This window comes from Lissotriton vulgaris, chromosome 12 (genome assembly GCF_964263255.1).
Source record: "Lissotriton vulgaris chromosome 12, aLisVul1.2, whole genome shotgun sequence".
NCBI lineage: Eukaryota > Metazoa > Chordata > Amphibia > Caudata > Salamandridae > Lissotriton > Lissotriton vulgaris.
Window position 1 is genome coordinate 120181080 of NC_141700.1, and position 144179 is coordinate 120325258.

The 144179-nt window shown below is 44.6% G+C and overlaps 1 protein-coding gene across 4 annotated transcripts; it reads right to left on the reverse strand.

Moving 5' to 3' along the window:
* Nucleotides 1–13572: 13572 nt before the first annotated feature.
* On the reverse strand, nt 13573–101717 carry CCL25 (C-C motif chemokine ligand 25). Of its 4 annotated transcripts, none has more exons than XM_086947476.1 (6): nt 101487–101717; nt 75596–75688; nt 59263–59383; nt 55149–55296; nt 47079–47140; nt 13573–17857 (listed from the first exon to the last, which is right to left on the reverse strand). In XM_086947476.1, the coding sequence occupies exons 2-5, from the start codon at nt 75660–75662 to the stop codon at nt 47120–47122; spliced, it is 357 nt and encodes a 118-aa protein (XP_086803602.1). In that variant the 5' UTR covers nt 75663–75688; nt 101487–101717; the 3' UTR covers nt 13573–17857; nt 47079–47119. The 4 variants fall into 4 exon arrangements, with proteins under 4 accessions (XP_086803602.1, XP_086803604.1, XP_086803601.1 ...); XM_086947478.1 differs by having other exon boundaries at nt 75596–75762; nt 101483–101616; XM_086947477.1 differs by lacking the exon at nt 13573–17857 and having other exon boundaries at nt 46981–47140; nt 101487–101699.
* Between the last annotated feature and the right edge of the window lie 42462 nt (nt 101718–144179).

Genomic DNA, 144179 nt, shown 5'->3' on the forward strand with positions numbered 1-144179 from the left:
CAACTCTCAGCGCAGGGCCACTTGCAGCTCCTCAGCCCACTGGGATTAACCCCTTCACTTGACTGGAGGCGCCTGGCTGTCCAGGGTCAGCAGGATGAAACTAACACGGCTAGGACAACAGGCCTGGGGGGAAAAATACCTAGACAGAGGGCAACCCTTGTAGAGTAGACCACCCTTCAGGATCCTACCCCTACCAGACCTCAACCTTCACTCCAGCTGTTCCTCACTGACAGACAAAATGGCTGCCCCGCATTCCGCCTTATATAGGCTGACCCTCAGTGGTCCAGAATGGACCAGAAGGTTCTAGAACGCCCTATGCTAGGCTATGGCCAAGTTCTGAGTGTGACAGTTAGGGCAGTTGGTGGCCACCATTTTGTGTGGTTCCAACTTTTCCTGTCAGAACAGGCCTCTGGGCCTGAAGTGAAGAATCATGAGGGACAAAAGAACCCCTATCCCCCTGGCCAACACCTATAAAAAGTCAGTGGACAAAAAAAATTATCAAGGGTATGAGGGGCAAAAAGGGGACAAAATAAATAATAAATAGGAGGGACTACGCCAAAAAGCCAGACAGGTCTAACAATGTTCATTTGCTATTCATTTCTAAATGCATAATAAAGATCATTTGCTTTTTAAAAGAACCACCTTAAGTTAACTGTGTGGTAATTATTTTTATTTGAGTTCAGTTCAGTGCCGGACTGGTAACCATAACCGGCCCTGGCAAAGTGTTTGCCCCCCCACCCCCACCCTCAGGGGGGGTTGGGGGTGCAACCCCGCTCTTTGCCAGAGCCGGTTTTCGGCCGATTTTGTTACAGGGTGGTTTTTTCAGCAACACTGCAAAAACGGCCCTGTAACAAAAAACGGCCCCCAGGGGCCCAAAACCGGCCCCACCCTTACGGCGCACCGGGGGATTGCCCGGTGCCCGCAACGGCCAGTTAGGGCCTGGTTCAGTTACTAGAAAAAGCAAAATTTTACTATATGTGTAGTAGCTAGTGTTTTGAGGATTAGGCTCATGCTGCTGATCTTGACCATTGCTTGCTCCTGGATATCTGGACAAGACATTTTGGTGCAAAACATGTCATCTAAAAGGTGACCCCCGCACCCCCCCACTCCCCCCAGCTAACCCCACTAGATGCTTGGAGGATAGCTGGGAGAGTCAGCCTGGACAGCTTGTGATTGTGCCATACTTTGTTTGAGGATGGAATGACTGGGCACCATGCCATGATTGCTTGTTGGGTGGGGTCGACTGGACAAGCAGGAAACTACAGGTAGGCCAGCGGTTCACTTCAGAGTATTGTGTCGATAGCTTCCAAGCTGTACCAGTTCCGCATTACCCCGAGGAGCCTGTTATTATTTGATTTTTTTTTTTTTTTTTTTTTTTAAAACCTTTATTGTGCAGATGGAAGCATACAAATACGGGCCTACAACCAATCAGGCCGGCAACGACACATTATGAGAAGCACATGAGTCAATAAGGAGGTTTCCCGGCAGTCGCCCAACGTTGTGCAAGCAAGCAGTCCAATCTTAGAAAAGCTGAATACGACCGCTGGAAGCAGGATTAAAGAAGGTTAATTTTATAATAGGAAGTATAGCAGGATCAGTTGCAGTTTTTAATCATCTAAGTTCCCATAGCGGGCCACGAATCAAACATCAAGACATAAGGGCATCGATAAAAACGGGTATCAGCAGCAGTTCACAGCAATCAACTTATAGACGCCATAGTTCAAATCAATGCCCACCGTGGCCCTTCGCACGCCCATCGACCACCTAATCATTGTGCTAGTACATTACAGAGGAACAGAACAGCAACGTAGTTACAATCATCCTCTATACTAACCCAAGTAATAAGAAAAAAGGGGAGGGGAGGAGAAATATTATGAAGAGGAAAAGAAAGAACGCCGCGCTGCTGCACGCACCCCACAGTGATAAAGGCGCGCAAGACTGAAAGGCCCGCTATCGGGGGTAGGGCGTGCAAGTCATGATATATGCGCAATCAATACCGTAGAAAGAAAGCAGCTCACCCCCCATCCCCACCAGTTATCACACCATGGGAGACACGCACAGACACAGCGCCCGATAAAGGGATACAAAAGAGCCATAGAACTAAAGAAAAAACGAACAGAAAAGAAACCCCGTCCCACCCACCCCACCCTGCACCCCTGCAGAAGGCTACGGCCTACCCCCCCAGCACCGTGCCTGTCCCCCTAAATAGAACCCGAAATATAGGAAAAGTTAGAAAGAGGGAAAGGAAGCAAAAGAGAAAAAAGGAAAAAGAACCAGGGGGAGAGGAGACCATCAATCGAGTCGTTCGGCCCCTGCCCCCCGCCTCCACACACGTTTATGCCACATCAAAACGAAATCGGCACAGTCTCAGGTATCAGAAACAATCGAGGGAATCGGCCATATTTTCGTGGTTGGGGGCATTCCTCATCTCCATCCGTTAACCAGCAGTCCACCGGATTCAGACCGGCTCACCCCTGTCCTTTCCTAGTCATCGCTACAACGCGTAATAGAGTAGTGGGTAGCAAACATTTCGAGGTGGAGAGGCCACAGGATCGGAACAAAACGGGCCAAGGGTGTAAACCAGGGGACCCCGGCAACGAACGGCAAAGCAAGTACTTTTTGCGGCAGTCCAGACTTTCCAATAGCGACAACAGGAGCAGCAAACGGTACGCCCAGGGAAGCGAGGTCTCCCCTGCAAGGCAGCAGCGGGACCTCACCGAGGCAGTTCGAATCGAAAATCCACCTCGCTCCCCAATCATTCGAGCAGGAACGGGCCCCAGCACGGAGCCCACACCCGCGCCCGCCACAATCAAAGCCACCTGGAGATTCGGGGCCGCAGGCGTGCCGTCTTGTCGATGCACGGCGGCAGCACTCCTCGCAGCAGCCGAGGGGGGCGAATCAGCACACACTCAAAGTCGAGCCGCGTCCATGAGGGACGGCCCAGCAGAAATGGCGGCAGACCTTCTATCTTGCACAGAGGCGTCGAGGGCCATGGCCGCACGTAAAGACTGTAGGACGTCAAGGACATCGCCAAGCGTGGGCTCGCGCTCACAGGACCAGGCCCCCGTGCACTTCAGCGACCCATGTTCGCCGCCCTGAGTAGATCCGTGACCCAGGGCACCGATCGCCATCTTGCAGGTCCAGCCTCGTCTCCACGCACCTCAACTTCTGGAGCGGGCTCTCAAGCAATGCCACTGCTGGAGTCCCCTCGAGCCCCAGGAATGGCAACCTGGGTGCAGAAAGGAGGGCCACCAAAAATGGGGACCGCCAGCGCCACCGCCCGATGGACGCCGCCCGCCGAATCCGGGCGCAGGGCTTCAAGATGGCCGGACAGGGTAACAAAGGGGGTATGCCTCCTGCGCGGTCTTCCCCCATCCACGGCGGGCCACGCCCTACCACAGGGCCCCCAGGCCGCCAGACCGGGCCCGGTCAGTCGCCACCGGCATAACCGGACAACGGCCTCTCCCAGCCGACCCCTCTCCTCTACCAGGGGCCGCCGCCGACACCTTCACTCCGGCCGACCTTCACAGGCAAGTCCCCGGTCTCCACGCCGTGGAGGCCCCGGACCAAACAGTAGCACAGCTTCGGATCCGCAGCTCGCAGGAGCCCCCTGGACAGACGGTGAGTACAAGCGTTTCTTCACCTTTCCATTTCTTCCCGAGTGTGTCGCCTCGGGGCAGGATACTTATCAGGATATGCGTGTTGGGCAGGAAGGTTGGCGGGCCGAGCTACAATGCGGCCATCGCGGTCGCGAGCTAGGCTCCTGCCCTATTATTTGATTTTTATAACTGAGAATAATGACATTGCTGAGTTGTCAGTCAATGGCCTTGATAATTTCACACATTGCACCTACTAGGTTATTCCCTAGTTGCTTCATCAAGTTCCACTGAAGAGATTTGGAGATATAACACAATTGAAGTAAAAATGGTCTTTATTGACGTAAGGAAAATCACCATCAAAGCAGTACACCGTCACTACTGCTGCTAAAGCCATTGACCTGACATTAGAACCATGACAACTGACCATGAAACATTCTGCCTAAGTGACAGATGAAGACAAATAACACATCCCATCTATAGAACACTTTATAACAAGGGTCAAGTGCACAAAGGAAAATGACACATGAACTTCGGGTTCTTATCAGGACTCCATACCTAGGACCAGTGGAGTATGGACAAAGACCCTCACAGCCCCTGTGGTGCAGGGGGGCCCCTCAACACAGTACTCTGACGTGACAACTCCTGATTGAGTCCAGAGGGGGCTATTTCATGTAGTTTGTAAGGGAGGGGGCCTTCAGGTTTTGTTAGGCTAGTGCCTAGGACCCGGAGAAAAGGCTCCATGTATTGTACTTTGCTCAGTGTGAAAACTCCCCTTTGATCCAGCAAGGCTCTTTCAAGGTGGTAATCTTGGTCACCATTTTGTAAAAACAAGATATTCAATTAATGACCTTCTTCAGGGGTTTAAACTTTAATCAGTGAGATGAAGGTTAGGGAGGTTGGTTTGAGTCTGAGATTTCCCAACACAACATTCACTTAAAATAGATGATGCGACGTCCAGGTCGGTGGGCAGGTGACCAGCAGTTGGGAGAATGTTAGGGGGGTAAGTTGGAGAGAGCTAATATACAGAAACATTGACACCATTCTTGGCAGCAATAACGTATAGAAACATAAACCACAGAGTAGGTAAATGCTGATTTAGAGTTTGGCGGACTTGTTAATCCATCCAAAATGTTACGGATATCACGTCCACCATATTACAATTCGATTATATCCTATGGAACTTGGAATACAGAGGATGGATCACCTGTCTCGTTTGTGACAGAGTAACTCTTAAAAATGTTACTATACGAGACAATAGAGGTCTGCATTGAAAACTAATATCGAAGATATGACCTCACAGACTTATAACCTGGCTAATATGGATGGTAGTCTGAGAAACAGAGAACCATACTACAATAAAATGTTCAAAGACCTAATTGATTACTATGAAAATTTAAACAATATTCAAAATAGCTATTCAGTGTGACATATGAACAGTGTGCTGAACATAGCTACGCAGTATGCGACATGTAAACCGGTGTTCAAAATATCTACTCAATTCAATTCAATTCAAGAATCTTTATTCGGTGATTAAAAAACACCATAAAAGCACATATATATATACATGGATAAAAAGTCATTAAACATTAATCAAGATCCTTATACAAAGTTAATACAAATAGAAATACCGACATACAGGGCCATAAATTTAAAATAGAAAATCCAAAGTCTTTCATTCCTCTCCCCTAGTCGCCCTTAATCGGACCGCAACCTTAATAAAATTCATAATACAGCACAAGGTTAGTGGATCAGAGGCTTTTTGCAGAAAGACTAATGCATCCCTGGCATGTTCCTGTTGGGCTTTTTTTAAAATGTTTACAAGGAATCTGCGCCTGGGCATAGAAAAATAGGGACAAAGCAAAACAAAATGAAGGGAATCCTGCGGAGACCTGTTGTCGCAGCCGCAGGGTCCCTTCTGCTCAATTGACGTGGTGAAACCTGCTGGTGAAGCCAACATAAAAGGAAGTAAATTCAGTCTAAAACGGCACATAAGAAATCTATCCTGTGCATTATGCACGAGATACAGATAAGGCTCCATACCCTCCACACTCTTCACCAAGTTATGAGCCCTCACGGTCTTTTTAACTCCTTCAGCCTCAGCTCTGCATTGGATTTTCCGCTCTAGGAAAATTTCCCCTACTTGTTTTTTGTGCTGGGCTGAAATTGTTGTGGGGTTCGTGAAGAGGTTTCCAAAACCTAGATCATCAAGGGTGTTTCTTACATATTTAAGCCAGGGGATGCGAATACAATGGGTCCTATCTAAGCAGTCCAATAAAATTTCTCTGCTTAGATGCGCATCTGGATTAACCCATATTTTTAGCCAGGCCACAATTGGCCTAAGTTTTAACAGGTCATCCAAGTATGGCCTCCCTAGCTCCCTATGAGCTATGATTCCAGCAGTACTAGGTGGTGCCCTCAGGATAGATTTCAGATATTTGTTTTCTTCCTGTTGGATTCTAGTGGTGTTCACAAAGCCCCATACTTCTGCCCCATAGATTACTTTCGAGCATGATACATAGCCATACAAGTTCATCACCTGTTCCGGACTCCATCTACCTAGGCTCCTGCCATATCCAGCTATTGCCCCATTAGAGGCAATCATTTTGCTACAACGTTCCGCCACCAAGGAGTTAAACTGCAGAGCGCCGTCAAAGGTTACTCCAAGATAAGAGAACGTTTTGACCTCCTCTAAAGTATGTGTGCCTATTGTATAAGTAAATTTAGAGGAGGGTTTTTTGCCGGCCAGGAGCACATATGATTTACCCAGGTTGACAGATAGATCCAGGGTACTCATGAACCTAACAAACCCGTCTATCAGGATTTGTAAGCTTCGGGGTGTGCGTGCAAGCAAGACCGCGTCATCTGCGTAAAGCAGAACGGGAATATGCCGCTGCCCGACCCTTGGGGAATCTGCCTTTAAACCCAAAAGAAACTGCTCCAGGTTGTTAATATAAAGGGAGAACAAAAAAGGGGCAAGAATGCAACCTTGTCTGACTCCGCTCTTGCATGGAAAAGAGTCAGACAATCCTCCCTCCCTATTAAATCGAACCTTGGCCGTGGTGTCGCTGTGCAATTCCCTTAATATGGTGATTAGGCCACTCTCAATCCCCATGCTTGACATCATATCCCACAGCTTTCCTCTGTTGACGTGGTCGAATGCTGCTGCCAGATCCATGAATCCCATATAAATGGGTTCATCGCTGGCCAGAGTATATTTGGCAGTCAGCATGTAAAGGCTCAGGCATTGGTCACTAGTGGACCTCCCTGTCCTAAACCCGTATTGAGTGTCCGAGAAGGTGTTATTCTCTTCGGTCCACTCAGACAGTCTGTTGAGGATTGCCCTACCCAAAAGTTTAGCCGATACATCAATCAGGGAAATAGGCCGATAGCACTTGGGGTTGTCCCTATTGCCCTTTTTAAAGATTGGCACAATGATCGCTTTAGACCAGGATGGTGGCAGGCCACAGGTGGTAGCAGTATTTATGACCCTGGTCATCAGAGGGGCCCATAGTTCTATATTACTAAGAAACAGGTCAGGGGGAATTCCATCCGGACCCGGGGCTTTATTTTTAGTCAGACCCTCCATCCCTGCAGTAATCTCCTTAAGAGTGAATACTACCAAGGGAACCTGACTTGGGGTTACCGGTGACTCTACATGGATGCCGGGCTCATGGTTATATAAACCCCTAAAGTGTGTGACCCACTGCTCCGGGAGGATGTTAGCCCCTATCTCCGGAGAATCATTTTCTAGAAAGGTCGGTTTATTAATGATTCTCCAAAAACCCGCTAGATCCTTTCTTTCCCCTGCCTCTCTTAAATCTGCCCATGCTTCTGCCTGCAGGGCAAGTTTCCTCCTTTTGGTCTCTTTTTTATATTTTTCTCTACACACCTTGATTTTTTGAGGGTCCCTTGGTTTTAGCTTAAGGGAGCATTTCAACTCCCTCAATGCCTTAGAACAGTCTTTATCAAACCACCGGGGATTTACCAGGTTACGTGTGGGCGCACTGGTCCTAAGTAGGCCATCGATCAGGTTAGCGATCTGGTCAAATGCTACCAGCAACCTTGGTCCCTGGACTTCTAAGTCTAAACAGTCGTTAATGGCCAATAGGCCCTTGTCACCCAAAGCTTTATAAAACTTTACCCCGTCTATTTTGGACCATTTCAGTCTCCTACCTTGGTCTGTGACCCTCTCCTCAATTGTTCCAGCACCCACCCTATACGAGAGCATCAAAACAAGAGGATTGTGGTCGCTGAAACTGCTCCAATCTATCCCTACACTAATTATTTTATTTATCAGGGATCTCGAAGCCAGAATATAATCTATAATAGATGAGCAACCCCTGCCCTTGAAAGTTGGTGGAAGTGTGCCAACCGACTGTGGGTCTATCATATTAATGGTATGCTCTAGGTCGTACTTAAGCCGAAGCAACCTAAGAGCCGACCCAATAGGCGTATGAGAAAAGTGCGGCCCCTTCTCCATTGGGCATTGTGACCAGTCTGTGTTTACCTTAACCAGTGCCGGACAGAGGTGGCAATTAAAGTCTCCCACTAAAAGCAGCCCGTGAGACGGCCCCTTATTTTGGAATGTTGTTTCTTGTCCCAGCCTATGGTCTAGTTCAGCTAGTAGCGGGATATGGATATTTACTGTCTCAGTGTTATAAATGTTAAAAACAGAAAATCTTAACCCCTTTCCGAGGAACCGAACTACCTGAATCCCATGTGAATTCCAATCTGGGGAAGACCAGGTGCCTGGGAGGTCTAAATCTACGTAGATGGACAAACCGCCCATTGCTCTCCCTGATCTGGATTTTCGGGCGGGAACAAAAAAACACTTGTACCCCTGTAGGTGGTAATTATTCACCGATGCCCATGTCTCCTGTACACATATGACATGAAATTTTCTAATAAAATCAACCCATTCCTTGTTGTTAAATTTGCCCGCTATGCCTGCTACATTCCAGGAGATGAATCTCACTCCCTCTCCCCTCCTTTCTGAGCCCCCCTGGGGCCTTGATGGTATCTCCTGTATTGACCCTTGCGTAGCCAGCCCCTGTCCCCCTCCTGTACATTCTATGGCTGTAGCCTCAGGTTCAGCAAACATGGATTTCCCCACACCACTCGGTAGAGTTTGCTGAGCCTGAGAGCTTCGCTCCTCCAACACCTCTACCAAAGCGCCCTTTTCCATATAACCCTGGAGGACATTATCTGTTTCTCAATCCACCCCCTCTAGACCGTTCAGGCAATTAAACCGGTTATAGGTATGAAAGGGTGGTTCTGGTCGGCCAAATAATGGCATAGGGTTAAATGCCTGGTGTCTCCCCCTCCTGCCAACCCTCTCCCAGTTGTCATGAATTTGGGGCGGCTGCAATGGGACTGGAGTGATGGGAAAAAAGAAAGACACCCGAAGGGTTTGGATAGTGGATTCCCTGGATCTGTTCTTCCCTTGGCATATGTAGGATACCGTTCCTGTGTCCCTAAAGCTCACCAATATGCATTCCCCTATGATGGATTTATGTGTTCTCCCCACCCATGGCACCCTTCTTACCATTATGATTTCGTTATTAAGGTGTGTCGGGAGGGGTCTATTTATGTTTAACCACTTAATTACCCTACTTTTCAGGGCACAAAAATCCTCAGTTTCACCTTCTTCGAGTGGGGGGACACCCGCCATGACTACAGTGAAATCATTAGTCTCTGGGGGTAGGTTAGGTCTGCGTGGTCTCGGGGGAGGCTTCATTAGAGGAGTCGGTGTGGTACTATCTACCGGCTGTGCCGGCAGAACAGGGCCTGAAGGAGGAATGGGCATGTTAGAGTTAAGGGACTTAGTAGATGCAGGCTTGGGCCTTAGGGGTTGTTGCGAGACCGCCGCGTTTGCGGCTTGTGGAGGGACTGAGTTTGCTGCACTATTTACAGGCTGTTGAGGGGCTATTGTGATGGGAGTAGAATCTAGATGCCTTCCCTGATGACCAGCCGGAATTTTCAGACTACCTAGTGTGGCCTCCAGAATAGTTAGTCTGATCTCAATCTTTTTTATACTCTCGCTAATCGGTAGTAGTAGAGACCTTAGCAAGAATTCCAGGTTTCCAAGCGGGACAACAGAGAGGGGGACATTAGCGATACTAGTTCCTGTGTCTTTTATCGGGGCGGGAGCTAGATCCTCCTGGGCAATAGATTTGGGGTGTAATTCAGTCGGTAATTTCGCTGCTAATACGGGGGGTTTTGAAGACTTCCCAAAGTCCGAGTGAGGGATCTTGGGTTTACTCCTTCCCTGGGCTCCCTTCGATTTCCTCCTACGTTTATTAGGAGGGGGCCCGAATGCTCCTTGTGTGGTGGCTGGCTTGGGTTTAGCTTTCCTAGCCTTATGGGCTGGGGGGGGTTGGGAGACTAAATCGATGGTCACCCTAGTAGGGCTTGGACTGGTAGCTGGAGCTATACTCATGACTGCAACTGGTGGAGTGTTTGTGCAATCCCTCAGCAGGAGTGGGACATCATCTATTAAGGACAAATCCTCCCTGGGCGTAATGGGTTGTTCTCCAAGGGGGGTGTTTTTCAAGTTATCGATTGAGCGTCTCCGTTCTGCCCTTAACCGGGACAGGTTGCACTCTTTGTCCCCCTCCCCCACCGCCCGGGAGAAATAATCCTCCAGGGTCCTGTTTTTAGCTCCTCCCGGCTTCAATGGGGTACTCTCCCTTGCCGGGGACGGCATAATATGAGTGATGGATTATAATCAGCAGGGGGCTGTAACAGTAAATAGGACCAGGGTTCGAATGAACGGCCCAAGAGGGTAGGCCCAGCCCAGCCTCCTTCGGCCACAGACGGTCCCGCCCTTGTCCCGGGCTTCTCCCGGCGCCCTCCCGCGCCCTCCCGCGCGGCTGGACACTCAAGCTGAAAATATACTGACAAAAGAGGAAGAGGCGGGGCGGTCAGGGAGAGCGGGCCAGCTGGAACGGCCTGGACAACCCGGGACTCCTGGGAGACTAAGTCCGGGTTGCAGCTCGCAGCCCTGTCACGCACTCACCGCCCAGCAGAGAACAGCTTGGTTTTGCCCCCTCCTGCGACGCGGGACCCGCGGAGCGGGTTCCGCTAGCTGTGGTACAAAGTCCGTAGGCAGCAACAGAAAAGCAGGTGTCCTTGGAAGTCCCAGGGCAAATGGAAATCACTGCAGGTTATGAGGCGGGTGGGGCTGGGCGGGGCGGTCAGGGAGAGCGGGCCAGCTGGAACGGCCTGGACAACCCGGGACTCCTGGGAGACTGAGTCCGGGTTGCAGCTCGCAGCCCTGTCACGCATTCACCGCCCAGCAGAGAACCGCTTGGTTTTGCCCCCTCCTGCGACGCGGGACCCGCGGAGCGGGTTCCGCTAGCTGTGGTACAAAGTCCGTAGGCAGCAACAGAAAAGCAGGTGTCCTTGGAAGTCCCAGGGCAAATGGAAATCACTGCAGGTTATGAGGCGGGTGGGGCGGGTCGGTCAGGGAGAGCGGGCCAGCTGGAACGGCCTGGACAACCCGGGACTCCTGGGAGACTGAGTCCGGGTTGCAGCTCGCAGCCCTGTCATGCACTCACCGCCCAGCAGAGAACAGCTTGGTTTTGCCCCCTCCTGCGACGCGGGACCCGCGGAGCGGGTTCCGCTAGCTGTGATACAAAGTCCGTAGGCAGCAACAGAAAAGCAGGTGTCCTTGGAAGTATCTACTCAAATTATGCCCTTTCACTATCACTCCTCGGGATACACCAACTGACAGCATAACAGAATCTATTTATTGGATTATTTGTACACATACTATGTACATATGCTTTTATACATTTTTAATGACATCCTCGTTTTGTTTCTTCTTTAAATTAATTGATAAATTATCCCTGTTTTGAAAGACTTAGAGGTTAGAATTACAATTGTGAAAATAAAGTATAATGCCAACGTTTTCTTCTTTTATTGTATGACCGTCACAAAGATTGTTACTTATTACCTTTACAGATAAGATGTGCAGATATTCATGAAGCAATGTGAGTTACTTATTATAGTGTCTTGTTGTAATAAGATATTACAAATCAATGCATTATCTAGTAGTGGAATTCAACACGTCACTACCGTGATAATAGGAGTTTATTTTTAATATGGTTTACATCCATAATTGTGTATTTTAGGAGGCTGTGACGGATGTTTTCACTGTACCTGATATAGTTTTACGATTAATCCTGTATTTTATGGTGCCCAGACGATGCCTTTTCCACAACTCGGACTCTCTTGTTCTTGATATAGTGCTTGTTTTCTTTTTAACCCTGTGATATTGAACCCATGACGGTTATTTTGCACTGTTTTACTTTGTATCAGATGGAGTTATTTTTAAGTGTGTTTGTTTGACTGTTATGGTTTTCTTTGCAAAAACCGAATAAAGTGTTTTTGATGATGATGAGGAACACCACGTCACTATATAGTCTGACTAGGCCAACGACTTTCTGTTGAAAACACACAAATGAATAAATCCACGTCACTCTAGTTGTTTCTTGACTATATATTTTGTAACTCACATGCACTGTGACATATATCCCATGCACAGATATCCAGCTCCAAAGGCAGGTTTGAAAATGTGATAATTCTGAGTAGTCCTGTACTATAAGAATGGCTTGGGCTGCAGGTATTTGTTTATATTGTAGATTGAATTAATAAATAACTGTTGTTCCGCTCACACTTAAATTACACAAACAACGCCATCATGTGGCAGCTGTCACAAGTGCCGGTGCTGACAATTAAGTGCCGGTGCTGAGCACCGGAAACCACCGGCTCAAATTAAGCACTGTGGTTGATTGAACTGTTCCTTCTCCAGTGGATGATGAAATGAGTTTCATATCACACTAACACTGTACCAAGGCGGAAGTGTGATGCAAGGAAAACTCATAAGAACAACCACGGATAAATACTGCCTATCAGTTCCTTTAGTAAAGCTTTGTAGGTAACTTGTTGGGTAGGTAAAGACTGTGATGTGGCAGGTTGCACCTTTTTTAGTAGTACAATTTGACCCAGATCTGAATCTGCCGGAAAGGTACCATCAGGTCAATGCACACATGGCAATCTATCTGCTACATACATGTCAGTAAGATGGCCAAGAGTCTTTTAAAGTCAATTGCAGCAATCACTCTCAGATAACTCAACGTGTTTATATGCTACTGCCTCAATGTGGGCGTGTGTAATCTGCTGGGAGTGTGTGTGATCTGCAGGTCACACTTTGTTCAAGGTGTGAATATCTCTATTGCAAAATCTACTTGAACACAAAGGTCACGGGTTTAAATACCTGTTGGACTGATAAAGTGGAGTGCAGAGCGGTGATGTTACTGGTGCACTGACCTACCCGTCCCATGCAGGCCTCAAGTCTCTGTCCAATTAATATATCTCAGTGGTAAGAGAACAATAAAGGCAGTTAAGAGTTGGTTGAGTCAATTGTCAGTGCACAACTTGCATTGCAGTTATAAGACCACAGTGGGGGAGCACTCGACTGCTTTATCTTCACTACATTACCAGACCACTACATCTCCTCAAGTGCTTTGCCTGACATTACTTCGCCAGGCCGAAATAAATAGGTTAAATAAAGAATCAAGATTGAAGAGCCAATCATTTTATTCTTGAAGTCATTATTTCACAACGTCCACAGTGGAAAAAGTGTTAAAGCACAGATGAAATCTTCTTTCTAAAAAAGATAAATAAAAAATGGAACTGAAGATGCTAAATCGGGTATTACATATACTTTGTTTACAATAGTTCTCTTGCATGTTGCTGATGAAACCCAACCGGTCCCCCGGGTTGGCTCTTGGACACTGGCCTGCAGAGCTGGGACAGCAGACACGTCTTTTACTGACCCTCCATGGGCTAAATCACAGGGGATGGGCCAGAAACAAAACTGTCCCAGAACTAACAAAAACAGTTGGACGGTTGTTTGTTTTCTGGGGCACCAATCTAAGTTCTGAGAAGTCAAGGAATACCACAATTAGAGGTTTGAAGATCTTTATTACAAACTTATCTGGGGAGTATAAAATGACATTTGGTAATAGTAATTGTAGGTAACACATTACCACAGGCAAGTATTAGAAATGTAAACAAGGACACAATACTTAGTATAGTAAGGGGCTAGTTGAAGCATGCATTACAGTCTCTGTCGATTTTTAGAAATGTACAGCAATTCATTACACATTTCCTCTGGCTAACGGGTAAGTGCAGTCCATGTTTTGTTAATATTCTGAATTACTGACCAATCACTTGTTGGTCTGTCCCAGTTCCCCACCCTGCGTCAGATGGTCTCAGCCCCAGTTGCTAAAAGCTGAAGGTTGCTTACACTTGTGCAGTGGGTTACAAACATGTGAATTGACTTTTCCCAAGTTTTCCACTCTCAAAGCTTTGCATGGGAATACACTATGAGAAACATACATAACATACATTTATGAGGTAATAAGCATGAGATTCTGAATGGCACAAAGTGTCGGCACAATATGGTCTTAAAAGTATCATTGTAATGTAAGAGAGTAAGGGCTTGATTTAGTTTTTGGCGGAAAGGTTACTATGTCACAATGGTGACGGATATCCCATCCGCGGAAATATAAATCCTATTATATCTGATGAGATTTCTATTTCGTTGGCCAGGATATCCCCCACCATTGTGATGGAGTAACCTGTCCGCCAAGATCTAAGCCGGGCCCCCAGTCACAATCATTCACCCGCATATAACGTCCATGCAAGAATATTGTCAACTAAATTAATCCAGAAAAATAATTGCATAACTTAAAACACAAATGAAATAAAACCACATATTACCCCTTTATTTGCTAGCTGGGGTTTAAAGTCATTGGTTATGACAACAGAGATTTCTGACATTGTGCTGGACAGCAGCTCTTTCTAAGCATGGCTATTCTCTATAACCATGGTGTTAACCAGTTTAGACACCTTTGTTTGTAAATGCCACAAAACTCAAGGGTTTTCATAAAGGATCATTTTAAACATGTTTCATATTCTGTATTTTTTCCTATTACATGTTCATTTTAGGGGAATTAGCATGAAAATAGCTGTTCTCTCCAAAAGGCTGATAACAAAGGGCGCTAATTGGAATTAGAATGTTTCAGTTTTATCTTTTGTGAGTAAAATGCTTATAAAATATTGGTGATGGCCTGAGGATTTATGTGATTCTCTGGCTCCAGGGCTTACCACATATTTTTTGGGTTAAGACATTTGTCAACTAATTTGCTACATAATTTTCAATATAATTGTCTGACTAAAATACAAGAAAGTTGTTTCTGGATCAAAATAGTACAGCCACAGAAAGTGTGGGGTAATTTCTTTTCTTTCTACATAATTTAAACTTGCCGCATAACTTGGGCTTCCATCTAATGAGAGTATTTAGGATCTCCAAATTAAACTAAAGGTCGCTTCAGTGTACTTTTCAAGTAAAAGGAGATTGCATATGGAGTTCAAAGTAGCAAGTTCAGCAGTTAGTAGGATATTGGCAATGACAAGGAGATTCCAGAGACTGGATTATCAGCAGAGGTTTGTCACAAGGCAGATCTGCACATACCATGTGCCTTCAGGGACTCCTTTGAATCATGGAAATTTGTCTTCTGTGTCAATGGGTAAGCAAAATGAGTTAGAAATGCCGATTGAAGAGACCATGTTGGGTGGCTGACCTTGGCAGTCTGTTAGGTCAGTAAGGCACTAACAGGTTGCAAGGCTGAAAGATGTCTGTCCACGGACAGTCTTGTGCGCCCGTGTATTTCATATATCATTTCTCTGATCAGGATTATGTTTGGTCTCAAACATTGGGCGGTATTGAACATTTGGAAGGATTTGGGGGGGTCCCAATAAGGTCTTGTTTGTCTCTAATAAGGATATATTGCATTTCTAATGTAGGTATATTGTCGTAATACCTCTAAAAGCAGGATACTGAATGCAACATAGAACATTATTGAACTTTAATACTGTTATCAAATGTTTGAATGCTTCTCTTTGATGCAAATGGTGGTCTACATTGGATCACATGCAATGAAAGCTGGTCTTCAGATAAAATAATTATTTGTCACCTCTCATTGGCTTTAACGTTAGATCCTAAGAGTGGATAACACTTTTTCATGGTGTCAATAAAACAAGCAATAACGTTATATTGACATATAAATCAAGCAAAACATAGAATAATTCAGGATAGCTTCCATCAGAGAGGAAATGCTTTGGATGTGAATGTGTTCAATGCCCCAGTGCTCTAGTTTGTCAATTCTGATGCTCTGTAGTGAGACAAAGAAATGTGTCAGGATCTACTTTTCCTTTGTTACAGGCGGCCTCAGGCGGAATTGTACTCTTTCAAAAGTTATAATTCATTTCTATTTATGAATGCAGATGCAGTGCTTGAACATATTGGGCCTGATTTGAGTTTGGTGGACACAGTGCTTTATCGCCATGGTGACAGAATAACTTGTTCGCCAGACTCTTAGTCCGCTGCACTAATTTAAGTTGCCAGATAGTCAGTTTTCCAACGGTGGTAATGGCTTACCCATTAGAAAACGTATTCCGCCATCATGATGCGGTGTGGGCCATTAAAGTAAGGGCATAAGACCGCCCACCCTATATTGAGGGGATGGTCTGATGTCCTCTTTTTTCATATCTAGGGATCGCCGCATGGTTGGTGGCGATCTCTGGCTATAGCAGACAGGAGCCCAACCAGGGAGACAGAGGTAGCAACCGCTGCCCCCATGACGACCGTGCCCCGCCCACCAGACCTTAAATCATGCCTACTGTAATGTAAATCAGATTACAATAATGCTGCAGCTCAAAATGCGTAGAAACATGCAGAAAATCCTATAGTTACCCATAGTGTGGACAAAAATAAACATCTTGCTATAAATATAGACTTTCTGCTGATCACCTTAATTTTAGAAAAAAACAAATCAGAAGAAAGAAAAGCCAGTTCTCCTATTTTCTAGTTTAAATTGCAGCTGGATTCATGCTCTGTAACCAGTCTTTCAGCTAGGCTACGCACTCCGGCAGTGGGCATTTTACATCAAAACTATAATAACTTATTACAGTTGAGCAGCTACATCGTTTTCGTCTTACGAGTGACTAGAGACTTCACAACTTGACTGTAATAAGGGAATTAGATTGGAAGTTTTTATACAGGGATAGCATGCTCCCATAAATGATATTGCTAATGAAATATGAGGTATGATTAATATTCATTATAAGAGTACTGTTACGTTTGGGACAATGCTTGGTCCATAGTCTATGATATGCATGGACCATGTGCGATATCTTGTCACAGAGCATCAGCATCATCATTGAAGGCCCTTTGCAGTGCCACCTTAACCGATCCTCTCTCTTTCCTTTGTTTTATCCTCCCCACTAAGTAGTAGATGTATGGGTTGGCACTGCTGTTCATGACTGTGCAAAGCAAATGAGCATAACTAATGACATAATAGTTAAAATCATGCTGTGCGATAACTCGGAAGTAGTAAAGCAGACCTATGACCCTTGTGGGATAGATAGTGAGCAAGAAGACCACAATATTGAGGAGGATAACCCAGTACACTGTTGTAGGTTGATGCCTCATAGACCTCATTTTGATTTTGACAATCAATACCACACTTGGCAGAATCATGAGTGGGAAGACAATCCCAAAAGCTAAAATTGTAAAAAACAATACCGCTGCCGTGCAATGTGGGGCTCTTGCAACGTATAACTCCTCTGTACAGGCCAAACATTCAGCTATGGTGAAAAGGCTTGCACAAACCCACATGAGTGTGCACACAATGCTGGATAGTCGTGTTGGCCGCTTGCATTTGTACCATATGGGACACATGACTGAAAGACACCTCTCCACGCTGAGGGCTGTTAAAAGGAAGAGGCTGGTGTAGTGGTCTGATGTAAAGAGAAGCCGTAGGGAAAACAGGAGGACATTATTGGAGGAAGCAATGGTCGACCGTGCAGAGATTCCAAAAATGTATAGGAGAGCGACAATGAGGTAAACGAGGAGGCAAAAGTCGGCTACTGCTAAGTTGAGGATGTAGACGGTGTAGGGGTTCCTCTTGATCCGGAGGCACAGGAACCACAGGACGACCCCGTTGCCTATTAGTCCAAGTATGGAGATTAGCAGCGAAGGTGCAAACATCTTCATCAACAGCGTTACGCCAATGTCTTCTGTCTCATTGACACTCAACGCTATAGTTTTGTTGTGTGGCTGGAGAAGCGCCGCTAGCATGATGAGACGTCTAGGTGCTGCTGTGACTGTTGAGTTTCCTTTAGACCTGTCAACATGGGTTGAAATTGAATTAGATTAATTCATATTGTTTTGGGAAGCTGCAGACTGAGAATCAATGTGTGTTTATAGGCCATTTTGTCTTGCCTTCAGCAGTAGAAGAACAATGATTTCCTAAGGTATCAGAGCCTATTCTCAAAAGTATTTTGCAGTACCTCAAACAGTACTCCTGATATCCCCTTCTTACTTTTACACGCCTTTGTGAGCCCAAAAACTTCTACAATAAGAATACATTGTGAATGCTCTTCTTGTACAGTTTGCAACATTGAGTTAGACTTTTTAGGGCGGATTCATAAAGGGGTGTATGAGAACCTAAAAGCGTACTTCTGTAGTACTGCTTATGGTACTCTCGTGAATCTCCACCCTAAGAGATTTGTGTTGAGGGGTAAATCTGAATGTGTGTGTCATTAGTCCTGCCATTCTTCAAACTTTACCTTTTTACATTTTTAAGAGATTTTATGTTTATAATACAAGATGTAAAACCATGACCCAATTCGCATTGTTGTCTTATAGGTAAATTTGTCTTGCTTTTGAGCCATATATACCAATAGTATCTTGCTTGACAGAGCCCTCCCTAGTCAGGCTTTTTCAGTAGTTTGGTGTTGGGAGAGCTGGTCATTCATATGGGGTACAATTTCTATTCCAAGCATTGGCTCTAGTTTTTATGTCCACCTTCCGGGTCATTTTCCTATGAATCCGAACCTGCCAGGGGCTGATTTGAAAACATGGACCATGCAGGATTACCGTGAAGAAACACAAAAACATGACTTTCCAAATGAAAGACAGAATTCATCCAAAGAAACAAAAGATTATGATTGTACAAGTGAAAGACAAAATTCATCCAGAGAATCAAAAGAACATGATTTTCCAAATCAAAGACAGAATTTATCCAAAGAAACAAAATATTATGATCTTCCAAATGAAAGACAAAAACCATCCAAAGAAACAAAATAACAAGACACAATTCATCCAGAGAAACAAAAGAATATGATCTTCCAAATGAAAGACAAAATTCATCCAAGTATAGCACAGTCTCTCCACGGCATACCTCAGTCTCGCACTTACAGCCTACAATTAGAGATGGGAGGCCTAATCCTGCCACCATCCATCCCCCATTTCTGTGTAATGGTGCTGGTGCTAATTACCACAATTTGCATGAGTGGCCACGTTGCAGTCGGGGACTGGTGGGGTAGTGGCAGACATCAAACCAGATTTGTAAGGGCCATCATGCTGATCTTTGTTCCCTGAGCAGCCCTATTAGGCCAGCAGTCTGGAGGTGGGAATATCAAAGGTGACACTGAACCGCGTAGATTTGAGTGGAGGGATATCACCAACTCCTAGTTGGCGTACCGTTCCCCATTTTCTGAACATGCAGGTCATATTGAATTAGGCAGAAAACAATATCACAGGATTCATATACGGGGAGGATGGTTTGATGCATGCAGAGGTTCTGATTGTAAGATCTGGTATTGCAACCCCCTTGCCTCTAAATTGGGCTGTTCAACAATTTCCTGAACCCAGCACGTCAAAAAAATATCTCCATCAGCATGCCTAGGATACTTTTATCAATAAGCACAATTTTCAGGTTGTAAATTACATATATTTGTTCCATTTAATATATAAAATTCTTGTGTTCTTATTACAATGGATCCTTCCCCTCCCCCTTTTCTACCTGTTCCCTTGTTCTCTTCCATGAATGTTAGAAGGGTTCTCGAGTTGACAGCTGATGGGCAGTTATGTGAATAAGCTGAAGAGAATTTTGGTAATTGATTTTGTCAAGCAATAAAGCAAGTAAAGTCTTCATGCGCTTGTTTATTATTTTGGATGTTAAAATTAACTTAACAGATACCCAACTATATCTCATGGTATCTGATCCCGCTGACATATCAGTAAAACTGCTCACAGCAGAACTGATAAATTAACTCTTTTTCTCTCAAACTTAATACAGCTATACAGAATTTTCTCCTCCTCAACTCCAAAGAATGTCCACCACATTTCAAAAATGGCATAAAAAGCTCTGTGGCTCAAAGGGTTTTGGAATCTGCCCCATTTTGAACCTCTTTGCCAAATTTAATCGCTTTATTTTAGACCAAAGGCTGCCAAAACACTCCACATCTTTAAACTCAATAAATGTACTTCCTTCAAAGTCTTTCGTCTACAACACCTGAAACCCTCCATCCCTACATTAGCTTTCAGAACTGATGTCCATAATCTAGTCCTCTCAAACCTAGATGACAGCAATTTCATGGGTGCCAACCTCCCCAAATTTGACCCAGAATTCTTGAAAGGTATCCTCCGTGCTGAAGCATACATAGTAAAAATGGGCAAATTAATCTGAACAGATCACCCTATGAAGATGGATCCTCACTGGCTCCTGAAAGCCAGAATCTACCTCAGGTAAAAATATCAAATCCACCAGTAAAATCCATTATGAGCCATACATCACAGTTGAGCAAATTTATAGTCTTTCAAGTATATTATGGTGTGCACATCATACAGTGAGAAAACTTCTATAAACAAGCTCAGTTTTAAGTTCATCAAACCATTTAGACTACTTTCAACTTTCTTAAATTCTTCTTAGTGTTTCTGAAATATTCTATATAATCCAAATGGGATTGAATTTAATCATTCGGTCTTTTGTCAGGGGCATATTGGGTCTCAATTAAGGGATTATAGTAAATTTAGAGGGTCAGTGCTAGCACCTATTTTGAGTCTGTAATTAAAGTATATTTGTTGCCTGCAAATTATCAAGATATGAAATTAGTCTTTAATTTGGGGCACCCTTGGATTCTGATGTTTTATGTTTATAATGAAATGCATATTGTTTAGAATGTGGCTGTAGTGTAGTGGTTCTCTAATGAGGCACATGGCATCTATAATAAATTGGAGATTAATGAGAGACATTAAGTCTCAATTGAGCTATATTTATTTAATAATGAGTTAAATTCCGGTCTCTGATTCCTGGGGTGATATTGGGTCTTTAATGGACAGCACAATAGTAATGTACTGAAGTTTAATTGGGTTTCTAATTAATGGAAACTAGTTATCTAATGAATATCAATGAAATATATAGGAGACACAAAAGGAGTGCATTGTATAGCATATAATTTACATATTTTTTCCAATAAGAAACGTTTCATATACATTCTTAGAATAATGTTGGTGTGCGGTACTTCTCAATTCCTAATCTTAGTGACGCTTAAATCATGAACGATATCTTAAGGAGCATCAGCCTTGTCAATGATGGCAACCTTTATGGATCATCTGTGTTTTGTTGTCCTCCCTTGGCTGATTACAAGATTACAAGTGGGCTGGTTGATTCCAACCCGAGTGTAAAAAATCCTGTTGACGCATGTATCGAAATTGCGAGTTTCTTTTATTTAACACATCCAACAATTATCGGATGCGTTAAATAATTCAACCTTTGCTAAATTTCCACCGATCAAACCTGCTGAAATTTAACAGGGGAAATTGAACAGTGTTTTCTGTACAATGTGGATTTGGGTGCATTAAACACCAAAATCTGCATGTTAATCTCCTCAAACTCGTAATAGTTTGTTATTTGTCCCACGCAATAAATAACATACTCTGTGGTATCCTTATTTATCATGTGTATAAATAACACCTACACTTGCAATCATGCCCTAGGAAGTACATGTAGGACCTGTCACAGGTGTTCATCGAAGGGCAAAGACAATGACATTACAAATGGAACAACAGTTAAAAACATACTATGTGATGACACTGAAGTACAAAAGTACTCCCAATAAACTAGTGGCAAATGCAGTGGTCCGGAAGATTATGATGTTGGGCAAAATTACTGAATACAGTTTTGTTGATTGAATACACTTAAAGGTCCTTTTCATTTTTAAGATCAATGAACAACTTAATAATATTCTAAATAGAGAATATTACGAGCTAATCACTAATTTTAAAAAGGTACAAATCTGTACCTTCTGCAGAATGTGAGACCGCACAATGTAGCCTTAGACATGGAAGGTCCTTGTAGAATTAAATTCTGTTTGACCTGCTCAAGGTATCTCTTCAGAGTGAGAAGATCTTGTGTTTCTCCACTGAGTGCTGTTGGGCCGGCACATTCCTCCAATGGTTCTCTGAAGTTAGGAATCTTTTCTTTGTAGTAGTTTTATTGGTCCCTATGTGGTTGCATGGAGGTGTTAGCAAAGTAGTAGAAATAATGACTAAACGGTGTCTAAAATATTAAGGATTGGGGTCTGTGACCCTCATCCCGGTGGTTATACCTTTGTTGACATTGCTACAAGGTTATGCATAGTTCTGAAAAGACACAGCATTTTGTTGCTATTGGACCGGCCGCAATGCCATGTTGCATACGTATGCCTAGTACTGTAGGTATGTGCTATACGCACCTAGTACTCTAAGATGAGTTGTGAGGTATGTTGTGGGTCCGAGAACGAAGCAGTTGTGATGCTAGAATGTATTTCAGATGACAATTAGGAGTATTATCTGAACCTATATAATTCTGAAAGGAGTTGCCTGTTCTTCTGGAAGGTAAAGAATGGATAGCTGTTGAGGAAACGTAATTTCACCAATATTTGCAAAAAGCTAGCATGTCTAGGCACAGCTGGCAATTTAACCATGTACAGATGTTTTGCCAGGGGGAGGCAAAAGCCAAGAGGCAACACAGCCTAGGTACACTATTGCCCGAGATCACTGGTTCCTCTTTCCGAGAGAATTTGTAGAGGTGTTAAATGGGCGGTTAACACAGCTAAAGACTTCTATTGCGACTCGTGTACAGCGGTATTCCGAAGCTAAATTCTGGTCTTACTCAGACATTGAATCCAGACCATTTCAAATGGTGAGTTTTATCTAATCAATAAACAGTACATCTTTTGAACGCGCTTCCCATTTAAGTAAGTAAGTAAGCTTGTTAATCATTGACTTGCAAAAGGGAAACGTGATTTACAGTATGTAAGATTGAGATCTAAGCATTCTTTCCACATTTCTAAGTCTGATAACTTTTATTGTATGTATTCTGTTTATATAGCACACAGGCAGCCAAGGGCAGGTTCACAGTACTGATAAAAAGTACAATGTTAACAGATTTTAAATACGTCACGCACATTTTTTAATATATCCATGATAAAAACTTAATGATTTGGAATTGATAACACACATAAAAATGTTTATTTTGTTAAAGGAGATTACTCATTATATAAGTTTTGTTTCACAATTGTATGGCAGGTATACACCTACTTGTTATTTTAAACTATATAAATATTAACACATAAATTAATGTATTATATTACCTACTGGCGACCACCAGTAGGTAGTTATAGTTAGGACCAGATTTCCATAGCAAAAGAGTTCTTGACCTACCTATTTCTTTGGCCATTTGACGAATCTTCACAAAAGTTTCCCAAAAAAGTGTCAGAGTGAGTCTTGTTATGCATGGGAAGTTTTGGGGTGATCTGTCAAGCGGGGGCCGAAAAAAAGAGGGGTAAACAAAAGTGTGTCTCCAATGTCAATTCCCACAGGAGCTTTGAACACGACAGCTGCCTGAACCACTGAACGGAATGCCACAAAATTTGGCAGAAAAGTAGATTTGGCTACACAGATCATGCTTTCAGTTGTTTGGTGTAGATCGGTTTAGTAGTTGCTGAGAAATTTAAGTAAATCCAAATTTGTATATGTGGGGTCGGAACGACTTCACAAATAATAACAAGCTCATGCAGGGAAATACAGAGCTCTCCACCAGGAAGTGTTGGCAGCCATTTTGGAACTTGGCTTCAGTCTAGTCCCACAAAAAAAACCAGAAAAACAAAAAGTGGACAGGGCAGGCATACTCAGACCCTAAAGCCTTGGTTTAGGGGTTCCCTTGGCACCCTGCCACAGTAAAAAAGCATTTTGGGACAGATGTAAGTGGCCCAATACCGGTCGGTAACGGCCGAAATTACCGAATTTCGGCCGTTACCGACCGGTATTGGGCATTTGGGATGTAGGGGAGGATTCGGTAAATAACAAATTGGTATTTACTGATTCGGTATTTTTCCCGAATCATCATTTACCGATTCAGTATTTACCAAATCGGTAAATTACATATAGGAAGCACTTTGAAGAGTGCTTCTGTGCTTTAAGGATTTGTTATTTACCACCAACTATTAGTTGGTGGTAAATAACAACTACCTCTGTAAATGCAAATCGTGCATTTACACCTGTGCCATGTGACAGACATGCATGCCCTTAGGGCATGTATGTGTGCCGCATGTGCACACAAGCACTATTCAGGGGTGCAACAGGGTGTCAAAGTGACACGCTGCCACCCTTGACTCTTTCCCTATTTTACCGAATCGGTAATTACCGATATCAGTAAATACCGATTCGGTAAATACCGAATCTTAATGATTCAGTAATTTTTACCAAATTATTAGCTACATAGGATTTACCGATTCTAAAATACCGAATCGGTAAAATTCTGTATTTTAGAATCGGTAAATCCCATTTACCTACATCTAGCCCTTTGTTTTTAAATTCACATTGATTTTCGTGAAATATTCACAAATATTGCTGTGCATTAAAAACCAATGTCCTGCGCTTGTTTTAATTGTAGCACCGGGGTAGGCCAGGTACCTGGGGCATGTAGGGATTATTAAAAAAATGGAAGGGTGCATGGCCTAAAAATTCCCTAGGGACCACCAACTCCCCGGGCCTAATTCTACCAGTCAGCGGGAGGGATGTGCAGGCCCACACACTCCCAGGGCCACAAATTACATGTTTGGGGCGGCCTCGATGACCCCTCTGAGCCCCAGGGACCACCACCTCTCCGGGGCTAACTTAAACATGGAGCGAGAGGGCCGCAGGGCCCTCCGCGCACGCACCTTCTTGGGCTTTTTTCTTTTTCTCAGGCCCGGGTACCACCACCTCCCTTGGGCGGCCCTTGCAGAAGAAAAGCCGGGAGCCACGCAGCCCCCCTCCTGGAGCCAATAATGGCCTTGGCGACTGTCAGTTCCAGGGCCAGCTCTTGCTGTGTCTCGGGTTGCCCACCCCATGACATTGCTGTCTGCTTTTGCTTGGCAGAAGGGTTGACAGCTCCTGTCAAGCAAAATCAAACACTCCGGTTCCAGCGGGCAGGAGCTGTCAAAGTGCTCCCACCTGCTGGAAGCAGAGGTTTCATCTTTTTATTTTTCCAGACCTGTGGGCAGGGAAAGTGATGAAAAGATTGCTCCAGCATGGAGGGAGCTGCTGTTCCAGCAGCTCACTCCATTCAGCAGCAATTCCGGCTCCCGCAGAAGGTGGAGAGCTGCCAAGGAACCAGGGGCATTCGGGCTCCACCTGCAGTTCCCAACGCTGGTGACTGGGTGCTCTAGGTGGGCACCAGGGCATACAGAATTACAAGGCTGGGCCAGGGGGAATGTGGTACCTGGGGCTGAAATTGGCCTGGAGAAGGGGGCACCTGCCCCCACTGTATTGTAGCTCGATTCCGAGGGATGGGGCCCCAGGGACAAAATTGGCCCAAGGAGGAGGGCCATTCAGCCCTCTCCCCCATTTGTTTATGGCTGGGCCCTGGGGGATGAGGCCAAAATCAGCCATGGGTCGGGTGCTGCATGGCCGAGCATGAAGCCCCCCACCCCCATTCAAATGTGGCCTGGCCACTCACACATCTACTCACAAACCCACCTAACCACACCCAGACCCACACAGACACTCATGCACCCACTCACAGAGCCACTCAGAAACTCCTGCACCCACTCACATACCCAATCAGTGACTCACACACCCACTCACAGAGCCACTCAGATACTCACTCACAGGCCCACTTGGAAATACACGCATCCAATCACTGACCCACTCGGAGACTCACACATCCACTCACAACCCTCTCAGAGATTCACACACCCACACATCGACCCACTCACGCACTTTCTCACAGACCCAGAGTCTCATACACCTACTCACAGACCCCCTCAGAGACTTATGCACCTACTCACAGATCCATGCAGAGACTCATGCCCCCACTCACAGACTCATGCACCCACTCATGTGCCCACTCACAGACCCGCTCACACACTCATGCACTCACTCACTGACCCACTCAGACACACACACCTCCAATCACAGACTCACTCGGAGTCTCAAACACCCACTCACAGACCCATTCAGAGAATCATGCACACACCCACAGACCCATTCAGGTACTCCCAGACCCACTAAGACACTTACACACCAATTCACACAGCCACTTACACACCCAGTAAGGCACATTTGCAGGTACTCCCAGACCCACACAGAATCTCACACACCCACTCACACTCCCATTGAGACACTCATGCACTCAGTCACACACCCACTGAGATACTCTTGCACTCACTCACACACACATTTTTAAACCCTTCTCAGCTGGGCAAATTCCCATGCTGTGCTGGGGGGCGGGGGGCGCGCACAGCGCCCCTGTGCTCATGACGAGGTCAGCTCGTCATGAGCCACGGTGGTCGTGTGCTCATGACGAGCTGAGCTCGTCATGACCACACCCGTTTCTTTAGAACGTTCGCACAGCAGGGGAATTAGCCCAGCGTGCGAGCGTTCGAAAGGTCATGACGAGCTCAGCTCGTCATGAGCACACGAGCACCGTGGCTCATGACGAGCTAAGCTCGTCATGAGATTCGAGGGTGTTAAAGTTTAAGTTAGGAAATAGAATTTAAAAATCCCTAGAAATTAACTGAAAAAACAAAGGTTACAGAATCAGTATAGCTACACTACCATTTCACTCTTACAAAAGCAAATAAATTCAGCAGGTATAGTTACCTGAGCTAACTATAACTTATGCCCCTGCAATGCATTGCTTATGAACTCACATCTTACATCACTCATGACATGGTCAGTGACACCACTTATGACATCATTGATTCTATCTCAAATGACATCACTGATGACATCATCTACAGACCCACTTGCACACCCGCTCACTCCCCATACATCCTCTCATACACACACACAACCACTCACATACCCATTTACAGACCCATACAAGTACTCACACAACCACTCACTCTTCCATAGAGCCACTCAGACACTCACTCACTCACTCACTCACTCACTCACTCACTCACTCACTCACTCACTCACTCACTCACTCACTCACTCACTCACTCACTCACTCACTCACTCATACAGGCACTCACACAACCATTCACTTACCCATACGGCCACTCATACAGCCAGTCACCTAACCATACAGCCAGTCACATCACCACACAATCACCCATACAGATACTCACACACCCACGTATTCACCTATACTGCCACTCACACACCCACTTACTCACCCGTACAGCCTCTCAGCACAGCCATTCACTTACCCATACAAGCACTCACACACCCACACAATCACTTATATACCTATTCACACATCTCTGCAAGCACTCACACATCTGCTCACTCACTCATACATCCATTCACACAGACACTTGTTCTACAAAATAGCCACTCACACCAACTCACTTAACCAAACATCCACGCAAACAGCCACTCATTCACCCATAAAGTCACTTACACACCCACTAACACACCCATTCTGGCACTCACTCAGCCACTCACTCACACATACTTCCACTGAAACACCCACTCTCTCACCAATGTAGTCACTCATACAGCCATTTACTCACCCACACAGCTAGTCATATACGTACTTAGCCATCCATAAAGCCACTCACACACCCATACAAGCACTCAGATACCCACTCACACACAAATACACACAGTCACACAGCCACTCACATAGTATATGTTAGAAATAGTATTACTCGTTAGTAATACAGAAAGTATCCAATTTTAGCATTTGTAGTACCTTGGTATATATGTTTAACACTCACAAACTTTTAGAAAACACTCACGCTCACTGGATGATGTCATCGGTGATGTCATTTGAGATGTCATCAGTGATGTCATGAGTGATGTCACTGACCATGCCATGAGCGATGTAATATGTGAGGTTATAAGCAGTCCATTGCGGGGGTGTAAGTTATAGTTGGCTCACGTAACTATAACTGCTGAATTTTTCTGGTTTTGAATGAGTGAAATGTGAGCCTAACTATAATGACCCTGTTACCTATGTTTTTTTCAGTGAATTCTACGTTTTTTTTCAAATTATATTTCCTAACTATAATGTCCCTGTAACCTTTGTTTTTTCAGTAAAAAGAAAAAAAAGAGTCTTATGAAAAGCCACAAACATTCAACGTGAGTTTGTGTGGCTTTTCTTCTATAACATGCAGAGCCCTGTTTCTTTGTAACTAGCCTTACATCATATTACACCATATTATACGTATTAACAAATCAAGTCAAGAGTGATGTGATATATGAAGTCATAAGCATTTCATGAAGGTAGGGCAAAGTATAAGCTAGAACACTAAACTATAACTGGTGAATTTGAGTGTTTTGTTGTTTTTCAAAGTAAGCTCTTATCTTATTTCCTTATTTTACCATCACTTTACCATTTGTTTATTTTCAGTCGATATCTGTTTTTTCAACATACGTTAAGATATTATTACAAAACCTAACTGTGATGTCACCTTATCCTTTACTTTATCAAGTGAATTTTGTGGTTTTTACCATGTTCTAAATGGAGCTTACACCTACGCCTCCGCATGCAAACAACCCTTCCACGGCACCCAGTCTACGGTTGGATGCAGCAGGCCAGGCCCTGTGCCCACCACCCAGCATTCAGGCAATCTCTACGTTCCATAAGTCCTTCAGCCATGCTCAGGGGAGGATTTGCCACACGGCCTGAGCTCAGGCCTTTCCAGACACCCAAACCTCTCCTGCTGGCCATCCCCACTGCTGTGCACAGCCTTTGGTGCAATGTGTGGGCAGGCCCTGCACCCACGCCCGCCTGGCTGGCTACCGCTTCACTGAGCAGGCCCTGTGATCACCAATCTACAGCGAGGCTGAGGATTGGCTGCATTTCCTGACCTCCAGCCAGGTATTGTGCCCACGCCTACATAGCTAGCTGAAGGATTGTGGCATGACCAGTCCAGTGCCCGGTCCAGTGCCCAACCCTCCACTGGCACCCACCATGACTGCTACACATACCCTCCAGCCATGTGCTGAGCACATCCCTCCGAAGGATGGCTACCTCTCCGCTTTGCACTGCGTTTCGCAGTGGGCAGTGGTGAGTTGGTTGCACGGCCTGATACCAGTAGGCTTGCAAAACTATCTTATTAGCAATCGATTTGATTTATAACTATTTTGGGATCAGCATAAATGACCAGGAGTAGTGATGGGAATCATATATTTCCATGAGGGTCCCTGCTGTGCTTGACTTACTTCTGCTGATTTCTCTTTTTTCTATAACATGAGAATATTTTCTTAGCGCAGAAACCTCTTTCCTTACATTTCCGTGAGTATGTGAGAAGTTTTCCTTCAAATGTAAACATACATATTTTTCAAGCTGCACTTAGGTGTATAAATGGGGTAGAAAGAACCAAGGGTAAGGTATGTGAGTGTCTGCAAAGTTGCACATTTCTAGAAGTAATCCATCTTCCCAGTGGCTTCCCTCCACTCCACTCAACCCTCCACCCTATTAACCTCCATAGTGCTCCTCTTGACTCCAAAGGTACTGCTGGGGAAGTACACAAGTCTGGTGAATTTCATGTAACACTTGTTCTCTCTGAGTATAAACAGCAGCAGTTACTCAATCTGTTTTCAGAACCTGAGAATACTCTACTGATGGCGCTTTCTGTCCACCTATGTTGAATTCTATTGCACACAACTGCTTAATCAGTCTCTCAGTGCTTACGTCACTGAGCTATATTTACCACCTTGAATTGATCAATAACATTAACTTGTTTTACTATAACAACCAATCACCACAAAAAATCAGCCTAAGTAATATTAGCCAATGTGTCACAATCCTAATTTTAGCACCAATTCAATACAGTTCATTGCTCATTAAAAACACAATCCCAGTGCTGGGACTGAATCCAGAGACGGATATATGACGTTACAACGCATACTTTTACCAAGCATGCCTTTACAACGCGGTTTTTACATCGCAAACCTTTACAACGCATAGCGCTTTGGGGTGCTGGATAGTGAATAGTTTAATTTACTATTCCAACTCCAGTCCCCGTGGACACTCGGGAAGGTGTTGGATAGTAAATTAAACTTATTCCCTATCCTAGAGCGCCCCCCAGCGCAATGCGTTGTAATGGTTTGCGTTGTAAATACTGCGTTGTAAAGGCACTGCGTTGTAAAAGTTTCGTTGTAAAGGTTGTTCACCTCCAGAGACAAGACCCTGGCAGTATAAGATGTCTTCTTCAACAAGTCATATGTCGTATACCATCCTGCCCACCATGCTGGTGTGGCTGCAACAAATGATGGATGGAATGCTGATTGATTCAAACATTCTCCCCCAGTCAAGAGATCCGGGTTAAATCCATCATTCTTTTGCTCACTATGCCACCCAGTTTGAAAGCTCGAAACCGGTCCTAGGATGCTTGTTTCCAGTCCAGGGCGGACCTGGCCTGGCATTTCAGGCTGGACGGTTCCCAATGGGCGCAGGGACTGATTTGCATATGGCTGGGTCCAAACTGCAATGGCATGGTGAGCAAAAAAACGATGGATTTAGGCCCAGATCTCTGTACTGGGGTTAATGTATAACATTGTTCTGCATTTTGTCCATCGATTGTTGTTTTTGCGTCATGCAGGTGTAGCACAGGGAGCTGGGCCCTGGCAGGGCCACCCACCACTCAACATCCCAAACCATCATGAATGGGGACACCTGGGGAATTCAAGAGGACCAGGCCTGATAGACACTGAGAACCCCCGTACCAGGGGCAGAACGCCCACAGGAGTAAAGATATTACTCGTAAGTCCCTTTGTGAATATGGAAAAGTAGTAACATTAGAATTTCGGTCTAAGTTTACCTTTGTGAATCGGGCCCATAATGGTCCCTCATTTGGGTCAAAACAAGAAATAGTGTACGGCTCTGACGCAATTGCGAAGTTATATAATGATTTAAGAAACATTAATGTAAATTACCATTTTTTCCAATATCAACTCTTAATATAAAATAGAGAGAATGAGATTGGGGCACTAGAAAAGCAGAGAATAAAAAAAGAGAGGAAAGAAAATAAGAGGACGGAGGAGAAAGCGAATGATATAGGAATCGAAAAAAAGAAGAGAGCTGGGAAAAAGAACAGAGTCGGGAAAGTGATGGGGTGAGGAGAAAGAATGTCTGATAGAGAGCGACATTCAAGAGAAAGAGGAAGAAGTGAGAGATAGAGGGATATCATCAGAGAGTAGAGGCCATTTGGAGAAGACAGAGATAGGTAAAGATTGGGAATTGAAGAAGGAGAATGTGAAAAAGAGAGCGAGAGAGAAAGAGAAATATAAAGAGGAGATACAATGAGAGGAGAAAGTGTGAGACATTGAGAGTTACAAAGCATAGAGAAAGAAGGCGTGTATAGGCTAAAGACATAGAGTGAGGCGCAGACAATGGGGTAGAAGCAACAGCATGGACACGAAACCCCTCTTTGAACACTGGTTGGGATACCACCGAAGAGAAGCCAAGGAGTGAATGTGTACGTATCCCATTGCCTTCCCAATCCCACCAGTTACAGCAGCCCCGATAGACTCAGATGCCCTCTCTCGCCTCTTTCCCTGTGTACATCTTCTCACCACCACACATCCATCAGAGTTAGATCATGACAGGCCTGTGCGCACACAACCACACACACACACACACACACACACTCACACACACAATCACACTCAACCACACACACCCATGCACGCAATCACACACACACAATCACACACACACACACAATCACACACAACCACACACACCCATACACACAATCACACACACACATTCATACACACATTCACACACAACCACACACAATCACACACACACACAAACAATCACAACCACAACCACACACACAAACACACACACACAAAACCACACACCCCTTGCATACTCACCAGTGTAGTGGAAATCCCCCCTTGACTGACAGCTCGCAGTCTTCCCTCTTCTGCAGACTGGTTTCACAAGTGCTTTATGGCAGAGAATGGGCTTCAGCACTTGGCTCCACCCCTCCCTGTAGTCCACCCAGCCCAGCCCAGCAATCTGTAAAATGGTCTTCTTTAGATGATGGAGCTGCAGCCATTGGGCCCCTCTCCTGTCCTCATTAGCGCGGATCAACGAGTCTTTCTTCTAATGGCGGAACTTGACACCCAGAGTCATTTCAAGTCTGCCCTGTCCAACCCGGAAGAGAGAGAGAGAGAGCCTTCTATTAACTTGCTTTTCTGTAGCTGCTTTCTGAGATAATTGCTTGTGTCTTCCATGCTCTTCCCCGATCATAATCCGAGAAATGACATAAACATGATCTAAGGAGGGCAGACAACAGAGAGACTCAAATGATGGCTCAGGGACAGGGGAGGTGGAGTTAAAGACAGACCAACAGGAAGATGCGGCGGGAGAGAGATGCCAACGATGGTGGTCACAGAGGAGTCAGAGGCAGCGCTTAATTTGTACAAGAATAAGGGGCACTTGCATCAAGCTAATTACCGGTCGCAAACGGGCCACCCGCCTTTTGGATGCATCAAGCCCAAAGCCATTCGCAAAATAGGTAATTGCAAAATTTGCGATTACCTATTTTGCGAATGCAGTTAGGGACTCGCAAGAAGCATTCTCAGAATGCGACTTTGTATTAAGGAATCGCAAATTACCATCATTACTAGTGGATGGTATTGCGCAATTCCTTAGAAAAATGCACAAAATTGCATTTTTCTAAGTGCCATGTGGCGCGCACACACGCCCTTAGGGAAGTGGTTCCCAAACTGTGCGCTGCGGCGCCCTGATGCGCCGTTTTGAGTAGCCAGGGGCGCCACGCACAATATGGGAAAGATAGCGTTTGGACGTGTGTAGGTAGTGTAATATTATGCGTCTTTTGACGCCCTAGCAGGGCCTGAATGCAGGATGAAGCTTATTCCAGCCGCAACATACGGGGGAGTCACGGCTCGCTCGTTAACTCATTTATTTGGTTTATTTTGAGATGTAGAGTTTAAAAGAGACAAGTTATAAATGTGCAGTGGCCCCCGCAGTCTCGTCGGAAAACAGGACAGCATCTGACTTACTGAATACGTAGTAGGCCCCTCGCAGAACAAGATGATTTCAAATATAGCTACAACTTGTAAATGTAAAATACAGCCATGTTTAATTATATTCTGGCTTCTGTTCCCGCACTTTGGGGCAGATTTACAAGCCACTTGCGCCTCTTTTGCGCCGCTGTTGCGTCACTTTTTTGACGCAGTGGCGGCGCAAAAGATGCGCCATGGTGCAGGCTATTTACAACGTGACGCATCTGGGAGATGCGTCACGTTGTAAAGCCCTGCGCCTTAAGGAGGCGTTCTGGTGCAGGGGGGGGCGTTCCGGCGCAGGAACGCCTCCTAAAAGTGGCTGAGTGAAATCTACAATATTTCACTCAGTCACTTTCAGGCCAATGCTACGTCAAAACCCTGCGCCTGCTTGAAGCAGGCGCAAGGCTTGATGCAGCTTTAGGAGAATGGGCCCCCCAGAGCATTGCTGGAGCCCCAGCAATGCGATACCTTTACGGCACAGATGCAGGACGCATCTGTGCGGTTTTTGCCCCATGGTGCGCCGCATTGTAAATGCGGTGCCTCATGGGTGGCGGAGGCATGGTGCACAATTACTGGCGCATCCCTGCTAATTTGCAAGGATGCGCCAGTAATTGTAAATATGACCCGTCGTGTGAACTTGAAGAAACTCTGCACCTGATTTTATAAGTCAGAAATTCCAGTGGGTAAACTCGCGGCTGTGGAAATAGGCTGCATTGCAGCCAGGATTAGTCCTGGCCCAGTCTGACCCTCCGTATATTTCTCGATGTATAAAACTTTTTCTGGAACTGATACTACCCGTCCCTATTACACCTCTAAGGGTTAGCCACCTCCAGTTTCAGGATATAATATATATTCTGAAAAAACATGGCTAACTCACTTCTTGGAAATACTTTTATGAAATCTTAACAGGTTCCAATGTTCATAAAATAGCTCAGACCGGTGTAGCATGGCTGCGGCAAAGAACCGTGTTTACGTCTACGTCACACATTTCTAGTCTGTGTAAGGTAGCTCAGTGTAAGATAGCTATAAAAAGTATAAATCAGTTGGTATAAAGGCTTTGCTGCAGAGATCATTCTGCGAACTGCAGGTCGCAAGTTACAGTCCAGTGAACTTAACTTGGCACTTTCTGCAAAAGGGGGGTGCAGTCTGCAAGGCACGAGTTTTTAGTAAGTCCTTCAATAAAGATAAGGTTAATAAATGAATTTATTAAGTGGCAAAACAAGTTTGTAACCCCTGAACACAATTTAAGGGACATTTTTATCACTCACCGTCTATTTCCTGAAAAACGTTTTTGAATAAAAAAAGTAATGCAAGTTTTAGAATCAAATCACAGCTGGCTCGAAAATAAAAGACAATTTGCACCAAAAGCAATATTTCTCAGAGACATCTCCGAAGTATGGACCGGGAAGAAGCTGCTAGTGTCACATCAATTTCGACAGATGACAGACAGCAGCTTTGAAGCAGGAGTGGGCAGTTAGGCGTGGGGGCAGTAGACCTATGTGATAAGGGCATCTGGGCAGGGATTGGCAGTGGGCACACGTGTGGTCAATTCAAAGTCATTCATGTCCTGTGCCCCACACTGACCTGCGATGTAACTGGGCCTACTACCACCTCCACCTTGTGCAACTGACTCTACCTTATCCATACCAGCATGCTACAAAACTGCCTCTTGCCCGTCCATTCTTCCTGCCATGAGACTGGCTCTACCCCAGCCCCACTGAGCTGGCTGGATCTGATGCAGCCCTGTCTTTTGCCATTCATCTCGTTCTGCCTCCAACCTTACTGTCCTGCCCTGCCTCAGCCCCTGTGACCTGGAGTGTGCCTTCTTATAGCTCTGCCAATGCTTGATGACCGGCCCCCACTGACAGTATATTACTTGCTGTTCACCAGCCCTCCCAGTCTGCCACCCAACTGACTGCCCCATCCCCACGGTACTAACTTTACTAGGCGACTGACTCTGCCGGTGCACAGTGACATGGCATGCGACTGTCACTGCATCAACCGGCGTACTGCCATCTTTCTGGTAAGTAACTTGACCTGGCCTGTTTTGGCCTGCCAGGGAAACTTTAATAATCACAAATGCTCCAAAACATGACTTCCTCTGCGTGCCGTCAATTGGAAAATAAAAAAGCGTCCCAATCAATTTCAGGAAGACAACTGGATGTACTCCCGATGTCGGGTTTACATCCCCCCAAAGGGTGAAAAAATTGTGGGGAGCCACGGCCAACTGCCAATTTAGTCAAGGGAGCCACAGGTCAAAAAAGTTTGGGAACCACTGCCTTAGGGCATGTGAGTGTGCCACATGTGCACACATGCCAACTTTGGGGGTGCATCAGGGTGGCCTTTTGGCCCCCTGGCACCCTTGAAATTGCATTTGTAATTTGCGATTACTTATTTGGTAATCGCAAATTTGCGAATTGTTTCACATTTATTCCTATGGGTCTCTAGGCCCTAGGAAATGAGTAGGAATCACAATTTATTTTAGCAAAACCTACATGCATAGGCAATTGTGATTACTTAGTAGTGATTTCTTACTAATTGCTATTAAGGAATCACAATTGCTAAGCTTGATACATGTGGCAGTAAGTGCCGCACCCAAAGTTTTGCTCATAAGCGTGCCCCAATGCTACGAATATCAGCGGTGCCAAATACCCCTCTGTGTTGTCTTGGTTTCATCTGATGCCTCATGCATCCGCCACCAGACACTCCCTGCCTCTTTCTCTCACTCCTGCAGGTTCTTTTTCATCCATGATTTCTCCTTTTGTCACAGTTTTTGCGTCTGTCGCTTCTTTCTTCTTTCCCCCGTTTGTGTTTTTCTTTCTTTTCCTCCAGATCAAAGTCTGTTGAGAAAAGATAAGTGCCAGGCCCAAAAAATGCCTACCGGTGGGCCTCTACTGCAACCACCAGCTCAAATTAAGCACTGATCAGAGAGGAATAAAGTGGGGGTCAGAGAAATTAGGAGTGAGAAAGAGAGAAAGAGTAAGTAGTTAAAGCATAGCACTGATACCTGTAGCTTCGAGCAGCTGCGGCTCATGAAGGTAAGAGAGATGGGGCGGTGGGGCAGGGTTGGGGGAGATTCAACAGATGACCATGAGGGAAAATTAAATAATTAATTATTTTTCCCTCGTTGTCTGTCGAAATCCCCCCTCAGCCGACACCACCGCTCTTACCTGCACGGGCCGTGGCTGGCCTCAAGAGGTACTTTTTCATATGGATGCAACAGGCAGTTGAAGACAATGTCGGAATGAATGAGACAATGCAGTATTTGACGAAAAGGAATAACATTACCATTTTATTGAAAGACTTCGGGGAATATTAGCAAGAACTTTGTTAAAATTATCGCAATTTTAGGGGCAGGAAACTGCCGCTAAAACAGCGATAATTGGCTTGCTAATATGCGTTATAGAATTCCAATAGAAACCCAGGTTAGATGTGCAGGACATCTAACCTGGGCTTCTCTTGAAATTCTATAACGCATATCAGCAAGCCCATTATCGCCGTTTTAGCGGCAGTTTCCTGCCGCTGAAACAGCGATAATTAACGGGGAATCATTTTCTTTATCATATCTGTTTTCGTATAATTTTTATTTCAGTTTGCTTGTAATATATTTAAAACTTTTTTAAAAAAATTGGGGGTTTTCCTACCTTTAAACTTAATCGAAACGATGCCTGAGGCACTCACCAAACCCAGTAGTTGCTCAAAATTAAGGCTTTATTTAGCGTTTGCTGCCAAGATACTCCATCACAAACATGGTGGATATCTGTCCGCCATTTTAGAGATGCCTTATAGCCTCTTGCACTTGCAGTACAGCCGTTTGCTATCCGTCATGTTTTGATGGAGTATCCCGCCTGTCAAACTCTAAATAAGCCCCTAAAACACTGCTGCAAAGAGGGTGACTCCATCTCTTTCCTGATTTACTGTGATGCCTTCCCGCCGTGTATGGAGTGACCCGAACGCTGGCAGGGTTAGGCACGGATGTACACCCTCCATATCAGACCTTCAATAAAAAATGTAGGTCTGTATTGCCAAAGAGAAAGTCAAGTTGGCTGAGATACTACTGACAATTGGGAAAACCTTATGGGTGTTATCAAGTGTTAGGGTCATGACCTGCTTCTGATGTAGTAGACACAGGTGTGTAACCTAAATCAGAAAGCTCATGAGGTTCTGAGGTTTATAGTGTACTACAGACACTGCATAGCTCCTTGGCCATCCAAGGGTATCTAGCAGGTACATAATGTGTGGGATAGTTATAACACCTAGGTTTCTACTTAAGGCTGTGTAACCTGGGAGTGTGTGCCCCTAAGTATGTGTGACAGCCAGAGAGATATGCGGGACATAAACATTCCACCCCCAGACATTCCAACAGAAAAGAAATCGAGTGCTACCCTTGAAACACAGAACTTTTCATACTCTCCTTCATTGTCCACCAACACCAATATACTCTGAAACCTTCAAATTGTACCAAGAGGAAGAATTCAACAAGAGATAACATCACCTAGATAAAGTTCTTCAAACTCAATTGACCAAAATGGCAGATCAGCACCCCAGTGACTGAAGAGCAGTCTCGGAAAATTGATTGACCTTCCACTGTAGGGACAACACGCGAGACCTTACTCCTCTTGTAAACATGAAGAAGAAGGTGTCCACAATAATAACTCAGGCAGTGTAATTGGTTTGCAGTACTTTTGGAATCCTAAGATTGTGAAATTAGGATTTTAAATCCATTTAAACCTATGAAAGAAATCGCCAATTTTTGAAGGACAGTTCCCTGAAAAAAGTAAACTGAACATGGACCACACATGGCAGGAGTCTGTCTTTCTTTCCTCTGAATTCCCCCTCATTCTGATCATAGGGGAAGGTGGGGTTCCCAATCATGGAGCCAGGGTTCAAGGCTGATGTGACGTCACCAGAAATGGCTTTGGAGTGGGCCACCCAGTTTAGGGTAGAATGTCTGCGACAACACCTGGAGGCCTCACTTCTTTTCACGACTGACATGTAAAGCATGGTGGGTTTACAGAGAATTGTTTTTAAAGGAATTGACATGTAAAGGTAAAATATCTTGAACATCAGGGAAGTCGTATGACGAGCATAGAATCAGTTTTCTTCCTTCTGCAGTCGTTCTTGCGAAGAGCGCCTAGTCAGTGTTCTGTTTTATGCTGGAAAGATTGCGCTAGATGGCTAATGAATCACTGACAGATTATCGATTTCCAAAAAATCGACCTACTATAACATCGAGTCTCTAATATCGATAGCACTAATATCGACACCCTATACTTAACATGTAAACTACAAAAATATCGAGCTAACTATATCGATGCACAAAAATATCATCTACAGAAATATCGTTAGCATTATTTTCGAATACCATAATATCGACACTCAATACTACATATACCACACTACAATAATATCGAATACAAAAATTTCGATAGCACTATTTTCGTCAATATCAAAATATCGATAGCTAAATTATACTCCTTTTTTTATATATAACACCAATAAATCTATTCTCTAAGTAATACACACATTTCTAATAACTTCACTAATGTATTTTCAAATTATTAAGTAACATTTAGTGTACAATATTGTGTTTTCGCTAACTGACGCAATTTGTATATAAACTCTTTGTAAACATACTTATTTAATACTTAGTACTCATTTTACATAAACTTTATTTATAACAAGACTTTTATTTTACATAAATATATCATTTTAATTCCTTAACATAAACTATATAAGAAGATATATCTTAAATGTTTTACTTCAAAAAAATTCAAACTGACCAATAGTAACTCGTCTTTACATATCTGACCAATCAGATGGCAAACTTAATTACACATAGACTATATAAACCAATCACAAACAGCCATACAAGTTGCAGGAAATATTCTTCGTGACCACATACTGCCAATTTTGGGAGCACCATCTATATTCTTCTCTTCAAGAAAATTCGTCCTAAAACTACAAGTAAGTAATCATATAGCTCTGTTAATAAATTCTAATTTTTTTGTCTATTAATTATAGACCAAGATTTGTAACCTAATTTGTTATTTCTTTATGTACTTTACCTTTAAACAGACTCTACAAACAAATCAACTTATACTTCAACTTCAAGATACAGGACACTTTACATTTAAAAAAGGTATCTACATATGTTTAACATTTACTTAGCGTTCTTAGCCAATTATTGGCCTAATTTAAAACTCTATACTTTGTTTCTTAGCCTGTAAATCTTAATACATATTGTGCAGGCAGAATTTTTTGAGGAAAAAAAGTTACAATGCTGTGTAAAAAATATTTTCTTCCTGTTCTTAAATATGTTTTAATGTGCTTTTACTCATAATACATGTGTCATCCTCGGTTCTTTTTAGCAATTAATTAACAATGCTTTATAACAAATGTGTATTATTTATATAACATATAAACGCATTAGTAATTTTCATCAACTTTCTCTCTAAAGAGAACACAAAGGTACAGAAAACAGATAATTCACATCAAAGAACAAACATTCTGCTACTACTATAATTCTCTTGGTAAGATCATAAATAAAACATAACTAGTCTTTATAAACTCTATGAAATGTACTAGAAATAAAATGCCTCTTGTTATGCATCTGTTAGTATAATCTTCCTGTTCTTAAATATGTTTTTTTGTGCTTTTACTCATAATACATGTATCATCCCCGGTTCATTTTAGCAATCAAGTAACAATGCTTTATAACAAATGTGTATTATTTATATTACATATAAACGCATTAATAATTTTCATCATCTTTCTCTCTAAACAGAACTCAAAAGTACAGAAAACAGATAATTCACATCAAAGAACAAACATTCTGCTACTACTATAATTCTCTTGGTAAGTTCATAAATAAAACATAACTAGTCTTTACAAACTCTATAGAATGTACTAGAAATAAAAATGACTCTTTTTATGCATCTGTTAGTATAATCTTGGAAATTTCTCTTTTTACATTCAATAAACAAAACTATTTTTAGAGACATTATAACGTAAAAAATAAGTTACCAAGCAAAAAATGGTAACTTTTCCTATAACATACTTAATTATTTCTCAACAGACCGTGGCAATACAAGAACAACATCTAACTGAACAAGCATCTACTTTCGATAAATAGAACATTACTGTTGGTAAGTAAATTACTAGAAGAATACTAGCTTTATTTAAATTCTTTTATACATTTCATATTGTATTAATATTTGTATATTAACTTTTCTAGATACCAGAAGTAAAGAATGACTGATGATGCAAGATTTATTACATCTCAGAAAGGGAAATTTTTGTTATGCTATATGGGCTACATTTATACTCAGGAAAAACAAAAAGACCTTAAAGTGAATTGGAAGTGTACAAAATATTACTCCAATAAATGCTATGGCCGTGCTACAACAAGGGAAACTAGTGTTATAAATACCACTGAACATAATCACCCACCAAACATCTCCGAAATAGAAGTGAGATCCACTCTAGAAAATATCAAGGAATTAAGTACCAGATCAGAATTACCTACCAACGTAATTCTGAAAGAATTACTACCTAAAGTTCCCAAAGAAGCAAGAGGTCAGCTACCATCTATTGCTACCATTAAAAGAACAATAGCAAGAACCAAAAAAGCAAGTAGACCCAATATACCAACTCCAAAAACTTTTGAAGAAGTCATAATTCCGCCAGAGCTTGTAATTACTCATAATGAGGAGCCATTTATATTTTATGATAATCATAGCAAGGACAAAAGAATAATCATGTTTGCAACTAATAACAATATAAAAAAATTAACTGAAAGTACTACTTGGATGATGGATGGTACTTTTTCTATATGCCCAAAACCTTTCTACCAGTTATACACAATTCATGGGCAATATCATAATACCTGTATCCCCTTCATATATTGTTTATTACCAAACAAACAAGCCACTACTTACTCTGAAATCTTACAAAAAATAAAGGAACAAAGTTCTGACTACTTCCCAATGAAAATCATCATAGACTTCGAGCAAGCTATGATTAATTCTATTTTGAAAACGTACCCACACACATCCATTCAAGGATGTTATTTTCATTTCAATCAATGTCTCTGGAGACATTTACAAAAATCTGCCCTTAGTGTTGAGTATGCAACAAATATAAATTTTGCATACCAGATCAAACATCTCATTGCTCTGGCATATGTACCAGTAACTGATGTGGCCGAACATTACAATTTGTTAATAGAAAGTCCTTTCTACACCCAAAATGAGCAAAGACTCGCCCCACTTTTAGATTACTTTGAGGACAACTGGGTAGGAAGACTACATAGGTCAGGCCACAGACGCCAGCCAAAATTTGCAATTCCCTGGTGGAATGTCTATCTACCAACACTCAACCAAGAAGCAAAAACGAACAATGCTGTTGAAGGTTGGCACAATGCCTTCCTCTCTTCTACTGGACGTACAACACCCACATTACACAAGCTAGTCTCAGCTATACAAAAAGAGCAAAGCTTTCAGGAACTACGTATGCAGCAATCAGTCATACAACTGAAACCAAAACTCTCTAGACAAACTGCTCAAATGTATTTATATCTACAACAGCAAGTCCAACTATATCCTACAACAAGAGGACTGGAATATTTAAAAATGATAGCCAAAACATTGAACTAATTGCTATAACTAAATTAATTGATAGAGATCAAACAATATCCTTAATTTAAAAAAACACATATTTTAATATAATAAATATATATTTATTTAGTCTAATTTATTTTTTAACACTATTCAAAAAAGACTAAATAAATATATTATTATATCACAATATTTGTTTTTAAAAACTGCTTCCATCCAAATAAAAGAACATAAATTTATAACTTACCTTTAAATAGAACATCATAAAGATAATCCTTTATCCGACAATACAATGTGTAAATATCAAACACTTAATCCAACGATTCATTAATTATGTTTTCTTTAACTCTGCAAAAACTATCCATCATCCAAATTAAACGACTATTTAAATGCCATTTACAATAACGACTGTTATCTTAAAGTGTGATAAATATATCACAGAACTCAAAATATAAAGGCAGAATGTAAATCATCTCTGTTCTAACAACGGAAACACACTTCCTTTCCCTTAAAAAAAAAGGATCGGAAACGGAAATAGCTGTTTCAAAATACGAGAAAAAAAAACAGCTAAACAATCCCACCGACATAACACTAACGAATATCCCAGAATATTTAAACATAATATTCCTATTTATTTATAATTTCATTAAATTATACCACATACTCATTAACTCCAACTATTTTAAATGGCTCAAAAAATCGTGACCGAAAATACGTATTGATTCCACTCCATTATATGTAAATAGTCATACTTTAATTCTCAACCCCAAAATACCAAAATATAACCTTTAATTATAATTTACAATACTTTAACAATATAAAAGTAGATTCGTACCTACTCAAAAGTGAACCTGCTTCCAACCGCGACTTTCCATTTACCAAAATAACGCAAAAAGACAAAGAGTGGTTACAAAAGAAACGATCCAAATTATATGTAACTGTGAAAAGAACTCCTATAAATGTGGATTATTGTTATATATATGGCTCGAAATTATGTGTAATGTAAAAAAAATTGTATAGTATATTGTGAATAGAAAATGTTTTTGCCTGTATATTAATTATATATTACATACTTTTAATATTTATTACATTAAGTATAAAAAAATATAAATATTTAATGTAATATTTATTAAAATAATTATATAACTAAATGTGTAATATTGTTTTTGTTTATCAGATTTAAATGTTTACAATATGACTAATATGTGAAAATTGTTATTATTAAACGTATTTATTAATAATAATAATCATACATAATAATATTGTAATGTTAAAAGAATAATTGATGATGATGTCCATGTTCTAATTAGGATATTTATATTATATTATAATTGTAAAAGTGTTCATATGTTAATATCATCATCAGTATATCACTATATGTATTAAAAATTAGTGACTTATGTTTTTCATTACACATGTTGATGTTTTATTAAGAAACAATAATAGTATTATGTATGTATAATATCATACATTACATTATGTGAACTAACCATTTTTTCTCTACAAATTAAAAGTACTTGTCAAGAAAATTACTATAAAATGTGATTATTAAAAAGACATTGTCCTCCATTTTTTTTATATGTATACCAAAGATAGCTTAATAAAATGTATATATGTTCGTAGATTTCAAGTGTTGAATAAAAAAATGTACTGGAAAGAAAACTGTTGTCATTATTTTGTATTACCTATGACAAAATCATTTTTATGAATTTTTGCAAATGTATTATAACTGTAATGTTATATCTATTTCTATATACCACATGTAAATAAATAACATACTATACACTGAAGTTATAAAAATTATTATTCATACACCCATATACATATAATATCAATTTTTGAAATACACATAATTAAATGTTTAAATATTCCGACTCCAATAACCATTTACTTTCGGTAATTGCTTCTCAAAAACAGTAATTAATTTACAATTAGAAATGCAATCACCATTTAATTAGAGTAAGTGCAGAACACAGAACATATTAAATTTACTCTTCCAACACCAATTAACAATTAATTTAAGTAACTGCAGGACATTAAATATTAATTAAGTACTATAAAAAATGAAATGTAAAAAAATTAATAATGTAATAGCATTAAAATTAATTTAATATAATAATTGTAATTTAAAAATAATCTTAATTTATGTTTTCCCTGTACCCCTATAATAAAAAACTGACCCTGAAACCTAAAAATACCCCTTCACCCACAAACTAAAAACTGACCCTGAAACCTCACAAAACCCCTTTACCCACAAACTAAAAACTGACCCTGAAACCTAAAAATACCCCTTTACCCACAAACTGAAAACTGACTCTGAAACCTCACAAAACCCCTTTACCCACAAACTAAAAACTGACGCTGAAACCTTACAAAACACCTTTACCCACAAACTAAAAACTGACCCTGAAACCTAAAAATACCCCTTTACCCACAAACTAAAAACTGACCCTGAAACCTGACAAAACCCCTTCACCAACAAACTAAAAACTGACCCTGAAACCTAAAAATACCCCTTTACCCACAAACTAAAAACTGACCCTGAAACCAGACAAAACCCCTTCACCAACAAACTAAAAACTGACCCAGAAACCAAAAAATACCCCTTTAACGACAAACTGAAAACTGACTCTGAAGCCTCACAAAACTCCTTTACCCACAAACTAAAAACTGACCCAGAAACCTAAAAATACCCCTTTACCCACAAACTGAAAACTGACTCTGAAACCTCACAAAACTCCTTTACCCACAAACTAAAAACTGACCCAGAAACCTAAAAATACCCCTTTACCCACAAACTGAAAACTGACTCTGAAACCTGACAAAACTCCTTTACCAACAAACTAAAAACTGACCCTGAAACGTTACAAAACACCTTTACCCACAAACTAAAAACTGACCCTGAAACCTAAAAATACCCCTTTACCCACAAACTAAAAACTGACCCTGAAACCTTACAAAACACCTTTACCCACAAACTAAAAACTGACCCTGAAACCTCACAAAACCCCTTTACCCACAAACTAAAAACTGACCCTGAAACCTTACAAAACACCTTTACCCACAAACTAAAAACTGACCCTGAAACCTAAAAATACCCCTTTACCCACAAACTAAAAACTGACCCTGAAACCTAAAAATACCCCTTTACCCACAAACTAAAAACTGACCCTGAAACCTGACATAACCCCTTCACCAACAAACTAAAAACTGACCCAGAAAACTAAAAATACCCCTTTACCCACAAACTGGAAACGGACTCTTAAACCTCACAAAACCCCTTTACCCACAAACTAAAAACTGACCCTGAAACCTGACAAAACACCTTTACCCACAAACTAAAAACTGAGCCTGAAACCTAAAAATACCCCTTTACACACAAACCAAAAACTGACCCTGAACAGTTAAAATACCCCTTCGCACATACACAAAAACCAGACCCTAAACGCACAAAATGTACCTTTGATAAAACTAGCCACCCTGACCTACTATAAACTCTACATCCGACTCCTAAAAATATGATACATTTATTTATTTAATATCTACTACATTATATATTTTTGATTCTTTTTACTACATACACAAAATACCTCAAATTAGAACAACAACCTAATAGTGTTCATAATTTCGTATTTTAATAATATTTATATAAAATTTCGATTCGAAACTAAAATAAAATACAAGGCGAAATTTTTACTTCTATGATTAGAGTATACTTTGTTTATACACTACCCACCCTTATCCCCTTGAAAATATACATCCCACTCATAACATAATTAGTCATATATTTTCAGAAAATATATGAAAATAGTATAATTACAAATAAATTTTAGTACATAAACAACAGCAAACTTAAAAAATAAATACTATATTCGAATAAAATCGATATCATTTCGCAAATATCGAAATATTAATTTCAATTTTTGAAATTTCGCAAATTTATATGAAATTGCGAAAATTAAATTTATATATTTACCCTATATTTTTTTAAAACACTACCCACCCTTATCCCCTATAAACTCTACATCCCGCTCCTAAATTTATAGTAAAAATAATATAAATATGTAATGTAATATTTTATTATTTTAAAATTTTTTTTGTACATACACAAAAATTATTCATAATGTTTAATGTACTCCCTAAATTCCGATCAAATTTCGACTACTCCCAAACAATTTTTATAAATATCGAAATTTTGAAATCTAAAGGAAATGCGAAATTTAAAATTTTACAATTTCCCTATACTTTTTTAAAACACTACCCACCCTTATCCCCTATAAACTCTACATCCCGCTCCTAACATTAATATACAATTATTTAGTTAAAAAATAAATATTTAGATATATTTACACAATTTATTAATATATCTCCAAAATCAATGAACAAATAATTTAACAATACTCATTAATTTTATATAAAATTTCGCATTTATAAATATTTTGAATAAAATTTCGCAAATTTATAAATTTACTTCAAATGCGAAATTTATTATTCCATATTTACACTATACTTTTTTAATACACTACCCACCCTTATCCCCTATAAACTCTACATCCCGCTCCTAGACTTCTTACTAAAAATAATAAAATTATATATAAAAATGATTTTATATATAAACAACATATAAATAAATCATTACTTAACATACTTTAAAACATCACTTTAACATATCGATATTTTTGCCAATCGATATTTTCACCGTCGATATTATTGATTTCGACATTCATGTCTTCGATATTTTTAACACACACATAAATCGATATTTTCTACAACGATATTTTTGTTTTCGACATTTCGTACCATCGATATTTTGGACTCGATATTATGGTACATCGACATTAACAACTCGATATTTTGACTGTCTACCGATGGCTAATATCATGAACTGGAGGCATCTCTGATTAAATTAAGCGTAAAAAAATTAACAACTGAGGGAGTACAGGTAAAAGATTTAATGCAAAATAGCAGGGTATAATATCAGAATATTTACATAAAATGATTGTTAGTGTAGTATGTATGCTGAGCATTTACAGAAAAGAAGCAACTTAATTTCAGTCTAACATTCCATGCTCCCAGCTCTCTGCACTTCATTTTCCTCAATGGTGTTCAAAACATTCTAGTGTTGTAAAAGTGGGTACGGCAACATCTTGCACATTTCATATTAGTTTAATGCAAAATGACATCAAAATACAGTTAAAGAGAAACAAATATATAATTTGACAATAGATGTGAAGTAGCAGGTCCATTGGACCAAGAAAACAAAGAACAATGTGTGTTCTTTAAAAATATGTGATTTTGTTTTATAAAACAAAATGGAACACTTTCTTAATATGAAATAATGAGCAATTCTTTTCCAACAGTTACAAAAACAAATAAAAAAAGAACTATTACATTGTAAATACAATAGCGCCCTGTAATAGTTTGAGTTCAGTTCTTTGTTAACTTATTTGAGGTGAAGGATGTTACATGTACCTAGCTTCGGCCAAAGAATCCAGCAACGTTTTTAGGACGATTTATGCAGAATTTCTTCTTCTCTAAAAAAAAAAAAGCAATTAGCACAAATTAAAGAAAATCTATTATAGTGTACTTTTCTGTCTTAACTTTATAACTTTTTTTCCTTGAATGATTAACTCTGATAATGTTCCATCATTGTTAATACTGATTTGCTTAGTTTTATTAACGTTTCAATATATCTTCAGAAAAGACATTTGCAACCATAAAATAATAAAACCATAAAAAGTCCTTTCAGATTTTTGTTTAACTCATAAAAATGATCAATGTCTTTACTAGGACCATTACAAAGCGATTCTGAAGCCGCATGTAAAAGTCAGAATCAGACTTTATCACAGTTTATAAAATCTCTATCTACAAAATAATGCCTCATTAATATTAATGAGGTAGGTGCAATTTGCGACCCCTCTAGGAATGGCTAGCATTCACAGGGTTGGTGGCCTGCTGAGGTCAGCAGACCACCATGTCTGTGACTTCTCTTTTAATAAAGCAGGTTTTAAAAAAAAATGCAGTACGTTTTCCCTAAAGGAAAATGGGATGCACTAAAAAAGAAAAATGAAACTTTTCAGTTTCATGTTTTAAGGGCAGGAAGCGGTCTCTGGGACCACTGCCTGCGCTTAAAAAATATTTTCCGTCAAAGGGGAAGGGGTCCCCTGGGAATCCCTTCCCCTTTTCGAGTGGTTTACCACCTACTTGAAGTAGGTGACATTACCCCTTCGCAAGACCTCTGCAACTCCCTCACCTCCTACTTCCACAACAAGATCGCGGACATACACAACAGCTTCAGCACTCAACCGACGCAAGCCACGACTGAACCACCGCCCCCCACCACCACCCTCCGCGCCTGGACCACGATCAGCACCGAAGACACCATCCGCACGATGAACTCCATCCACTCCGGATCTCCGACCGACCCCTGCCCTCACCACGTCTTCAACAAGGCCGACGCTCTCATCGCACCGAAACCTGCGGGACATCATCAACACCTCCTTCGACACCGCTACCTTCCCGGAGAGCTGGAAGCACGCCGAACTCAGCGCTCTACTAAAGAAGCCATCAGCCGACCCCACCGACCTCAAGAACTACCGCCCCATCTCGCTGCTCCCGTTTCCTGCAAAAGTCATCAAGAAGACCGGCAACAAGCAGCTGGCCGCCTTCCTCGAGACGAACGGATCCCTCGACCTCTCGCAGTCTGGCTTCCGGGCCAACCACAGCACTGAGACCGCCCTGATCGCAGCCACCGATGACATCCGAGCCCTGCTCGACAACGGAGAAACAGCGGCCCTCATCCTCCTAGACCTCTCTGCGGCCTTCGACACTGTCTGCCACCGTACCCTAGTGCGGCGCCTCACCAACGTCGGAATCCAGGAGAAGGCACTGGAATGGATCATCTCGTTCCTCGCCGGAAGGACACAGAGAGTCCGCTCCCCCCGCTCAGATCAGAAGCCACCGAAGTCATCTGCGGCGTTCCTCAAGGCTCCTCGCTCAGCCCAACCCTCTTCAACGTCTACATGAGCCCCCTCGCAGCCATCGCACGCCAACACAACCTCAACATCATCTCCTACGCCGACGACACCCAGCTGATCCTCTCCCTCACCAACGACCCCGCCAGAGCCAACCTACACGAAGGGATGACAGACGTAGCCAAGTGGATGACGAACAGCCGCCTGAAACTGAACTCGGACAAGACGGAAGTCCTCATCCTCGGATCTTCACCCTCCGCCTGGGACGACTCCTGGTGGCCCCCCGCCTTGGGCAGCGCACCCAAACCAACAGACCACGCACGCAACCTGGGCTTCATCCTGGACTCCTCCCTCTCCATGACCAGACAAGTCAACGCCGTCTCCTCGTCGTGCTTCAACATCCTGCGCATGCTACGTGAGATCTTCCGGTGGATCCCCACCGAGACCAGGAAGACGGTCGCCCAGGCCCTCGTCACCAGCCGTCTGGACTACAGCAACTCCCTCTACGCCGGAACCACCGCCAAACTCCAGAAGAGACTCCAGCGGATTCAGAACGCCTCAGCACGACTCATCCTGGACATCCCCCGTCGCAGCCACATCTCCGGACACCTGAGAGATCTGCACTGGCTCCCGGTCAACAAGAGAATCACCTTCCATCTCCTCACCCACGCACACAAAGCCCTACACAACCAAGGCCCAGGATACCTCAACAGCCGCCTCAACTTCTACGCTCCCACACGTCAGCTTCGATCGACCGGCCACGCCCTCGCCGCCGTCCCCCGCATCCGAAGAGCCACCACAGGAGGAAGGTCCTTCTCCTACCTGCCCGCCAAGACCTGGAACTCCCTCCCGACCCACCTCCGCCTGACCCAGGACCACCTTGCCTTCAGGAAGCAGCTCAAGACCTGGCTGTTCGAGCAGTAGCGGACCCCCCCTCCCCTAGCGCCTTGAGAGCCTCCGGGAGAGTAGTGCGCTATATAAATGCTTTGATTGATTGATTGATAGGTGGCAAGTTGCAAGTGTTTTGCGGCCACAAATGCGCCTCAAAACATTAGTACATAGCATGTTGACTAGCTATTTGGAAGGGACGCCCCTTCCTAATAGTGAGAGTCGCAAATGCTATTTTACGAGTCAGTGACTCGCAAAATAGTATTTGTACATGCTATTACCCCTTTTTACGTCCGCAAACGGGAGGATCTCCCGTTTGCGTCCGCAAAAAAGGGTCATACATCTGGCCCCAAATGTTTCAGTGTGCTGACTCCAGTGCCCACTGCTTGTGCAAAACACCATGTGTTTCAGTGTGCTGACTCCAGCGCTCACTGCTTGTACAAGACACCATGTGTTTCAGTGTGCAGACTCCAGCGCTCACTGCTTGTACAAGGCACTATATGTTTTAGTGTGCTGACTCCAGCGCTCACTGCTTGTACAAGGCACTATGTGTTTCAGTGTGCTGATTCCAGGGCTCACCTGCTTGTACAAGATACCATGTGTTTCAATGTGCTGACTCCAGCGCTCACTGCTTGTACAAGACACCATGTGTTTCAGTGTGCTGACTCCAGCGCTCACTGCTTGTACAAGGTACCATTTGCTTCAGTGTGCTGACACCAGGGCTCATTTGCCTGTTCAAGACTCCATGTGTTTTAGTGTGCTGACACCAGTGCTCACTGCTTGTACAAGGCACTATGTGTTTCAGTGTGCTGACTCCAGTGCTCACCATTTGTACACAGCACCATGTGTTACAATGTGCTGACTCCAGCGCTCACTGTTTGTACAAGGCACTATGTGTTTCAATGCGCTGACTGCAGCGCTCACTGTTTGTACAAGGCACTATGTGTTTCAGTGTGCTGACTCCAGCGCTCACTGCTTGTACAAGGCACTATGTGTTTCAATGCGCTGACTGCAGCGCTCACTGTTTGTACAAGGCACTATGTGTTTCAGTCTGCTGACTCCGGCACTCACTGCTTGTGCTGATTCCAGGGCTCACTTGCCTGTACAAGACACTGTGTGTTTCAGTGTGGTGACTTCAGCGCTCACTGCTTGTACAAGGCACTATGTGTTTCAGTGTGCTGACTCCAGTGCTCACTTTATGTGCACGACACTATATGTTTCAGTGTGCTGACTCCAGAGCTCACTGTTTGTACAAGGCACTATGTTTTTTCAATGTGCTAACTCCAGCACTCACTGTTTTTAAAAGGCACTATGTGTTTCAGTGTGCTGACACAAGTGCTCACTGCTTGCACAAGGCACTATGTGTTTCAGTGTGCTGACAAAAGTGCTCACTGCTTGTACAAGGCACAATGTGTTTCAATGTGCTGACTCCAGTGCTCACTGTTTGTGCAAGGCACTATGTGTTTCAGTGTGCTGACTCCAGTGCTCACTGTTTGTGCAAGGCATTACGGGGCAGATTTACAAGCCCCTTGCACCACTTTTGCCTCGCTTTTCCCGCGTTAAAAGTGACGCAAAAGTGGCGCAAGGAGCTTGTGAATCTGCCCCTATGTGTTTCAGTGTGCAGACTCCAGTGTTCACTGCTTAGTTCTAGTCGTCAAGTGCTCTTGGAGGTCACCGTGTTCTTTCGCATTATCACAGTTGAAATATTGACACACAGATAAACTGTGACCATAATATAATTTCCGAAATATAATCACTAGTGAGTTAATAATTAATCTACCTGTACCTTGGCAGTATTTGAAGTGTTGCTAACATGGTTATAATAAATCTTTGGGCAAAATTTTGCAGGATCACGATGTATCTGTTGCATTTCTAAAGCGCTTTAGACCAGAAGGCTTGTGTTTTAGTGACCTGTTTGAAGCGCGATCCAGCACCCACCACACGCCGCAGTTGAAGACTAAGCTGCCCCCTTGAGCTCGCACATATGTTAAGGTGTCTGTGATTACCTGCCACTTTGGGTAACACACTTACCCATGGAACTCTGATTGCGTGGTGGTCCACTCCATCCACTGGTTCAGTATACCTTTTTATGGATGTGTATGTCTCTGCAATGTACTAGATGAAATCTTCTCACTACTGGTCCTGAAGAAAGCTGTGCCACCTCTAAGGTGGGTATGAGGCTGAAACATGTCGACCATCACCGTACTATTACATGTTTAATCCACTCCTGCTATAGGTTTTGCTCTTAATCCTAACAGAGGGATGCCCAAAGAATGTCTTTGGTGTCCTCGGAGTTAGTTTTATCTCTAACAAACTTTCTTCAACCCTTTCTCACCCCTCATCACACCCAGCTCACCTACAGGTTTTAGTATACCTCTATTTCTACACTGAAAACATCCCTGAGCTCCTCACTCTCAGAGAGGGTTATAGCCCGCTTTGTGACCACGCTCACATTGTGAGGAGGTTACCCTATGATGAAGCATGCCACCTTCGGTGGGTGAGGGAAACCGTCCTATAAAAGGGACACTCCTGCACTCCTCTACTATCTTTCACTCGATCTAGGGGCCTATTTGTGTTTCATGACTTTGTCATAAGGGAGTCGTTCCTTGCTGGCCTGTAAATTTCCTCAGGCCCTCTATAGTGTATCTACCTTAGTGTGCTGATCCAGCGCTCACTGTTGTACAACGCACCGCGTGTTTCAGTGTTCCGACTCCAGGGCTCACTTGCTCGAACGAGGCACACATTTTTTATTGCATTTCTAAAGTGCATTAGAACAGAAAGCATGTGTTTCAGTGTGCTGACTCCAGCACTCACTGGCTTGTACAACACAACACATGTTTCAGTGTGCTAACTCCAGCGCTCACTGGCTTGTGCAAGGCACTATGTGTTTCAGTGCACTGACTCCAGGGCTCACTTGTTTGTACAACGCACCACGTGTTTCAGTGTGCTGACTCCAGGGCTCACTGACTTGTACAAGGCACCACATGTTTAGATTGTTGACTCCAGGACTCACTGGTGTAAAAGGCACAATGTATTTGTTGCATTTCTAAAGTGTACTAGACCAGCAATCATGTGTTTCAATGGTCTTCCTCCAGCTCTCACTGTTGTACAATGCACCATGTGTTTCAGTATTCTGACTCCAACGCTAACTGGTTTGTGCAAAGCACTATGTGTTTCAGTGCGCTGACTGCAGGGCTCACATGCTTGTACAAGGCCCCATGTGTTTAAGTGTGTTGACTCCAGGGCTTACTTGCTTTTACAAGGCACTATGTGTTTCAGTGTGTTGACTCCAGGGCTCACTTCCTCGTGCATGGCCCCATGTGTTTCAGTATGCTGACTCCAGTGCTCACTTTTGTGCAACGCACCACATGTTTCAGTGTGCTGACTCTAGCGTTCACTTTTGTACAAGGCACTATACTGACTCCAGGACGCGATTCTTGGTATCCACCCCCATGAATGTCAGTCCGCCCCGGTGGCGACTCCTTCGCTAAGACAGAGGAGCGTCTCCCCACTGCTTTTAGAGCATTGAAAAGGGGTCAAATACAACAATATTAACAAGGTTATTATCATTTTATTTTTGGTTGCAGCGGGCTGGGTCAATGCGGGCGGGCTGTTGGCTCAGGGTGAGAGGAGGAGTGGAATATGCACACTAAGTGGGCATGACTGCTTGGCCGGCTGTAAACGGCCAGCCAAGCAGTCATGCGCACTTTGCATATTCCCTACCAGGCTATAATGGACAGCCTGGTAGGGAATATGCACAGGCTCCCTGTCTTGATCTGAGCGCAGTGCTTAATTTGAGCAGGTGCTTTCAGGTGCTCAGAGACCTGCACTTCTTTCACAGGGCTGGAGCTACAATTACTGAACCTGCAGGTGGTGGTCTCAATATTAATTGTTCAATTAAAAATAAAAAGAACAACATACATTGCATGATGACTGACTGGTAAATGTTCCTAGACAGGCCAGCATATGCCTGTTCAGGCAGGCATGGTTGTGTATCACCATGTTAGTGATGATGTCATCACGCGGATCACAAATCCAAGAAGTCATAGACAAACTATGGCTTGCATTGTATTCCCCTAGTCTGCTGAACCCTGCCACTGCCTGAGCCTAAACCTCCCATTAGATAATTGTAGCTGGGGGTTGGCTCATGACGGAGTTGAGGCAAGGAAGCTGCGAGAGCGCATTTGGAACTTGGGAGTGAGGCCTCTTGAGGAAGAATAAATGAAAGTGTGGACTTTCTACTTGTTGCGTAGCCAGAGTAGCATATCCGGCAGCCCTGCATTGCTGCTATCGTCAATGTACTCAATGCGGCTGTGGCCCAACACAGCTTTTGTGCGCCATGGCGTCACCTGTAGAATCTGTGCGCTGCTCCCCAGCACGGTAATTGCTGAGCATGAGTGAGTCTAGTAGGCACCACAGCCATACTTACCGGCATTGGCAGCATTACTGCTGGTGACAATGCCTGTGCTGTAGCAGGCAGGATCACAGCAAGCTGAGCAGTGGATGCTGATGCCGTCGCCATCCCTCGACCTACTAATTACAGGCAGCACTAGCAGTGACATGACCTGCTGTGCTCAAGCAGCCGCCTGTTCCGCAGTAAACCCAGTCATACCACACTGATAAATATATGCAAAAAAGCATTTTCATTTGGTTTTTGCACTCTGTGTAAGTAAGAAAGTAAAACACATCATCGTCTGCTTCTTTAGGAATGACAACAGGAAAACGCAGAGTTCAAAAAAGCAGGGACATGTACAGGCTGACGACAGGGGTCACAGGCAGCAGCAGTGTTAGAGAAGAGAGACAGCAAGAGTAAAGAGGAGAGGAAACAACAAGAGAGGAGAGATAAAACGGAGCAAAGTAGAAGAAAAGGAGGAGAGCAAATCAGATACAAAGAGAAAGCATCCATGATGTGAAAAAAATAGCATTAAGAAGAGAGAAGATAGAATGAAAGGATGTGGAGGACAGGACAGAGAAAAAAAAACAGACAAATGATAAAATGGAGACACAGCTAATCACTGCTAGAGAGTGATAGTAAAGATCCAAGATCGAGGGGAGAGAGAGAGCAGAGCATGGATAAAAGTGAAGAGAAAAAAGGGCAGGGCTAAAATGAATAGAGGGCAAATCAGAAATACAGGGTGTGATAAAGGTGATCGAAAACAATTAGAGAGGTGAGAGGATAGACTCTTAGAGCAAATACTTAGGGGACAGACAACAGATCAAGGTTAGAAGATAGAGACTGAGGCAGTGAGAGTGTTGAAAGTGGGGCTCACTGGAGGAAGACGTGAGAGGGCCTCCTTGGCAAAATTTTCAGCACCTGCACTTCTTTTTATTTAAATTAAGCACTGTCTGAGCGCCGATCAATGGTGGCCAGACCAATCACAATTCTGCATTGCATCGTTGTGATTGGCACGGGGGAGTGTTTGTGCCCGGGAGTATCTGCAACTTCTTTTGAGCTGGAGTCAGGAAGAGCAGAGACAGGAGGAGCGATGCGGCCGCCGGAGGAAAGGTAAGTGCGTTTTTAAAAGAAAATATTTTCAAACCCCCCCCTGTCGTCTCAACCCCCTGCCACTTCTGCCCCGCCACCCCCATTCCCTACTAGCCACCACTGGTCCGCCCACACCAGTACTCGCTGCTGGGTATCAACTAGTCTACTTGTTGCAGCTGGATTATGCCTACTCACCTTGCCCAGCTGTTGTGCAGATTTTTTCTTCTGAAATGGCCTCATCGTGTTAAGGTTTGTCCTGTTGTTCAGACGTTTCATGAGATGTTGTACCCAGTGCTCCTTCGGGTCACCACAGACGACCTTCCCTTTCCTGGACATGCGGAATCTGGGAATAAAAGATCAATAACATTTATTCAGTTTGTGAAATTCAATTGTGCCCATCACAAGCATTTTTTGTTGTCTTTGTGTCTTATATCTAGATGTGAGCATTTTTTGTTGTCTTTGTGTCTTATATCTAGATGTGAGCATTTGTTGTTGTCTTTGTGTCTTATATCTAGATGTGAGCATTTGTTGTTGTCTTTTTGTCTTATATCTTGATGTGAACAGCATTAAGAAAGTAAACCTGGGCAGTCAGAGCTAAAAAGCTTTCATTGAAATGAGATTAGAAATCCAGTCCCTGAGTAGGGGCTGGATCATTTATTAGATTTCAGGAGGAAAAACTCCAAAGTGCACACTGTGGCTCCTTTTTATTTTTTTCCAGAGTTTTATATAGTGCAAACTTGACCTGCAGGTATCGGGTATCAAAGCGCTTTACACGAGCATCAGTTGCATTAGACAAGGAGACATTCTTTTTTGATTAAGTGATTTGCCCAGAATCACAAGATCTTGTGCGTCGTTGCCGAGACTCGAACCCGACTCCCCAGATTTGAGGGTAACCGCCCTAGCCATCTGGCAGAATCCTCCCCCAACATCCTTTGCATCATTTAATAAAAGTACAATTAACACAATTTTTCTTGAAGACAATTAAGGCGATTACAATACCGTGGGAGATCCTTGCTGACTGCAGGAAATGCCAGAAACTTCAAGAAAGGATCTAAAAATATTTTCATCTAGTTGGGGCTTTTTCTCTTTGTTGAAAAGGAAAGATCTCTAGAGGCAGTTGATGAAGATTGCGATATGATTTGTAACAGATATGTATCAAACCATGTGCATAAAAAAGCTTCCTGATATATTGGGTAATTTCATTATTAGTCAGATGGCGAGATCTCAGACTAGGCATTGTTTGGTCGCTGTGTAATTATTTTTTTTACATAAGTGATTACTGGCCCATTTCTTCCATTAAGAAAGTTTACAGGAACACCTTGGCACAGTCTGCTTTTTATCTCTTTGTAAAATTAGAAACTTCAATGCACTGGCAGCCATTATCACTGCTCCACACAACCCACTCAACGTGCCCAGTAGAATCCCAGGACTCCTGTCTTTGGAGGTTGATTATATGTCCTGAGACTCACAAGAAGTAACGGGAGGAATGATTTCAAGGGTGATACTGGTCTTGACTCGCTTGTGTTTGGTTTGGAAAGGACCCGGCTTGGCAGTTTGGGTTGGACTGTTCCTTGGGCAGCAGGACCAAGACTGATTTGCATATGGCTGGGTCTAATCTGAGGTGGCATGCTGAGCAAAAAAACGATGGTTGGAATACTGCTTCTCTGCTAATGCCAGTGGTGGCATGGATTCCCCCATCACTTTTTGTGTGTTTGACGTAATGCCCTAAGTGGCCAAGGCTATGCCTATAGTGGGGCCTTTGCTCACTGTGCCACTGGAACCAAGCTGCATCCAGCTGACTGGCCCAGGAGTGGTCTGCACATGGCTGGGTCTAATCTGAGCTGGCATGGAATGCTACCCCCAAATGATTGCCGGTGCTTAGACAATTTGCAGGCATTTATGATTGCCGGTGCTTAGACAATTTGCAGGCATTTATGATTACCGGTGCTTAGACAATTTGCAGGCATTTATGATTGCCGGTGCTTAGACAATTTGCAGGCATTTCTTCCGCCATCTTTGTTGTGTTTGACTGGAATGTCCAGACAGCAAAATTGGCGGGAAAAGACTGCTCCCAGGCCACTAGAGCAAGGCCTACCACATTTAAATAATGCTGCCATGGCAAAAGTAGTTTTTGCACGAAGGTGACAGCTGAAAAATAATTAATTTGGACTGTGAACATCTGTCTTAGACCATGCTAAGCAAATCTTGGGATATGTCAATTAACTATCCTGTTATGTTAATTCCTTACAGATTTTTATTGATTTTAAAATATATAAATATTATTGTATGCTTTTATGGTTGTACTATATATTGTGTACCCAATAAAAACGACCTCACCTTACAGCTGGTTAAAGGCACAAACTGCTGTGTTGGGAAACTATTCCCACGCGACCTAGTCGACTAAAAATGTACTATGCTATTGCCATTTTTGGCAGTGCCACCCCGGCTTCTTAGTGTTACGGAAGATAATGACAAAGGTGACACTGTGATCAGGATAGACTCCTTTCACTGTCCTTGTAGTAAGTGAGAATAAACTCCCTGCATGTTTCTTTGTTCTTTTAAAAAAAAGAAAACATTACAAATGCTCTCAAATAGATCTGAAGGAATGGGAAGTAATGGAATAGTAGAGGTGGGTGATATTTAAAAACAGCATGATGTGGAGGGGCAGGGAAGCAACGGTCGAGCGCGGGGGCAAGCAACAAGGAGATGGAAGGGTGAGGGGGACAAAATGATGAGGGAAGCAGCACATTGGACAGAGAACGCAACAAAACTCATGAGGAGTGCATAATGGAATAGAAAAAGTGGTTTCCTGAATGGAAGCAATGGCCGCCCTGGGAGGATACAAGTAAACCAATCAGAAGACTGCAAGACCCAAACACTCCAGGGCAGACACACGCAAGAATAGAGGGGAAAGCCTTCGAATGAAGAGGAAAGCAACTGGTACAGACAATAAAGCCATTCAATCATGGGCAAGGGTGCTGACCCAAAGCTCCACTCAATACCTACTGGAAACAATAGGCCTGGCCAACAGACAGCTAAAGCTTTCTCTGTAGCCAAGACCTAAAGATTACCACCCCAGTTACCTCAAATATATGTAAAAACCCACATCCCATCACAAAACCTAATATCTGCACTCAGTACAACATTGAGGCCCTGGCAGTGATTTAGGGCTCCATGTAAATTCTTAGACGTGAGACAAGAACACATAATATTCATTGTATAAGTGGAGCAAACCTAGTTCAATTCCATTATGACATACAGTAGATCATGAGAATATAACAACGGCGGGTGCAGGAGCTGAATGTGCACACTGATTATCAACACATACATAACGTATTACTTGGGGATCACATTGAAGAAAGTGCGGAAATTGGAGTAAAACAGTTCTATAAAAGACATTTTTACAATTACAGTTTTTTAAATATATATTTTTATTTTTAATAGACATGTAAGAGAGATTCCTAGTTTGTTTAGAACATTGATATTAGAAGAAATATCAGAGAAACTGGACCTTCTCTGTCTCCGACTGTCCTTATTGTTTGGAATAGGAGCCGCTACTTATTTCTTACGGGACAAAATTGTATCCTGTCACAATCAGCAAGAACATTGTACAATTTACTTTCTTACTGGCCAGGAGTATTGATGAGCATTAACATTCAGCAAGGGTGTAGATACCCAAAGATTCAAGCAATTTTTAAACAGAAAATATATATTTTTTTAAAATCTTAATTTCCTGCATATTCTTTCCTAACGGATACCTGCAGATGTCATTCAGATCAGACAATTAACTTTTAGAATTGATATTCATTTATATATTTTAGCAACTGGATTCTCTGATGTTGGCTGATAGTAATTTTGGCTGGACCCTAAGAAGGACTTGGGACTTCAGCAGTGACAGGGCAGTAAACGTTAGCATTGTATTTGGCGGAAGAAACATTTTATTTATGCTTTTTGTAGCTACGTACTTCTCCTTTAAGGTCTTAACACTAATCATAGGTTATTTGATCTCATCTTCCCTACCACCAACCAAATCCTGGTTGGGTTTCCATCTGTCACCCATCACTTGCCATCACGCAGTCGTATCCAGAGGTGCCAACTTAAAGTGAAATCATTTACAGCCAGTGATTATCTCTATAATCTGGCCTGGACCTAAGTGGCATTCCAATAGCATTTCACAAGAAGCTGTAGTCCCGTTTCAAATATTGTACAATTCTTGGCCACTTGACCATAGATTTGTGGGCATTCCTCAATGGCAGACACACATTGACATCACTGAGCAAATATTAAAAAAGGAACAATGTATACTTACACGACTGCTTTCCTATTGCAGCTCTCGTTGATTTCCTGTTCCTTATAGGATTTCACATGCTTATAAAGGAGTTTTAGGTGTATATTCTGAGCATAAGACAGACAGCAGTTTTCGTAGTATCCTGCATGAAATACAAATGGGAAAACAGAAGTTAATATTATGAGATTTCATTTTTAGGTCTCACCTAGGCAGTGCTTGCGCTGTCTCTCTGAGACATGCTGTATTCAGGATATGTATTGTTAAAAAGAACAATGGTCATGGGTGGCCTAATAAGGTCCTAGTTGAAAAAAATTATTTCTAGATGGCCTAAGAAGGTCCAGGTAAGAGAAATTATTTCTGGTAGATAAGTTAAACTTGGGAGACAGTTTTGTAAGGTTACAAACAAAGGACTTTATTAATGCTTACACAGTTATGATTTCTCGGTTTTTTCAGGTGCTCACACATGTGACAAAGTGCTTATAGTGACTGAGTGAAATATTAAAAAACTATATACAAGGTGTCACAAGCAAGGGTATTCCCCGAAAAAATATATACAGTAGGGAAGGGGAGTTTTCCTTGCAAGGGTCGACGGCGTTTCGATCTAACATGACTTTAGATCATCATCAGGACGTGAGCTTTCCTGAAAAGATTAAATTAAAGTTTTACTACTATAGCCTTACAAAAACATAGCTTCGAAAAACGAAGTGAACGGTGCTCCCAGTGGCATATAATTCATGCACATTTCTATACATGTAGAAATAGGGCAAACCGTGAATGCAGCGCGCTTTTATTTTCATTAGAGGAAAACTTTTGGTAAGAGTTTAATTTACGCGCTTTTTTTTGTATTAAGCGAATTAGCTTACTTTGCACGTTGTGATAGATGTATTATCTGACTCAGCGGTCAAGTTGTTGGTACTTTGAGGTATACGGTCCAACTGTATAAAGCAGGAGGTTCGGAAAAAATCAATATAACATATACAATCACTAGGGTTGAAGTAGGCTGCATCTATAATTTACGAAATTTACTTAGGTTTTATTTTGCCAAGAAATATTAATTATTCATACTTCTAGGATAGTTCTAGCTCAAAAAGGTTTCTTCAGAGTCTGAAAGTGAGAAAAATTCAAGGTTTTTTGGGCTTGTTTTAACACTTTTTTAACTGGGTTAAGTTAAAGCAAATAAAAGGATAAAAACCGTTACCAATAATGGTCCAATTACTCGTATTGCAGAGGTAGGGATATTCAATGGGAGCGGGTTTATTTATCTGTAACGGATTAAGGAGTAAGGATTACAATTACGAACTCAGTTGGTACATGCTAATGCTGTCTGGGTTTAGAAGGAAGTTCTACAATACCCGGTATCATTTGGTGTCCCACGTTCCGGCGGGAACTGCAAGAGACAAAAAGCGGGAGGCATTTAGCTGTAGATTAATGGTCCCATCATATGCCAAACGTAGTGTGTAGGCAAGGGATACCGACCGGGGAGGCGCATTCACTTACTTGATCGCCGCGGTCCGTGGCGCGACTACCTCTGCTTCAATGCTACGGCGTATGAGAACGCTGCAGCAGTTACTTCCTGGTTGAGTTTTAACGCATGCGCTGACTCGTTGTTGCTTGCGTGACCATGATTGGATTAGTCGGCGCGCATGCCTGAGGGTACAGTGTCTTTTACGCGCCTGCTCAGTGGGGAAATACTTGCAGAGCGTACATGGGTGATTGCAGTTGCCCATAACATAGAATGCTATACATTTTGAAATATAGGATCTTCGTGTTATAAAAACATTTGTGTTCCATACTCATAAGAGTCTGTAGTTAGCCATAGCTGTTCCACTCATCCAGAGTGTTGAGTCCTTTCTTAATACTTTTGCAAAGAAAAATCCATTTACACTCAAGGCGAATCAAGATTGTCTGTTGGTTTCCTCCTCTGGTATTAGGCAAGAGCTGGTCCACCACTTGCCACTGTAGATCGTTTTCTGAATGTCCTTTTTCAACGTAGTGTTCCACCAATGGTGCAGATAAAACTTTGCAGCGAATTCTGCTCCTGTGTTGCGAAATCCTGGTTTTTATCTGTTGGGTAGTTTGGCCAATATACAGTTGTTGGCAGGGGCATTTAACACAATATATAACATTCTTAGAGTTACAATTAGTGAAAGTTTTTAATGTGTGTTTACAGTTCTCATATTCAAACACCTTAGTATTTTTCGTGAATTCGCATGCAGTGCAGTTGTTGCATTTGTGGTGCCCTACAATAGGAGGTAGATTTAGACATGTCTCTATTGTTGTGTTTTTTTTGGCGATGGTGGCTGCTCGTACTAAATGATCTTTTAGGTTACGGCCTCTTTTGAATGAGAAAAGGGGCAGTCCTGTATTAAGTTCCAGGGGGGACAGTACAGGCCAATGTTTCTTAATCGCTTTGCACAGTTTATTACTGATTGTGCCAAAAGTTGTCACACAGGTTATTCTTTTTAATGCTTCTCTCTTTTTTGGTTGTAGAAGATGTTCTCTATGGGCGTACCAAGCTCGCTTCATAGATCTTCTCACCAGTTTTCTGGGGTAGACTCTGTTCATCAGTTTTGAACATAGAGTTTCTGCCTCTAGGAAAAAGTCTTGTTTGAATTTACAATTACGCCTGATTCTAAGGAATTGGCCGTAGGGAAGACCATCCCGGAGGGCCCTTGGGTGTGAACTGTGGTATTCTAGGAGCGTATTGCGCTCTGTAGGCTTCCTGAAGAGGGTGGTGTATAATTCCTCCTCATGACACTTGATGGTGACATCTAGATAATCAATTCGATTTTTATCAAAATTAAAAGTGAATCTTAGGTCAGGTTGGCTGTTGTTCAGCCACTCACAGTATTTTTTTAGGGTATCTTCATCCCCTTTCCAAATCATAAGCACATCATCTATGTATCTGCGCCAGCTAAGTATGTTATCTCGGTACGGGTTGCCTCTGTTTAGAATGATGTTGGATTCGAAGTCATCTACAAAGAGTATGGCAAAGTTGGGGGCAAAAATAGCCCCCATGGATGTCCCCTTGCATTGTCTGTAGTATGAGTCTTTAAAGAGGAAATAGTTCATGGTAAGGGCAATCTCGAGTAGATTCATGATGAAATCTGTGGGCACTTGATGTGGTGCTGGGCGCTTATTGAGGTGGTTACGAATTACATCCATTCCTTTTTGTTGAGGAATATTCGTATATAGTGATTCGATGTCAAGGGTGACAAGGAGTTCTGACTCAGGGTGATAAGGATGAGATTCAATAAGGTTTATTAGATGTGTGGTGTCTTTAATGTATGTGGTTGTGTCTTTTACCAAGTCTTTTATGAAGAAGTCAATATACTTCCCTAGGGTTCCAGAATAGAACCACATCCTGAAAGGATAGGTCTCCCTGGTGGTTTACTCAGGTCTTTGTGTAGTTTGGGAAGGGTATACAGTACTGGAATGCGGGGTTCCTTGTTGTTTAAGAACAGATATTCATTCTTACTGATATAACCTTCTTCTAAGGCATTCTTAGTGATCTGTTGGATCTTTTCACTTATCTCTTTTGTGGGGTTTTGTCTCAGTTTTTCATAATGTGCTGTATTGTTTATCTGACGCTCAATTTCAGCTTCATAGACAGTGCGATCTGAATTGCAATCCCACCGCCCTTATCACAGGGTTTGATCACAATAGTGTCATTCATTTTTAGTTCAATGAGACTATTTCTTTCTTCTTTACTGATGTTATATGGTGTGTATCTATAGTCTTTCTTCAAATTGTCTAGTTCACGAAGGATTAGATGTTCAAAAGTAATCACTTCTGGGGGCATAATACTGGTCGCTGGATTAAAGGAGGAGTTTGGGCGTAGGCCCGTTGTATCATATTTTAAGGCAGCTTCTCTGTCTTTGAAAAAAGTTTGTAATCTTATTTTTCTGAAAAACTGAAACATCTCTGACTGAATGTTAAACCAGTTAGGCTTTTCTGATGGGACGAAGGACAGTCCTCTATTCAGCAGAGAGATGTCGGTAGAGTTTAGCTGGTGACTGGAGAGGTTAAATATGGGTATAGTTTCCATATTAGATTGCATGTTGGGTTGCTGGGGAACTTCAGTATTCAATATTGGTAACCCCATTGGTAGAAGCGATTCCTGGTTTGGCGCTCTCCCGGGGGGAAGTTGTACCTCGGTTTGGTTCTGCCTCTCCCTCTCCCCCTCCCCCTCCCTCTGGGGATGTCTATATTCCTCTGTTGGCCCCTGCCTAAAAAATGAGGAGGTGGTGGTGGGTTGCCGTGGGATGAGGTGCTAGGACCCTCTGTTAACTCAGCGCCGTCTGATTCGGCTGAAGAGACTGAGAAAGTTACGGGGGCTCTGTTTCGAAAACGTCCCCAAGTACCTGTAGGAAATTTTTGTTGTTCCTGATGGTTTTCAGAAAAGAAATCTTCCTGGAGGTAGGGATAAGTTTTTTCTTTGTTATAATTCTTAATATCTTTTGTCACTTTGGTTGTTTTCTTGTGGATTTCAAAAGCTTCAAAATCCTGGATAGTTCGTTCAATCTTTTCAAGACAAGTTTTTGCGTCTGCCAGAGTGTCTAAACTTTTTATGGCCTCTTCTAGGGCTTTGATCTCTTCTAGTTCCTGTTTACTATGTTCTATTGCTGTGTCTATACCGAGCACCATCCAGTGGCGTGAACAGGTGGTGCCGATATGAGCAGAACCTGTTTTGAATTTTGGATCTTGGATGAAAATGGCAGGGATGTTTCTCACCTGGAGTCCGACTGGTATAATTTCTGCTCTTAAGTAATCAGTTAGCATACGGGCATGCAACTCTGTCCTTACATGTTTTTTCTTCAGACGTTCAAGCTCAGATAGTTTGTCACTAGCTGGGTCTGTGGTTGTTCTCGTGTTTAAAGCAGGGCCCTGAAGTAGAGATGGCCCGGTCAATTTACTTGCTATGTATTCTTCTGTGTAGGTAGTGCCTACTTGTATAGACATCTCCGAGTTAGTTGGTGTCTATGGTGCACGATTTAATCATGAATACCACTCGATGAGCGGAACCCTTGCAGTGTAGCCACTGCGCGTAGAGTAGTTATGGGAAACAAGGGTACCCCTTTAGTCAAAACCTGGGGTCAAAGTATTGTTAAAAAGAACAATGGTCATGGGTGGCCTAATAAGGTCCTAGTTGAAAAAAATTATTTCTAGATGGCCTAAGAAGGTCCAGGTAAGAGAAATTATTTCTGGTAGATAAGTTAAACTTGGGAGACAGTTTTGTAAGGTTACAAACAAAGGACTTTATTAATGCTTACACAGTTATGTTTTCTCGGTTTTTTCAGGTGCTCACACATGTGACAAAGTGCTTATAGTGACTGAGTGAAATATTAAAAAACTATATACAAGGTGTCACAAGCAAGGGTATTCCCCGAAAAAATATATACAGTAGGGAAGGGGAGTTTTCCTTGCAAGGGTCGACGGCGTTTCGATCTAACATGACTTTAGATCATCATCAGGACGTGAGCTTTCCTGAAAAGATTAAATTAAAGTTTTACTACTATAGCCTTATTCAGGATATGGGCATGAAGCTCCGCCAACTTTCTGACCATCTTTCTATTTGGCTTCTGTTACTGTCCTATGTAAATGGTGGCTTTTCATTGGTAAATAGGCTTAGTAGTCACTCCTTAGTACTGCCTTTCTCTTGTTGTAACCTCCCATGAGGACTGCCCCTGTTACATGTGTTGTTACTCTGGATCAGAGGTCTTTAATCTGTGGGGCGGGACCCCCAGAGGTGCGTGGAGTCATGGAAAGGGGATCGCGCTCTTCAGATGATTAATTGCCATAGTTGAAATGTTTTGGCTGGAGTGGTATTCAGGGAAATTGAAGCCAGGCAGACAGCTTAACACGCCTTTCTGCCAGTGTACTGCTGGCCTGAAAGAAATACAAGTGTGCACAACGAGTTAACCTGCAAATCCTTCACATTTTCAGATTAACTAGTTGTACACATTTGCATTTGTTTCAGGCCGGCCAGCAGCACACTGGCAGAATGGCGCATTTGTTTACGTGTGTGCCTTATTTCGATTTCACAGCACAGGAGAGTGCTGTTGCAGTTAATAAAATGTATCAAATGACTTGAAGCTTTTTGAGTGGTAGTGCATAGAGTTAACTGAGCTGTAAGTGCTTGCTTTTAATTGTTATTGTTGTTTACATAGCGCTAACTATCCATGAGAAAGGTGTTGAAAGGACAGTTATGTAAAAAAATTGCATTACATAGGGTCTCACTTACAATGGAATGGTGTAGGGCAGCGCCGCGAGAATTTTTGCTGTGCTGCCCTATGCCAATTGGAAAGGGCAGAAATGGACCATATTTATGAGATATTGTGCCTTCCTGTCCTTTCTGCCGGCGCATAATTTGGTGCCTAGCACCAACGCAGGCACCCTTGCACATGGTGCAAGGGGGTCTGCATTGTTGGCATGATTGTTTTTGTGCAGGAAGGCACACCTTCCTGCACAAAAACAATGTATGGAGGCTTTTCTTCTTTCTATGTGTGCTGCACATAGAAAGAGGAAACAATTGAGGCGAAAGAAAGATATTTCTCCTCGGTTCACTCCCCCTGGGACGCCGTACAGTTTTGTACAGATCATTGTAAATCTGGGTATGTGTCAAAACCCATGGGTGTTGCGTGGAAAACCACAATGCTCATGGAACTGATGCAGTGTAAGGCAACGCAGAAGCTTGTGCTATGTTGACTTACATCATATCTAGGAGGCCATGAAAAGCCAGGCAAAGTGACTTTGCGTAGATATGGGTCCGCACTCTGAGCAACCAAATCGTCATAAAAAGGGATGCACCAGCAGGGCAAGGGAAGCCCCTATATTTTGAAAGCTCAATTTTATTGTAAAACATTTCACATTTTGTAGTGGTCAATCTTATACTGTGTATAATGCAAGTATAAAATAATGACTTACATATTCACAGTGCTTTCTGTCACAGACTGTGACCTCATAGCACTAAAAATACACAAGCCACTATTCTCCACTGCAGCATCAACGATTTAATTCTGTCTCTCTCTGGTTTCACACAGACCTTTGCAATGCATTACCTAATAGAGGCTTCATAATGTACTAGAGTGCATTTCCCACCGAGTAACAATGTTTTAAAAATGTATTTATTATTCATTGAAGCTGGCCGTTCTTTTATATGCAGCTACCCGACGGTGAAAGACCTAAAAAACGTGCAGAATATTTTGTTTTTAGCCACACCTTTGACCCAGCCCCCATGTTCAGACTCTGAAGGCCCTCCAGCCCCCCAAAACATGACTGAAGTCAACAACAGAAACAAACTAATGTAAGCAGGAGTCAGTTTTTTCTAAAATAAAAGCATTTATTTTTATTAATGTTAAAAATAAAAACATTTTTAGAAAAACAGTATGAAGGAAGATTAAGGGACCACTTAGTACCCTGGAATTAAAGCATACTACTTGGACCTTACAGTTCATCATGAATGATTGTAAATGTTACGCTTTAATTATGATGAATGATGTTCAGCTACCTCCAGTTACATGCAGATGTAAATATCAAGGCGTCAGCATCCCATGATAGTAGGGTTTTCCTCTGATGCTGTGCAATGAAGTTGCAGCACATGTGTTACAGCTCTGACACCAAGGGCCACTGGGATTATGTGATTGTGTGGTCGCAGCAATTTTAGCATAATTATAGATTTGCTGCATTTGCCATATAATACAGCCTCTTCCGCATATTCTGCAGATTTTTTTAAAAAAAATCTTTTTACTCAAAAGGTTCAAAAGTTACTAAAAAGCAGCAACAGGTGTTTCCGCTCAGCAGAAGGCCCTTTGTAAAGCTGCACTGGTCGCCTTTTTGTTGCTTGTTGCTATATTGCGGTGTTAAACTGGTACTAATGAGGTGCAGTCACAGATTGGAGAACATTTATGGTAGTCAATGATAAGGAGTACCAGGTTCTAGAATTTTTTGTCCGCAGGGGGTCCTTACGCCTAGAAAATTTTAACCGGGGTCTCGGAATCAAAACGTTTGAAGACCACTGCTCTATATGTTTTAATTACAGCCTCGAAGCACTATTTGGTCAAATCACTTTCCCCTGCCTGCTGTTGCAAGCAGGACATGCTCTCCCCTAATGTTTTTTCTAATTTATTTAACCAGCGCGGCCTGCCTCGGCTGCAGTAATGGCAGCCACACCTTTCTTTTGTTATTTGCGGCTCGCTGAACTCGGTCACATGCCTTTTTTTCTATATCTTTACTTTTCTTACAATGGCGGTACACCCTGCTTTAGCTTTAAACATCTTAAGCCAAAGCTCAGGTGTCACAATTGCTTCAAAAGTAAATAAATAGAAAAAAATTTCTCCCATGCCTTTTTTTCTAATTCTTTACTTTTGAAGCATTCGCGGGACCCGCGCTTTTGCTTAAGATGTTTAAAGCGAAAGAGTGGGTGCCACCATTGTAACTAAAGTAAATAAATAGAAGGAATAAAAGCAGGCAGCCCCTAGTTCTTTTCCGTTGGTTTACTTCTGTAGCAATGGTGGCAGCCACACTTTAGCTTTAATCATCTTAAGATAAAGCATGAGTGCTGCGATTGCTTCAAAAGTCAATAAATAGAAAAAAAATGCAGCTGCCCAACTTTTTTATTTTATTTCTTTACTTTTTTTTACAAATGCGGCACCCACGGTTCAGCATTTTAAGCTAAAGTGTGGGTGCCGCGATTGCTTAAAAAGCAAAGAAATAGAAAAAAATGTGTCCACATGCCTTTTTTTTATTTATTTACCTTTGAAGCAATTGCGGCACCCGTGCATTAGCTTAAGATGTTTAAAGCTAAAGCACGGGTGCTGCCATGGTAACAAAAGTAAATAAATAGAAAAAAATGCGGCCAATGCATTTTTTTTCTATTTCTTTACTTTTATTACAATTAGGGCACCCTCGCTTTAGCTTTAAGCATCTTAAGCTAAAGCTTTGATGCAGCAATTCCTTAAAAAATAAATATAAAAAAACATTTGCAATGCAATTGCTGAAAGTTTGAGCTATTGGTGTTGCATTATTATTAGCTCAAACTTTCAGTATTGCGAGACCTATTGTATTGCTAAAGCTTGTTTCCTGTGATGGGTGCATCATAAGTACATATACATTGTATATAAGGGACAAAGTATTGGGTGCCATATATTATACAAATATTGCACTGCAGTGAGAGTTCAGTTACCACATGGAGGTCTATGTTAATATCAGAATTTCAGTTTTTAGGATCACAGACTGAGAGCAAACTTTTAATAGAGTGCAATTCTGTAGACTCTAGAGCTTTTTGAAGGAGTATATTGAAGTAAAACTCAGTAAATATTGCATTGCTGATGAGAAGATCTGTTTCTACTGCTGCCTTCATGACCCTGAGCCTGGGGAAGCTAAAGAGTAAGACAGGGTGATCAGCTGGTAACCATGGCTACCACTTATAGATCCATTCAGTTCAGAAGCATATGTTGCTGTATGGTTAGCCGGTATAGAAACGACCTTGTATATGTCCTTTGTAAAGCGTCATATGTGAGCTCAATCCATATGTCTTATTGATACAGTTGTGAGTTTGACTCTGATGAATGTATGACGTTACAACGCATACATTTACAACGCATGACTTTACAACGCAGTTTTTACATCGCAACATCCTTTACAACGCATACATTTACATTGCATACCACTACAACTATTTTTTATAAACTACATTTACAATGCATTCCATTACATCGCATTATACCTTTACAACGCATATCATTACAATGCATACCATTACGTTGCATTTAAGGTAAGTGCTGGATAGTATTGGGGTAAAAATTACTATTCTAACGCCAGTGAGTGCAACAGTAGGGTAAGTGTTGGATAGTGTAGGGATAAAAATTACTATTCTAACGCCAGTGAGTGCAACAGTATGGTAAGTGTTGGATAGTTTAGGGGTAAAAATTATTATTCTAACTCCAGGGGGTGCAACAGTAGGGTAAGTGCTGGATAGTGTAGGGGTAAAAATTACCATTCTAACTCCATGGGGTGCAACAGTAGGGTACGTTTTGGATAGTGTAGGGGTACTATGCGTTGTAATGGTATGCGTTGTAATGACATGCGATGTAATTTCTGCGTTGTAGTGACATGCGATGTAGTGTCATGCATTGTAGTGACATGCAATGTAATGGATGCGTTGTAGTAACATGCGTTGTAAAGCATGTTGAGATGTAATGACTGGGTTGTAAATGTAATGTGATGTAATGGTTGCGTTGTAAAGGTTGTTTCCCGACTCAGATGTTTTATCGATACAGCTTCCAAATGTTTTTACATATTCAGCTGTCAGAAGTATCGGCAGCCGCAGCCTGTGCAGGTAAGGGTGGTGGGGCGGTGGGGCCTGGTGAGGGGGGATTTCGACCGATGATGCGTGGGAAAATGAAATAGTTAATTTTCCCTCATCACCTTCTATTGAAATTCCCCCAACCCGGCCCTACCGCTCTTACCTGCACGGGCCGCGGCTTAGTATAAGGTGCAAAATGGTTTGTGAATATTTGACTGTTGCGTGGCGATCATACCAAGTCTTGGCATCAATGCTCACTAGCAAGTGTTCATTTGTTTTAGTGGTACTGTAAGTTCTTTTGCTTACTACAGTTTCAAAGAAGGTCTGATTGTGGAAGCCTTCTTAGAACATTTTTGCTATCCATTTTCCTAGTCCAATCTGTGCTACTGACCTAGATTTGGCCTGGACCTGTCCCACTCAACCCATATCAGCTTTAGAGTCACTGATTTTAAAATGAGCATTTGCAGTTTCCTTCCACCTCTTCTGTCTCAGCACAATGCACCATGTTCGGCTGGCAGCGGGTGGCCTGGACTGCTTGCACCTGCTCTCTAAGTAGTAATCAGGATCCCTCACAGTGCACCCTACAGGACTGTGAGTGATACGATTTGCAAATATTTTCGAAAACCACAGACCTGGGCATTTGAAATTTGATAATGCAAAGTCAAATATTTTTCGAGCCCTTCTGAACTCTGTTGTAAATGTCTTTCACGTGCCTTGACTTGACTGCCTCCCTGAACATATATATCATGAGGCAAACACTCGAGAGGGCTGCTTTGAAGGTTTATTTTGGCACTGGAAAATGCAAACTTTCTAATCTGGTGTGAGGGGACAGGCGTGCAGGTCAATGGTGATACCCAAATAGTAACAAGACTTGCCATCCACTGTGGAGGGCCTGAAATTGAAGCACTATTGAAACTAGTATTTGCAAAGCCAATAGGGCTGCCTCTTCGTTGAGGGAAGTGTTTTGTAATAGTTTGGCGAATGCGTGTGTGACCTCAAGCGGTCTTTAAAATAAAGTACCAGAGCAAAACAACATCTTGGGCTACAACAATATGGAAATAGGAAATCTGGGAGCAGGACCCTTCGCTGATCAGCCTGCATTAGCATAGTTATGCTACACTCTAAAAGAAGTGCGATATGGATCGAGTAAAAAGATGAAATCGGCATTTTAAGCGGTGAACTTAAAAAGGCATACATAGCAAAATATTGCATGGTAGATACTTTTGACTGAGGCGCAGTATTTTTTATTAGATCGTTAAAATAAAAAAAGATTGTGTAAACATGTATCTACTTTGTGAACAACAATAAATGTAGCAACTCTAACAAAGGGGTGTCGTAGGGGGAGGGAATCTATGCAATTGCGAGTAATTAGATCACTTTTTGATCTGACATTTCAGCTTACCACAGTTTATGAAAGATAGCTTAGTGTAGGGCAGAATGAGCGTGATGCACAGCTCTGACTTCCAGGGTTGGATAAGGTTCTGAAAGCATCTTAGTCAGGGATGGGCGAGCAAGGCCCACACCCAGGGCGCCTACTAGGTCATGGAGCTGCCTGCGTGAGGCTCTTGCGTGCAGCAGACACAGTTTAACTCTCCCTCAGACCCCCCTCCACCCCATCTCCTTCTCAACCCTTGCTGCACATAAAGACAAATCCTACCCACCCCTCACCGACAACTTGGCACCAGCTTGACCAGCTTGAAGCATCTGCGCTGTGGGTGAATCGGGTGAGGTGGGGAGAGGCAGAGATGCTTATGTTCAGAGGTCAGTCACTGCAGAGATAACCAGCCACGGACTGACCTGGGAAGACAAAAGGGCTCCCTCGTGCCCCATTTCACCCACGATCAGCAGTGAGGACGCCAAACTGATTCTGCCCAGGGCGCTCCCAGAGCAAAGGGCAGCGCTGATCTTAGCCATGAATTACCAGGACTGATGTCGTAACTGAGCGCTTGTAAAGGAACGGGTTAGGTTCCAGCACCATTGGAGACTCGTGAATACCAGCGCTCTCTCTTGCTACCGGTTCACGAGGCAGTGCACCTGTGTCGAAAAAGCCAACAGAAAGGTCCTACCCAAGCAGGAACGACTTCTTTGCTACACCCTGGCCTTGAGGGGAGTTTCACACTATGGGAGAAGGGCAAGTGGGAAACATCATGCTCTGAAGCACTTCGGGGGAGAAGCAGGTTTTTGCAACTCACTGAACTTCACGATATTTACATTTGTCCAGGACCGGACTGGCCTCCTTCCCTCCCTCCCTCCCTCCCCCCCACCCCTCCCCCCCCCCCCCTTGCCCCCCCCCCCCCCCCCCCGGGCTCGACCATGTGAAGGCTTTGAAGAGCAGGGCCGCTACTGGTCTATCTGGCACTTTCACAAGCTCCTGTGGGTTAACTGCAGCAGGCACCGAGGCTTGAAGCGAGAGCGGTGGAGAGCGGGAGACGAGAGTAAAGAGAAGGGAAGAGATTGAATGGATGTTTGGAAAGTACTCAAACAAACTACATCACGCGTTCATTTCCGCCCTTCCACATTCCCAGCAATGAAGTGTACAAACAGGTTTTTGTTTGCAGGTATTCCGAGTATGTTCCAGGTATCAACCCAAATTTCTATACTGCGAACACTGCGGCCTATCCAGGTACAATGGGCACAGAAATATTACAGATCCAAATGAGTCACACTACAAAGAACTATTCACAACATCTTTTTCAAGACGGTTTAGTGTTGCCAGATTTCCTTCGAGAAGACAGGGGACACGAACAGCGGGGGGGGGGGGGAAGGAACGGGAAGACGGACAGCGGGAGGGGGGGCGGGAAAGACACGGACAGCGGGAGGGGGGGCGGGAAAGCACACGGACAGCGGGAGGGGGGCGGGAATTGCAGAGGCTGGTAAAAACAAGCAGTGACACTACACCTCTGGAGCAGTGCCTGTTGCTGAAAAGCAACATGAACAACAGGCAAGGCAGCACCATGCAAATTCTAATAAGGGTGCCGACGGGGATGATCTGTGACAGGCAGTTCACTAGTACGGACACTGAGGCAGAGCTGCACCTCGGGTGACTTCAGTACGCCTACTTGAGGCTTCTGTTGCAGGAACGCCAGTAGGGCGGGCCGGGTGGACAAAGCGCTCTACAAAGGTGTGGCTTACCGGCCCCACATCGGCCACCGCAGTGCGCGTCTGGATGTTGTTGGCAGCCACGGTGGGCCCAGCTGGATCGGGTCAGTCGTGCCGTGGTATTCTGTACCGCAGCACCGCAAGCTCATGAGTCATCAGGCAGCAACCACTTTTCTGAATTTAACTGCAGCCCGCACACGTGCCGGCAGGCAGCCTAGGCTATATAACGAGCCACTCGTCCTTTAACTGTGAGTCTGACAGAACTCAAACTGTCTCCTCAATGTCTCTGTAGTAGCCATCAGCAGGCAGCACTTGACGTTCGTGAAAGGTATGCCGTGCGGTGATGAAATCCAGTGCTACATAATTACATATAATATACATGCTTACATACATTAGGCATCTCATTTAGCCCCTATGTAGTCTGCACAAAAGTGCGCACCCTGTGCTGCCTGCCTTTACCACTTAACGTTAGTGTAATTATAGCGGGAGGGGGGCGGCAAAGACACGGACAGCGGGAGGGGCGGGAAAGCACACGGACAGTGGGAGGGGGGCGGGAATTGCAGAGGCTGGTAAAAACAAGCAGCAGAAACGTGGCGGGCAGGCACACGGACAGCGGGAGGGGGGCGGGAAAGGAACGGACAGCGGGAGGGGGGGCGGGAACAGGCATACTGTCAGCGGGAGGGGGGCGGGAACGGGCACTCACCTGGACTTCTTCCGGCGGCCGTGGTCGGCATAATGACGAAAACAAACACCCAAAAAAAAAACGAAACTCCGCCCACCGCCCGATGACGATGCAAAAAGGGCGGAGAGGGAAAAAAATGCAGGAACGCCCACGAATCTGGTCCGGCCATGACGGACAGATCTCTGTTCCAATGGCTAGCCTCCATTTATGGAGCTAGCCAATGGAACAGAGGGCGCGACTAAGCAGTACACTGTAGAGACATGAGATTTCTCCTGGGCGGAGCTAGGAGCTCCGGCCCCAGGCGAAACCTAAAAATGGAACTGATAATGGCATAGCAGCAAAGGACGGGCCCCCCTGTGGAATGTTAGTGAGAATCATCTGATAACAAAGACCTCAGTTTGGGGTCTGTACACTGTTATATGATCCTTCTGTATACAGCTGTTTCCACAGAGCTCCCAATTACAAGTGGTGTGGCTGTGTCTGGGGGAGGGCATCACAATCTGCATATTATACCTTAAAACCTGTAATAGTTAGAATTTATAGCACCAGCAGTTTGAAAACGAGACTTGTGGATTTCATTGGGTGAAATAAACAACACAACTACGTCTGGATAACTTCTAACTTTTAATGGCGGCCTTAGTCCAGCTGCCTTGAAGGGGTGAAAACCCCTTCCAGCTAATTATTAAGTCTTTAGGAACTGTTTGCAAAACGTATATTTATTTTTATTAGAAGGCTAAGGAAAAGACTTTCAGGGTGAAAAAGCAGACTCCAAAAGTCTGTCTTTTGTGTCTACCATTCACACTATTCTGCCACTGCAGTTGTGAGCTAATTTATTGCTGATTTATTGCATCATAGAGTTCCTAGAAGGAGTCCATAGTATCTAGTCATCTAATGTCTCTTTCATTTAGCAGTCTTTGAAACGGCTTTTACTATGTAGTGTTAATTGAATAACTTTGATTGATCTAATGATCTTTGCACAATTTCTTGGTTAACTGCGCTTCTGATTGGGCCAAAAAGGGATCAAGTAATAGTTCTGCTAATTTAGCACTATCTTCGAAATAGAGCAGAGCACATTTAGGGTTAGGAGGACTTTGCTCGCATTCTGCATTCATTTGGTAATAAAAGCACACGCGGGGTGGATAGAGCACCCTATTCACAAAAACCCCATACAAGCAGAGTAAGGGAATCACAGCTCCTGAATGAACTATGTGAAGGCCTGGAAAGCTGTGCCAGGGGCAGGCGTCCAGATGTACTACTGGAAATGTCATGTGACCTTTCCCATGATGCCCTGTTTCCTCAGTGCACAATTCTACATAGCTTAGAATTCAGCAGCCTTTTTTTTTCAGGGGAGTACATATTTTTCCCCTGAGTTTTATATAGCGCAAACTTGACCTGAAAGTATCAGAGCGCTTTATATAAGCACCGGCTGTGTTACACAAGGACACATTCATTTTTTGTTAGGCTCGGGGAGATTAAGTGATTTTCCCAGCATCACAGGAGGTTGAGCGTCCCTGCGGAGACTTGAACCTGGTTCCCCAGCTTCGAAGTCGACCGCTCTAGCCATAAGCCACATCCTCTCCCCAATATTTTGTACCGTGGAGTAACCCTTCCCCAGCACCCTGAGCAAATCTAGTAGCAATCCACTTCCCAGCTGCCTATCTTGAAGGTAGGGTTACTCCTGCCTTGGATGGAGTATCTTTACTACCATTTGTATGTGGAAACTGGTCGGAATGGCGTACGGGCATGGCCATAAACCTACATGATTGTGGACCTTCCCGATTGTACAAGTCAAACCCCGCCATGGTACAACCACTTGCAATGCCTTGAGTTGGATTTACCACAGTAGATTTCCGCATAAGCCTGGTGGAGAAATCTGCAGTAATAAATCCATTTACACGTACCAGGTATCATTTTGTGAATTATCCGCAGATGCCAATGATGTCTTTTTGGCCTTACTCTTTCATTTATGGCCAAAAACACCCTTTTAAATTTTGTACAAAAGGTGTAAACAACTCCAGCAAATAGATGCAAATAAAGACTGGACACAATATTCTCTATATAATTGTGAAAATCCATACATTGGGTGGCAAAAGAGCCAACCGTACCAACTCATCTCACGTTCAATTTTCATGATGTTTCATATATTTCTAACCAAGAGGGTTTTCATATGGTGACTTTGAAACATTTCAATGCCCATACATTCTACCAAGAGTACCTACTACTGTAGGATCCAGTTCTCAGTCTGAAATAGTTTGGTAAAAGCTTACCTTGGCCATCACTTGTGTACACACAAACACTAGCCAAAATGATGGATATCAGAATCCAGGTGTTCATTCTTGAGAATTCCAAATGTTTCCAACCTATGGAAAGTAAAAATGAGAGCTTAGTAAACAGCACTGACAGTTTATTTAACTGGGGTTTACAAAAAGCCTTGCTTTTCAAGGAAGATAATATGTTTCAGTTTAGTAAAACAGCAACATTTCTCCACCAAGTAATACACCTGTGATTGGGAAGGATCACTGAAATAATATCGAGGGTCAAAATATCGACTTGCAAAAATATCGTGGACAAAATATCGACAGTCAAAATATCGAGTTTGTATCTACAAACAGGTAAGTACAAAAATATCGAGTACAAAATATCGTTTACAATAATATAGTTGTAAAAAATATCGACTTTATTAAAAACTGTGTTAAATTAAATTAATATGAAAATTTAAGTACTAAAATATACTTAAAAATACTTACATTAACTTATAATAATAAAATAATAAATGAAAATATTAAAAAAATTTACAATCTTATTTGTTAAAACATATATATATAGTAACATACTATAATTAAATAAGATACTATTATATTACCGTACGATACCAAAGAGTGCAAGCGTAGGGAAAGCGTTGGATAGCGTAGGGGTTAAAATTACTATTCCCACTCCAGTGGGTTCAACAGTAGGGAAAACTGACCCTGAACCCTAAAAATACCCCTTTACCCAAAAACCCAAAACTGACCCTGAACCCTAAAAATACTCCTTTACCCAAAAACTGAAAACTGACCCTGAACCCTAAAAATACCCCTTTACCCAAAAACTGAAAATTGACCCTGAACCCTAAAAATACCCCTTTACCCAAAAACTGAAAACTGACCCTGAACCCCAAAAATACCCCTTTACCCAAAAACTGAAAACTGACCCTGAACCCTAAAAATACCCCTTTACCCAAAAACTGAAAACTGACCCTGAACCCTAAAAATACTCCTTTACCCAAAAACTGAAAACTGACCCTGAACCCTAAAAATACCCCTTTACCCAAAAACTGAAAACTGACCCTGAAACCTAAAAATACCCCTTTACCCAAAATTAATTAATATTATTTAATTACCAATTAATTATTAATTAACAATAAGAATAAAGTAAATATATTAGCACATTAGCTGTAATTAATTTAATTTAATAATTAATATTATTTTTTTCAAAATAATTAACAATAACTAAAAATTATATATGTAAAAAATTATATTAATTAATTAACTAATTAATATTAATTAATTACCAATTAATTATTATTTAAAAATATTTACAAACATATATTAATTAATTAATTATTATTAAATTACTCCCCACCCTTATCCCCTATTAACCCAACATCCCGCTCCTAAACATTAACTACAATTTATATTACTATTAATACATTTTTTTTATTTATTTAACCTTTTTTCTACATATTATAGACATTTTTTACTTTGACTATTTATATATATTTTGTCGATATTTTTGTACTCGATATTTTTTTAACATTATTTTAATCGATATTTTGACCAACGATATTTTTGTACTCGATATTTTATTATTCTCGATATTTTTAACTCGATATTTTGTCCATTCGATATTTTGGAGTCGATATTTTGTCTGTGCACCGATTGGGAATGTACATTGGGAAACGTAGGACTTGGAAAGGTTTGCAAGTCAGAAGTTGATAAACCTGTAGTTAGGTGGTAAATAGGTTAAATTAATGGGAGAGGAAGATACACTAACTCCAAAATATGAATGTACAGTACAAAATATGCACTATCCTATATAATATATGATATGCGTAACTCTGCCATATATTTTGACTACTTCACAGTGTTTAACTTGTGCTGGTATTTTTCAGTGCTCCACACCAGCATTTAATTGTCAACACCGGCACTGATGGCAGTCTGCCACATGGTGGCGATGGTTGTCTGATTTAGCGATGAACACAACAGCGGTTAATTAAAAAAATACAGTAAAAATAAGTAGCACCTTGTGCCCAAGCTATTCTTATAGTTGTGGGGCTTTGAATACTCTGAATTATCCCACTTGTAGAAGTGTGATGCTTAGTAGTTGTGTTGGTGGTCCCAATTTCATCACATTATTGACCCCTTGACAAGCCCTTAGCCTCTGAAAAGCTTTTTATTTGCTGCTTAAGTACTAGCAGATACTCAAAGAGTGTGAACTACAGAAAAGAAAAAAGGACAATTGAAGCTCTGGTTACTTCCTGTTCCTGTTCTTGCCATGACATTGCTTCAGGGTTTTATCATAATGCATTAGGTTTTAGGTCTCGCCTGAACCAGCGCATGACATTTTGTTAGCTTACAAGCGGATTAGAGCTTGACCATTGGTTACACCTGGTTGGCTTCATCCTCACTCTCATTTTCTTGCCCCTTTTTGATCGCATGCCTTCTTCACTTCCTCTTTGTGTGTTTGCCGCTCTCCTGGAGCATGGCCCAAATACTGGATCTTTTCTCAGTGAGCGTCCTTCTGCTGCTATTGCTTTTTGAGCCTGGGCTACTTTTTTATTTTATTTGCTGTACTCTATGAGACTGCATGTGCTTTCAGGCTTCCCCCCTCCCATCCTTCTACCCCTCACAGTCCCGCTCTAGATAATAAGCTTTAAATCAAGTTAGTACACATGTGATAGCACACATAGGGTAGCACACATAAAGTAACACATATGGGAACAGTTTCTGCAACGACCAACCGTTTTCAGGATCATGCAGTGATACAGTAATTTATTCTGCATTGTAGATTATTCCCTTTTTGCAAAAAGCCGCACATTCAAACAAAGTTCTTATGAATCATCAGCTCGCTTGTTTCCAAAGCTCACATGCGATTAAGTTCCCTGTGGACATTTCCCCCACATGGTTGGTTTTTGGACCAAAAAACTTGTTCAGCTTCACGCTCATGAAAGCAACCAATCTGAAACAGCAGTTCTAGAAACAACCTGCCAGGCCCACTGAAACATTTCAACAGGATACATTGAGTGAGATAATTTTTCTCAAAGTCAGAAAGGCGCTAGCGCAGATCCACTCACGCTAACCTCAAAGCGAGTCCCTCTCTTCAGAAAAATAATAAGTCATAAACCAGGCCTGAGGTGATTTTACCTTTGTTAACATTCTTGACTTTTTTCTCATTCCTCTAAAGAAAGTGCCACCAGAGGCATTTCATGGCATGGGAAAAATGGTCAATTGCCCAATGGGAACTTTGGGATAAGAAACTTTTTCTCTAGTTGACCACTGACTGTCCTATTCCTCTATCTCAACCACTCTCTCTCTCTACCTATCGCTATCGCTACCTCTGACTCTGTCTTTCCAACCCTGTGCCATTTTAAGTATTTTTACTGTCCTTGTAATACATATAACTACTGTTTTTGTGTAACCCTTTTAAAGTTTAACATGGTATTTTGAATAGTTTGGCATTGTGTGTGTTTGAATTACCTTTGAATGGGTAAAAATACCCAAACGTGTTCAATACCAGCAGCCCCTAAAATATGTCTTGACCGAACACCCCTAAAATTCTTAAGATGACCCCGAGTACCCGCTTCCAATTTAAGAAGAATGCAAGGGATCGTAAAAAACAGGATGATAACACGCGGTGTTGCACAAGTTGCTGTGTTTTACAGCACAACACATAGCCTGTGAATCTGTGCCCGGCGACTTGCTCTGTGCAATAAACCACACAACCCTTATTGGCTTCAGATGGCATCACCAGTGGGGCAGGGCCTTCTGTAAACACCACAATGCAACCACCTCTCGGGTGCAACCAACTGCCCGCTCCATGAGACTCCCAACGTTGTAAATCTCTCTACGTTTTAAGAAAAATTACCTAAGGTTGCAAACCACTTAGTTTGCACATTTGCATAGCCTCACTTAAAGATAGTAATAGTAATCAAAATAGCATTAATAATGGAACCAAAAGGAACAGCAGAAATAGCAGAATTAATAATGGTTATGAAAATAATAGCATTTCTAGTGCTAGTATGCCTGATACTACTAGTACTAGTAATAAGAAGATCAGTAGTACTATTGGTCAAACATAATTGATGAGGAACTGGAAATGGTGTTTTTCAATACAACTAACCTACCATACTGCCAAGATATCTGTAAACATGTAGCAAAGTTCATTTATGGCAGCCTGAGAGGATGTTTACAACTTTTTATCTGGTTGCACATTTACTGATCTGTTATCACCAACTGCCGGTGATCCTTGCCGTTGCCAAATTCTCTTGCGATAAATCATAAAATTATATTGAATGGGTGATTCATTAACACCCCCCACCTCCAAAACTGCGTAGGCTCTTTCGTAAGCAAATATGATCTGAGTACAAGATACGATTGATTAATAAAACTTGGCCTTGTAATTGCCGGCGCGCTTTCATTCCTGGAATTTATGGTTTTACTTTCGTGTAACAGGACATAGATAGGACATAGGTTAGAAGAGCAGACCATGTGTATGTTCAGACTTTCAAGGACAAAACTGTTTAAACAGGTCCCACAGTCAAGGAGGTCATGGCTAGGATCAGTGGGGTAACGAAACTTGAGGGTACCCCCCTGTAAAGTACATGGAGGGCCCCCCCCCCCATGCTTTGGAGCCAGTCAGGAGCTCTCAGGCTATGCACAGTGCCGGAGGGGTGGGGGGACCAGATTTACGAAAGCAAAAGCCGGGACAGGCCAGACATAGAAGTGGGACTGAAGGGTGACAGGACATATAAGAACGAAAAAAAATATATATAATGTATATATTTATATACATATACAGTTCAGTTCAAGAGGTCTTTATTCGATTTGCATCATAATAGACAAGTACATATTAAAAAGCAGTTCATACTCTTACATATAAGATAATAAATACATTACATTCAAAAAAGTTAAAAAAAGTATTACATTTTTAGACAACGATGTAAAAAAAAGACCCCTTACTACATAAAACAATGCTACATTCGAGCCAAAAGATATAAAAACATGTACTGTGGGAACTTCATTTGCAAAGGTTGCGAGAACTAATTGACCATGCCCAGCTCACAAATTTTGCTACCCAAATGGCAATAGGGGTAGAAGTGTCTGTTTTAAGAATCCTAGGGCCTTATTTATGAAGGCCTTGCGTCAGTTTTGCGCCGCCGGTGCGTCACTTTTTGTGACGCACCAGCGGTGTAAAAAATACGCCTCGTTGCGCCATATTTAAAAAGTGACGCATCTAGGTAGATGCGTCACTTTTTAAACCCCTGCGCCACATTATACCTGCGTCAGGTTTAATGTATGCAGAGGGGGCGTTCCCCCGCAAAAGCCTCGTAATAGTGACGCAGTGAAATCTATGAGATTTCACTGCGTCACTTTTAGGACGCTGTTGCGTCAAAATCTTGCGCCTGCCTCACAGCAGGCGCAAGACTGACGCAAGCCCTTTCACATGGGGCTTTCCCCATGTGAAAGGACGCATTGCTGGAGTTGCGTCACTTTTGTGACACACTCCAGCAATGCGTCACTTTTGCGCTTACAGATACGTCAGAAATACTGACGTATCTGTAACTCCTTGCGACATGATGCGTCATACATTAAATATGACGCATCAGGAATGTCGTAAGGAGTGCGCAGTGAAAAGTGACGCATCACTGTTTTCACGCAGCGATGCGTCACTTTTCATAAATGAGGCCCCTAGTCGCTGCCACTACAGATCTAGTACCAAGTAGGCGACAGACTGGCAAGAGCCAAACTTTCCTGGGTAACGAGTACTTGGGGCAGCAAAAAAAAAGATGTTCAATATTTTCTACTGCTGTTACACAAAAGGGACACTTGTTCCTACCACCAGTTGACCAGGAGTGCGTAAGCTCCCTCACGGGTAACGAGCCTGCTCGTAATTGGTGATACAGTTTGCGATCGTGTGGCTTTGTGATTAAGTCCCAGTAGGCTTCATATTTAGGGACATCCTTTACAACCAAGAATTCAAGTGTCATGGTAGGACCAACAACCATAGCGGATCTCCTCTCAGCGATCCAGTGCCAATAAATATCTTTAAGTGCCTTTTTTGATGGAAAGGTCGCGTGTGCAGGATCAACCCACAATGCCTCCAGGCTCAAGTTTTTTAAAAGCATCCTGAGATGCGAGAACCAGGGAACCCGGTGGGACCCTTCAAGCCCCCTCACCTCAGTGATAGCCTCAGCAAACAGGGTTAATTCAGGTGTAGTCCACAGATGACGCCAGAACGCCAATGGTCTATACCTTACTGCGTCCTCGATGGATTTAACACCTAAATCAAGCTGCAAGGGTAAGGAAGGTGTGGATTGTGGGAGACCAATTGCCATTCTGAGGAACTTATTCTGAGCCACCCTCAGAGTGGTTAGATCACTATACCCCCACAGTTCTGCACCATAGATAGTTGCAGGGATTATCTTGGAGCCATACATTTTTTACCAACGGTGCCAAGGGTTTAGTGAGAGATTTTGCGAGCTCCTTCAGTAGGGCACCCCCAAGTTGAGCATGTTTCAGAGTCATACGGTCCAACTAGGGTTTCCAGCTCAGGTTCTCACTTAGTGTAACACCTAGGTATGTAAAAACCTCCGTTTGTTCCAAAATGGCGCCACTCATTGACACCTTGGCCTTCACAGTCTTAGGTCCTCGCAGGACCATAAATTTGGTCTTGTTGACGTTCACTTCTAACTCATGGTCACTGCAAGAACACTCAAAACGGGCCAGTGCGGACTGAAGACCCTGCCTCGTTTTTGATACAATTAGAGTGTCGTCCGCAAACATAAGAAGGGGAATTTTCCTTCCAGCAAGGGAGGGCGCGTCCATTGGATAATTAGAAAAATATTTGGTCACCCCATTAATAAACAAGGAAAAAAGGGTGGGGGCCAACACACATTCTTGTCTAACCCCCTTGGCAACTTTAAAACTGCAGGTAACCTCTCCTGGACCGCCCCATCTTACTTTGGCATAAGTATTTGAGTGCCGATTAATCAATAGCGCCACCAGCTCTTTGGGCATGCCCAAATCCAGCAGGACTTCCCAAAGCTTGGTCCTGGGCACTAGGTCAAACGCAGACCTAAGATCCACAAATGCCGCAAACAACAAACCTCCACCAAGATAGACCACCTTCCAATAAAGTAGCATGAATCTAAAGACTTGCTCTAAAGTCCCCATATGTTGCCGAAAACCCGCCTGAAGAGGACTTAAAACATCGTGATCAGAGATCCAAGTCTGGATCCTGCCCACAAGAAGGCGGGCCACAATCTTTTGTACAGCATCAATCAGGCTAATAGGACGATAATTAGCCGTTACTGAACGATCACCCTTCTTGTGGATAGGGAGGATCTCCGCCCCTAGCCATGAATCAGGAACTTTCGCACCCCTTGCCAGGGCATTAGCTAAAAGAACAATGTATGGGACCCAGAGGTCCTGTTCCTGCTTAAACATATCAGCTGGAATGCAGTCAGGTCCTGGTGCTTTACCCCCCGGGATAACCCGTAACACTGCCCTCACTTCAGCTGGTAAGCAAATATGATCTGAGTACAAGATACGAATGATTAATAAAACTTGGCCTTGTAATTGCCGGCGCGCTTTCATTCCTGGAATTTATGGTTTTACTTTGCGAAACAATTTCCAGCTTCTCAGAGTGCTCACCGCCTCAAAGCAAACGAAGCACACAGACTTGAACTTCGACCTACTGAAGGTCATTTAAATAAAAGCATATTTCACAAAGGGACCGAGCCCACTTAGGGCGTCACACTGGTATTCACCGCTGTTAAGGACTACCATCACCAGCATGCCCCAGCATGTGCCACCATCATGTGGTTTCCTCTGCAGCAATAAAAGGCTGTCACAGTGATGCAGCGAAAACATTGCTCCCTTTGTTGCTTAACTCCATGATTAAGGGGCGTGTATCGCCTTGAAACGCGTCGGAATCCAATTTTAATAATGAAGCTCAAGAATGCGAGCAGCGAGAGGCGTCCAGAGCCGGAGGGCTGGTGGTGAGCAGTATTCCCTCTCATAGCTCGAGGGCTTTGCTCGTATATATATATATATATTAAAGCTCCACAGTCACAAAATGACAGAATCAGCACTCACAGTAGGTAAAACCCACTAGGGTTTATTGCACAGAATTGTAAAACAGACGCGTTTCAGCACTTGCCTTCGTCAGTGTCAGATGGCGACGGCGAGGCGGAAGTTCATAAAGGCAATTGTAATCAAAATAGAAAACGGACCAAGGTCCAAATCATGAGCGCCATCTTTCAATGGTAAATTTAACTCAAACAAAATTGCAACAAACTAATTAAAGCAATATTCGTCAATGTTGGAAACAACTATTATGATGTTTGAATGTCTATTAATAAACAATCTTGTGTTTTCATATTTCGCCCTGGATGGGCAAGTCGATCAAGATTATTAAGTTTATATCTAAAAAACAATATTCATTGGACCAACATTCTTCATATTGCACATCAATTCATTATATCCTTTGGTAGAGGTTTATCAAAAATCTAATTTATCAAAACCCATGACAAAAATTAATTAAAGCCCTAAATATGCTAAACAGTGAAACTCCAAACCATACTACGTAATACCCCATCCACCATACTTTCTAAATAAATTGTGAAAATCAAATTTGTCTCAAAGGTTTCATAAACCAACTACCAACTGAATTTCTTCAAAGCATTTTTAGAAAAAAGATATACTCTCAGGCATAGACACAGCTCCCCACATACATTAGCTTATGTGTTGTGGTTTTGCAGCCGGACCACTGGTAGTTCTCTGCGTATTCAATGGTGATATGCATCAGGCTTTAAACTACAAGCAACAGGGTCTATTATTTTACTTGATACTCTTGGCTAGACGGGAGATGTGTAAACACTGGCTGGATCCCCAACCTCCAAATCCAATCACTTGGCTCAATGTGGTTAAGTGGACATGCAGCTTAGATACTAAAGGGATCCCACGAAGGTCTGTGGAAGTGTGGAAGGATTTTTTTAAATGGTTAGGTTGATAAATATGTAGATGGGTCATGGATACGGAAGACTAGTCCAATGATTACATCAAGCCATGGATTGGGGCAGTTTGGAGGCATTAGCCCCACCTCCTTGTGGGTAGACCGGTGCTGTGGAAGGTTCTGTCCGAATCTGCTTGGACCACAGACGGATCGAGGGTGTTTACAACTGGCCCAGAATGCAGTAGCCATGGTGTAATGAGGACAAAAGAAAAATGGCAATATGGATTCAAAAACTCAGACTGGTGGGGCAGGAATAATGCATGGCTATCTAGAGGTTTCGGTTACATTTGAGGGTGGCTTGAGCTATGGCTTGCTTCTCTGGTGTTTTATTTTACATCAAGTGTGGCAACAGTACGTAGAATGCCAACAGAGCAGGGTATTGTGTCCACTGATAGGAAATCATATCATGCACAATGCCCTATGGTATTTACTCTTGTGATATCCCACATTTGCAAAACACCTAGCCTCCCTCACTGATGCGAAGGACGCTTAGCCTATGGCCAGTCATAGAGAATCGTATCAGTGCAAAGGTTTTCAAACCCTCAGGAAAAATACAATTTAAAAGCTGGCTGTTTCTTTCCCTCTATCATCAAGGCATTTTTAGGTCAAATGCTGCAGTCTGGTGCCCTCTTCTGGGCCTCAGTGGTGGTACCATAATGCGGCTGCCTTGACCAGGTTAACATAGTATTGGCACTGGATAATATTATGGGTATACTTCGCGGGAAAACAATCTAATGGAAAACAATTGCAAATGTTACTAGGAAATTTGCAGAGTGATGATCATACTGTAAATGTATATATTTATCATTTGGCAGGAGAAGACCTGCAGCAATTCTGCAGTTCTGCCAGATTTAGCGGCTGGGATCCACTAAACGGCCATCAGTCAAGGCCAGCAGCTCATCCGCCAAAGGGCTGGTACTTTTCAAGCATCAGGAGAACAACCCTAAGAATGATCCTCACAGTGCACAGTTTGTCTGCACCAGTCTGCCATGTGAAGCATGCTGAATCCAGGCAAAGCAATTTAACAAGGGCTCAAAGACTCAGGGAGAAAACCCATGTACTTCAGGGTCATTGTTTTTTTTTCAGAAATATATTCTTACTTTGGGGGTTGTCTGCATACAGAAAAAAAAGTCTGAGCTGATCCAAAATCCAATGTACCTTGCTCCTGCTTCAGCTGTGCCGAATGTGCATCAACTAGTTGATGCACTATAGGCACATATGTGCATGTTGTTCTCTGCCAGAGAAGCAGATGTCAAGAACTCAGTCTAACCTGCGGGCTTCTACCCAGGGTATGAAAGACCCCATTACTTCTTGTAAACCACTATATGTCACTTCATAGGTGCTTCAAAGGACCCAACTGAGTTGCCTATTTATGGCCTATGTGATGTGCAGAGGAAAAGTGTCCATGTGATTACCAACAAAAAAACTTTCACTGTTAACATTGTTTATTTAAGAATTAATAAGTGATCTTCCCAGATGCAGTCTTCTCGTTACATTATAATCCTCCTTACCAACAATAAGGTAACGTTTGTGTTTACTGTGCACATGCGGATAAAATAACCAGCATCGTAGAAAATTGCATGGATTTAGACCTTGACCAAGCAGTCTATGGGATGATATGTTATGGTCAAATCTGTGCAATGAATTGAGCCCCGCCTACTTTTGGAAATACCCCATCTGCACAAGCGTCTTCTAACTTATTTTAGAGTTAGCACTTTCCATCAGCTTCTGTTCCCAAGTGGGGTTTGGATTAAACCATCTAATTTGCCTCTGAGCACATGTGATAATGTATCTATTTGTGATCCTAGGCATATAGGGGCCGATTAGGATTGCGGTGAATCCGCATCCTCCGGGTCGGCGGAGGCCACTGCCGGCCCGGAGGATGCGGATTCACCGCTGCGGTGATTGCAAAGACCCCCCGCCAGATTAGGATGGCGGGGGGTCATCTGCAGATGTGAAGACCGTCCGCCGCGTTTTCCGCCGCGGACATGTGGCGGAAAAGCTCTTATATGGTGGCGGTGTCTATCAGACACTGACAGCCATATTAGGATTCATTCGGAAACATGCTTTTCCGCGGCGGGTTTTGCGCCGTGGAAAAGCATGTGGTCTTTGGTGTTTGGGGGCCCGTTGCAGGCCCCCAGGGTGTCGGGGTGGGGGGTGCACATGGGGGGTACCTATGGTACCCCCAGCATTTACATGCACAAAGCGGCAGGCACCGCGCGGTGGCTGCCGCTTTGTGCATGTAAATGTTAAACATGCATTTTTAGCCTTGCGGCGGGTGCTGTTTCAAACAGCACCCACCACAAGGTTAAAGGAACAGGATGTGACCGCCAGGGTGGCGGTCACATCCTAATTTGCATGGAGGGACCGCCGCTGCCCGTCCGCCATCCTAATGACCCCCATAGTAGTGCTTATCTGCCCTAGACTTGCTTCTCTCCACCATAAGTATTTTAGGCCCCGCCTGTTGCCCATGGATTTTAGACAGATTAGACCTGCGTTTTTATATTTACAGCTTTTATCAACATCCAATCAGTGTTTTTATGTATCCTGGTTTTTTATTGGAGTCTTTAGAGCCAGTTCTTGGTATTTTATCCTAGGTGTGCTTGAGTCACTGATTTTTCTTATTTTAAGCTATTTTAAAATGTGTTTTGTTTTTGCTAAGTTTAGCTCTTTACTACTTGTATCTTTTAATGTATTTTGATTCAATAATGTATTGTATACTTACATGATTTTTGCAAACAAATCGAATAAAGTTTTGATGATGATGGACCGACATCCTAGAATGTGGCATTTGGTCACATTTTGATCCTAGCAAGATTTTGACGCAGCAACCTCTCGGCTTCGTGCGACACCAAGCTGTCCTATAGATTCTAACCACACTGTTGCACTCAGTCAATGCAATGCCTACTTTTCAGATTTCAACCATCTGAAACCCCAAAATATAACATACTATACATGACATTACTCATACAAGTTGATGTCAACCACAAGACCCACATGCATAAAAGTACACTACACCTACTGCAGAGACTGACCCAAGTGGCGTTATTACTTCAAGGTTGAGACTACCATAAGTAAGACACTATTGTATGAATATGAGATGAAGACTATACCCTCTCAACAAAACGGAAAGATCCGCAGAAGCTCTCTACTATATCCTTGGCCATTGGACCTACGCAGTATTGTCCTATGGATTTTCTGGCCCAGGGCAAAATATGCTAGGGGCAGTGCTTTATTTGTGCCGGTGGTTTCCAGTGTTCGGCACCGGCACTTAATATGTAACACTTGTGCTTTCACAGTCTGCCACAGGGTGACGCTGTCTGGATAATTTAGAGATGCCCACAACAACAGTCAATTATGAATTCAATATTCACTAAACAGAACTATTACCTGCCACCCAAGCCATTTTTATAGCTTTGTGGACTGGAATAGTCTGAATTGTTACACTTGTAGGATTGTGGTGGTTTGTAGTTGTGTTGTTACTATCATTGGCAGCATGGCAGGGGTAATGAGTGGTAGAAGCTGCAGTGGCCTTTTGACGAGAGCCCTGGCACTTTGTTCTCAATTTATCTCCTATTTTTTGCAAGATGAAGTCCACATAATACCAAACAAACGGGGTTCTCACATAAAAAGTTGAAATATGCCTTTCCAGGTCCCCCATAAAAATCCTTAAGATGCCACTGGGCAAAACAAAGGAGACTCAGAGGTAGAAGTAGGTAGAGGGGAGAGAGACTGAGATATAAAAAGAGAGAGTCGAGCTGGATGAAGAGAAGGTTTACTTGCCCATGGGCATCTTTAAAGGTGGGTGCCCTGGGCAATTCCCCCATTGCCTATGCCTTAAAATGTCTCTGGACCTATGAGATTCTGCTACTGCTATGTTTTCCTCATATTAACCTGCTTTCAACTAAAAATGTGCCACTGGCTCAAAAACAACAAATGTTACAAAATAAAGTGCTAGACACCTGATGCTGTGCAGGAGCAGCCCCTGTCCAATAGTCAACTTATGACTTTATGGAAAGGGGCGACCACTCGGTCCCCCCGAACGTATGGCTGAGTGCCTCGATCCCCCCGGGAAGCCATTTTTGGGCGGGAGGCGCGTCTCGGCTGGTATGCCCGAAGCGGCGTAGCCGGGGCGCGCCTTTTCCCGCCCTAGAGTGGGCTGGCCTAGACACCGACGCAGCCAGCCACGCCCTCGGGGCGGGCAGGGGCGGGTTTTCGCCCGCCCTGAAGACGGATAAAAGAAGGCGCAAGACCAGAAGACGTCCTCTTGTTCTTGTGCTCCGAAGCTGCACCTCCTCGCTACACGTGAGCTCGGGACGGAACGAAGAGCCATTTTTGAGCGTTTTGATCTTTTCTCTTTGTCTTCTAGATACTTCGTAGGAGAGATGCCCAAGAAAGGCGAAAAAAGAATGACGACTGAGCAGATGGTTCGGGCACTCTTCAAGGATATGTCCGACATAAAGAAACGGTTGGCGGAGCGAGATGGGGAGGAGGGTTCGGGCCCTTCGCCGGCTGGAGGGAGACCTAAGAGGCCGAGAAAGGTTCCAGCCGGTGGGGACGTCCCGGTTCCCTCTGCCCCTCTCGAGGCGCCGACCCCAGTACCGATGGAGGGGAATCCAATCCCCGTTGTCGTCACCCCGACATCGAAGGAAGACATGCCCCCCGAGCTGGCTGCACAGCTAGCAGCATGGTTGGGGGATAGTGGCGATGGCGCCACGGCTGCCGAGGCACAGGCGCTGATAAAAGGGCTTCGTGAGAAGAAAGAGGCAGCTAGAGTGGCGGGGATAGACAAGCCGCAAGCGGCAGATGCTGCGTCCGGTTCAGGTAAGCGGCCATTGCCGATTGCAAGGGACGAGTCAGCACCCTCTCGTAGAGAGAGATTGGGACAACATGTGCCTTTAGCTATAAAGGAAAAGATCTGGGCGGGGGAGTACGTGAATATTTTTTCCCTGCTTGTTGATCATTATGATGTGGAGCATGTGAAAAGTCAGAAGGACTTAATGCATCCGAGTGTTTGGCGCGCTAAAATGGCCGCCTTTAAGGTAAATGAGAACATTGGCAACTGGGGCAATGCGTGGGGTATTTTCACATCAATTTTGGGGGAACGTAGGCCCGAGTTGCTCCCTGAGTTTCCCGTTTACCAATCACGAATTATGGGTTACTCGACAACGTATCAAGGTAACCATTGGTTTTGTTATGACAATCTGTTCAGGAAAGAAAAAGAGCATAACAAGAGTTTGACTTGGGATTGTTACGATTCGTTAACATGGGACAAAATGAAAGAATCAGGAATGTTAAGAATGCCATTGGTCGGGAGCAATGTTGTTGATTACTCCCGCCAAAATGTGGGGACGCCCTTTCGACCGAGTACGAGCAGCGACGACCAGTCGAGGCCCGCAGGCAATACAGGGAGAAAGGGTTTCTGTTTTAATTTCAACAAGGGGAAATGTACCAGGCCTCCGGGATCGTGTAAGTTCAAACATGAGTGTAGTACGTGTGGGTCGTCCCATCCTGAGTCATCGTGCAGAGCCAAAACGGGTGAGAATGGGGGTAAGGGAGGCGCCAAACAGGTCTAAGCTAGGCCGAGGGGCGCCTTTACCAACCCCGATTGATACCTTGGCAATGATTCCCTGGCTCAGCGAATACCCGGATCGTACTTCTGCCGGGGTGCTACGGAACGGTTTTACACATGGTTTCCGCATCCCGGTAGGGGACTTTCGGGGTGTAGGGATTTGCAAGAACCAACTTTCCGTTTTACAACATACATCTGTGGTGCAAGAGAAAATTCACAAAGAGGTTAGCCGGGGACGGGTCGCCGGCCCATTTAGTGTACCCCCGGTACCGGATTTTGTTTGTTCTCCGTTAGGGGTGGTTCCAAAGAAGGACCCGGGTGAGTTTCGTTTGATCCATAATCTGTCTGCCCCACACGGCCTTTCAGTAAATGACGCAATTGATCCTGAAGTTTGTTCGGTGCGATACGCATCGTTTGACGAGGCAGTAGCCATCTTGAATCGCCTGGGGCCCGGAACGTTGATGGCGAAATCAGATATCGAGTCAGCGTTCCGGTTGCTCCCGGTACACCCAGACGATCAGCGTCTTTTGGGGTTCGGGTTCCAGGGGTCATTTTACATGGATAGGTGTATGCCAATGGGATGCTCTATATCATGTGCTTATTTTGAACAATTCAGTACTTTCCTGCAATGGGTGTTCACTAAGAAATCGGGTTTTCGAAATGTAATGCACTATCTTGACGACTTTTTGTTCCTTGGTCCCGCCGCAAGTCCTGAATGTGCTCAGGCCTTAGCTGAATTCTGTGTGTTGATGGGTCAGTTTGGCGTGCCATTGGCACCGGGTAAAACTATGGGTCCCACGACTTGCCTCGAGTTTTTGGGGATCGAGTTGGACTCAATGGAGGGGTGTTTCCGTTTACCAGTTAGCAAAGTGTTGAAATTCAGGACAGCCCTCCTAGTATGTTTGAATACACCTAAGGTTACACTGCATCAGTTGCAACAATTAGTGGGGAAGTTGAACTTTGCCCTGAGGGTGATCCCAATGGCTCGCCCCTTTTCCCGCTCAATTGCCCAAGCGATGGTTGGCCTGAAAGAGGGTCATCATCGCACGAGGTTATCGGCTGAGGTCCGCCAGGACATGCGGATATGGTTAGCATTCTTGGCGGACTTCAATGGCCGAGTCGTTTGGAACAAGCCAGCCGTGTCCTCGGAAGAGCTTGGGCTATGGACAGATTCAGCAGGGAGCATAGGTTTTGGCGCCATCTTCGGCACGAACTGGTCTGCTCAAAGATGGCCCCTATGGTGGCACGAGAAGGGGATAACGAGTAATATTGCTTTCCTTGAATTATTTCCCATTCTCGTGGCCCTGAGAACCTGGCCAGAAGGTTTCAGAGATCATTCTGTCGTTTTTTGGTCCGACAATATGACCGTGGTAGAATGCATCAATAGTCAGTCAGCCCATTGTAAAATGATTTTGAGGCTGCTCAAAGAAATTGTCCTACTATGTATGCAACTGAACGTGGTATTCAGAGCAAAACATGTCCCAGGGGTGTTGAATCAGGCTGCTGACGCACTGTCTCGTTTTCACATGCAGGCTTTCTCGGGTTTCCTTCCCTCAGCGGACCCGGAGCCGGCACCCTTCCCCGAAGCTCTCTGGTCTCTCGGTGCCCCGAACTTCGTCACCTCGTGGGAGAGAGTCTAGCACCCAGGACAAGGAAGGCATATGAAGGGGCGTTCCAGGCCTATTTAGCCTTTTTGGGGGCAGAGAGAGGGGGTCTTTGGGGTCAGGAAGAGTGTGTAGTACTTTTTCTGATGTCTTTACGTAGGGCTGGGAAATCGGTGGCTACGGCCCAAAGGCATCGTGCCGCCATTTCCTTTGTTGCCAGGGCCCATGGCATCCTGGACCCAACAGCGTCTTTCACAGTACAGAAAGCGCTGCGTGGGTGGCAACGCCTAGAGGGTCGCAGAGTAGACGTAAGACGACCGATAGGTCTAGACAGGTTGTCCCAGTTACTGGCCACACTCCCTAACACATGCTCGTCCCCTTTTGAGTCCTGTTTGTTCCGGACTGCATTTACGCTGGCGTTTCACGGGGCTATGAGAGTTAGTGAGCTGGTTGCAAGGAACAAACAGGATGTGACGGGGGGCTTGTGCAGGGAACATGTTCAGATCAGGGGGGATGCGATGATTGTCTCCTTTCTCAGGTCTAAGACCGACCAAGATGGGAGAGGGGACTGCACGATCATTCGCAGGAACCCCGAGTCATCCATGTGTCCGGTACAGTGCTTAGAAGATTACCTAGCACGGAGAGCGGCATCATGGGGGGGGACATTGTTGAGGCATGCAGACGCCACCCCGCTGACGAGGTTTCAGTTTCAACGGGTGCTTGCAATGGCCGTTGCCGCAGCGGGCTTGGACCCGGGCGAATTTGGGACCCACTCCTTTCGGATAGGGGCTGCCACTGAAGCTACAGCCAGGGGTCTTAATGTAGAGCAAGTAAAACGTGTGGGGCGCTGGTCCTCCAATTGTTATAAGAGGTACGTGCGATTGCATATGTTGTGAAGCTGTAACTGTGTATTCACGCCTCTTGTCTTTTGTTTGTTTGCAGTTGCGCAAGCCTACGCGGCAGGGCAGACTGTGCAGTCAACCCAACACCAGGCCAGCGGTCGCACGTCACCGGCTGTGAGGAAGGAGGTGTGGGTCGTGGGCCACTCATACGTGAGACGGGCCGCAGACGTATTCAAAGCAGGTGACATGATTCACGTACCTGGGGAATACGGGTACAGAGTGTCCTTCTACGGAAGGGGCGGTCTCTGTATTGACCAGTTTCAGGAATTTTTTGAGGGTTTGTTAGAGCGGATGAGGTCACCGCCGTCCATAGTCATAGTGCATTTGGGGGGCAATGATTTGGTCACCACCGGTAGACGACTTCTCCTGGAGGCTATGCTTTCCACGGTAAGTTGGTTAGCGAGGAGAGTTCCGGGGTGCCTAATTGCGTGGTCTCATATGATCCCACGAAAAGTGTGGCGGGGAGCTATCTCGATCCCTGCTTTGAATCATTCTGTTAAAAAATTGAATAACAAAGTGAGTAGGTTGTTCCGTTCCAAGACATTGCATTCGATCTCGCATAATTGTATTAATGATGACAGTATGTATTTGGGGGATGGGGTGCATTTGTCGAGGGCGGGGAATGAGTTACTCATAGGAGACTTCTTAGCCTGGTTAAAATCTTTACAACATGACCTTTAGGTAGGAGTTTTGTGGGGGGTCCGGATAGCCGGTCAACTATCCGGACCTGTGGCGGTAAGGTCATGATCGGTGAGCACTAATTGGTAGATCCCTATGAGTGGGCGTCACCCAACACGGATGGGAGCGCTCGGGAGAGGTGGCCATTGGCCCCTCGGTGGGGAGGCGGTCCCGTCTAAGGGCGGGTCGCCGGAAGTAAAGGAAAGGCGGTCAAGGCCCCTTCCTTTGTAGGAGGGGTTACAGCCCCCTCCTGGGGAATTTCCCGGGGCCAGTGTCATCTGCGACGGCAGATGCGGTAAGTTGTGTGGGGTGGGGAGAGGTCAACGATACCTTCTAGATACCACGCACAAGTGTTCGAACGACCTTTAAATGGCGTCGAGTCTTAGGTGCCCCCGTCAAGACAAGGAAAATTGTTAGTAGTTGCACTTGAGGTAAGCCTCTGTGCTGTCGCCCTTCCCAAGTGGGAGGGGTAAGTCTGGTTAGGGATCTTGACACCGGTTATGACCTTGCCGTTGGCCCTTAAACGTTAGGATGTACAATTTCAGTGTTCTTAGAGAATGTTTTTGTAGGATGCTAGTTCGGCTAGGAGAACCTCTGTATTAGAGATTATGTTAAGGTTAGCCAAACATCGTAATGTGATAATGAAATTGTACATAATATGAAAACGTTTAATGTTTTAATTTTTTGTTTTAATAAATACGGCCGCGGGATGGTCACTCCATCCCACATCCAAAAACTTTAAGACTGTTTCCGGTTTCCCTCCTTTTGGGGATTGTGTTGAGAGGGGGTGGCGGGTATCTCAGCCATATGGAAAGGGGCGACCACTCGGTCCCCCCGAACGTATGGCTGAGTGCCTCGATCCCCCCGGGAAGCCATTTTTGGGCGGGAGGCGCGTCTCGGCTGGTATGCCCGAAGCGGCGTAGCCGGGGCGCGCCTTTTCCCGCCCTAGAGTGGGCTGGCCTAGACACCGACGCAGCCAGCCACGCCCTCGGGGCGGGCAGGGGCGGGTTTTCGCCCGCCCTGAAGACGGATAAAAGAAGGCGCAAGACCAGAAGACGTCCTCTTGTTCTTGTGCTCCGAAGCTGCACCTCCTCGCTACACGTGAGCTCGGGACGGAACGAAGAGCCATTTTTGACCCACCCACCAGCCCCTGAGGACAGCAAGTTGTTGTGCAATAAAGTTAATTTATAAGTTTGTTTTTTTTTTTTCCGTTTTCGTTTACAGGCTGTGACAGTATCAGTTTGTGGTTAATCATAATAAAGTATGGTGAATATCGTCTAGGTTGTTACGATAAAAATGAGTTGTGTAGTGTTACATTGCTAGTATGTTCTTTCGGTCGTAGCGACCAATGTTTTCATAGGTTTGAATAAAATTGTCGTATTTATTTTTTGGTAGGCGGTAAGGTCATGATCGGTGAGCACTAATTGGTAGATCCCTATGAGTGGGCGTCACCCAACACGGATGGGAGCGCTCGGGAGAGGTGGCCATTGGCCCCTCGGTGGGGAGGCGGTCCCGTCTAAGGGCGGGTCGCCGGAAGTAAAGGAAAGGCGGTCAAGGCCCCTTCCTTTGTAGGAGGGGTTACAGCCCCCTCCTGGGGAATTTCCCGGGGCCAGTGTCATCTGCGACGGCAGATGCGGTAAGTTGTGTGGGGTGGGGAGAGGTCAACGATACCTTCTAGATACCACGCACAAGTGTTCGAACGACCTTTAAATGGCGTCGAGTCTTAGGTGCCCCCGTCAAGACAAGGGAAATTGTTAGTAGTTGCACTTGAGGTAAGCCTCTGTGCTGTCGCCCTTCCCAAGTGGGAGGGGTAAGTCTGGTTAGGGATCTTGACACCGGTTATGACCTTGCCGTTGGCCCTTAAACGTTAGGATGTACAATTTCAGTGTTCTTAGAGAATGTTTTTGTAGGATGCTAGTTCGGCTAGGAGAACCTCTGTATTAGAGATTATGTTAAGGTTAGCCAAACATCGTAATGTGATAATGAAATTGTACATAATATGAAAACGTTTAATGTTTTAATTTTTTGTTTTAATAAATACGGCCGCGGGATGGTCACTCCATCCCACATCCAAAAACTTTAAGACTGTTTCCGGTTTCCCTCCTTTTGGGGATTGTGTTGAGAGGGGGTGGCGGGTATCTCAGCCATAAGTTGCTGATTACTCCATTGGGGACTTAAATTACACATTTCCCCTTTATACATACAACTGCAATGTAACAAATATGTAAAATGTCCACCACACTTATTATTTTTGATTTCTTTGAGCTGCTGTGCAGTGGAAAACTAGTACCTACTGGTACCTAAACGTCACAGGGGGCCTTGTCCCCTATAACCAGCAATTTCTGACTTTGGGGTTTTCATCTAACAACCTAAACAGTGCCAAACATGTTAAAATATCATTTTTTCTATCTGCAATATGCTTTGCAGGTACTCTTACCTTTATGAAAAGCAATTCCACTTTCCAGGATGTTGCCTGGAGAGCTGTGACAGCCCCCGCTTCATTTACTAGCCCTCTTTGCAACCACTGGGGTAGAAATTGAAATTGTAGAATCCTCAGGGTCTGCATGAGAACAGAGGGGCATATTATCAAGCCTGTGCGCTAAAATTATCGCCGCTTTATCGGCCGAAAACGGCCGATAAAGCGGCGATAATGGGCTTGATAATATGCTCGATGGAATTCCAATCGAAGCACATGTTAGATGTGAAGACATAACATGTCATGACACAACCTTCGATCCACAGCCACATTTGAAAGAGCAAAACTTATTTTCACTCAAACGAAGTTCAGTTCATATGGAGCAGGAGCATCAGAAATGGGATTCAGGATTGACATGTAGCTTGACAGGTCATCACTGTGTTCAATCTATGTTTGGATCAATCCAGTATGGGAAATTGATTAAATTGGTTTTCAGCTACAAGCTTGCTACTGACGTGCACAAATCGGCATATTAGCCACCAATGAATCAGACTTGGAGATTTTCGACAATTTCCAATAGGGAATTTAGAGAAAACTTTCATGATATTTATGATGTCCCAAATATTGGTATGCACCTAAAAAAACTATCTAACAGGAAGAATGTGCAAGAAGCCGAACTAAAACTAAGGACCTGATTTAGATCTTGGCAGACGGGTTACTATGTCACAACGGTGACAGATATCCAGTCCTCCTAAATATATATCCTATTGTATCCTATGGGATTTATATTTCAGTTGACGGGATATCCGTCACTGTTGAAGTAACCCATCGGCCAAGATGTCACTCAGGCCTTATGGATGGGTAAGGTACCCCAAATATATGTAATTAAAATACTGTGAGACACAAAGTTGTTGTTGGACTTGACCCTTCTGGCAGGTTCACCCCTAAACTTTTTGCTTTGGTATGTGACTTGGTGTTAGTTGTTTTTGGCTTCTGCGCACTTTAACACTGTGTCCCAGTGTAAAGTGCGTGCGCACCCTGAGTGCGTGTGGTGAGATTGGCCTGCCCTCCCATAGGAATGAATGGGGAATGTATGTGTCCATGGTAGTTCCTGATGCGTGGAGAGTGCAGGGTCGAGTTTGGTATGTGCGGACTCGTGTGATTAAATGCTGCGCGATGATGTGTGCAGCTTTAATGTGTCTAGTGTGGAAGTGCCACTTCTAGAAGTTGGCATGTCTGTGTAATAAATGTGAATTGACTGTCTGGCTTGTGATTGGCTGGAGCTGGCTGGTGAGCTGGTGTAAATGCATGAATGGTAAAAGCATGTTTTTTTAAATATTTGGGTAAGGTAAGTATGGGTATAGGGGTATATGTTTTGGGGTACTGAGGTATATGTTTTGGGGTGTTTGGGTATTTTAAGGGTTCAGATATATTTTTGGTTTATGGGGTACAGGGGTAGTTTTAGGGTTTAGGGATAGGTATGGGTTTTGGGGTAGAGGGGTATTTTTAGGGTTCAGGGCTAGGTTTGGGTTTTGGGGTATAGGGGTATTTTTAGGGTTCAGGGGTAGGTTTGGGTTTTGGGGTACATGGTTAATTTAAGGGTTCAGGGCTAGGTTTGGGTTTTGGGGTACAGGGATATTTTTAGGCTTCAGGGGTTTTCCAGTCGTTACTGGTTGTGTTCAACAAGTGCTATTTTATGCTACAATTTTCCTATGTTCTAAGTGCTAATTTCTACCAAGTGATATTCCTGACAGTGGTCCACATGGCCCTGTCCCATGTATATAATCCCCTGTAAATATTGCCCAGTGCCAGTTGGCACAGTGCACCTGTGTGATGATTATCTAATGTGTTTATGGTAATACAAAGGCTATTTTTATATATAACCTTGCGTGGAGTTCCATTTGTGGGGGGCCTGGGATGTTGTTGGTGGGTGCGTGCGCAAATACTTAACTTACATTGCCTCCGGGATCAGCCTTACTGCTCGTGTCACGTTGCTAAGAGGGTGATCAGGGGTTATTTTTGGAGTGTAACTTCCTTGCCCTAACTAGAGTGGTGGTTTCTGCCTGACTTTGGCGCAAGCCTCAGCCAACCAGAAATCCCATTTCTAACAGTTATTTAAAGCCCTTAGAGAAGTAGGGCGCGAGTCCAAAGCCAGACTGGAAACCAAAAACAACCCGTGCAGAAAGGTTTATCGAGCATCACAATGCAGAAGGCAGAGACTGGAGCGGGTCATGGTGAGGTGGGTGGGTCATGGTGGGGTGGACGGGTCATGGTGGGGTGGATGGGTCATGGTGGGGTGGACGGGTCATGGTGGGGTGGATGGGTCATGGTGGGGTGGACGGGTCATGGCTGGGTGGATGGGTCATGGTGGGGTGGATGGGTCAAGGTGGGGTGGATGGGTCATGGTGGGGTGGATGGGTCATGGCGGGGTGGATGGGTCATGGCAGGGTGGATGGGTCATGGCAGGGTGGATGGGTCATGGCGGGGTGGATGGGTCATGGCGGGGTGGATGGGTCATGGCAGGGTGGATGGGTCATGGCAGGGTGGATGGGTCATGGCAGGGTGGATGGGTCATGGTGGGGTGGGTGGGTCATGGCGGGGTGGATGGGTCATGGCGGGGTAGATGGGTCATGGTGGGGTGGACGGGTCATGGCAGGGTGGATGGGTCATGGTAGCCCATCCTCTCCCACAGCAGCCCGAGCCTGCAGTACACTGGCAAAACGCCTGTGTGGCAAATCGTCCAGTCCAACCGTGGATGATCGCCTTTAGAAGGTCTTGGGTCTACAAGAGGACGTTACATCACTCTCAGGTATATTTGAATATATTTTAATCTCTACACTACTTGGCTGCTTTGATAAAACATTAAGGGGCTTACTTACAAGCCCCTTGTGCCACTGTTACAACACTTTTTCCCATTTTAAAAATGACGCTCCGGCGGTGCAATGGACATGTACATAAGACCCTGAATATACAAATCAAATTCTCTTTCCACGCCCCATTTACAAGAGATGCTGATTCGCTGGTAGTCCTGTGGTGAATTGCATCACATGCCCTTTGACCCCAATTACATCCCAGAACTTTGCCAAGTTTGAATATATTTTAATCTCTACACTCCTTGGCTGCAAGCTGCCTGTGAGATAAAAGACCAAGGTCCTTTCTCTAATTTTACCATTGCTTACTATTTACAAGAAGGCCATTGGCAGAAGAGAGACTTTACTGTTTGACAGTTTCAACAGAGAGACATCCATGCATTACTCTCTCCTCTTGCACCAGCTCGTCAGTTCCCTAACATGGTGTAATGCCAATCCCTCTTTTATAGGGTGCCTAAAATGGCAGCTTTTGGCATTTTCTGAGTGAAATAATAATCAGTGCTACTGTTACTCATGTTAATGACACTCAGTTTATCGAGCTGGGAGGGATGGTATTGGCATTTGGAGATTTGCAGCTCATAACAGGTAGAACATAACCAGCTTTAGCAAAGGGGTCCAATCTGAGAGGTATTGAACATATACAAATGTTTACAGTAAAATGGCCAGATACCAGGGGGCGGCTGGTTATCAATGTGAGCATTTTAAAACCAGTCATGCCCACATATAAGATAATCAATCAATCAATCAGGAGTTTGTTAAAGCGCAACTACTCACCCGTAAGGGTCTCAAGGCGCTAGGGGTGGGGCGGTGCAGGTTCCATTCCATCAAGGAGGGGGTCTGTCGAAGAGCCAGGTTTTGAGGTTTCTTGCAAAGATGGGGAGCGATGTTGTCTGTCTGAGGTGGAGCTGAAGGGCGTTCCATGCTTTGGCCGCGAGGCAGGAGAAGGAGCGGCCTCCCGATCTGGTCTTTCTGGTGCGGGGGACCACGGCGTAGGAAAGCTGGGCTGATCGTAGGGTCCTTTGGGGTGCGTGGAATTTGAGCCGGCTGTTCAGTTATGCTGGTCCAGTGCCTTGGAGGGCCTTGTGTGCGTGGGTGAGCATCTTAACCCCTTCCACACTCATGACGAGCTGGGCTCGTCATGGTGTAGCCTCCTCATACACTGATGACGAGCCCAGCTCGTCATAAAACAATGAAATATAGCAATTCCCAGCACAGGAGGGGAATTGCCTTAGCAGCCATGGGGTTAAAGGTGATTCTCGCCTCGACGGGGAGCCAGTTGAGTATGCGCAGGTGCTGGGAGATGTGACAGTGTTTTGGCAGGTTGAGGACCAGTCTTGCGGCGGCGTTCTGGATGTTCTGTAGCTTGCGGATGAGGTTTTTGGTTATTCCGGCGTAGAGTGCGTTGCCCTAGTCGAGTCTGCTGGTGACCAGGTCGTGAGTGACTGTCTTTCGGTGTTCGAGGGGGATCCATTTGAAGGTCTTACGAAGGAGGCGGAGGGTGTGGAAGCAGGAAAATGAAGATCTGTGCGCTGACAGTACGCAGGTGGCTACTGTTGTGTCACCGGTGACTTGTAATAGTTTATTACATGCGAGTAGCTGCTTTTGTCAGAGCTAGTGTCTACCAAGAAGATGAAAAACAAGCCTTTACAAGACAGGATTGACAAAGTTTGAACACTGCTCACAGCTGAGTTGTTATCAATTAATTTTATTTCATGTACTTTTATGATTTACTGTGGCTAAATCGATGAATTTCTTTTTTTTAACTGAGTTGAAGATGAGTTACACAGCAATGGTTCTGTACTGTATGACCCCCACCATTTCCAAACAATTATTAGTTAATGAGTTAATAATGGGGAATAACAAGAAGGGTGCAGAATTGCTGCACCTCTCTCTCTGCTTGTTTTCTCATTTTATTGTGCCATTTAATTGGCACAGATTTCATCTGTTTTTAGCTAACCCATCACGACTAAGACAGAAATAATAATTGGGACTGAAGAGGGTTATTATCTCACTCTTGACCGCACCCAGAGTTTGCCAAGTTCAAGGAAATGTGCTATTTGTGAAGATGGCAGATGGCGCCTGATTGGTTGCACTGTGTTCTGCTACCACCGAGGGCTAATAATGCTGCCCCATTAATTTAAAATTTGCAAACCTCGCAGCTTGAGTATTTTCCAAACATGATTTCAGGTTCCAAGTCAGAAATCTTTGCGACTTATCCTTCAGACAACTAGTTCCAAGATCCCAATTGGTTTATAATAATGACGAGGCACATTCCATCAGAACTCAACTGAACTGCTGAGTCAGCGTTCAAGGTATTAATTAAATAAAGCACAATTGCAAGCGTGATGTATACATTAAACATCAATGCATGCACCTGAAGTTCTGGCCTGCGGACTTACAGGCTGTGTACACAGACTTACCGCATCACAGCCCACTTACAAGGATCTTGACCTTTTTATGGCCATGTGCTACAGTAGAGATGATTTTAAGGTCCCCAAAGACCTTAGGGCCTTGCACAATGTATGTAACTCACCCATATCTCTGAAATCTGACTTTTACTTCCTGGCAAATACCACATATTAAACACTGACAACGCATTGCATCGATTGCAGTTGCATTTATATATTTATATTGTGCGTCATATCTCTGACGAGGCGCCAAAGTGCGTGCACAAACACGGAGCCCAATTTTGCCTGCAGGTGCTATTTTTTGGAGAAAAAAAATTACTTACCAAGGATTTAAGTGAAGAGGTGAACACAGAAAGGGTGTCACCGACATTTTGTAAAAAAACAAATAAAAAAGGCCGCAGTTTATTGCGGGCCTCAAGAAGCTGGGCACTTACCTCAGTGACGCAAGGGCTGCGTCAGGCAGTGGGCAGCCGAGAGCTCGCGTTGGCTTTCTGGGCCTGGAAGCCTGCTTGGAGGAGCGCGAAAGGACGGGGTTTTTCTCTGTCAGGACTCGCCTGTTTGGGAATGCAGGTGCGAAGTCAACCCCGCTTTATAGCCCGCAGCCCCGCCCTCACCTGCCTCTCTCTGCTGGCACGGCGGTGAATATCAGCTTTCCACCCTCGCGTGAACACGCTTCCAGTCAAACAAAGATAAGAAACACCGAGGTGTTACCCCTGCGGCTGTACTTTGATACTGTGCAAACAAAGACAGCATTAATTTCGCTTTCTCAGGGCCTGTCGTGAAAGCAAGTGAGATCTTCTAACTTTCAGATGGATGGAGAAACGCTGCACAGCAGTGGTATGTGTTGGTTGGTGCCAAGAGTCTTCATCAGGGCATCTGGGAGGACCAATTTATGCAGCTGGGTTGACTAAATTATGTGCCAAGAAAACGCAAATTATACAACGTAATGCGGGACATTTTTTTTATAGTATTACCTCATTATGTTGCTTTTTTTTAATATAAATAAACACTTTCGGGGTAAATGTTTCACCTCATTAGTACCACTTTGACACCCAAATACAGAAATAACCACCATAAAGGTTGCAGTCAGTCAGGCACACTGCATTTTCAGTAACTTTTGATCCGTTTGAGATAGAAATTTGTTTTTGTTGCTGAAATTGACTTATCATGAAGCCGATGATAGATTGTGTGGCAAATGTGGCAAATCCATAATATTCAGAAAATGCTGCAAAAGGTTGCAAATTTGTATACTTCCAGTGGCACTGGCCTTATTAACAAAAACAGAAGTGGAATATTAACATCTTTTTGTGACATTTGTAATAAAGCTTGAAACATTGAGAGAACATATTTGACCCAGTTGTTGTTGAATTGTTGCACAGATTGATGCTGTGATGGTGCAGAGTGATGTTGTGGTGGCGACGAGTGATGCTGTGGCGTTCAGTGATGCTGTGGTAGCGCATAGTGATGTTGTGGTGCCCCTGAGTGATGCTGTGGTGGCCCTGAATGATGCTGTGGAGGCCGTGAGTGATGCTGTGGAGGTGCTGAGTGGTGTTGTGGTGGTGCTGTGGTGGTGCTGAGTGGTGCTGTGGTGGTGCTGAGTGGTGCTGTGGTGGTGCTGAGTGATAATGTGGTGGTGCTGAGTGATAATGTGGTGGTGCTGAGTGATGCTGTGGTGGTGCTGAGTGATGCGTGGTGGTGCTGAGTGGTGCCGTGGTGGTGCTGAGTGGTGCCGTTGTGGTGCTGAGTGGTGCTGTGGTGGTGCTGAGTGATGCTGTGGTGAAACTGAGTGATGCTGTGGTGGTGCTGAGTGGTGCTGTGGTGGTGCTGAGTGGTGCTGTGGTGGTGCTGAGTGATGCTGTGGTGGTGCTGGGTGATGCCGAGTGGTGCTGTTGTGGTGCTGAGTGGTGGTGTGGTGGTGCTGAGTGATGGTGTGGTGGTGCTGAGTGGTGGTGTGGTGGTGCTGAGTGGTGGTGTGGTGGTGCTGAGTGGTGGTGTGGTGGTGCTGAGTGATGCTGTGGTGATGCTGAGTGATAATGTGGTGGTGCTGAGTGGTGCTGTGGTGGTGCTGAGTGGTGCTGTGGTGGTGCTGAGTGATGCTGTGGTGGTGCTGAGTGATAATGTGGTGTTGCTGAGTGATAATGTGGTGGTGCTGAGTGATAATGTGGTGGTGCTGAGTAATAATGTGGTGGTGCTGAGTGATAATGTGGTGGTGCTGAGTGATAATGTGGTGGTGCTGAGTGATACTGGGGTGGTGCTGAGTGATACTGGGGTGGTACTGAGTGATGAGGGTGAGGGTGTGTGGGGTGTGAGGGGTGAGGGTGAGTGAGGGCTGTGAGGGTGAGTGAGGGTGAGGGGTGTGAAGGGTGTGAGGGGTGTGAGGGGGTGTGAGAGGGTGAGGGAGGGTGAGGGTGTGTGTGAGGGTGAGGGGTGTGGGGGTGTGTGAGGGTGGGGGAGTGTGGGGGTGTGAGGGTGTGGGGGTGTGAGGGTGAGGGGGTGTGAGGGTGAGGGGGTGTGAGGAAGAGTGAGGGGATGTGAGGGTGAGGGGATGTGAGGGTGAGGGGTTGTGAGGATGAGGGGGTGAGAGGGTGTGTGAGGGTAAGAGGGTGTGTGAGGGTGAGAGGGTAAATGAGGGTGAGAGGGTGGGTGAGGGTGAGAGGGTGGGTGAGGGTGAGAGGGTGGGTGAGGGTGAGTGGGTGAGAGGGGTGTGAGGGTGAGTGAGGGTAAGGGGGTGAGGGGATGTGAGGGCGAGGAGGTATGAGGGTGAGGGGGTGTGAGGGTGAAGATGAGGGGGGGAGAGGGTGTGTGAGGGTGAGAGAGTGTATGAGGGTGAGAAGTGTGTGAGGGTGAGAGGGTAAGAGGGTGTATGAGGGTGAGAGGGTGGGTGAGAGGGTAAGTGAGGGTGAGAGGGTGTGTGAGGGGTGAGAGGTTGTGTGAGGGTGAGTGGGTGTGTGAGGGGTGAGAGGTTGTGTGAGGGTGAGAGGGGGTGTGAGGGTGAGAGGGGGTGAGAGTGTGTGTGAGGGTGAGAGGGTGAGAGAGGGTGAGGGTGTGTGAGGGTTGAGGGTGTGTGAGGGTGAGGGTAAGGGTGAGGGGTGTGAGGGTAAGGGTGAGGGGGTGAGAGGGTGTGTGAGAGTGAGAGGGTAAGAGGATGTATGAGGGTGAGAGGGTGTGTGAGGGTGAGAGGGTAAGTGAGGGTGAGAGGGTAAGTGAGGGTGAGAGGGTGAGGGGTGAGAGGTTGTGTGAAGGTGAGTGGGTTTGTGAGGGGTGAGAGGTTGTGTGAGGGTGAGAGGGGGTGTGAGGGTGAGAGGGGGTGAGTGTGTGAGGGTGAGAGAGGGTGAGGGGGTGTGAGGGTGTGAGGGTAAGGGTGAGGGGGTGTGAGGGTGAGGGGGTGTAAGGATAAGGGTGAGGGGGTGTGAGGGTGAGGGTTTTATGTGGGTCTTCGTCAGTTACAAATGGAGGCTTTGCAGAGTGTGCACATTTTCGTGCACTAAAACATGCCAAGGTGTGGAGGCGCAGGTGTGCACAGGATAGAGTCATGAAAGCGGGCCGTGCAAACACCCACAATGTGCATGAACATTTTCAATTTCTTTCCCTCGGTTTCACATATTTTTAAATGTATGCTGGGCTGATCCAGGTGTAAAAAGTGCTGAACGGCGAAAAGTTTGTGTGAAATCCCTGCGTTTTTTTGAAAGTTATGGAGTGGAAGGAAATATTGACTTTGGATGGTAATGAGGAAGGCGCATGACCAGTCAAGCCGATCCCAGGACGTACCATGTTAACTAAGTTGCAGGACATTGTACGCCATCGATGCTCCCTGAACGGATTTAGGATCTAATCACCCGCCTTGTTACTGCATGCTCACGAGATACTGACTACCAGCTGAGCCCATGCCAGCATACCCATGCGGCCTACAGTCTCCTTTGTCTACAAAGGACTATAGTGCAGAGGTCCACCAAGAGTAGCCGTCGCCACGCAATATTTCAATAACAACATTTTTTAAATACTACGTTTTTGGACGCACACCGCGACCTGCCAGCTAGTGCAAGAAAACCCCTTTTCCTGAACGAACCCACTTGTTGTTTTATTCACAGACTCTTTTTGTTGCCTTTCTAGCAACACACATCGGGACAGTAGTGACCCCGTTTCCGCAGTGATTTTAGACTATGCCAGGTTGACTCCATAAGCAACACGTCGTGGGAAATACCGATTCATTATAATAATAAAAAACACACTTGGAGAAAAACTTAAAAGTGATGTTGGCTTCCGTACATGGTGTAGTACGCTCGGCTGGGTGAGAGCTTGCTTAGCTCGGTTGTAAAAGAAATAAACCCTGGTTGCGCTCGATGGAATGCTGTAAAACTAGGAGGCATGGGGAAAATGTTATCGGCTTGACTGTGCATAAGTGAAAACGAAATTCTCGAGGGCATGCTACATAACTGGGAGGCTTAAGGAAAGTATCATCGTGATCGTATCGTTATAACTAGGAGTGAGGGAAACAAAATCAACCTGAAACTTAGAAGGACAAGCTCTCGGCATTGCTGTGGCGGGGGTGGGCGGAAAGCGGGGATTAAAAACAAGAATAAGAGAGGCACACAATAAAGAATCACATAGCAAACAAGCACAGTATCGCTACAAGTACAGCAGCCATCCACTTATACAAACAGAACACCAGTAGGCAGTTAGCCAGAAGGGTCACAAGTTTAAATAGCAAAAGCTCAAGCAGCAATATTGAGAGGTGGTGGGGGCAGGGTTAAGTGGCAGGGAGAGACGGCTGGGCAGGCTGCGATGGGCTGGTGGGAGGAGAAATGCGAGTAAGTCACGGCCTGGCGGCCAAAGTGAAGTGAATAATTAGGGGAGGAGAAATACCATATGCCGGCCGAGCCCACGCTGGGGAAGCCTTTGATGTGGCCTGGCGGCCGTGGAGAAATGCTGCTGGCAGTGGGAGGGTGACTGATGGGCGGGGCAGTGCTGGGGAAGCCTTTGATGTGGCCTGGCGTCCGTGGAGAAATGCTGCTGGCAGTGGGAGGGATGGGCATGCTCGTCCACAAGGAGTCACGTGACTCTCGTGCACTGTCCAAACTCCTCGGAAAGGAATTTTTTGGGTTGACAACATTAAGTTCGAGTAAACTCGACCTAAAAATCAAGAAAAATAGGTTCCTACCTCTGGTTTAGTAGAAAAGAAATCCATAATTGAGTTGCAGTGCGGGCCTCGCAACCCAGGACCCTGGTGTCACTGCACCCGCTGTACCGTTGATAGCTGTGGTCTTACTTCATTGCCTACGAAGATTAAAAAAGAAAAATTAGACCTGAGGTCTCCAACTTTTTCTGTCCTGAGAGCTACTACCGAGTTCTGCCTTTGAAGTGGGGGAAGCTTCTATAGTGTGCCTTTGAAGTGCACAGGTGCCCTGTCTGCCATGCCCTGGCTCAATCCTAACTACAGGGGGTATATAGCCCTTTGTGTGGTGGCAGGACACCACCTATTCAAGTGTAAGTGGGGCCATGCCCAGCTCCTCCCTTTCATCTTGCCAGTGATGGCCCATCTATGCACACTTAAGCTCCCTAATATGTGTGGCTGTCTAGGAGGAATACACAAAGCCCAAGTGTTAACTACACCCAGTCATGTAACCAAGAGACAACCTGCATGCACCAAATGGCTCAGGCAGGAACATGGCAACTTTACAAAAGTGGCATTTTAAAAATTGTAATGTGAAATCTAATTTCACCATAAGTTAGGATTTTTCATTACACAATTCCAAAAACACCAAACACGAATGAGTCACCTGTTCCCATTTGAAAGTAACAGCTTATTAAATGTAATAAGGTTACCTCAATGTTATCCATTTGGGAGAGGTAGGCCTTGAAGTAGTAACAAATGAATGTAAGAGTTTTTCACTACTAGGACATGTAAAACTTAAAAGAACATGTTCAACTTTTCAAAATACATTTCACCCTGCTTCTGGGCTGTCGGGTACCTTCCCTAGGGGTGACGTATATGTATTAAAAATGTTGTTTGGGCTTAACAAAAAGTTTATTATACCAGGTCCAAATGGCAGTGTAAAACTGCACACATAGACTGCAACGGTAGGCCTGAGACATGTATAAAGTACTGCTTAAGTGGGTGGCACAATACTTGCTGCAGGCCCACTGGTAGCATTTAATTTACAGGCCCTGGGCAGAGGAAGTGCCACCTTAGTAGGGACTTACAAGTAAATTAAATATTGCAATTGGGTATAAGCCAATCTTACCATGCTTTAAAGAGAGAGCACAAGTACTTGAGCACTGGTTAGCCGTCGTAAAGTGTGCAAAGTTTAAAGGCCAGCAAAATTGAAGTTAGCAAAACAGGAGGTCTGAAGGCAAAACGTTAGAGGGAAAACCCCGCCAAGGATGCCAGGTCTAATACTAACCATATAAAATAAATATACATTCACATGTCATAGGGTTCAAAGATTCTCTGATGTTATCTCTCGACCCATGGCAAAGGGTATGCCATGGCATATCTTCTACCTCCATGATTTGGATGCCATGATGCCACCAGCCAGACACTGGTAAATGAAAAAGGAGATTTAATCATATGACCACAACACTAAAACAACCCGTCTGCCGCTCTCTGCCAGGTCAACCTCCATGGCTAAGCCCTCAGAGAAAACTGGACTCCTTCACGGAGAAAGTCCACTCACCTGGAGGCCTGCGTACATCTGGCAGGTCATCCCTTTAGACCTCGGAGATGCTTAAGGTCCAAAAAAACAATAACTCACAAATAAGTCTGTCAGGCTTTGGACCAAGGCTGTTGAATGAGCTACCCTTACATCTCAGATCTCTCCCTCTCTCTAACACTTCAGGTGAATGCTAAAACATACTAAAAAAACCTACTGCTGAGAAATCTGACCTCAAAAATTTCCGCCCCATTTCTAACATCCCCACTCTTGCTAAACTACTTGAAAAATGTGTACAAATCCAACTTTGTGCTCACATGGAGAACTTCCAACTTCTTAACCAACATCAATCAGGCTTTCGGAAGGGGCACAGTACAGAATCCGCACTCACGCACCTTATGGACGACATACTAAACATACTCGATCAAAATGACTCTTGCCTCCTCCTTGATCTTTCCTCCGCATTCAACATGATTAATCATGACAACCTCCTTTCCACTCTGAAGAACAGGATAGGATTCTCGGGTCTGGTGCTACAATGGTTTTCCTCCTTCCTCCACCACAGAACACAAAGAGCTAAGGCGAACCATTCCCTCTCCCAGCCCTCTCCAGTACTCATGGGTGTCCCCAAGGGTCCGCCCTCTCTCCTATCCTTTTCAACCTCTTTTTGGAGCCTCTTGCTAATTCTCTAAATGACATGAACATTGATTCCCTTCCATATGTATGCTGAAAACACACAACTTTACCTGAAAATCTCATCCCTGGATAACATCATTTCACTCAACTCTACCTTATAGTCTACTCAAAATTGGCTACCTGGGAACCACCTCCTGCTCAACACAGCCAAAACTGAATTTCTTCTCATCTCTCCTCCGAACCACCCCTTCAAGCTAGACCTTTGGCTGACTCACAACACTGCCTTCAATTGCATCCCTCTCATCATAGACTCTGCCAAATCGCTTGGAATCATCCTAGATAAGCACCTGAATATGAAAAATCATATCAGTAACGTATGTAAGGAAGCTAATCACTTGATGAGGACACTCAGAAATCTCAAGCCATTCCTTCCACAGAATGACTTCAAACAAGCAGTCCAAGCATTGGTATTACCGTTTCCGGATTATGGCAGCGCTACACTCTGTGGCCTTCCCAACTACACCCTGGCTCCATTGAGGTCAGCACTGAACGGTGCGGCCAGACTAGTTACTGGTACCAAACGAAATGAGCAAATTTTCCCAGTCCTAAAGTCTCTTAAATGGTTGGCTTACGAAGCCCGAATCCAGTTAAACATTATCGTTCTTGCACACAAAGCCCGGCATGACAACACCCCCAGGTACCTAGCACAAAAGCTTGAACTATCATGTGGCGAGAGATCTTCAAGAAGCGCTAACAATTTCCTCCACGAATAAAAAGAGAACTTGTCGTCGAGCCTTCTCAGGTGCTGCACCAAAGATCTGGAACTCTCTTCCACTGGACTTGTGCAGAATATCATCAATAACTGCTTTCAAACTTGAAGTCAAAAGATTCCTATTGAACAAATTCTTACCTTAACCTGGCCAATTTGATTAACTCTACATCCTTTTTATCATCCTGTGTTTTTGCTCTCTGCTCCTCTCGGATGTATGGTTTGCCCTCGTAGCAGCCTTGTATTGACCTGTTTATTGCATTATTCGCTGTGTACCACCTGTCTGTGATTTTTGTGACTATGACTGTTTTGTATCCTTATTTGATATCGTTACTGGAGCTGTATTCTCCTTCTCTTCTCTTTATGGATCACTTGTACATGATTTTTGGTGTCTACAACTGTTTGGCATTCTTTTGTTATCGATACTGGAGCAATACTCTACCTTCATCATTTTGTAAAGCACTCTGATATCCCTTGGGGTCTGCTTCGCGCTATGTAAAACTTTATAAAATAAATACAAAAATTAAAAAAACTGATGTCTCTTTAACATCAGATTCCGACTTCTCCCTCATCTCAGGTCTCGCGCTTCTATTTTAACTGTGACGTCCCTCCCATAAGCCATTCAGACAAATTCACTGAGATTTTTCCATCATTCAGTGTAACTTATTCATGACTTTCTAATGATTTACTAATGCTTTTAAGGAGCAAACCACATCAAACGTGTACAAAAGATCTGTGACTTGAGAACATTTTATTATTGTACACCGCCTGAACTGTGTAAACAGTCATGCCTGCACTCTGCAAACATGAACCCCTGTCCCATGCTCCTTTGCGTTCTAAATCGCTCCACTGTGCCACTGGGCTAGTTCTGCCCTAAAAACACACCGCTAAACTAATAAACAGCAAAAGTCGTGTGAGTGCTTGCTTGGTTTACTATGAGGCTACTCTTGCTGAAGACGTGAGGCCATCTGTAGCCTGGCCGGTCAAGATTCTCACACCCATGCTTGGTGTATGGCTACAGTCCAGATTTTTCTCTCTATGAATTCTGGGATGTGCAATCTTGCTTATTCCATTATGAAACAGGACTACAAGTCCCTGGTGTGAGATGTTGGCCCGATATGCAGCGTTCGCTATTCTAGCGACCACTATGTATCGTTCCAAACGACCCTTATGGTGATTGGTTGTAAGTCAACCTTAGACCAGCTATCCTAGTAGCGTGGATATGAGCAGTCTTCGGGCTAAACTCTAGAGGGCGTGTTAAGCCAGCTGTAATACCATCACATACCCCTTGAACACCAAGTGAAAGGACACCACACAAGTGTTATGAAAATAAACAGTATATTTATTAGAATCACAACAGCCCTGTACTCTTTATGAGGACAGGGTACTAAGCACAGAACAAAAGCTCTTAGAAAATACTTCAAGTGCACAATTTAAAACAAGTGCCCGAGGGCACGGAAAGTTTAGTGGTCTCGGGCGGACCCGATAAGGCAAGTCGGAAGCGAGGGACTCGGGACCCTAGAGTAAGGAGGCTATGCAGGCACCGAAATGCCGAAGTTACCTAGCCACGAGGGCTGCGGCTGCACAAGTCTTACAGGCATCGGGGGTCTTCGCTGACGAGCCAGGAGCCGGAAGAAAAGGAGTTGCTGGTCGGCGACCAGTGATGAATAGTTCGTAGAGATCCAAGCCTGGATCAGTGATTGTTGATACCTGAAAGCAGAGGGGACCAAGTTCGTACTACTAGCCAGTAGTCAGAGGGTACCAGGAAGGCACCGGGTGGCCGTCACCTCGACTAGGTGAGTGGGCGACGCTAGGCTCTGCAGTCTCACGGACCAGGAGGCGTTGTCGGCGACCAGGATGGAGGTGCGAGCTGTCCCACGAAGGTTGATGCTGTCGGCGTCGCTGGGCCCAGGATTGGGGCAACAAGCCTTGGCAGATTTCAGGGCCACGTGGTGGGCCTAAAATGGCGTCTTGAGTGGACCAGGAGGGTCCGGGGTGCTCCTCTCGAAAAAGGGAGCAAGGGCCGATCTGGAGCAACCAGACCAGCAGCGTTGGTTGTCGGATGTCGTCAAAGAAGGGCACAAGCCAGCGGCTAGTGACCAGACAACGTGCTGAGCAGCGAGCAGAAGGGCCCCACGCAGATCGTGGAGATGCTGGGAGACTGCACTTCGGTGCTGGAGCTACTCAGGGTCGGGGCTTCTCGGACCCCAGAGCACTCACCAGAGAATTGCTTCGATGGTCGTGCTGATTAAGAAAGCGTGCAGGTTTTGATGATGGCCGGTCCCTCGAGGTCTCGTCGCACCCACAGATCTCAGCTGAGCTGACGACGTGGGTAGAGGTCAGAGGTGCCAGGGAAGCCGGTTCTCGTCGAGCTGGGCCGTCGGATCCTTGAGGAAGGACTTGCAGCAAACCGCAGAGTTCTTAGATGGTGCCTGCGGATGCAGGGTGACTACTCCTTAGCCACAAGGGAGAAATCTTGAGAAGAGTCTCGAATGTCCTTTCGTAGAAAGTAGTTCTTGATTCAAAGATGATCTAATTTGGAAGGGTCCCCGCTCCGGCCTTTATCCTACAGAAAGGGGTGGGTACATGACTAGGTCCTGCCCTAAGGGTGGGACCAGGAAGGGGGGTAGTTACACCCCTCTCCCCCTGCTGGACTTTCCCCAGGTCAGGGGCTGCGCGCCCCTGGAACTGGTTCTAGCCGGCAGATGCGTAGTGAGCACCGGGGTGCCACTCCGCAGTCACCTTCTCGCAAAGCCCTACCTACCCAGAATACACTAACCCTGTCTGGGACGGTGCGAACACCGCCCTTGACAGGAAACCCTTTGTCCAAGCTCTCCTCGCTGGAAGGACTGCCAGCAGTAGGAGGTCAGACTCGTGTCTGTGGTGGCAGCGTCCATTTTGTGGAGCCGAGGCTTCGTTTAACTTTAACCGGGGTTCACAGTTACGTACATGTCGTGTCCGTCTAGAAGGGCGGAATGTTAACCTCGTCGCCAGAATTGGTGAGGGGGCAGCATCCCGATTCGTATGACACCTTACTCGACATGTCTTGATAACGCGATACCGAAGTTACCGATATGATATGCGTTATCATGGAACAGCCATTGGGTCTTGGTTCCGCAAGCTGCAACCGGGCTCGGCTCGTGCCAGAGCCCAATTCACACGGTTCCATGCACTCTGCCTTCAGGATTGTCAAGGCCTGCCATAGGAGTGACTGATAGGAACTCGGGTGTCCATTTTAAGGTCAGGTATAGGGATACTATACCTACAGCAACGGGCGAGGACGCCACGTTGCCCCAGCTGTCGTGCAGCCAGTTGTGTCAGATTTAGATGGCCATCCAGGGGTGGCATAATACATGCTTCAGCCCCTGGTAGGCCCTGGGTACACCGATGCCCTGAGTTACAGGGTCTGACAGGGTGGCCCAGTTCCAATTGGGTAATGCACCTAGGGTACATGGAATCCATTTTACAGAGAGAGCAGTAGGCCTGGGGTCCTGATTGGCAGGGTCCCAGGCCAACTATGTCGTAAACCAGCTAAAACACAGGGCAAAAAGTTGGGGGCAACCATAGTCAGGAGGTACCTTCCTACATCTGGATTTAAAGAAAACCTGGAGTGGCACAGAACTTCATGCATGGACCTGGGAAACTTGGCAGCTATGCGTATCTGACCTGTCACTGTTGAGGTCTGGCCTGTCAGATGCCTGGGCTACCAATGTCATATGGGAACCCCATTCTGGTTTTCTGACACCAAGAGCACCGCTTGCTACATAGAACAATGTCCCAGGATGCATTCTGCCGCATCTCAAAAACTAATGGCGCTGTCTTGTGACAGCTTTTGTTACCAGTCTCATCATGACTAAATCACAAAAGCATGAATCTGTGCTATACGAATGCGGTTAGTAGTGGCAGCACAGGGCCTGGAAAAGAATGGGCCTGAGCAAGAACGCCTCAACCTCTACCCCATTTGTGATTCACCTGGGTGAGCTTCCAGGCACAGGTATTCCAACACAACCGCGTTTATGGGGGAGATTACTAGAATACTACGCATTCTTGAGACTGTTCTGAGACCTGTAAAATAATGGCCATTCCAAAGCAAACTGCAGCTCTTATCTCTCTCTAGGTCACTGAGAACAGGCCGAGTTTTGCAGTGGCATTAGTCATGGTAACTTTTGTGGGTAGAAACAGAGCAGATAGTGAAGTGCAGTGTGGTGAAGTTTGATAAGAGCAGGGCCAGCTTCAGTGCTGGTGGCGGCCAGTGCTACAATGTTTGTTGGCGTCCCCCAATGACCACCTCCGCCACAGATTCACTCACTACTACCTTTTAACAGTGCCCCTCAAGTCCCCATATCCATGCTCTCTCAAGTGCAGTCTGCATGCAGCTTTTTGATAGCAGGTAAAAGTTCACTATTCTGTATTAGGATTTTAAAATGTATAAACTACAGGTAACAAAAGGATCGCTCTGACAAAAGCAGTAACCAACTGAACTATTTACATTATATTAGTGCTTAATTTGAGCAGGTGGTTTTGGCTGCTCGGCACCAGCACTTATTTGTCAACACTGCCGCTTGTGACAGTGCCACAAGATGGCGCTGTCTGGCTCATTTACAGATGACCACAACATTAGTTTATTATGAATTCGATATACATTAAAAATGACTATTACCTACCACCCAAGGCAATCTTATAGCTTTAGGAGCCTGAAATAGTCTGAATTGTCACATTTGTAGGAGTCTGATGGGTAGCAGTTGTGATGTTCGTATCATTGGCAGGATGGTAGGGGTAATATGTTGTGAACAGAGCCCTAGCACTTATTTCTTTTGCAAATTAAGCACTGCATTATATGCACTTCTGTGATCTGCATGGTACACATGCTTTGTAGCAGGCATATTAACCCGCTGGACTACTTTATGATGAGTCAAAAATGTCCACTCACCAAAACTCCATCACTCAGACAGCAGAGCTATAAATCACCACAGTTATCTTGACATTTTTATTGTTGCTGGTAATTTCTGGAGACAAGGAACACTGTAGCAGGTGCGTTTAACTCCATAATATATCTGAACCCCCCCTTTGAAGTTAGCGCCCAGCGGGGTGGCACCTATCACACCACTCGCGGATCAGAGTCAGGTCGTGGTTACTGATGCAAAACCACCCAAGTGCTGTTGTACTTTGTAGCCTAGTAATGCCATTACTAGGTGCGTATAATGTGCATTCAATGAAGAAGCAATTCCACCTGTGGCAATTGAAGGGAATGTTTGCATTCATATTCCTTGTACTTAAATAAATCATATTTTTTTTGCCTGAGTTTTATATAGCGCAAACTCGACCTGAAGGTATCAGAGCACTTTACATGAACACCAGTTGCGCTATTGACAAACACATTTATTTGTTTTGTTACGCACGGGGAGATTAAGGTATTTGCCCAGAATCACAGGATGTTAAGCGTCCCTGCTGAGACTCGAACCCGGTTCCCCAGCTCTGAGGTCGACTGCTGTAGCTGTTGGGCCACACCCTCTCTTTCTTGTGCTATGATTCTTTGTCAATGAGATGATGTGTGGTATCCTTTTATTTAATATTTCCGCATATGTCTTCTGTTGCAGCCTGTGTGGAATGTTGTGAGTCATGAGGAATGTGTGATGTCATCCGTGAGAGTGCTCTATCCCTGTTGAGGTTGCTGTATGCACATGGGGCTGAGCTGGTTACACCCTCCTGGATCATAGTGGTTTCCTTTACTTGTAACCTGTTCCTGAATAAATTACCTGTTCCTGTACCTACCTGCGTACCCCATCTCCTGTCAGGGGGCTTCTTTGCATTGCATCAGTCGCGACGAGATTGATGAATTCATGTGAGAAATACACTGCTGCAGAACCAGAAGACCCACAAGGCTAGAACAGGAGGCAGGATACCACACAACATCCCCCTCACAAGGAACAGCAGCACAAAGAAAAAAAACTTGAAAGAACACAGAAAGGAATACAGAATGACCAAACTGAAAGAGCAAAACCGTTCCCATTTATAATACACAATTATAATGAAGGCTCCTTGTTTTCAGTTTTTACAGATAAATACAGACAGAAAACATTAATTTTCTTGTCTGTATTTATTTTTATATGTGGATAAAAAGAGAAATTGGGTTGCTTTTTGAGTAATTCTAAATACTGTCTGCCATGACTGCCAGACCAACAGATGTGTAGATTAATAGATAAGGGGGTTAAAAAAGAAAGGAATTTTAGTAAAGAGACTTTAACAGCAGACGATATGCACAAGGTTGATACTGAAATTAGAATATTTTCCTATAAGTGCCCTGATTAATCTTCTGCGGGTGTTCATGTTCGAAGCACTGAAACCTGGCAGACATTCAAGCATGAGTGCATATTTATTGGTTAAATAAATGTGGAAATATACTAATTTCAGCTTAATTTTTCCACAAAATCCAAAATAAATATGGATAAATACAGATAAAATTAGCAAAAAATAAATATGGATAAATACAGACGGAAATGGCAAAAAGATAAATACCATAAAACCGGGAGCCCTAATTATAATACACAAATAACACTGAAACAATAAAAGTAAAATACAACCTTATAAACAATGCACGCACCACACAAGAAGTAATCTCAAAAGAATACACTACTGCACACCTTCCCACAGGGAAAATGGCAACACATATAAGCTCAGACATCCCCTCACACAGGGAAATGAACTGCACACCCATGCGGCGTACACGCCCCGAAAATAACGCCATCACCAATAATCCACTGGTCATCACATTCAGTGTGGTACGCATGTGCCAATCCAAGGACACATGGGACTTCACCCTATCGGAGTACACATCCTCAACACAAACTGCATATGGGAATAAAACCAAGTGAAATATGCACATTCCACAAAGCATTACTGCCTATCTTTCCTGTCGAGTACGCACCCTCCTTGGTAACAACACATGCGCATTCTAACCAATGGAGTATGCTTTCTCCAAGCAAATAGAACACAGGTATCCGACCCAGTGGCGTAAGCAACCTCCAAGTAAACAGCACATGGCCATTAACAGTGACGGCTGGCTTGTCCTGAGTGTGGTAAGGTGGGTGGGACATTTAAAATCAAATAATAATAAATTTAAAGCATTTACCTGCGAGCGTGACACAATATACTCCTCAACTTTTTTCTCTTCAGGCTGCAAACTTCCAAACCAATCCTAGCTATGCTTTCACCAGCATGAGAGCAGCGCTAGGATTGGTGGGAGCGGCCTCACTCGGAGCTCCATAGACCTCTGGAGGTCTTAGCTTTGTCTAACCTAGCTGTATTAAGACGCTCCTCTGCTCAAACGGAGCAGCTGCCCCTGTCCATTAATTTAGTGGAGTCTTCACCCCTGCACAAACAACCCAGTAGAGTGTGCATCCTCCATGCAAACAGCAATAGGCAATCCACCGAGTGGAGTACATTTACTCTATGCAAAGAGCACATGGACATTCAACCCAGTGGCCCATCTGTTGTGCATGACTACATGTAGGAATGCCAAATACAGAAACTCAGGGCCACTGGAATTATGCTCCAAGGTAGGGCCAAATTATGCAGCAGGATTAACTAAATTATGCGTCAGGAAAAGGCAAATGATGTGGTGTGCTGCAGCACATCTTGTGATAGTATTACTTCATTATTTTGTCATTTTTACACTTGTTAACACTGTCTGGGGGTTGGTTGCACCTCATTAGTACATATTTAACATTAAGCCTGGGCGGAGAACTACGCTCCGATCGCGGAGTTTGCGAAGATTCGGCAACTTCGCACTTCGCGGAGAGCGCGAAGCTGTCGTCTACTTCGCAATCTACAGTGTAGCGTAGTAGTTTTTCTTCCTCGCGCGCTCAATAGCATTCTGGCGTGCGTGGTAATGACTTACCGTGGTTCTGCGTTCGCTTTCTCGCTTTTCTCTCCCGGTCGCGTTCGCTACGATGTTTGGAATCCGGCCGCACAATCCAACCCGACTGTGAGAACGCGATAACGTCATTCGGACGCGCGACACGTCATTAGGGCGCGCGATCTTCCTTACAGCGCTATGTAGGTCGCCCATCGCGACCACGTGGGTAAGTTTGCGCAAGATTTCACGCGAACACGCACTTTGTCAGTGTGAACAAGTAGTTGAGTTCCCGAACAAGACGTGCACCGCGCGAACGCATTATTCACGACCCGGAAGAGGAAGTAGGGGACGCGGGCGGGCGGGACAATTGAAAAAACAAGATGGCTGCGCCCATAGCCCACCACATGGGTAAGGTCGCACGCTATAATCCCCCGAACACGCAGACAGCGCCCCAAACATGCACTACGCGCCCCAGAGCAAGAAAAACGGCTCGCGAACGGGACCAGCAAGCTACTACGCAAGCTCGCGTAGTGCGAGAACGGCTTTGCGTAGCTTTGCGGAGTGCGGCTACGCGAACTGCGCCCACCCTTATTTAACACTCACATGTAGCAATAAGCAACAAAAGGTGACCAGTCAAGTTTTGCATAGGGCCTTCCACTGTGCGGCAACAGCAGCCGCTTCCATATCAGTGACTTTTGAACTGTTTGAACAGTTTGAGCTTAAAACAAAATTTATTTTGTTAAAAACGGCAGATGATGAATTATGTGGCAAATGCGGCGAATCTATAACTATGCAAAAATTCGCCATGGCCTTACAATCACAAATCACATCATTCCAGTGGCCCTGCAGATTAGTCACTACATCGCTATCACTGACATAACCATTCACACAACCAGCAGAAACATAGAACACATGTTTTGCAATCTACACACATATCCTATATATGGTAAACATCCTTTACCACAAAGTTTTTACCACGCGGTACCTTTACCACGCGGCCGTTCCAACGCAAGTCGTTACCACGACTTGCGCTGGAGGGCGCTAAAGGATTAAAAATAGTAAATTTACTATCCCAACACCTTCCCTAGGGTCCACGGGGACTGGTGTTAGAATAGTAAATTATACTATTCGAAATCTGCGCCCCCAACGCAAGTCGTGGTAACGACTTGCGTTGTAAGGGATGCGGTGTAAAGGGATGCGTTGTGACGGTACGCGTTGTATCGTCATACATCCCCTATATATATATATATTGTTTTTTTTTCTAAAGCCCATAGCACACTTATCCTAATGATCACTCTGCTGATGAAATCCTGAAATGTTTATGAGCAATGATTTTTGAAGGCATTTTAAGGAAATTTGAGCTAACTCTCTTGGCTTCAGTGCTTTCAATAGGCGCGTGGCTACAGCTGAACGCGTCAAGCGTGTATCAGTTTTAAAAAAAAGAAAATAACACAGAGCGAATACTGAAACCAGGGCTTGCTCTTCATTCAAGTATTCAACCAGTTCTAGTAATAAATCGCTGAATGCATGATCGCCTACCTCTTCGTTCATACCATTGGGGAGGTTACACTCCACCATTTTTTTTTTTTTACAAAAAACATCACAGCCCTCTGCTGCCTGTTTATTGTTGTACTTGCCAGTTGGTCACCCACAACTCTGTTTCAGCCACTCCGCAAGTGTCCACCTATACACAGAGTTAACGGTTACACTTTTTTTTAGCATTAAGGTAGTCAAACCTTAAAAATGCTGTAGGTGCCCACCCACAGTCACACCTCACAAGCCTGCATTTCCTCACATTTTACAATCCATAAAACTCTCCTTCATTACATGCAACTGTCTCAGTTTTTAGTTTCTAGAAGTAGAGACGTTTTAAGGCATGGGCAAAGTGGGCTGCAGCCCAGAGCCCCAGCATTTCAGTGGGCCCCTGATAGAGCCAGCTCTGTTCAGCTGTCTTGATGTTCTTGAATGATTCTTAAACAGATTGTTTTAAATACTATTTCCCTTTAATTTATTTTTAATGTGTGGGAGTCTATTACAGACATTTTGCAGAAAAATGTTGTGTTTGTGTTTTATGCAACATCCGTAAAAAAGTATTGTTTAGATCAAAACATTTGAGAAATGGGAGGGTGTCACAGAAATTATTTCCAGTAAAATTAGTGAGCTTCTCCTGTGTTACAATATTGAAAACACGTCACTATCCCTGAAAATTAGATGTAACAACTTTGGAATGTTGATGAGTGTGCCTGTGCACTGTCAGTATCTTGGCCAAAGAGGGCATGAAAGAGCTGAAATTGTATCATAAATTCAAAGCTGTTCCAAACAGGGGCCCCCAAAATACACCCTGCCCCGGGCCCCCAAAATCTTTAATATGTCCCTGTAGACGTTTTATAGACAAAACTTTAGTGAACTCCAACTTTTACCGGTGTTTTGGCATTTCAGCTTGTGTAATTTTACGTGTTGTCCATTTGCTTAGGGTGAAATGCCATTGCTTTTGTGCAATGACCCTTTCCCACCATGGAGTAATCCATTCCATTACACCGCACTTATTTTGGGGCATTACTTATTTATTTATTTTTTTGCAGTTTTTTAATATAAAGCGAACTTGACCCGAAGGTACTGGAGCGCTTCACATGAGCACCAATTACATTACACATGGACACATTCATTTTTGCTAGGCACGGGGAACTAAATGAATTGCCCAGAATCACAGGATGTTGAGAGGACGCCGAGACTCGAATCTGGTTCCCCAGTTCCAAAGTCTCCTTCTGTGGCCGCCTTGCCTTTGACAGGAGTACAGCTCTGCCATTTGCAGGATGGAAAGGAGTAGAGAGAATTTTGAGAATACCACCAACTGTTGACTGTGGGAATTCCAAAATTTACCAAGGAAAGCCTGCCCAGAATGCCTACCACATACTCCTTGAGAGGCATTTAACGGTGTGTAATAGTACAGGTGTTTGGCACACATGCATAAAGTAATTTAGCAGTACAAGGTCATCAACTGAGAAAACCTTACATTCCCAAATCCAGGATTTGCCAGTGTGATTCAGGCCTTTGTGCGAAGAAGCATTGGCAAACCCAATAGGTTTCACCTATGCAAGATCTAGTGGTTTTGGTTTTTAGACATGCTCCATAGCAGCGAGGCTGCCTTGCAACATAACTTAAAGTAATTAAAAAAGCGCTAAGATGGGGCCTGCATTGAGCGTCATAGCACTTTTCCCCCCCTCTAAGCCATGTTGCACAACAGCCTGCGCTGCAGAGGAATATGTCTGTGATTTAAAGGGGTGATTATTTTGTTTCATGTTTGGACTCGATTTTCTTAACACCATGCGCGCTAGCGGAATTCCGCTCGCACGCTGGGTTTTGCGAAAACGCACTTTACGTGACGAGCTGGGCTCGTCATCAGCGTGCGAGGAGGCTACGCCATGACGAGCCCAGCTCGTCATCAGCGTGGAAGGGGTTAACATATCAGTTTCAGTCGTGTATGACTTTTTAAAGCTGGTGATCAAACATCCCAACGGGTCTGTATTAAAATGAAATACTTTTCCAATTGCAGACTTGTTGCCAACGGTGGTTGGTAATCAGTAAAAAATAAAAAAATAAGTGTCAGGTCCCTTGTCAGCAGGGCACCGCTGCTTGCACCGCCCATTGCCCCTGCCAGTGCTGCCAATGAGACTACAAACTCAACTACTAACCATACCACTCTAACAAGTGTGTTAAATAATACTGCCCCGTGCCCCCAAGGCTATACAAATGGCTTAGGTGGCAGTTATTAGTCATTGTTCATGTATATTCAATTAATACACACATGTTGTTGTACTCATCCCTAATTAGGCAGACAGCGCCACTATGTGGCAGACTGTCATAAGAGCCGGTGCTAGCATGTAAGTGCCAAGCACCGTAAACAACCAGTTCAAATTAGGCACTGGTGGTAATAGTAAAATGAAATTCGCAGGCGCCAACCGGACTCGGGCACGCTGCAGATATGGCAGTTGTGCCGGTCCCCCTTGAAGTCGAAGGGGCGGGGCGGGCATTGCGCGCAGAATGAGGCGGTCGACGACCTCCCCGCCTCTCGCCTTCATTGGGAGCGATTGGAGTTAACTTGGAAGCACTCAAGTGCTTCCGGGTGACGCGCGCGAAGGCAAGCTGGGAGACTGGATTGAGCCGGCTTCCCGTCCTCGGGTGGGGGGAGGGTTAAAAGGGGCTGTGCAGAGGCAGGACAGCCTCTTACGTCGCCGCTCCACAGCCAGAGCACAGATCAGGACCGGTCTCCAGGATGGAGACTCCATCGTGTTTTCTCTTTTTCCCCCTTGGGGGAAAAATGGGAGGGGGCATGGCATGAATCATTGGCGGTGGTTTCATTTCTGAGGGCAATAAGGATTGGGGGTGTACCATTGCATGCCCAAGGCGCCACATGGCAGCAGTTTCCTTCTTTGCAAAAATGTGGGGTAAGCACGATCCCACCAGCAAATTCATAGTACAAAGAGCACTACGGGTTGGCAGCGCTTGCAAGGACCCCAACAAGACGTCAGGTGCCCATTTGGCATTGACACTTTGTGAGCACTACTTGGGGCATTAGAACAGGTTTGTAAATCTTCAGGGGAAGAGCTTCTTTTTAGAGCAGCCTTTACTCTGGCATTCTATGGCGCTTTCAGAATGGGGGAACTGGTAGCAAGGAATAAGCAAGACTGGCTCGGGGGCTGTAATTCGATCACACGAGGTTGCAGGGAGGATCGCTGTTTGTATCCATCCATAGGTCTAATACCCACCAGGACGGTAAAGGGGACCAGATTATACTGCAAAAAGCACAGGGGAGTGTTTGATGTCCTATTAGCAATCTTGAATCATTCCTCGCAGTCAGGTCACGGGGTGTGGAGGGTCCTCTATTAATTCATGGCGATGGGACTCCGCTCACAAAATTTCAGTTTAGTAGAGTCATGAGTTCCGCTCTCAAGGCGGCGGGTTTGGAACCATCAAGGTTTGATACACACTCTTTTAGGATAGGGGCCGCCATGAAGCCACGACCAGGGACCTGTTGGGGAGTGCGGTCCGAAGGATTGGTCGGTGGACCTCAGACTGTTACTAGCGCTTTGTGCATCTACACATGCTTTAAAAAGGATCCTATTCGTTACTGACAGTGTCTTTGTTATCTTTGGTTTAGTTTTGCAGTTTCCAAGTCCTGTCCCACAGGGAGTATGCTCGCAGTGGTTCACCGGTCTTCGGAGCCTGTTGCCGCCCAGGTACCCACCTGGGGGCGAAGAGAAGTAGAATTATGGATAGTTGGTCACTCAAATGTGAACAGATTGAAGCAATTTTTCTTTACGGGCAATTATATACACCGGGCACGTCAGGTCGGTTTCAATGTTTCCTGGCATGGCCGTGGGGGTTTACGTCTTGGCCAACTAAGGTCTTCGAGTCATCTTAGGGAAAGTAAAATCTGGCTCTCCCATCGACCCCCTCCCAATCTCTGTACTAAGACTCCTGGACACCCCACAACTCTCCGTCATCTGCCAAACTCTGAATGTATCCCTCTCCACAGCAAAGGTCCCAGCCATGTGGAAACATGCCATGGTGTCACCGCTTCTCAAGAAACCATCGGCAGATCCGAAAGTCCTGGCCAACTTCCGCCCTATATCCCTCCTACCAGCATTCTCCAAAATCCTGGAGAAACACGTCTACGGACACCTCGCCAGTTTTACGGAGGTAAACAACATACTTCACCCCTCCCAATCGGGTTTCCGCCCTGGCTTTTCGACAGATACGACACTGCTTGGGGTGATGGAAAATCTTTGCCTCCTAGTCGACAGAGGTGACTCCGCTGCGCTGATTTTACTTGACCTCAGCGCAGCGTTCGACACCATCTCCCATCACATTCTGTTAAATTCGCTCTCCACCATGGGCATCAGGGGCAAAGCACTGGACTGGATATCATCTTTTCTGACTCTCAGGACGTTTCAAATCACCTCCAGTACCGCGGCCTCAAATGTCCACCTATCCCCCTATGGTGTCCCTCAGGGATCGATACGAGCCCCCTGCTTTTTAACTTATACGTAACCCCGCTCGCCCAGATCGCCGAAGCAGCAGGCCTCACCATGTTCACCTACGCCAACGATTCACAGATCATATTTTCTCTCTCCAATGGAGACCACAACTCCTCCTCCCTCCTGCAGTCTGGCCTTAGGAACATTGCCAACTGGATGTGCAAAAACATGCTCAAACTTAATGGCAGCAAAACGGAGGTTTTAATACTGGGCCCTAACCAAAATCTCTGGAACCCAAGACACTGGCCAACTGAAATGGGCTCCCTACCCACCCAGTCACAAAAAGTACGCAACTTAGGCATTATCATTGACAACGGCCTAACTATGGAGCCCCAAGTCACCAACCTGACATCCACCTGCTTCACCATCCTGAGGTGGCTCAGGAAAATCATTTGGATGCTACCAGACGACACTCAGAAATCAGTGGTCAACGCATTAATCACCTCCCACTTGGACTACGGAAACGTCCTCTACCTAGGGGCTTCAAAGACAGTCATGCGACGCCTTCAAATGGTGCAGAATGCTGCAGCAAGACTGCTCTGCAAGTGCCACAGAAGGGAACACATGTCCGGTCACCTTAAAAGACTCCACTGGCTACGAATGGAAAATAGGGTTACGTTCAAAACACTTAGCCTTATGCACAGAATCAAATGGGGCAATGCCACCAGATACCTGCAAGCTTGTGCAAACCTACACGCTGGCTCGCTGCCTGAGATCCTCATCTCAAGGCCTTTTTTCTGTTCCCAGAGTACGCCTAGCAAGGATGGGGGGTAGATCTTTCTCCCTACTGGGCCCCAAGCTCTGAAATTCCCTCCCTCAGCACCTACTCCTGGAAACCCACTATATCCACTTCCGCAAAGCCATCAAGACCTGGTTTTCTAACCAGTAATTTGCTCCAGCTTCTCCCCTGAGTCTTTCGCTTCTGCTCTTGTGGTCAATTATCTCTTAGCGCCGGGAAACCCTTTTCGGGTAGCTGTCACACTTTATAAGCCCAATAAATAAATAAATAAAGGGTTATGTTGGAGTTACTTGATAAGACTCACATGCCCCCACCAGCGGTAATTTTTCATCTGGGGGGGCAATGATCTGGTTCACATGGGAAGGAAGGGCGTGGTGGAGGCACTGATCACTGAGGTGGGTTGTCTGACAAGGAAATACCCACATGCAGTCCTGGCGTGGTTGCATATCGTCCCCAGATCCCTTTGGTGTGGGAGGTGAATCGGTATGGGCCCTGAACCACTCAGTGAAGAGAATTAACAAGTGGATTGATAAATTGTTTTGATCCCCAAAAAATTGCAGACTATTGCGTATGGGTGCATCAAGGGAGAAATGTTTTTTCTGCAGGATGGGGTCCATCTCTCCAAAATTGTCAATGAACTTTATCAGGAAAACTTGCTAGCCTGGTTAGAAGAGGCACGGAGCAGGGCATGACCTTAGGGTGCAGGGGGGGCTAGATAGTTGGTCAACTATTCTGGCCTGTGGCCATAAGGTCATGATTGGTGGGCATCTTTTATGGTCCTTAGCAGGCATCCCCATTGTCAAATGCGGATGACTTGGGGGGGGGGGGATAGTTGGTCTATTATGGAACTCCAGGTGGCAGTTACAGCCGGTAGGCTGGAAGGGTGCAGGGGGAGGGGAAGATCCGCTTCTGGTAGGCTTTTGGGCCAACCCCCACACAATGCATTTGCACAAACAGCTTGGCATAACAGCACAGCTCCTTGGAGATAATATTGAGGGCCTTGGGGGTGCCCGGGGGGAGATAACCTTCTGGGGAACTGGGTCTCCTGCTCAAGGTCAATCCGGTAAGAGGGTGTAACCTAGCACGATCTTGGACCAGTAATTGACCTTGCCTTTGGCTCATGTAGGGATACGCAGAAAAGGAATAATGTTGATCAATTAGTTATGACAGGAATGGCTATGTATTAGATTCATGTTAAGGTTAGCCAACTGGAATGCTGCACATATTAATGTAACAGACTGGACTGTTCTGAATAGGAGGAAAAGTCTGTAAAATGGTAATTTTGGTTACTGTGAGGCTTTAAAAAGTAGTTATTCAAAATGAGGCACAATCCATTTGACATTTTGGATCATTTTTTCAACAGTTGAATAAATAAATGTTTTGATGAAAAATAATAATAAGGTAATTCTATCTGAAATTTGTCAACCGTACGAAGTCATACAGACTTATGATTGCAGGCCTCCTGAGAAACTTTGGATCACATAGAGCGTACAAACAGCAAAGTCTAACAATAGTTTTTATAGAGAGCTGAAAGCCCATCTCCTATGGTTTACATGGACTGCAAATGATGGATATCAGTTTTATCAAATGTATTGGTACTCAATTTACCGGCATCAAATAGAGAGATGGTTGAGTTGGCAGTTTCGGAATTCAGATGCATGAATGAAAATGATTGCATTTGTCAGTGCCGAGCACTTGACTCACTGAGCCTTCTTGTTAAGCTAATGGCATTGATGTGCCTAGTCCTAAAAATGAAAGGATTAAAGGCAGTTTCTTGAGGATGACACATGGTCAACGTACTTGGAATGGGGCAGTGGCTTTTACAACCCTTCCACCAGCCCTTAGTCCAAATAAGTACATTTCAGATGTATTTTAAATGGTTATATATATTTCAAAATCACGAGTTACTTCATTGTGGGTGAATATGATAATGTAAATATTACAATTAATTCAAAATAGAAATTAACAAGCATTTACAATGCAACGGTTTCGCCATTGAAAAAGTTAGAGCTATTGGCATTGTAAATGACAACATTTTTATTTACGTGTTGGTTTTCAAAACAGATAAATAAATGGCACTGTCATTTACAATGCCAATAGCTTAATCTCTCGCAAATGCCACACACAAACACACAGACCCACAGAGTCCCACACACATACATACCTGCAGAGCCACACACACACACACATACACAGAGCCACACACACACACACACACACAGCCTCCCCCCTCCCCCCCGTTGGGACGCACCCTCCAGGGCCAGCATGGAAGGGAAGTCCTTGCAACTGGCATAAAATGGAAAAACAGTGATGTTTCAATTTTTCTAAAAGCAGTGCAATTACCACTCTTTCACCCATGCACTGTTACTCTGGCTGGAATTATGCCCGAAAAGAATATTATAAATCAGCTATCTTACAATCACTTTTCATTTGTAGGGATCGTTTTAAGCATGTTCTTATGTGAGGGTGTTGGTTATTGTGACTATCACAAATAAAACTCGGGGAAACTGAAAGCATGGTTTGGGGCAAAAATGATATAACAACATTGTAACTCGAAGAGTGAGCTCACGCCCATATCTCAACAGGAGTCGGAGGCCCCACTCCTATTGCAATTGGGTCGTACACTGACACAAATAAGACGAGGAGTGGAGGTTCCAGATTGAGGACACGTTTATCTAGACAGGAAGAGGCATAGCATCGACACAGCGGAAAAGTCACAGTGATTATGACACAGGAAACTATAGTGCAAACCGGGTCACTTTACACAGCCAATGACGACCTGTCATACTGTTCTCTATTCTCGTGCACTCCCACTAAACACCGACAGCCATGACCACAGTATCTCAGCCGCTCCAGAGTCAGTGCCAAGCTTTATTATTCTCAGCCTCTCTGCCTTCCAGGCACCTTCTTCCCCCAATCTTCTATAGTGACTGGCCCCTTCATCACCTTTGGCAAAAGCTCTTACCTCCCTAGACCCTTAATCTAGAGTCCCCAACCTCAATCGCCCCTTGAATGTACATCTACACACATTCCTTGAACTATGTCTCATTCAGTAACTCTGGCTACGCTATTTTCCAGCTTCTCTAAAAGAATGTCACGCTCACGCTGCATCCTTTACATTCAGCCTCTTGAAGACAGTTCCTTCTTAGCCTTCATACTCCCGCCCTCCTCCCAGCATCTATAACCCCAGGGAGCACCTGGAGGAGAGGCCTTCTTTTGCCCTGGTCTCATTTATCCAGGCTTGTCTTACTCCAAGTCTCTTTTTAGACAGGTCACTTATTATACCTGCCCCCAAGTCTTTCTCTTTCCTCTCCCAAATGATTCCCTCCCCCTACAAACACCTTTTTCGTGCTCCTCGTATACTTAGGACCACTTCTTAGTCCACGCACCTTTGTATACACTTAATGCACCTTCCTGTCTGTCCCAGTCTCCCCCACTTACCCCGCTCCACAGCCTATCCCACTTTCCGCCCCTACCTGGCCCCGCTCGTGCATGCCCCCTCGTGTACTCACTCCGCCTCCAGACCCTGTCAGCCTGCAGCAGTCAGTCCACCAGCCCCGGATACTTGAACCGCTTGCGCTGGGTTTCTCGCACTGCCTCTGGGTCTCCGCCTTTGTCGGCACGGAAGAGGTCTAGGTCGAGCACCATCTTGTCGCGGCTCTTCGGGGGCTTGCTCGCACGCCTCTGCTCAGTCCTTGTCAAAACCCAACCGGCACCGCAGAAGGAGACCCGAGAGAAAAGAAAGTATCACGCCTGCACACCGCAGCAGCGTGACGCGTGCGCAGAAGAACACCCGGCACCCGGTCGTGGTGCACTGAGCAAGCGCTGCGGGGACAGTGCAATGCGCACGCGCAAACAACCGCAACAGAGACTTTTGACAAGAGTTGCGCAAACTTATGTCACAGTATGTATTTCTATAAATGTTACACAAAGCGCAAACAATAAAATATCCTACAAATAATTTTGTTTGCCTGCAGGAGCGCGGGAACAAATGGATCGCTGACGGTGGGAGGAGGGCGGGATAACTCCTCGGCGAGAGGAGTGGGCGGGAGGGAGGAGGCACGGACAGTGGGCAGGCGGGAAAAGGCACGGACAACAGGAGGGAGGGCGGGGGATAAACAAATGGATCGCTGACGGCGGGATAACTCCTCGGCGAGAGGAGTGGGCGGGAGGGAGGAGGCACGGACAGTGGGCGGGCGGGAGGGAGTACTTCGAGAAGGCATGGACAACAGGATGGCGAGAGGGAGGGTGTTGGGGGCGGGACTTAAAAAAAGAGACGGAAACGCCCCCGAATCGCGTTTTCACGGGGAAAACGTGATTGACAGCCAATCTCTTCCAATGGCTAGCCTCCATTTATGGAGCTAGCCAATGGAAGACAGAGGTGGGACGAAGCCCCACAGTGTAGGATCATAAGATTTCGCCCTGGGCGGAGCACCTGCTTCGCAGGTACTACGGCCAGGTCGAAACCTAAAAGTGAATATTAGAAAATGCATCTCACTCAGAGGATTTTGCCCTTGCCAGCCTAAAATGCCTTACAGCAATAAAGAAAATGGTGCACAATAGCACGCTGTTCTCTTTAATGCCATTTTGTAGAAAACTTTTTTTTTTGCAGTTCTATATAACACGAGCTCGACACTAAGGTATTGGAGAGCTTTACATGAGCACTGGTTACATTACACAAAGACACATTCATTTTTGGAAGGCACTGGAGATTAAGAGATTTGCCCAGAATCACAGGATGTTGAGCCAATCCCGAGACTCAAGCCTTGTTCCCCTGCTCCAAAAATGGCAGCTCTGGCCGTTAGGCCACATCCACTTCCGTTTAATTAGGTTATCCTAAAGAATGAATCAGAATTCCTCAATTGTCCACGAACAAACAATACCATCAACCAGAAAATAAATTTGCAGGAAAGGGGGCAGGATGTTTCCTTTAAACAAATAGAAAAGTTCCAACAGACTGCAGAACCCTACTGCAAGGGCAGCTGTAAAATCAGAGCCGGCAGAACCCTTTCGTTATGCCCACAAATGGGCCCATGACCTTAGGTAACCATCGATTGATCTAAACAAAGTAATCGGTACACTTGTGGACACTGCAAGATCTTGCTTGCAGCTGGCTCCTGCTGTGCTATTTACAGTTACATTAGACTACCCCAATATAACAATATTAACCCCGTCACTGTGGCGGCTATTCCCCCGCAGTGCTAAGGGGGCGGGGGGCAGCGCGGTGGTCCCGTGCTGGTGACGGAACCGCTCCGTCACCAGCCGCGCTTGCGCTGTGCTCATGACGGAGCGGTTCCGTCACGGCCCCGCCCGCTCAATAGAATGCTCAGCGCAGGCGCGGAATCCGCGCCGCTCAGGCATGCCGAGCGGGCCGTGATGGAACCGCTCCATCATCAGCACAGCGCGACCGCGGCTGATGACGGAGTGGTTCCGTCACCAGCAGGGTAGGGGTTAAACAAGCCACGCCAAAGAAGGCGCGGTGGATGGGGGCGCAGAACAGACAGCGGTGGGGTGTGAGGACCAACTGACAACAATGGACAGAGGGAGGGGGTGAGGGGCAGGGTGCGTAAAGCTGTACAAGGAGAGGAGGGTAGGGAGAGTGCATGCTGAAAAGCAAAAACACAGTGATGCAGCGCAGGAAGACGACTGGGTCAATGCAGAACGGGGAGTGGGAGCGCGCAAGAAGCGGTTACCATTTCTCCCCTGATAGATCTTTGTGGTTGACCGAGGGCTAAAAAAGGAGCTGACATTCAAATGAACAATTTAAAGTTTGTGTGACCCATTTGGCCACACAATAAGGACCAGGAGTAGGCAGCTAAAGTTAAGTGGGTTTATTACAAGTTAATAATCATTCCAGTAAATGCAAAAATCAGGAACATATTATAAATGCAAAGAATTACAACAAGCAAATTAAGGCGTCGGAGCCAATTCTCATCCAATAGCATGAAGCATAAAATAACGACAGTCAGAATAATACAAAAGCCAATCCTTTGGAATTGGAGTTCTTTCAAGATGCTCCTCTTCTCTTTCCTAAACATGGAGAGAACCGGAAGTCATCTAGGCAGGCTCTAAGTCTAGAATCAGGATGGGTTGGAATGATTGGTCCCAGGGGAATTGGGTAATGCAGGAAAGTGTCAGCAAAGCGAAGACTTCAGTAGAAATCTTCTAAAACAGGGAAATAAGTGTTACCTAAAGCCACACTCACGCAGGGAAAAATGGGAAGCAGAGGGGTCTGTACCTCTCAAAGTCCAAAAGGATCTGCTCTAACTGCTAACAGTGTGAACACTAACTTAAACACACGGATACCCCAGCATCAGTCATGTCTCACACCACCCCTCCAAGGACCAATGGTGTGTGACTCCTCAAGTACACTTACAACTTCTCCAAACTTTCCCATCCCACAGAACTCGAATAGGTTTGGCAACTTTGAGTTTCCCCACCGCTTGTGAATAGTAGGCGGTTTCTGCTAATTAAACCGTCCCGTTCTTGCCAAGATTTCGCTTCTCAGGTCTCACTATCGCTAATACATAATACTCCTTTCTCTAGCTATGAAATCATGAAAGCGCGCCTGCAAAGGAAAAGAACATGCAGAGCAAGTAAAATATATTTCACATTAAGAAATCGCCCTTGTTGTGCTAACTTAAGTGAACATTTATAAGGTGCAATTTGTACACATGATCATATATGTATGCACAACTCCAAGAATAAATGCCAATGTAAATGAATGAGTTCATGGTTACATATGCAAGGCACTGTCAATGAATGTAATACGACTTGAAACATGAGTGTAAATATATGTGAGAACTACATGTTTTCATGATTAGACTAAACGTTAATATACACACGTTTATAAAACTCTAGTTTTCTAGAATGACCGTACAACGCATACATTTACAACGCATGCCTTTACAGCGCAGTTTTTACATCGCAACATCCCTTACAATGCAAACATTTACATTGCATGCCATTACAACAAATTTTTTAAAACTACATTTACAACTCATTCCATTACATCTCATTTAAGGTAAGTATTTGATAGTGTAGGGGTAAAAATTACTATTCTAACTCCAGGGGGTGCAACAGTAGGGTAAGTGTTGGATAGTGTAGGGGTACTATGCGTTGTAATGGTATGCGTTGTAATGACATGCAATGTAATGCCTGCGTTGTACTGACATGCGTTGTAGTGCCATGCGTTGTAGTGATATGCAATGTAATGGCTGTGTTGTAGTGACATGCGTTGTAAAGGATGTTGCGATGTAATGACTGAGTTGTAAATGTAGTGCTATGTGATGACTGAGTTGCAAAGGTTGTTTCCCAGTTTTCTACAGTGTATACACTTAAGAAGTACATTTGAAGGCGTGACTCCACGTTATTAAAGTTAAGGCACAGTATAAAGTTCTAAATAGATGTAAATATTGCACTTTTGTTATGTGATGGGTGGAGCCTAACTACGCTGCTACAGGAGAATGTTTCCTAACACATGTACTCGTATGGACTGCTGGGAAGAAAGTGTAAAAAAAGTACCCTGGGGAGCGTGCGGCCAGTGGAAGGGCACTGGCCACACTGACAGGAAGCTGTGCAAGGTCCATGCTCGGTGGAATGGACAAACACACAACTCAGAAGAGGAAGCAGGGAGAGCTGCTGAATCAGAAGCAAGGTAACTTGAGTGGCATGGAAGCAGCCAAAAGGTAAGTAATGTGTGCGCTCTAAGCCCTTTTAAAACATATTTTTTTCTTTACAAGAGATTTGACAAATGCAGGCTAAAGATAACAAGCATTTGCAATGCAATAGGTCTCGCTTTATGAAAGTTTGAGCTATTGGTCTTGTAAATGACAATTTCTTTATTTATGTGTTGGTTTTGAAAATAGCTAAAGTAATAGCTTTGCCATTTACAATGCCAATAGTTATAACTTTTGCAAATGTGACACCTATAGCATTTGTAATGCAACATGTTTTGTATTCACGTGACTTAGATATATTGATATTACAAATAACAATGGCTTTTAATTTTTTAAAATAATTAATACTTAAAAGTGATTGCAATTTATAATGGCGATAGCTTAAACTTTTGTAAAGAACTTTTGTGAAGATTATGTTCAGTGTATTTTATTGTGATTAAAATTCAAGAACAGAAGTGGAATATTAACATCTTTTTCTGACATTTGTAATAAATCTTGAAACATTGAGAGAACATACTTGAACCAGTTGTTGTTGAATGGTTGAACAGATTGAGCTGTGATGGCGCGGAGTGATGTTGTGGTGGCGACGAGTGATGCTGTGGCGTTCAGTGATGCTGTGGTAGCGCATAGTGATGTTGTGGTGCCGCTGAGTGATGCGGTGGTGGCCCTGAGTGATGCTGTTGAGGCCGTGAGCGATGCTGTTGATGCCGTGAGTGATGCTGTGGAGGCCGTGAGTGATGCTGTGGAGGCCCAGAGTGATGCTGTGGAGGTCCTGAGTGAAGCTGTGGAGGCCCTGAGTGAAGCTATGGAGGCCCTGAGTGAAGCTGTGGAGGCCCTGAGTGATGCTGTGGAGGCCCTGAGTGATGCAATGGTGGTGCATAGGGATGCTGTGGTGTTCCAGAGTGATGCTGTAGTGTTCTAGAGTGATGCGGTGGTGGTGCTGAGTGATGCTGTGGTGGTGCTGAGTGATGCTTTGGTGGTGCTGAGTGATGCTGTGTTGGTGCTGAGTGATGCTGTGGTGGTGCTGAGTGATTCTGTGGTGGCACTGAGAGATGCTGGGGTGGCGCTGAGTGATGCTGGGCTGGCGCTGAGTGATGCTGGGGTGGAGCTGAGTGATGCTGTGGTAGAGCTGATTGATGATGTGGTGATGCTGAGTGATGCTGTGGTGGAGCTGAGTGATGCTGTGGTGGTACTGAGTGATGCTGGAGTGGCGCTGAGTGATGCTGTGGTGGTGCTGAGTGGTGCTGTGGTGGTGCTGAGTGGTGCTGAGTGGTGATGTGGTGGTGCTAAGTGGTGCTGTTGTGGTGCTGAGTGATGCTGTGGTGGTGCTGAGTGGTGCTGTGGTGGTGCTGAGTGGTGCTGTGGTGGTGCTGAGTGATGCTGTGGTGGTGCTGAGTGATAATGTGGTGGTGCAGAGTGATCATGTGGTGGTGCTGAGTGGTGCTATGGTGGTGTTGAGTGGTGCTGTGGTGGTGCTGAGTGATAATGTGGTGGTGCTGAGTGGTGCTGTGGTGGTGCTGAGTGGTGCTGTGGTGGTGCTGCAAATAAAGAGCCATCTTGCTGTGCTTCCCCATTACATGCACAGAGAGACACACCTGTCAGATCTTAAGAAAAGATGCATTATGGAAAGAAATCACTGCCCATCACAGTGGTGAAGTTGATATACAGAACCCTGTGGTTCCAATTTCCAGTGGCCTCGGCTTAGCTCTTTTGATGTTGGGGCCTGTGGAGAGAGTGTGTTTGGACAGCCATGGGGCTGAGTCGCCAAGCCTTTAAATATGCCGGAGAACACAGAGCACCACAGAACACCGCACAGGGGTCCTTAGACCAGAATTACCGAGGCACTGTCACTAAAAGAAACACGCATCTAGGAATGCCATATATCGCCCGAAGGGAGGGACCACGGAGGAAGTTTATGGAAAGCGAGCACATTCTCTCGGTCTTTCAAACGTCAAAAAATTATTACAACTGATGGCATTGCAGTCAACAGGCAGTAAATGTTACTTTCATGGCCGAACCTGTTGTGAGCGAATTCTCTTCAAATACAGATAGTAACGGGAGAAAATGATTCGCTTTCAAGAAATAAATAGACGAAAAAGACTAAATGAATCAAAAAGAGATTGCGGTGGCATTAAGTATCTGATGGTTTGATGCTTTCCACCAATTCTGATCAGGGCAAATGCGTGCTTGCAAAAAAAAAACAAGAAGTTCACCCACTCTGCCATGTTTAGTACATAACTGTTCAGTACATGCCATATGTTAGGAATCGGATGAATGAACAAGCGTAAAAGACACGCTGGATACTTAAAAGCGGCCGCGAAATGAAATGAAAAGCGGCCGCGAAATGAAATGAAAAGTGGCCGGGAAATGCTCTCAGCATTGCGTGGGCAGGGGCGCATTCCTTTGAAGTGTGAAGCAGGGGGCGGGGGGGCGGATCCTTTGAAGTGAAGCTCTCTGCATTGCTGTGGCAGGTCTGATGCAATGATGCGAGGCAGGCGGCTCGGAGAGCAAATGGAAAGCACGTGCACAGGCACATGCACTCGGCGCAATCCGCCTGGTTTAGCTTTCGTGGATCCAACTCTATAAGTCTCGACATCTGCAATGCGCAAGCGCATTGGCAGAGGTCGAGACCTAAAAACAACATTGAAAGATATGGGGCTGGGGGAATTATGGGCTAACCCTGACTCAGCAGTCTTTCCACCTAAAAAGCTTTTCAGGGATGTGCACTGGGATATGATTAAAATTAAGAGATACACATCCACGGTAGGTAGTTCTCTGACAGCAACATTCCTTGTTATTAAGGACAAACCATGCCCGGAAGAGAATTGGGACTCCAGTACAAAGCCCCTCGATCGTAAACTGTACCATCAGTTCAGAGTAGGCACACTACCACTAGGATGGCTATCTAGTAGATGTAATCCCTCAGGAAGTGATAAATGTCCTTTTTGAATGGATCAAATTGAAACTGTTGATCACTTCCTTTTTGTCTGCCCTGAGTATCAACAACCCAGACGCATATGGCTAAAACCCGTTTGTATGCGAATGGGAACTAGATCAGCACAGGTTGCGAGTAGAATATTGAAATACGACACCGCTACTCCAGTGGTTATTGGTGTAGCCAAATTTTTGAGCTGGGCCTGGGTTCTTCGGTTTAAAAAGGTCAGACCCTAATACGACGGAGCATATGATCCTATGGTTATTCCTAGTGGGAACCAACGTGGGATACCTTAAGGAAATGGGTCCCGGTTGGAGTTTTTTTTTTTTTACTAGATAATACCTAGCTGTCTAAGTCTTTGCGATTTGTACATTTAATACTATTTTAGCAACCATTTTAGTACTTTTTTACCTATTTACATTTTTATGTATCTGAATTTTTGGAAAAAACAAATTCTAGTCTGTATAACATGATTGTCTTTTATGAATTTTATATTTGTGTAGTATGTCTTTTATGATGAAGATTCGACATAAAGACTTATTGACTGACTGACTGAATCAGTTAATGTTTCTGACCAGTAAAACTCCATGACTTGGTCCGAGCGCCGATTTGTGAGTGCCAGTGGTTCAATTGCCAGTGCAAAGAGGAAGGGAGACAGGGGACAGCCCTGTCGGACTCCTCTCTCCTAATCAAGTGGTATTGAAAGCACCCATCCGCTATAACCTGGCTGGCTGTGCCCTATAGAGCACCTTAGGATACTCCAGGAAGCTAGGTTCAAATACCATAAGCTGCAGTAGAGAGAGTAGGTAAGTTCCAGAGAGGATATCAAAGGCTTTTTCAAGGTCAATGAACAATAGGGCTAAATGGGTCTGCTTCCCACATCCGAGCCGAATGGTGTTCAGCGTTTGCCTTCTATTGTTCCCGGTCACTCTATGCAGCATAAAGTCGTTTTGATCTGGATTAACCAAAGTGTTTATAATTGTGACCTGGCAATTGGCCAGTATTTTGACCTCTCCATCCATTAGAGAAATTGGGAAGGTAACAGATCTGTTTCTCACTTGTCCGCCTAGTTACAATCTATATAAAATATATGTTTGACAAAGTTCTGCTGGGAACCTTCCCGCTCTCCTAGTCTCTTCAGATATCTCCATTAGCGGTTGTAGAAGCTGCAAGTTAAGACATTTAAATAACTCAATTGCAAAACCGTTGGTCAGGCATCTTTCCCGACGACATCAGTGACTGTAATTGCGTGTGCTGTTCTCCTGCACTGTCATGGGTTGTCGAGCATCTCAACATCAACCACTCAATCCTGATATGCCCCCGGATGACAAGTAGGAACTCAAACCCTCCTGGTCAGTCGATGGGCGCTTCCCTGTACAAGCAGTCATTATACATCCCAAACTCATGTATTATATCTTCAGGGTGAGTATAAACGTCTCCTCCAGCCCCACCCAGGTGGTGGGTGCAGTCCTGCTCTTCTTGATTGGCAAATAGGAGTTTGGAAACATCTGTGCCAATATTTACACATTTTGCTTACTTTCAGTCCACTTTCTTTTGCAAACCAAAAAATTAAGAAGGCAGCCTTTTTCTACACGGTGCCTCCTGTGCCTCCTGCGCCCTCATCCATTCCCGGCTGATAAGAGAGCACCCCCAGATGCCTCCTGTAGGGGGGCTGTCATGTCCCTAATGTAATGAGTATTTCAAAATAAAGGTATGTATCCTGTGACACAAGATGCATTCCATTTTCATGAAAACAATGATATGTTTCTAAAAACACTTCGCTATGAATAAATGAATCACTGAATATTCAACAAAGTTGCATGAAAATTTATGAAAGTTTGGAAAGGAGTGCATGAATGGAATGCATCTTGTGTCACAGGATACATACCTTTATTTTGAAATACTTTAATCTTGGAAGCCCAGCAAGATTACCATTCATTGCACCAACGACAGCATTATACCCACAAATCAACCAGGTTAACAATATTCACCAGGAGTGCGGGACCTACAACAAGTAGATTGTACCTAATGTAATGAGGACAGACACAAGGATGTATATTCAAGAGCTTTATTCTACACGTCTTATTCTATCCCTGTCCCTACTCTAACTGCCCCTATCCTGTCCAGTCCCCTCCTCTTCCTTTTCACCCCACTAACTCCGCCCACCCAGCTACTAGAATGCTGACCACATAACATCTCCCCCTTTCTTAACAAAATAACAAAATGACATGTTAATCCACTTCTTCAATGAGTCTCTTTGGTGGCTGTTTGTCTCGACGGGGTCGCGTAGACATGGTTCCAGTAACAGTACCACTCAAGGGTTCACTTGGCTGATACCTCGGCTCTCGATCACCTTGGTCAAACTCTTCCGGAGTGAGCATGTCAGTCCCGTTCACCAAGGGTCCTTCCACGTCTCGTGGACATTTCTTGAAATGCAAGATGTTTCTAGTGACTCGCCGTTGCTCAGATTCTGCAGTTAGCATGGTGCCCTTCTGGTGAGTGACCAATAAAGGTTTATCTCTGAATCGACAGTCAGTCTTTCTTTGCTGATCCTGTTTGACAAGAACATAATCTCCCTCGTGCAAGGATGATGACCTCGCTCTCCTTTTAGTGTCAGCATATGACTTCATTTTGTCCTTGTTGCGTTTATCAGTCACCATCATCTCTTGATGGTTGTGGAGTGGTGATGATGCTTGCAGAGCCCCTTCCCAGGTTGGAATGCGAGTTCTCATGGGACGCCCTAGCATGAGTGTTGCAGGGCACTTTCCAGTGGTCGAGTGAGGGGTCGTCCTATATGCTCTGAGAACCTCATTGAGGGCTACTTGCAAGTCCTTCTTTTCAGCAGTGGCTTGTTGGAATGTCTTTTTGACCGTGGCCATGAACCTTTCAATCGTGCCATTCGCTTGTGGCCAGAGGGGTGTAATTTTTCTGTGATTGAAGTTCAGATGCTTTGCAAACGCACTGAACTCCTGCCCATTGAATGGAGGCACATTGTCTGTTTTTACCTTTCTGGGAACCCCCCCAAGTTGCGAACACTTCATCCAGCACCTTGAGAGTGCTAGAGGCGCTTGTGGATGGCACAAATTGTGCGATTGGATATCGTGAGTACTCGTCGATTATGGCCAACACGTATTTGCCAGAGGATAATGGTCCATAGAAATCTATGGCGAGTTCTTGCCATACTCCATTGGGTAGGGCGGTCATTTGCAAGGGAGCTGGTGGGTCACCTTTGTTGGTCAGTTGGCACAGATGACAATCTTTCAGTGTTGACTCTACCATTTGGTCGAGGGCAGGAAACCACACACGTTCCCTGAGGGCTCGCTTTGTTGAAACTACTCCTCGATGTCCTTCATGTGCAAGGTCGATGACCCCTTGCCGTAGTTGACTGGGGATCACGATCCACTGACCCCGTAGTATTATTCCATCTGTGGTAGCAGACAGCTCGTCGCAAACGTGTCGGAATGCTTGCATTTCCTGCTTGGTAGCCATATCAGTGTCTTCTTCTTGAGGATCATGTCTCCACCGACTGTTTTGAATCCTGCGGAGTACCTTCTGCAGAACAGCATCTTGTGCCATGACTTCTCTGATGGCGTCCATGGGAATGGCAGGTGGCAATGCTTGGTCAGCCACGAAGTGGATGTACTCCTCGGCAATAGACGGGTTGGAGTCCGAGGATGCATGAGGATGATGAGACATATAGTCAGCTGGGTTTTCTGACTTCCCGGGCTTGTGAATAATGGTGAAGGTGTATTCCTGAAGCCTCAGGCACCACCTCTCAATCCTCAGAGGCATTTTAGATCTGGGGTTGCCGTAGATGGTGACTAGCACCTGGTGGTCGGTGATCAGGGTAAAGTGCTTGCCGTAGATGAAAACATGAAAATGTTCACATGCCCAGACCACAGCAAGGCTCTCCTTCTCGGGTTGCGAGTATGCCCTTTCAGGATCGGACAAACTGCGACTGGCATAGGCAATGATGCGCCTCTGGTCAGAGTCATTGTCATATTGTGCTAAGATGGCCCCAACCCCTACGGGGCTGGCATCTACGGTGATTTCAGTCTTTCGCTTCGGGTTGAAATACGAAAGATTGTCAGCAGACTCCACTGCACGCTTGATCTCTCTGAACGCCTGTTCGCACTGGGGCGTCCAGTCGAAGGGTTGGCCTTGTTTAGTGAGGATGCGGAGAGGATGGCTGATGGTCGCATAGTCTCTGATGTAGCGAGCACGGTAGCTGGCCATCCCCAGGAACGATCTGAGTTCACTGACATCCTGAGGGCTCTTGGTGTTGTTCAGAGTCGCTATTTTGTCCGGGTCAGGTTTCATTCCTGCCCCCGAGAAGATGTGGCCAAAGAATTTTAACATGGACTGGTGGAATTCACACTTGTCTTTGTTTAATGTCAGATTCGCCTCTAGCAGGGCGTGACAAACACGATCAAGCGCTATGTCGTGTTCATGGACATCCGAGCCATACACAAGGATGTCGTCGCTGTAATTGAGAGTGTTGGGAATATGTTGAATGATTTGCCGGATTGCCTCTTGAGAGATCTCAGCGGCTGATGAGACACCAAAGCTCAGTCTCTTATATCTGAAGAGTCCTAAGTGGGTTGCAAATGTGGTGATATAACGGGACTTGACATCCAACTCCAGCTGGTGATAGCCTTTGTTTAAATCCAGCTTTGAGAACACCCTCGCCCCGTTCAAAGCAGAGATCATGTCGCTCAGATGCGGCCCCGGATGGCGTTCCCTCTCAATCGCAGTGTTGGGTAGTCGCATGTCGACGCACAGCCTCACCTTGTTAACGGTGCCCTTTTTGGGTACGATAACCACTGGCGACACCCACGGGGTTGGACCATCCGTCCGTTCAATGATGTCTGCTGCTAGGAGATCATGGAGTTCCTCCTCAACGGCTGTCTGGAGATGGAAGGGTACGCGTCGAGGGTGCTGTGCCACGGGCCTGATCTGTTCGTTGATGTGCAGACGTATTTGACAACCCTTTAGCTTACCTAGTCCTTGAAACAGCCTGGGAAATTTGCTGACAATGTCTTGGTCATCGTTGACCTTAAAGAGAATTTCAACAAGGCGGAGGCGCTCTTCGGTTGGTAAGCTGAGTAGACAGTCAGCCTCTGGGCCCTTGATGACGTGTATGACCGCCGGTATGGTGATGGCGTCGTGTTGTAGTGTTGTTGGGAATTTTCCCAGGCATTGAAGTGGTCTCTTGGACATCCAAGTGAAAACTCGGACTGGTGCTCATCCTTTCATATTCTGTGACCGGGATATAGTTCAGCGAGGCCCCACTATCTAGCACGAATTGGGTGTCATGATTCCCTACCTTTATGTCTAAACGTGGATATTTTTTGAGTTGGTCAGGGTCCGCAATCATGTTCATGTATTCAACTGTATACACAGAGTCTCTGGATGAGGATCTAGAGTCCCGGGATGGTGATCTACGTTCACACCTGGATCTTCGCGATTCTCGGCTTGAGTGAGATGTGGTGTTTTCTGGTGTCCGAGCGAGACGACCTGGTCGGTTCACTTCGCCTCTCTTTGTGATAGTCCCCAAACATGGCTTCGAAGTTGTTTGTCCGCCCCCACTTCCTACATCTCTGGCCCATGGCAGGACAGGCATCCACATGAGGGTAATCATATCCACATCTGTAGCATTTTCTTGTCCTTTCTGGTCTCCTTTCTCTCCGCCCAGGTTCTCGCCTTTTATGCTCTGGGTATCTTTGATAAGATGATGGTTGTGATCTCCACTGCTTACCTTTCGAGCTTCTTCGACTACTGCCTTTAGCTTGGACGCGACGCACTTGTTCATGGCTCACATGGCGCCCTGTTTCAATGTTGGTGGCGTGTTCCTCGGCCTGATCATATACACGCTTCATTTCTTCAATCTCATCTATGTTGTGGGGTTTTCTTAGCAGCCGCCTTCTAAGAGTTTCTGAATGACACCCGTCTATGATTTGCGATTTTATGGCAGCATCTGTTGAAAAGGTGTCGAATTCACAATGCCTGGATAGCCGTCGCAGTCGGGTGATGAAGGCGCTCATCGCCTCGTCCTTTCCTTGGCGCGCTTGGTGAAACGCATGACGTTCGTAGTCCACGTTTCTCTTGTGGAGAAATTTCTTGTTCAGCGCTTCACGCACTTTGTCATAGGTATCGGCATCTGCAGGGGGAAGGTCTTTAATTATTTTGCTTATCTCTCGACCTGCCAGGTTGCGAAGTGCAATTAATTTCTCTTTATCAACAGTCACTTTAGATCCCTCAATATAATTTTCAAAATCTTCAAGCCACTCTTGCCACATGGGGCCCATGCCCCCTCCTGTGGTCAATGTTAGGGGTTCAGGGGCCCTCAGGTGCGACCCTCCTGCGACGACGGGCTTGACCTTGTTTCGCTGTGGGGATATGTTGGGGGTCACCATCTTGGAGATGCGTGCTTCCCGCCTTTTCTGCCTCTAGCCAACCTGTTCGAGGGTGCTTGGATCGGTTGATTGCGATCATTTTTCTTTCCGCGCAGCTTTGACTTTGCTTCTGCTTGTTTATTCTGGCCCACTTGTGATATTTTACCTTTGTCAGGTGTATCTTTGCCACTCAGGTGTGTTGTTTTACTAGAAAAAAAAGGACTATGCCTGACTTCAAAATGGCAGCCCCACAACAACCAATGGGTCTGTCCTCAAAGCTGCCTGACTTCAAGATGGCCGCCATAGCTGTCTGCATGCACTACTTTCTCTCTGCTCACTCGGTCCAGCTCCTTCACTTGGGACTCACCGGCAGTCGATTCCGGGGGCAGCACACTCCAGATTTGGCTCTCTTCAGTCTCTGCCACAGTCAGGTGAGGTTGGGGTGGGCTCCTGCCTTACTTTGCAGGGTCCCGCGCTTCTTCTATGACAGCATGCCGAAACTCACGCATCGGGCGTGAGGTTTTCCGACGTCGGATGGCACTCGAGCTCCGACTTCAAGGCGCTCGGCGGCGCTTGCCAGCGGACCTTCGGGGGACAGCGTCCTCCACACCGGGGCACTTTTCTTCGCTCTGGGGTGCTAGGCAGAGTCGGAGTGGGCTCCTGACTTCTGTACTTCCAGCACTCACCCAATGTGCACGCTTCCAGCGTGAGTCGCGTTTCTGCGCGACCAGCTTCCTTTCCCTCAGGCGGTTCCGCGCTCGTTGCTTCAGCCCCCTCTTGGCTCCCTCACGGTCTCTGGAGGGGCAGGGTCACCTGCTGCTGGCCTCTCTGCTCAGGCGGCAGCTCCGCTTCACTCGGCAGCGTTCTCCTCGTCTCGGCGCTGCCTGGGACAGGGCGCTCTCTGGGGTTCTATGGGCGGTGAGATAGCCTCATCCCACCCTCGTCGCCAGTTGTCATATCCCTAATGTAATGAGGACAGACACAAGGATGTATATTCAAGAGCTTTATTCTACACGTCTTATTCTATCCCTGTCCCTACTCTAACTGCCTCTATCCTGTCCAGTCCCCTCCTCTTCCTTTCCACCCCACTAACTCCGCCCACCCAGCTACTAGAATGCTGACCACAAAACAGGGGTGGAGAGGCCAGCTACGGGGTGATTGAAAGGGCCTGCTGCGCATCCTGGAGGTGATGATAGAACACCCTGTCCGAGAGCTGGCTGAAACCACTTATGCCCGCAGCTCCGCCCTTTTGTTTTCTTAAATCCGGATGCTAATTTCTCCTGATTACAGGAGGGCTGCTGTGGAAGACGCATTCAGGGTGCCTGGTAAAGCCATTAGCACTGAAGATCAGCGGGGGACCAGAGATACCAAATGGCTGTGGGCTAGACTTTATGACCAGAGCGGCATCCCGGTAAAAAGCTGCAAGTTAGAAACTGCATTAAGAACAGACGCTTTCGCCGCTTAATTGTAACCACTGTCCACTCAAAACAGAGCAGATTTACAAAAAGTCTCTTTAAATGTTACAATGTCTATCATCGCCAGACCTTACTCCAGTATTCCGTTCGATGTACCAATGTATGGTTTTACTCTGAAAGAAATACATGCGGTTCAGCATGTTACATATAACTAATAAAAACACACAATAAGTTGCATATGGAGCCTTGACGAAGTGATACTTAATTTTTTATTTTCGTAAAACAGACTATCCCTTCTTTATCAAATGTGTGCCTTCATCCTAATGTTTTCAGGTACCAGCTTTCATCAAGTGGGCGCACATTGCAATTCTGCTGCACAAGAGAGTTGCTTGCGTTAGCATGATATGTGTTCGAACTTCATTTATCTTATGTTTTAATGGTGTAGAATGTATTGTTGTGGGGGAATTAAGTTATCAGCATGATGAAAACCCAAGGGCTAAAGCATTTCCCACTGGACACTTTATTCTGATATTGGAATAAACCCACGTTTGCACAATCACCACTGTTACTATGCGTGGCCTCTGACTTTGAAGAGGACAGTGAGCAGACGAGCCACCCTGCAACACTAAGAAGCTGAGGTACGGATAGGCAAATACTGTCCTGCGTAAATAATGCATAACATAGCTTTCTGAAGCGTTAATATTCCTTCTTTCGCAAGTCACTGAAAGTTATTTTCTGCTACAATAATCTCGGGGTATGAAGGCTTGAGTAGTTGTGTCAGAGCAAACTGTCAAGAATGAAACGTAGCCTTGTGTTTCTTGGCTGGTCAGATGCCCTTTTTGCTGTCGGAGAAAACTGCATAAAATGGAAATAGTTTTACCCAATTATACTCTTTATTAGCCTTGAATGAAGGGAGCTCAGCCATTGTTGATCTGCCCCTAACTTACATTGATCCCGAGCAGTTCCTGTACTGCTCACCAGTATCACCTATCATGGCCTGCTTATAAGGGGCGTCCAGATAGGGAGCAAAGTGTGAGAAAGTCACAGCACTGACCTAAATCCTCCCAGAAGCAAAGGGGAAGCAACAGATGGCTTTGGTGTGGACGCGCTTCGCGCACTGGATGGAAAGCGCGTGCAACAGGGGGCGGAGCGGATCCCTTTGAAGTGACGGTTAGAGTTGCATCAGGAAAGCTAAACCAGCAGGCGGATGCGCGTTCACGATCACATGCACTTGTGGAAATCCGCCGGCTGGTTTAGCTTTCCTGATGCAACCCTATAATACTCGCTATTCATTCCTTGCGGAATGGAATAGCGAGACCTAAAAATAATTTGTGAAAGAGGTCCACTGTATTCAGAATGCAGCCCAGCCACTGGCTGTGAAGGTGAGTAGTAAAGTTGTTGCAAACTGAAAATAATCTCTCATGACACTTTTTTCAACAATATTGCATGTTAAATAGGCTAACATGAGGATTGATCATTGGTTGAAGTGACTTTATTTTATTTTTTTAATGGTTGTTTGCACAGCTCTACCTAGGGTCTGGTAGTGACTCTTCAGTTCAATGAGCTCTTTTTCTACAGGGCAGGTAAATAGAAACTAGTAGAAAGAAGAAAGCAAACATGAAAGAGAGAGAGTGCCATAAATGTAGCTATCGGTCTAATCCAGAAAACTCTCTACATATCTATGTTTACCTTTGTAAAGACAAAACTGCTGTTAATGTTGAATTTTCATAGTTTAAATTCAGTAGTAGGGGTGAGAATATTTCAGAACTTTTTTGGGGTATTCACGTTTTCTTTTCCTGCTTATGCTAAGCGGATGTCTTTAAGAACTGGTTTGAATTGCAGAACAGTATTAATTACATTTGTGCAAAAATTGCACAAAATTGACTTAAATTTAGATAAATGTACTTACTGGGATGTCCCCTGAAAGTTAAACACCGGGGCATGACTCACAAATAAAAGTCACGGTGAATTCCGTCAGATTACTGGTCAAGAAAAAAATTGATCTTGGCAGTATTT

Excerpts from the sequence above, each read along its gene's own strand:
- CCL25 (XM_086947475.1), bottom strand. The coding sequence starts at position 17,811 with ATGCTAGCGGCGCTTCTCCAGCCACACAACAAAACTATAGCGTTGAGT.